The sequence below is a fragment of the Amphiura filiformis genome, chromosome 16, assembly GCF_039555335.1.
Source record: "Amphiura filiformis chromosome 16, Afil_fr2py, whole genome shotgun sequence".
In the NCBI taxonomy this organism is placed as follows: domain Eukaryota; kingdom Metazoa; phylum Echinodermata; class Ophiuroidea; order Amphilepidida; family Amphiuridae; genus Amphiura; species Amphiura filiformis.
In genome coordinates, this window is record NC_092643.1 from 58,519,362 (window position 1) to 58,663,540 (window position 144,179).

Below are 144,179 nucleotides of genomic sequence, written 5' to 3' on the forward strand. Positions count from 1 at the left end.
CCTTAATGACCTTTGACCCCAATATAAAAAAAACCTCATATACACCGAGAAAATGCATTGTTACAGTTTAAATTAAAAAATCTACTATGCTTAGTTATGGAGATAAAAATTCTTGAAGTTATTTAGCTTAAAACCGGAAATGACGTCTAAATGACCTTTGACCAAAAAATAAAAATACCGTGCATACATCAGGTATCACTAATACATATATGAAATTTATGTTACTCTGGTCTGGTTACGTTTTGAGATATAAAAAATGAACATATTTGATGATTTTTGGTTTTTGACCGGAAGCGACCCCTTAATGACCTTTGACCCCAAAACTGTAGACACCCCAAAGACCCTGGTTGGTAGCAATGCATGTGTGCTAATGACAACACTCTGCTATGTAATTTGTAAAGACAGTGATTTTTTGAATATTTTTAGCTTTCAGACCGGAAATGACCCCTTAATGACCTTTGACCCAAATTCTGTGAATAATTTATAGGCACTGGATATAGCCGATGCATATGTGAAAGTGACGTCATTATATGATGTAACATGTAGGAGAAGAAGCATTTTGAAGATATTTGGTTTTAGCCCGGAAATGACCCCTTAATGACCTTTGACCCCAAATTTGTGAATATCCTATAGACACTGGATATAGCCGATGCATATGTGCAAGTGACGTCATTGTAGGATGTAACATGTAAGAGAAGAAGCATTTTGAAATTTGTTGCCAGAAGAAAGAAGCAGAAGAAGAAAGAAGAAAGATCCGATAGCATCACAAGACCTAGCCGGTGTCCGGCTAGGTAAGAAAGAAGAAAGATCCGATAGCACCACAAGACCTAGCCGGTGTCCCGGCTAGGTAACTAGATCTGGCTACAGATCTGGACCTAGCCGGGGCCGGAAATGCCAGTCTTAAAGTTTGACCTTTGACCGGCTATTATTTGATGTCAGTGATTGATATTATGGACATCTCACACCATTAATGGTGCATCACTGTAGCATGTAGGGGCTTTATCCGTCTTCCATAGGCTGAGATACAGCTACTTTTCCGTAATTTTAAACATTTTTTTGCAAATTTGATGTTTTGACCTTCTTAATGACCTTTGACCCCAAAATAAAAAAAAAACCTCATATACACCGAGAAAATGCATTGTTAGAGTGGAAATAAAAAAAATCTACTATGCTTAGTTATGGAGATAAAAATTCTTGAAGTTATTTAGCTTCAAACCGGAAATGACGTCTAAATGACCTTTGACCAAAATAATAAAAATACCGTGCATACATCGAGTAATACTAATGCATATATGAAGTTTATGTCACTCTGGTCTGGTTACGTTTTGAGATAAAAAAAAAAAAGAACATATTTGACGATTTTTGGTTTTTGACCGGAAGTGACCCTTAATGACCTTTGACCCCAAAACTGTAGACACCCCAAAGACCCTGGTTAGTAGCAATGCATGTGTGCTAATGACAACACTCTGCTATGTATTTTGTAAAACAGTGATTTTTTGAATATTTTTAGCTTTCAGACCGGAAATGACCCCTTTAATGACCTTTGACACCATATCTGTGAACACCCTATAGACACCGACAAAGCCAAGTCACATGTCCTAAGCATGTTACCATCACATGTAATTTGTGGAAGAAGAAGCATTTTGAACATATTTGGTTTTATACCGGAAATGACCCCTTAATGACCTTTGACCCCAAATCTGTGAACACCCTATAGACACTGGATATAGCCGATGCATATGTGCAAGTGACGTCATTGTAGGATGTAACATGTAAGAGAAGAAGCATTTTGAAATTTGTTGCCAGAAGAAGAAGAAAGAAGAAGAACTAGACTAAGCTGTGGTCTAACCCACGAACACAGCCGTGTTGTTACCCCTAATGACCTTTGACCACAAAATATATGAAAACGGCCAAAGACATTGGCTAATGTCAATGCATGGGTGCATGTGGCACCACTTTGCTATGTTACTTGTGGCAGAAGGGGCATTTTGAAGGTTTTTCGTCTCAGACCGGAAGTGACCCCTTAATGACATTTGACCCCAAATAAAAAATACCACATATGAATTGGGTACCCATAATTCATGTGTGAACATACCGTTACTGTCCTATGTTTTTCTTAGCAAATAAAAAAAAATTGAAGGTTTTTCGTTTTAAATCGGAAGTGACCCCTTAATGACCTTTGACCCCAAATCTGTGATGACCCCATAGACACTGGGTAATAACAATGCATGTATGCAAGTGGTGTTACTGTCCTACGTAATTTGTCGGAGAAGAAGCATTTAAAAGGTATTTCGTTTTGTACCGGAAGTGGCCCCTTAATGACCTTTGACACTTAATAAAAAATACCACATATACACAGGGTAACTACAATGTATGTGTGAACATACCGTTACTGTCCTATGTTTTTCTTAGCAAATAAAAATTTTGAAGGTTTTTCGTTTTATACCGGAAGTGACCCCTTAATGACCTTTTGACCCCAAATCTGTGAGGACCCCATAGACACTGGGTAATAACAATGCATGTGTGCAAGTGCTGTCACTGTCCTACGTAATTTGTCGGAGAAGAAGCATTTTAAAGGTATTTCGTTTTATACCGGAAGTGGCCCTTAATGACCTTTGACCCTAAATAAAAAATACCACATATACACAGGGTAACTACAATTTATGTGTGAACATACCGTTACTGTCCTATGTTTTTCTTAGCAAATAAAAATTTTTGAAGATTTTTCGTTTTATACCGGAAGTGACCCTTTAATGACCTTTGACCCCAAATCTGTGAGGACCCCATAGACACGGGATAATAACAATTCATGTGTGCAAGTGGTGTCACCGTCCTATGTAATCTGTGAGAGAAGAAGCATTTTGAGTTGAAATCACGTTTTTGACCCCTATGACCCCTGCGTGACCTTTGACCCCACGAGTTTCATATGACATGTAGGGGCATGGTCAATGATGGTTATGACCAAGTTAGGTCAAAATCGGTGTAAGCATGTAAGTGCTAGAGCAAATGAAGTGGTCGGCAGAAAGAAGAAAGAAAGAAGAAAGAAAGAAGAAAGAAAGAAGAAAGAACCTGTAAGAAAAAAGACACAGCCGTGACTAACGTCACGGCTGTGTAAAGAACTAGATCTGGTTACAGATCTGGACCTAGCGGGCCGGAAATGCCAGTCTTAACTTAAAGTTTGACCTTTGATTGGTTATTATGGACATCTCACACTGTTAATGGTGCATCACTGTTTATCCGTCTTCCATAGGCTGAGATACAGCTACTTTTCCGTAATTTTAAACATTTTTTTTGCAAATTTGACGTTTTGACCTCCTTAATGACCTTTGACCCCAATATAAAAAAACCCTCATATACACCGAGAAAATGCATTGTTACAGTTTAAATTAAAAAAAATCTACTATGCTTAGTTATGGAGATAAAAATTCTTGAAGTTATTTAGCTTAAAACCGGAAATGACGTCTAAATGACCTTTGACCAAAAAATAAAAATACCGTGCATACATCGGGTAACACTAATGCATATGTGAAGTTTATGTCACTCTGGTCTGGTTATGTTTTGAGATTAAAAAAAAAATGAACATATTTGATGATTTTTGGTTTTTGACCGGAAGCGACCCCTTAATGACCTTAGATCCCAAAACTGTAGACACCCAAAGACCCTGGTTAGTAGCAATGCATGTGTGCTAATGACAACACTCTGCTATGTAATTTGTAAAAACAGTGATTTTTGAAGATTTTAGCTTTCAGACCGGAAATGACCCCTTAATGACCTTTGACCCCTTATCTGTCAACACCCTATAGACACCGACCAAAGTCAAGTCACATGACCTAAGCATGTCACCATCACATGTTATTTGTGGAAGAAGAAGCATTTTAGAGTAAAAATCACATTTTGCCATTGTGAGCAGGTCAAAGGTCAAATGGAGTTCAATGTCATATCACATGTGGGGACATGGTCAGTGGTGTTTGTGACTAAGTATGGTCAAAATCGGTCAAAGCATAACAGAACTAGGGCGAAACGTGGCAAGTCACGCACGTGTTGCCAGAAGAAGAACTAGATCTGGTTACAGATCTGGACCTAGCCGGGGCCGGAAATGCCAGTCTTAACTTAAAGTTTGACCTTTGACCGGCTATTATGGACATCTCACATAATGGTGCATCACTGTAGCATGTAGGGGCTTTATCCGTCTTCCACAGGCTGAGATACAGCTACTTTTCCGTAATTTTAAACATTTTTTTTGCAAATTTGACGTTTTGACCTCCTTAATGACCTTTGACCCCAATATAAAAAAAACCTTATATACACCGAGAAAATGCATTGTTACAGTTTAAATTAAAAAATCTACTATGCTTAGTTATGGAGAAAAAACTCTTGAAGTTATTTAGCTTAAAACCGGAAATGACGTCTAAATGACCTTTGACCAAAAAGATAAAAAATACCGTGCATACATCGGGTAACACTAATGCACATATGAAGTTTATATCACTCTGGTCTGGTCACGTTTTGAGATATAAAAAAATTAACATATTTGATGATTTTTGGTTTTTGACCGGAAGCGACCCTTAATGACCTTTGACCCCAAAACTGTAGACACCCTTAAGACCCTGGTTAGTAGCAATGCATGTGTGCTAATGACAACACTCTGCTATGTAATTTGTAAAGACAGTGATTTTTTGAATATTTTTAGCATTCTGACCGGAAATGACCCCTTAATGACCTTTGACCCCTTATATGTGAACACCCTATAGACACCAACCAAAGTCAAGTCACATGACCTAAGCATGTCACCATCACATGTAATTTGTGGAAGAAGAAGCATTTTGAAGATATTTGGTTTTATACCGGAAATGACCCCTTAATGACCTTTGACCCCAAATCTGTGAACACCCTATAGACACTGGATATAGACAATGCATATGTGCAAGTGACGTCATTGTACGATGTAACATGTAAGAGAAGAAGCATTTTGAAATGTGTTGCCAGAAAGAAGAAAGAACTAGATCTGGTTACAGATCTGGACCTAGCCGGAGCCGGAAATGCCAGTCTTAAAGTTTATGGACATCTCACACCATTAATGGTGTATCACTGTAGCATGTAGGGGCTTTATCCGTCTTCCATAGGCTGAGATACAGCTACTTTTCCGTAATTTTAAACATTTTTTTGCAAATTTGACGTTTTGACCTCTTTAATGACCTTTGACCCCAATATAAAAAAAACCTCATATACACCACAAAAATGCATTGTTACAGTTTAAATAAAAAAATCTACTATGCTTAGTTATGGAGATAAAAATTCTTGAAGTTATTTAGCTTAAAACCGGAAATGACGTCTAAATGACCTTTGACCAAAAAAATAAAAATACCGTGCATGCATCGGGTAACACTAATGCATATATGAAGTTTATGTCACTCTGGTCTGGTTACGTTTTGAGATTTAAAAAAATGAACATATTTGATGATTTTTGGTTTTTGACCGGAAGCGAACCCTTAATGACCTTTGACCCCGAAACTGTAGACACCCCAAAGACCCTTATTAGTAGCAATGCATGTGTGCTAATGACAACACTCTGCTATGTAATTTGTAAAAACAGTGATTTTTGAATATTTTAGCATTCTGACCGGAAATGACCCCTTAATGACCTTTTGACCCCTTATCTGTGAACACCCTATAGACACCGACCAAAGTCAAGTCACATGACCTAAGCATGTCACCATCACATGTAATTTGTGGACGAAGAAGCATTTTGAAGATATTTGGTATTATACCGGAAATGACCCCTAAATGACCTTTGACCCCAAATCTGTGAACACCCTATAGACACTATATATAGACAATGCATATGTGCAAGTGACGTCATTGTAGCATGTAACATGTAAGAGAAGAAGCATTTTGAAATTTGTTGCCAGAAGAAGAAGAAAGAAAGAAAGATCCGGTAGCATTTCAAGACCTAGCCGGTGTCCCGGCTAGGTAACTAGATCTGGTTACAGATCTGGACCTAGCTGGGGCCGGAAATGCCAGTCTTAACTTAAAGTTTGACCTTTGACTGGCTATTATGGACATCTCACACCATTAATGGTGCATCACTGTAGCATGTAGGGGCTTTATCCGTCTTCCATAGGCTGAGATACAGCTACTTTTCCGTAATTTTAAACATTTTTTTGCAAATTTGACGTTTTGACCCCCTTAATGACCTTTGACCCCAATATAAAAAAAACCTCATATACACCAAGAAAATGCATTGTTACAGTTTAAATTTAAAAAATCTACTGTGCTTAGTTATGGAGATAAAAATTCTTGAACTTATTTAGCTTAAAACCGGAAATGACGTCTAAATGACCATTGAACAAAAAAATAAAAATACCGTGCATACATCAGGTAACACTAATGCATATATGAAGTTTATGTCACTCTGGTCTGGTTACGTTTTGAGATATAAAAAATGAACATATTTGATGATTTTTGGTTTTTGACCGGAAGCGACCCCTTAATGACCTTTGACCCCAAAACTGTAGACACCCCAAAGACCATGGCTAATAGCAATGCATGTGTGCTAATGACAACACTCTGCTATGTAATTTGTAAAAACAGTGATTTTTGAATATTTTAGCTTTCAGACCGGAAATGACCACCTTAATGACCTTTGACCCCTTATCTGTGAACACCCTATAGACACCGACCAAAGTCAAGTCACATGACCTAAGCATGTCACCATCACATGTTATTTGTGGAAGAAGAAGCATTTTAGAGTAAAATCGCATTTTTGCCATTGTGAGCAGGTCAAAGGTCAAATGGAGTTCAATGTCATGTCACATGTGGGGACATGGTTAGTGGTGTTTGTGACCAAGTATGGTCAAAATCGGTCAAAGCATAACAGAGCTAGGGCGAAACGTGGCAAGTCACGCAAAATGTCACGTGTTGCCAGAAAGAAAGAAAGATCCGATAGCATCCCAAGACCTAGCCGGTGTCCCGGCTAGGTAACTAGATCTGGTTACAGATCTGGACCTAGCCGGGCCGGAAATGCCAGTCTTAACTTAAAGTTTGACCTTTGACCGGCTATTATGGACATCTCACACCATTAATGGTGCATCACTGTAGCATGTAGGGCTTTATCCGTCTTCCATAGGCTGAGATACAGCTACTTTTCCGTAATTTTAAACATTTTTTGCAAATTTGACATTTTGACCTCCTTAATGACCTTTGACCCCAATATAAAAAAAAAAACCATATATACACCGCGAAAATGCATTGTTACAGTTTTAATTAAAAAAATCTACTATGCTTAGTTATGGAGATAAAAATTCTTGATGTTATTTAGCTTAAAACCGGAAATGACGTCTAAATGACCTTTGACCAAAAAAATAAAAATACTGTGCATACATCGGGTAACACTAATGCATATATGAAGTTTATGTCACTCTGGTCTGGTTACGTTTTGAGATTTTAAAAAATTAACATATTTGATGATTTTTGGTTTTTGACCGGAAGCGACCCCTTAATGACCTTTGACCCCAAAACTGTAGACACCCCAAAGACCCTGGTTAGTAGCAATGCATGTGTGCTAATGACAACACTCTGCTATGTAATTTGTAAAGACAGTGATTTTTTGAATATTTTTAGTATTCTGACCGGAAATGACCCCTTAATGACCTTTGACCCCTTATCTGTGAACACCCTATAGACACCAACCAAAGTCAAGTCACATGACCTAAGCATGTCACCATCACATGTAATTTGTGGAAGAAGAAGCATTTTGAAGATATTTGGTTTTATACCGGAAATGACCCCTTAATGACCTTTGACCCCAAATCTGTGAACACCCTATAGACACTGGATATAGACGATGCATATGTGCAAGTGACGTCATTGTAGGATGTAACATATAAGGAAAGAAGCATTTTGAAATTTGTTGCCAGAAGAAGAAGAAAGAAGGAACTAGATCTGGTTACAGATCTGGACCTAGCCGGAGCCGGAAATGCCAGTCTTAAAGTTTATGGACATCTCACACCATTAATGGTGTATCACTGTAGCATGTAGGGGCTCTATCCGTCTTCCATAGGCTGAGATACAGCTACTTTTCCGTAATTTTAAACATTTTTTTGCAAATTTGACGTTTTGACCTCTTTAATGACCTTTGACCCCAATATAAAAAAAACCTCATATACACCACAAAAATGCATTGTTACAGTTTAAATAAAAAAAATCTACTATGCTTAGTTATGGAGATAAAAATTCTTGAAGTTATTTAGCTTAAAACCGGAAATGACGTCTAAATGACCTTTGACCAAAAAAATAAAAATACCGTAAAAATACCGTGCATGCATCGGGTAACACTAATGCATATATGAAGTTTATGTTACTCTGGTCTGGTTACGTTTTGAGATTTAAAAAAATGAACATATTTGATGATTTTTGGTTTTTGACCGGAAGCGAACCCTTAATGACCTTTGACCCCAAAACTGTAGACACCCCAAAGACCCTTATTAGTAGCAATGCATGTGTGCTAATGACAACACTCTGCTATGTAATTTGTAAAAACAGTGATTTTTTGAATATTTTTAGCATTCTGACCGGAAATGACCCCTTTATGACCTTTGACCCCTTATCTGTGAACACCCTATAGACACCGACCAAAGTCAAGTCACATGACCTAAGCATGTCACCATCACATGTAATTTGTGGACGAAGAAGCATTTTGAAGATATTTGGTATTATACCGGAAATGACCCCTAAATGACCTTTGACCCCAAATCTGTGAACACCTTATAGACACTATATATAGACAATGCATATGTGCAAGTGACGTCATTGTAGCATGTAACATGTAAGAGAAGAAGCATTTTGAAATTTGTTGCCAGAAGAAGAAGAAAGAAAGAAAGATCCGGTAGCATTTCAAGACCTAGCCGGTGTCCCGGCTAGGTAAAGAAAGAAAGATCCGGTAGCATTTCAAGACCTAGCCGGTGTCCCGGCTAGGTAAAGATCCGATAGCATCACAAGACCTAGCCGGTGTCCCGGCTAGGTAACTAGATCTGGTTACAGATCTGGACCTAGCCGGGCCGGAAATGCCAGTCTTAAAGTTTATGGACATCTCACACCATTAATGGTGCATCACTGTAGCATGTAGGGGCTTTATCCGTCTTCCATAGGCTGAGATACAGCTACTTTTCCGTAATTTTAAACATTTTTGCCAATTTGACGTTTTGACCTCCTTAATGACCTTTGACCCCAATATAAAAAAAAAACCTCATATACACCACGAAAATGCATTGTTACAGTTTAAAAAAAAAAAATCTACTATGCTTAGTTATGGAGATAAAAATTCTTGAAGTTATTTAGCTTAAAACCGGAAATGACGTCTACATGACCTTTGACCAAAAAAATAAAAATACTGTGCATACATCGGGTAACACTAATGCATATATGAAGTTTATGTCACTCTGGTCTGGTTACGTTTTTAGATTAAAAAAAATGAACATATTTGATGATTTTTGGTTTTTGACCGGAAGTGACCCCTTAATGACCTTTGACCCCGAAACTGTAGACACCTTAAAGACCCTGGTTGGTAACAATGCATGTGTGCTAATGACAACACTCTGCTATGTAATTTGTAAAAACAGTGATTTTTGAATATTTTTAGATTTCAGACCGGAAATGACCCCCTTAATGATCTTTGACCCCTTATCTGTGAACACCCTATAGACACTGGATATAGCCGATTCATATGTGCAAGTGACATCATCGTACTATGTAATTTGTGGAAGAAGAAGCATTTTGAAGATATTTGGTTTTATACCGGAAATGACCCCTTAATGACCTTTGACCCCAAATTTGTTAACACCCTATAGACACTGGATATAGCCGATGCATATGTGCAAGTGACGTCAATGTAGGATGTAACATGTAAGAGAAGAAGCATTTTGAAATTTGTTGCCAGAAGAAGAAGAAAGAAGAAGAACTAGTTCTGGTTACAGATCTGGACCTAGCTGGGGCCGGAAATGCCAGTCTTAACTTAAAGTTTGACCTTTGACCGGCTATTATGGACATCTCACACCATTAATGGTGCATCACTGTAGCATGTAGGGGCTTTATCCGTCTTCCATAGGCTGAGATACAGCTACTTTTCCGTAATTTTAAACATTTTTTGCAAATTTGACGTTTTGACCTCCTTAATGACCTTTGACCCCAATATAAAAAAACCTTATATACACCGAGAAAATGCATTGTTACAGTTTAAATTTAAAAAATCTACTATGCTTAGTTATGGAGATAAAAATTCTTGAAGTTACTTAGCTTAAAACCGGAAATGACGTCTAGATGACCTATAACCAAAAAAATAAAAATACCGTGCATGCATCGGGTAACACTAATGCATATATGAAGTTTATGTCACTCTGGTCCGGTTACGTTTTGAGATAAAAAAAAAATGAACATATTTGATGATTTTTGGTTTTGACCGGAAGCGACCCCTTAATGACCTTTGACCCCGAAACTGTAGACACCCCAAAGACCCTGGCTAGTAGCAATGCATGTGTGCTAATGACAACACTCTGCTATGTAATTTGTAAAAACAGTGATTTTTGAATATTTTTAGCTTTCAGACCGGAAATGACCCCTTAATGACCTTTGACCCAAATTCTGTGAATAATTTATAGGCACTGGATATAGCCAATGCATATATGCAAGTGACGTCATTGTAGGATGTAACATGTAGGAGAAGAAGCATTTTGAAGATATTTGGTTTTATACCGGAAATAACCCCTTAATGACCTTTTGACCCCAAATTTGTGAATATCCTATAGACACTGGATATAGCCGATGCATATGTGCAAGTGATGTCATTGTAGGATGTAACATGTAGGAGAAGAAGCATTTTGAAATTTGTTGCCAGAAGAAAGAAGCAGAAAGAACTAGAGTCAACAGACGCTGATACAAGCCGCAATTTGACCCCTATAACTTGACCCCTGGGTTACGGATGGGGTCAACTGCTCTTGCATTGTGCTTAAATAAAAAATACCATGCATGCATCAGGGAACACTGATTCATGTATGATGATTATATTACTCTGGTCTGTTTACATTTTGAGATAAAAATTTTTTGAACATTTTTGATAATTTTGGTTTATGACCGGAAGTAACCCCTTAATGACCTTTGACCCCCAAACTGTATGCATCCTAAAGACCCTGGCTAGTAGCGATGCATGTGTGCTAATGGCGACTCTCTGCTAAGTAATTTGTAAAGACAGTGATTTTTTGAATATTTTTTAGACTTTGACCGGAAATGACCCCTTAATGACCTTTGACCCCTTATCTGAGCACACCCTATAGACACCGACTAAAGTCGAGTCACATGATATAACCATGTCCTCATCGCATGAAATCTGTGGAAGGAGTAGCATTTTTTGTGAAATCACATTTTTGACCATTATAGCTAGGTCAAAGGTCACAGCAAGGTCACAGTCAAATGGCAGGTTTGGCCTATCCCAGTGGTCTTTTGGGTCAAGTTTCGTTGAAATCTGTCAATCCCTTGCGGAGCTAGATGCAGTTGATTGCGGTTGCCAGAAGAAAGAGAGAAACAAGCCGCAATTTGACCTTTGACCCCTATAACTTGACCCCTGGGTCACGGATGGGGTCAACTGCTCTTGCATTGTGCTTAGGATGTCATAAGAAATATTTCAGGTCAATTTCAGCTTAATCGGAACTTATACATGGATTTTGATTTTTTAAATTTTTGATTGACCTTTTGACCCCTTAATGACCTTTGACCTCAATGAAAAAAAAAAACCTTATGTACACCGACAAAATGCATTGTTCCAATTTTAATTAAAAATTCTAACATGTTCAGTTGTTGAGATAAAAATTCTTGAAGTTATTTAGTTAAAAACAGGAAGTGACCCCTTAATGACCTTTGACCCCCAAAATAAAAATACCATGCATACATCAGGGAACACTAATTCATGTATGTTGGTTATATTATTCTGGTCTGTTTACATTTTGAGATAAAAATGTTTTGAACATTTTGATAAATTTGGTTTTTGACCGGAAGTAACCCCTTAATGACCTTTGACCCCGAAACTGTAGGCATCCTAAAGACCCTGGCTAGTAGCAATGCATGTGTGCTAATGGCGACTCTCTGCTATGTAATTTGTAAAGACAGTGAATTTTTGAATATTTTTTAGACTTTGACCAGAAATGACCCTTATAATGACCTTTGACCCCTTATCTGAGCACACCCTATAGACACCGACTAAAGTCGAGTCACATGATATAACCATGTCCTCATCGCATAAAATTTGTGGAAGGAGTAGCATTTTTGTGAAATCACATTTTTGACCATTATAGCTAGGTCAAAGGTCACGGCGAGGTCAAAGTCAAATGGAAGGTTTGGCCTAGCCCAATGGTCATTTGGGTCAACTTTGGTTGAAATCTGTCAATCCGTTGCGGAGCTACATGCAGTTGATTGCGGTTGCCAGAAGAAGAAAGAAGAAAGAAAGAAAGAACTAGATCTGGTTACAGATCTGGACCTAGCCGGGGCCGGAAATGCCAGTCTGAACTTAAAGTTTGACCTTTGACCGGCTATTATGGACATCTCACACCATTAATGGTGCATCACTGTAGCATGTAGGGGCTTTATCCATCTTCCATATGCTGAGATACAGCTACTTTTCCGTACTTTTAAACATTTTTTGCAAATTTGACGTTTTGACCTCCTTAATGACCTTTGACCCCAATATAAAAAAAAACCTCATATACACCGAGCAAATGCATTGTTACAGTTTAAATTAAAAAAATCTACTATGCTTAGTTATGGAGATAAAAATTCTTGAAGTTATTTAGCTTCAAACCGGAAATGACGTCTAAATGACCTTTGACCAAAATAATAAAAATACCGTGCATACATCGAGTAACACTAATGCATATATGAAGTTTATGTCACTCTGGTCTGGTTACGTTTTGAGATAAAAAAGAATGAACATATTTGATGATTTTTGGTTTTTGACCGGAATCGACCCCTTAATGACCTTTGACCCCAAAACTGTAGACACCCCAAAGACCCTGGGTAGTAGCAATGTATGTGTGCTAATGACGACACTCTGCTATGTCATTTGTAAAAACAGTGATTTTTTGAATATTTTTAGCTTTCAGACCGGAAATGACCCTTTCAATGACCTTTGACCCCTTATCTGTGAACACCCTATAGACACCGATCAAAGTCAAGTCACATGACTAAAGCATGTCACCATCACTTGTAATTTGTGGAAGAAGAAGCATTTTGAAGATATTTGGTTTTATACCGGAAATGACCCCTTAATGACCTTTGACCCCAAATCTGTGAACACCCTATAGACACTGGATATAGACGATGCATATGTGCAAGTGACGTCATTGTACGATGTAACATGTAGGTGAAGAAGCATTTTGAAAAATGTTGCCAGAAGAAGAAGAAGAAGAAAGATCCGATAGCATCACAAGACCTAGCCGGTGTCCCGGCTAGGTAACTAGATCTGGTTACAGATCTGGACCTAGCCGGAGCCGGAAATGCCAGTCTTAAAGTTTATGGACATCTCACACCATTAATGGTGTATCACTGTAGCATGTAGGGGCTTTATCCGTCTTCCATAGGCTGAGATACAGCTACTTTTCCGTAATTTTAAACATTTTTTTGCAAATTTGACGTTTTGACCTCTTTAATGACCTTTGACCCCAATATAAAAAAACCCTCATATACACCACAAAAATGCATTGTTACAGTTTAAATAAAAAAATCTACTATGCTTAGTTATGGAGATAAAAATTCTTGAAGTTATTTAGCTTAAAACCGGAAATGACGTCTAAATGACCTTTGACCAAAAAAATAAAAATACCGTGCATGCATCTGGTAACACTAATGCATATATGAAGTTTATGTCACTCTGGTCTGGTTACGTTTTGAGATTTAAAAAATGAACATATTTGATGATTTTTGGTTTTTGACCGGAAGCGACCCTTAATGACCTTTGACCCCGAAACTGTAGACACCCCAAAGACCCTTATTAGTAGCAATGCATGTGTGCTAATGACAACACTCTGCTATGTAATTTGTAAAAACAGTGATTTTTTGAATATTTTTAGCATTCTGACCGGAAATGACCCCCTTAATGACCTTTGACCCCTTATCTGTGAACACCCTATAGACACCGACCAAAGTCAAGTCACATGACCTAAGCATGTCACCATCACATGTAATTTGTGGACGAAGAAGCATTTTGAAGATATTTGGTATTATACCGGAAATGACCCCTAAATGACCTTTGACCCCAAATCTGTGAACACCCTATAGACACTATATATAGACAATGCATATGTGCAAGTGACGTCATTGTAGCATGTAACATGTAAGAGAAGAAGCATTTTGAAATTTGTTGCCAGAAGAAGAAGAAAGAAAGAAAGATCCGGTAGCATTTCAAGACCTAGCCGGTGTCCCGGCTAGGTAACTAGATCTGGCTACAGATCTGGACCTAGCCGGGGCCGGAAATGCCAGTCTTAAAGTTTGACCTTTGACCGGCTATTATGGACATCTCAGACCATTAATGGTGCATCACTGTAGCATGTAGGGGCTTTATCCGTCTTCCATAGGCTGAGATACAGCTACTTTTCCGTAATTTTAAACATTTGTTTGCAAATTTGATGTTTTGACCTTCTTAATGACCTTTGACCCCAATATAAAAAAACCTCATATACACCGAGAAAATGCATTGTTACAGTTTAAATAAAAAAATCTACTCTGCTTAGTTATGGAGATAAAAATTCTTGAAGTTATTTAGCTTCAAACCGGAAATGACGTCTAAATGACCTTTGACCAAAATAACAAAAATACCGTGCATACATCGAGTAACACTAATGCATATATGAAGTTTATGTCACTCTGGTCTGGTTACGTTTTGAGATTAAAAAAATGAACATATTTGACGATTTTTGGTTTTTGACCGGAAGTGACCCCTTAATGACCTTTGACCCCAAAACTGTAGACACCCCAAAGACCCTGGTTAGTAGCAATGCACGTGTGCTAATGACAACACTCTGCTATGTATTTTGTAAAAACAGTGATTTTTTGAATATTTTTAGCTTTCAGACCGGAAATGACCCCTTTAATGACCTTTGACCCCTTATCTGTGAACACCCTATAGACATCGTTCAAAGTCAAATCACATGTCCTAAGCATGTTACCATCACATGTAATTTGTGGAAGAAGAAGCATTTTGAACATATTTGGTTTTATACCGGAAATGACCCCTTAATGACCTTTGACCCCAAATCTGTGAACACCATATAGACACTGGATATAGCCGATGCATATGTGCAAGTGACGTCATTGTAGGATGTAACATGTAAGAGAAGAAGCATTTTGAAATTTGTTGCCAGAAGAAGAAGAAAGAAGAAGAACTAGATCTGGTTACAGATCTGGACCTAGCTCGGGCCGGAAATGCCAGTCTTAAAATTATGGACATCTCACACCATTAATGGTGCATCACTGTAGCATGTAGGGGCTTTATCCGTCTTCCATACGCTGAGATACAGCTACTTTTCCGTAATTTTAAACATTTTTTGGCAAATTTGACGTTTTGACCTCCTTAATGTCCTTTGACCCCAATATAAAAAAAACCTCATATACACCACGAAAATGCATTGTTACAGTTTAAATTTAAAAAATCTAGTGTGCTTAGTTATGGAGATAAAAATTCTTGAAGTTATTTAGCTTAAAACCGGAAATGACGTCTACCTGACCTTTGACCAAAAAAATAAAAATACCGTGCATACATCGGGTAACACTAATGCATATATGAAGTTTATGTCAATCTGGTCTGGTTACGTTTTGAGATAAAAAAAAATGAACATATTTAATGATTTTTTTGTTTTTGACCGGAAGCGCCCCCTTAATGACCTTTGACCCCGAAACTGTAGACACCCCAAAGACCCTGGTTGGTAGCAATGCATGTATGCTAATGACAACACTCTGCTATGTAATTTGTAAAAACAGTGATTTTTTGAATATTTTTAGCTTTCAGACCGGAAATAACCCCTTTAATGACCTTTGACCCCTTATCTGTGAACACCCTATAGGCACCGACCAAAGTCAAGTTACATGACTTGAGCATGTCACCATCACATGTTATTTGTGGAAGAAGAAGCATTTTAGAGTAAAAATCGCATTTTGCCATTGTGAGCAGGTCAAAGGTCAAATGGAGTTCAATGTCATGTCACATGTGGGGACATGGTCAGTGGTGTTTGTGAGCAAGTATTGTCAAAATCGGTCAAAGCATAAGAGAGCTAGGGCGAAACGTGGCAAGTCACGCACATGTTGCCAGAAGAAGAAAGATCCGATAGCATCACAAGACCTAGCCGGTGTCCCGGCTAGGTAAAGAAGAAAGATCCGATAGCATCACAAGACCTAGCCGGTGTCCCGGCTAGGTAAAGAAGAAAGATCCGATAGCATCACAAGACCTAGCCGGTGTCCCGGCTAGGTAAAGAAAGAAAGAAAGAACTTGACAGAAACAGACCTTAGCAATTTTGCAAATTGCTAAGGAATCACGCCATTTCGGTTCGTTTCCTGTAGATATTCCTTCTCTTGTAGGAGCACCTCTGTATTCATGGAGTACAGTCAAGTGAGTTCACAAAACTCTCACAAGTATTAAATTCGGTCACAACATAACATACATCATGGGACTATCATGTACATGAAGTCACATAAGGGGGATGTCATTTTCTTCGGAAGGGGGTGGGTCATGAATATGTCGTTGACTGGAGTAAATTTTTTATGACCCCCCTCCCTCTCAGGTCGAAAATTTTTATGACCCCCCACCTTCCGCCTACAAGCTCCTACACAGACTGTCGACAAATTATTCATCGCTGGAACTAAGGCGTGAAGTACGCAAAAACTTAAATGTGAAGGATGTGTGCGGAGCGCTTTAAAATTTTGATTGTAAGTTAAAACCCCTTCCGAAAAAAATGACAGCCCAATAAAAGCAGTGCAATATTCTATGTGAATTATGGGGGAGGGTAGGAGTCGAGGGCCAAGCGTATTTTGCCGTCATTTGGCACTCGGTTGAAAGCTAGTGATTTTTGGCATCTTTTTGATTAACAGTAGGAAAATGTTCAAATATGCTAAGGGAGTGTTCATAACTACTTTGGTGGGGGTTGGAAAATATGGGGGATCAAAAAAAAATTGAGTCCTTTAAAAATGGGGGGACTCAAAAAAAATTCAGTCCTAGGAGCGTAGTGTGGGTCATCACATGGGGGCACCGACCATGATTGGGGGCACTGGATCTGATTGGGGGGCACAAGCCGTTTTTCGGCAATTTTCCTATGGGATTTTTTTAAATTTCAGATCGATTGGGGGCATGCGCCCCCTCATGCCCCTATGATGCTACGCCACTGGGTAAAAGTCTGGGGTAAAATGGAGCGTGCATGAACATGTGAATGTTAAGTACAATACCGGTATTCTATTGTGTACTCTCAAGCTTCAAATCAACAAAATTTGCACACTTTAGGGACCGTTCATAAATACTTTGGTGGGGGGGCTGGGCACTTGGAAATTTTTGGAGTCAAAACTTTTGACCCCCCCAGAGAACCTAAAACTTTTTGACCCCCCCCTTAGACATACAAAACTTTTTTGTGCAAACTCAGTCACAATTATAGGCCTACATGTTTGTTCATGCATTTATTTATAATTGGCCTGTTTCCTAAAAACATGAAAGTTGAAGGTGTTTTTCACATGCTGAGACAAAAAAAATGCTGGTTGCATCATTTTGACATTTTGACCCGGTATTATCAGTGGGACTACATACATGTACCCTTTTCTTATAGCGACTGTAGAATACATGTAAAGTCTTTGAGATTCCAAAAAGGCTTTAACGGGATACCGGTAATGAGCGCGCATAGCGCACCAAAAAATGTATTTTACACTATTTTGGGCCATAATCGGGGTTAAAAGGGCTTTATTGGTACAAATTTTGTATGCTCTTGTTCTTTTGGTATTTTCTTGTTTAAAACTTTTTTGACCCCCCCTCCTTTAGTACCGGTATAACCAAAACTTTTTGGTCCCCCCCCCCCTTTGTGCAACTCAAAACTTGTGTCTCCCCACACTTTGCCCAGTCCCCCCACCCCACCAAAGTATTTATGAACGGTCCCTTACAATGGACTCCAATGAATAACTTGAAGCAGTCATTTTTGGCTAAGGGAATGTTCATAATAATATTACCTTATGGTGTGAAAGTTGTTCTTGGGCTGTTCTGTCATACATGTATGGTGACTTTTCTTGTCAGTCTCACAGATTTCCAGATTTGCCCAACTCAACTGCATTTGAGGCTTTCGTTCACGTTATAGCGCCTCCCTTGCTAATAATTATTTCACTCCTTTAATGTACAGTCATGCGAGGGCGTTGCAGTCTGTTCTCTGTGACCACCCTGTCTGTGACAGGCGCCTGCTCTGTGACTGTGATGTGAGTCCAGGCCTGAGTGGGACTGAAAAGCTGAAAAAGAAAGAGAGAAGGGGAGGGGGAGGCCTGGAGGCTTAATTTTTTTCTGCGGCATAACGGAACGCAAAAATATTATAACCCATAGGAACACAATAGGAAAGGGTTAGGGTTAGGGTAAGTGTTAGGGTAAGTGTTAGGGTAAGTGTTAGGGTAAGTGTTAAGGTCAAGGTTAGGGTTTAATAAAATTTTGCGTCCCGTTCCGGGGGCCGGGGGGTACTCAGTGCAAATGACCATACGGGGACGTGCCGCACATATGGGTAGCATTTTCAGGCTTTTGGTATATCAATGACCCCTTTTTCAAAGCCTATTTTGGTATATGAATGGGTCCTTTTTTCAAAATTTTCTCAATTTTTTGGAAACTAAGACAATTTGGGTTAAATTCGGTCGAAAATTTTGACTTTTGGTATATCAATGGGTCCTAATTTCTTGAAAAATTGCTATATTTATGGGTCCACTTTCAAATTCTCAGCGGCACGTCCCTACCAAAACCAAACTTGAGTACCCCCTTCCATTTCGGGGGTCCGTTATGGTTGCAGAAAAAATACGCGGCTCGGAGGGCAGAAAGGGGAGAGATGGAGAGAGAAAAGAACAGACGGAAGAGGGATGAGAGTATGAGATGCGGGTGTGAGAGAGAAGAAAGACTCAGTTGGTCATCTGCATATGGGGATTTGGGGGTCGGGGTGCCTGGACGTGCCCTGGACGACTTTTTTTTTCATTTGGAGTGGGGGGTCGAAATTGCGACGGATAAAAAAGAATAGGTCGACGAAAAGAAGAACTCAACATTAGAAAAGTAGGCGTTATTATGTTTGTTGTTGCTCTAGCCTCTATTTGGGTAAAAGGTGACATGTGATATGATGTAGGCATATGCCATGGTTACACCGTTGCTGTATATATTAAAAGGTGAAAAACTTTTTGCCAAATGCAATATTTTTAAATAGGACGACAATTTTAATGACCTAGGCCTATCCGGCACTTTTATCAATTAAAAAATGTATTTTTGCTGAACCATGAAATAGTAGGGCCTACGGTATCAGTCTATAGTGTATGTTACTATATCGCTGACGCTTAGGAAGTTACTGACTAACGTTTTGGTCTGAAATGGACATAAGCCTGTCTCTATAATGACACGAAGGTATGACCCACCGAGTGATGTCAAGAGGAAAAAGTAAACAATAATAAAAATATTTCCCCAACCAGGGATGACACACATCATATCTCACAATCAAGAAGGTATGACCCCCCGAATGGTGTCAAAGAGATAGAAGTAAAGAACAAAACAAAACTATAATTTCCCCACCTGGGTGACACTCATAAGACTGACCTGGGTCAATATTCATATTTTGGGTCCTTTTCATATCGCAAAATGCCAATAAGGTAGGTCCTATGACCTGAGACGAATATAACTATTCGTCTCAGGTAAGTCCCCCCCAGTGGTGTCAAATGAAAGAGAAAGTAAAGAACATGAAAAAAATAATTTTCCTCATAAGACCTGGTTTATATTCATATTTTTGGGTCCTATTCATATCTTGAAATGCCAAGAAGGCATGACCCCATGAGTGGTGTATATGTCAAATGAAAAACTAAAAGTAAAGAATATATTAAATAAAAATAATTTCCCCACCGGGGTGACACTCCTCATTAAACCTGGGTCAATTTTCATATTTTGGGTATATATCTCGAAATCCCAAGAAAGATGACCCCGGGTACAAGTGGTATAGGCCTACAACACTTACTGTCGAAGCCCATGGTTCAGCTATGGTGCGGTAACCGCTAGTATACTCCTTAGCGTTTGCGTCACGGACAGTGCCTAAAAAGTTCGTTGGGGGGGGTCGTTAGGAACTGTTAGGGTCAAAGTTATGGTTTAGGGCATAGAATTAGGGCATGGTTAAGGTACAGGTGTGGGTTCGAGTTAGGGTCACATTAGTAGGTTAGGGAGAGATTTTGGGTAAGGATTGGGTTTTCCAGAGAAGATGAGAAGACCGGGGTTTTCGGACAATAAATGACCCTTCGGACTATGTATTGGCTTAGTTAGTAGGCCTAGGCACTATGCTTGAACTTTCCAGGGGGTTGGCAAGTGTTTTACTTTATTTATTTATTTATTATTTATTTAGGCCAAATAAAAAATACACATGTTTCACGTCCCCTCCCGCTTCCTTTTTTGAGGTTTCTTCAATTATTTTTTTATTTTTTGAAATTCTGTTATAAGTTATAACTTTTCAAAAAATATGTCTAGGAAGTAGAGATGTTTTCTATAACCATGCTAATATATAAGAAACACTTTTGGAAGGTTTTGTGATAATTAGAGGGCTACCTCTCAGAACAAAAAATAAAAATAGGTCTCTTCCTTTTTCCAGGCACTATTGTATACGCCAAAATAGCTCTATTTGCAATAAAAAATAGAAAATAAAAAGCCCCCTCTTCCTCCTTTTTTCAAAAACCCGGACGTGAAACATGTTTTTTTACATTTTACTTGGCCTTACTTATTATTTTTATTTTCATATTTTTTTAGTAAAAGGGTATTTTAGTCAAACGCGGGATTTTTTATTGTGTTTTAGCCCTTTTTTTTTGTTTTGTTGGGTGTTTTTTTTTGCCTTTCCTGCCATCAACTAAATTCTAAAACAAAACTTTTTTTCTTGGCCAAATTAATTTTTTTAATTCCCGTGAATCGCTATAGAAAAGAAAAAGCTAATTTATCAGTGCTAAATAAATTTTATTATAGGCCTGTTTTGTGTTTTAATATTCAGCGATATCGTTTTGATGCAATATCATAACATCATCCCTCCATCTACTTATGGGATGGCGCTGGTCAACGTCCCTGGATGTTGTTTTTAGTTGGCTTCTCTACAATTTCCAATTCAATTCACCCGCCCTGACAAAATATCGGGAATCGGAGAAGATGAAAGCAATCAATTTCCCATAATGCTTAGCACTTATCGCATCGCCATGTTGTTGTTATCCAGCACAGCTGTACACACATGTACATTGTGGTGTGTTCCTATGCACCGGCCCGAATCAACCCCTCTCCATCCCACAACACGGATGCCGCGATGCTGAAGGATGCCTAGACGAAAGCAGCAAGCTCCAAAAAGACTAAAAGGTAAGTTTCTTGTGCAAATTTACCTAATATATCCGTAGTTTTCTTTGGTGCAACCATCAACATTTTGCAGTGAGCAGGGAAACATCTCGCATGTAACCAGTGTGTGTGTGATTGTCGGGACTATATTGGCTCCACAGTACGGTTTGCCTTTGATGTGTGACATTACAGAACTGACATATTTCGTTGCGATTGAAGCCTTCATGATTGACGTTTCTCGGTCAACACCCTTGTTTGGGTCAAGTGTGAGAGTTGCTTAATAAATCACCAAAGCTAGAACAAAATCAGGCGCCTACGAGGAAATTAAAGTCGAATCAAAATTCATCTGTGAACCTCTCGATACCATCACCTTGTTTACGCTATTTACCGTATTATGAAATCATTACTATTTCGTGCGATGTGCTGAGGCGCAACATCGCGAGAATGGGGGAAATAAAATGCATCTCGGCAAAGTTCACGCGGATTCAAGGGGAAGTACATCACCTTATTTTTATATCCATTAGACTATCTCTCCCGTATACATCTGATAAATATCATGCTTTAAAACACAGTTTAAATGTGTACTAAGATTCCTACCGGAACATAGCGGCTATAATTTAATTAGTACCAAGTCTTACGAGACCCCTTGAAGTGCTTACTGCAAGTAAACATTGAAAGGGGAGCCGCCTACTGAAGTGTGTTAGAGCCGCCGCTATCAGGCGGCACGATCAAAGAGGGTCAATGCGATTGTGAACAGACCTCGGTGGTTGGGACTGGGGAAAGCCTTTCACGGTAAACGCCTGGCGTCTGGAGTGATGGGAGTATGCATGGATTTGTTATGACATCAGAACCACTTTCTATCGCAAGGACTGCTATAACAAGGTTATGGGCCAAGGTTGATCAGTCTGCTATAAATGTTCCTGTTTTAATACTTTTATAGGGTGTATGTGATTTTACTTTTGATTATTTTACTGATGGTAGGGTTTGATAGGGATTTGTTGTGAATTTGGATTTAATATTTTTTAGGTATTTTCAGATTTTGCAGATTTCAATCTCATTTCTGAGATTTGGGTATAGGTTAGGAATTAGGATGTACCACTAAAATAAGAATTAGACAATATGTCATGAATTTGGATGATTTTTAGGTATTTTCTGACCGGGGGCAGTGTTTACTCTCTCTGGAAATTGGGTGCGCCAAATTAAACCTTTTCTTCCCAAATTGGTCCAATTTTGGCTCAGTAATTCCCCAAATTGACTAATTGTATAAATACATCATTGCAAATTTGTGTGGGCCAAAAATAATTTTCACTGGGCCAAAATTGAGACATACTGCCTCTGAGTATTCACTGCCGGGGGGATACTCTTGGTAGGGATGTGCCACTATTAAAGGATTTGAAAGTGAACCCTTCAATCCCACCTTCAATATTTAATATGTTTTTCCCAAAAATTTGGACCCGCCAATAATATTTTTGGTAAATTTGACTATTTTTCAACATTGGACTATTTTCCGAAAAAATAGAAATCATTTTGAAATAATTAGTATTAATGACCTATCCAGATACAAAAATGGCATAGAAAATGGGTGATGTATAGGGGCCTAGAGCTATTAGCTAGGGGTTGTCCAGGGCAAGGATACAGAATGTCCTAAAACTTGTACAATTATATTTTGCCGACTAAAATTGTTAGTTGTTGACCCAAACAATCTTAAAAGTAGGGGGAGGGGGTTAGAGATCAAACAAATTTCAAATGCACAAAATATATACCAGTAGCAATATTGACTCCTGTCTTCAGAGTCTATGATATGACCAAATTTGGTTCATTTTTATGAAAACAGACAAAAGGGAAGAAGCTAAATTTCAAATTGGGTTGCCTAATAAATTTTTTACCAGCGGCGATTCAGTGCCACCATCCCCCTAAGATGGCGCCCAGGGCACGTGCCCCCTTGACCCTTAACTACGCCACTGATAAAGGGGTCATTTAAATATGACACATGTTTGCAGCTCACATCCTATGGTTATTTGTACTGAGTAACAAACCATAGACCCTGGAAATGGGTCTATGATGAACACAGTAAAAGGCTGGTTTCACCACTGCTATAATTCTATTAACTTTCGTGTTAACACAAAAGCGCCGCAAATACCACAGACAGTTGTTTACGGTGTAGTTAATGGCAATGGCGCGGGCCCAGACGATTTAAACCATAGCGAGGTATGGGCGACCAATCACAAGGCAGATCCATTTAAAGATGCATTACATCATTGCCAATTTTAGTTAGGCCAGAAATTGGCCTAACTCTCCATAGAGTCCCGTGTTAAAAATCTTAACCGCAAGGCAATGTCAGTAGTCCACTTGGGAAGCTAACAAACAGAGGGAGTAGGGTGACTGATCAGATGTGAAAATCTATCAATTGTGCACACATTAATTAAATCAGAGTTTTAAGCTTAAATACAATATCCAGAGTATGCACAATGGGCAAGTGGACTACGGGGTAGTCTAGGGGGAGGCACATCATACATTTTTGGTTTGTGTGCTCCCACAGAATTTTGAGGTTGTGTGTCTTTGGGAGCTAATGGCGGACTGGTGAAAGGGGGGATCTTTTGGAGCTGCGAACAGGAAAAAATGGTGGTCTTTTAGAGCTGCGAACGGTCAAAATCAAAAAGCTTTGTTGAAAATCACCTAAAAAAACTGTAATGTGAGGAATGAGCAATTTAGGGGTCTTTTAAGAGCTGAAATCAAGGGTCTTTCAGTGCTCTATTTTGGTCAAATTCAGGGGGTCTTTTAGAGCTGTTTGGTAAAAAAAACAGGGGTCTTTCCGGAACCGGGAGCATGATCATTTGTGTTGAGTGCCGGATTAGGTGAAGGCTTGAATAACAACTTCCTCAAATTCATCTCCCCACTTTCTACAACAAACATAGGCCTACACCATGCATGCTTTTTACCTTACAAGTTACATTAATAATTGTTCCCATGGAATATCAGGTGAAACAATATTGACCCCTTTGTGTTATTTTGTACAGATTTGTATATAAAATTGGTTGTACTATTTTATGTATCACACTCAGGTGCAATATGCAATCTATTGGAGATGGATCAACATTATAGTTTCATTTGTCATATTTTAACTGATAGTTAATAGTTAGGCAACCTGAAAGGATTTGACAGATTTTACATAAAACAGAAAGCATTCTTTACTCAAATAAATTGTGTACTTTTTGTATTGAGGCTCAGACAGTTTACAGGAGAATGGGCTATTCTAGTTGAAATCCTTACACCTATGGAAAACATGACCTTTAATCTTCCACACAGAGAGTGTGAATTTCTAATGGGGTTACCTGAATGGGTGATTCCATTTGAAATCTACACTCCCTGTGTGGAAGATAAAGGTTGCGTCTTTCATAGGGGGTGTATGGGTTTCAACAGAAACAGCCGTGGGACCGGTTGTTAGATGAATAGATCATGATCATTATTTATTGTTGAGCTCTCCTGTGGTCCATTGTGGAAAGCATTATGCGAAAAATAAAATTACCAGCTTTTTTTTCTTCCTGGGCAGTTAGCTACACCTGAAAGCTTGGCGCCAGTCGTTTGACATCAATCAATCATAGAGAGAAGCTGTCACTTTGGATATTACTGCCATGGTTAATAATGACAATCTCAAAATCCAAGGTGAAGTTCACTGATCTGTATATGTCCCTCATACATCTATGTGGTTCGAACATGAGGCTAAGTACTCCGGATGCAAAGTGTATAATAGAAATTATAATAATTATCGTGGTTTGAAAATGAATTGTGTAATCGGGGAATTAGAGGATGAAAGGGCATGTCCCATTTTGCTGATTTTTTATGTGGATAGGAATATTGACAAGTAGATTCAATGTAAGTTGTCTGGGAAAATGCAACACACTCAAAACTATTAAATACAATCACAGAGAGACTTTGATTCGTTTTTGGTAAAAAACAATAAATTTAGGGTTGAAAACCTGAAAAGCCTTAATTCTCAGTCTCACATTTAGGTGATTTTGAGATTTTGGTACCAAAATAATAATCTTATCTTATTCTCAGAACCATAAAGCCCTAAACACATACTTGCATATGGCAGGTTTGGCTGCATTTCATATAGAGGCAGTTTTCAGTGTATTAGAACCAGAAAGGCTTATGGGGGGGGTCTTCAAAATATTTGTACAGAGATGTGCCACACACTGACAGACTTTCTGATACTGACTTTCTAAAAGTACCCTTAAAGACACCCAATTTCAACAAATTTGGGCACTTTTTGGGTAAAATTGATTCCGATTGGTTGTAAAAACAGCGAAAAGTAGGTATGCCCAAATGCACCCAATTGGTGCATTGGTCTTCACTGAAAACCTGTCACCCATCGATATACCAAAATCGTTGGAAAGGTGCCCCAAAACTGTGGCACACCCACATACACTTTCAACATGGAAGAACCCCTCCATGTCCTTATCTCATGTCCAATTAACCCTAACCCTACCCGTGGTTTTTGTGCTATCGGAAGGGAAAGAAGGAACGAAAAAGGAGGGAAGATGAGGAGAAAAGACACTTGGCACCCCCGGGATTCGAACCTCGGACCCCTTCCATGCCACGCAGATTCGCAGAAGATCCCCAGCATGTAGCTACACAGGTGGCGTTGGCCCGCCAGCGATTCCCTGGGTATATATGACTTGGTCTGATTGCGTCATCAAGTCTCGTGGAATGCATGCACGCAGAGTGGTTTTAATAGTGAGCTTTAGTGAGTCCTAGTTGGGTTAGGGTTAAGGAGGCATATAGGAAAAACGTGCATATAGCTTAACCCTAACCCTACCCGTGGTTTTTGTGCTATCGGAAGGGAAAGAAGGAGCGAAAAAGGAGAGAAGATGAAGAAGAAAGTCACTTGGCACCCCGGGATTCGAACCTCGGACTCCTCGCATGCCACGCAGAAGATCCCCAGCATGTAGCTACACAGGTGATGTTGGCCCGGCCAATGATTCCCTGGGTATATATGACTTGGTCTGATTGCGTCATCCAGTCCCGTGGAATGCATGCACGCAGAGTGGTTTTAATAGTGAGCTTTAGCGAGTCCTAGTTGGGTTAGGGTTAAGGCTTTCTGGTGCTAAAAATTACAGAATCTAGCATGGTTGTAACTTGTTACCCACTGTAGGGTTGAAACTCATGAGTAGGATAGGTACCCCAAAACCGTGGCACATCCACATACACCTTCAACACGGAAGAATCCTCATGGAGCCTTGCTTTCTAGTTCTAAACCCTCATTGTCCCTCAAAGATTTAAAAAAAATCCTGTTACTCAAAATGCCATTTTATAAGTTACGTCATTTTGTACAGCGCTGTACCTGTTTAGGGTGTCAAAAACGCCAAAAATCAGGAAAAAGGGTATACTTTTCCAAGCAAAATACTTGCTTAGGCCTTTTTAGGGTACCAAAGTTTAATGGCAAAATAAACTAGAGATAATTTGCGCTCAAAGAGCGCAGACAATCGCAAGGCATGTAACCCTTTAATGACCGTTTGACCTGACCTTTGACTTTGTTTCCCCTGGTCACGAGGTTTGTTGTCACGAAATTGCGCCCCCCATACCCCTTACAGAAAATGAAATTACAGTATAAGATTTGACCCCAGATAACATTTGACCTGACCCTGCAAAGTGTTCCAACATATTCCCCTGGTCATTAAGTTTGTTGTCACCAAGTTTGAGCCTCGTACCCCTAACAAAAAAAAAAAAAATGCATTTCTAAAATTTGACCTCTGCATGACCTTTGACCTGACCCTGCAAAATGTTCCCCTGGTCATGAGATTTGTTGTCACTGAGTTTGAGCCCTATACCGTTATGGATGTCCAGAAAAGGAAATTATAAGATTTGACTCCAGATAACCTTTGACCTGACCCCTGCAAAGTGTTCTAAAATATTCCCTGGTCATTAAGTTTGTTGTCACCGAGTTTGAGCCCCGTACCCCTTACAGATGTACAGAAAATGCATTTCTTAAATTTGACCTCTGCATGACCTTTGACCTGACCCCTGTAAAATGTTCCCCTGATCATGAGATTTGTTGTCACCGAGTTTGAGCCCCATACCCCTTACGGATGTTGATATAATGCAATTGTAAGATTTTACCCCCTTAATGACCTTTGACCCCAATTCTTTGTACAACTTTTAGACACTGGCTAAAAGCGATGCAGGTATGCAAGTGGCGACATTGTATTATGTAATCTATGGAAGAAGAAGCATTTTTAGTGAAAATCCCATTTTGGCCATAATGACCTTTGGATGACCTTTGACCTCAAGTTGGTCATGTAACATTTGTGCCCCCACCCAATGGTCCTTGTGACCAAATATGGTCACATTGGCCTAAAGCATATGGCTACGATGGCTCGTTAAAAGTTTGACAGAAGAAAGAAAGAAAGAAAGAAAGAAAGAACTAGAGCAACTGTGCCCTTTGCAAGGGCACGAGGTAAGATAGGCGTATGACTGTGATGACATCACACAGCAATACTGTGCAACGTTAAATTTGACCCGACCTTTGTCTTGGTTGACCTTTTCGGTTTCATATTCTGAGCAACGTTAAATTTGACCTCGGATGACCTTTTCGGTTTTACACTCCCCAAGTGTTAGGGATCATTTGCCGTAAGTTGCAGCCTGATCGGAGCAACTTTAAATTTGACCTGACCTTTGAACTTGGATGACCTTTCCAGTTTCATACTTCTCAAGTGTCAGGGATTATTTTCCCAATTGCAGCCCAATCAGAGCAACTTTAAATTTTACCTGACCTTTGACCTCGGATGACCTTTGCGGTTTAATACTTCCCAAGTGTCAGGGATCATTTGCCCCGACTTACAGCCCAATCGGACCAACTTCAAATTTGACCTGACCTTTGACCTCACATGACCTTTGCGGTTTCATACTCCTCAAGTGTCAGGGATCATTTTCCCAATTGCAGCCCAATCAGCAACTTTAAATTTGACCTGACCTTTGACCTCGAATGACCTTTGCGGTTTAATACTTCCCAGGGACCATTTCCCCCCACTTACAGCCCAATTGGAGCAACTTCAAATTTGCCCTGACCTTTGACCTCACATGACCGTTGTGGTTTTATACTCCCCAAGTGTCAGGGATCATTTCCCCGACTTACAGCCCAATTGGAGCAACTTCAAATTTGACCTGACCTTTGACCTCACATGACCTTTGTGGTTTTATACTCCCCAAGTGTCAGGGATCATTTTCCCCGACTTACAGCCTAATTGGAGCAACTTCAAATTTGACCTGACCTTTGACCTCACATGACCTTTGTGGTTTTATACTCCCCAAGTGTCAGGGATCGTTTTCCCCGACTTACAGCTCAATTGGAGCAACTTTAAATTTGACCTGACCTTTGACCTCACATGACCTTTGTGGTTTTATACTCCTAAAGTGTCGGGGATCATTTTCCCTGACTTACAGCCTAATTGGAGCAACTTCAAATTTGACCTGACCTTTGACCTCACTTGACCTTTGTGGTTTTATACTCCCCAAGTGTCAGGGATCATTTTCCCAGTTACAGCCCAATCAGACAACTTGTAATTTGACCTGACCTTTGACCTCACATGACCTTTGCAGTTTAATGCGGTCATATTTCAACATTTTACTTACCCCCCATTATTTACCATTATTGCATAAAGTGGGATTATTGATTTTCATAAATGCATCATGGGAAGGCATGATGCAGTTTTAGCCAAGATATCACCCCCCACACACACACACACCCACCCCAACCAGTTCGATACATTTCTTCAAGAAAGAAGAAAAATGCGTGTGTGCAGTACCAGTGCAGCACAAAAGCTTTTATAGTACTAATACCACTGCATCACTAACCTCACAATATTCAGATCAAATCTGATTGAATGAAGTCATTTCCCACAATAGCCTATTTCACAACCACATGTAATAGCTTCTAATACCATTGCCATCTCTACATGTACATGTACAAACAACTGCAATCACACCTATTTAAAGACATGACTATCTCAAGCAATGCATAATACTGTTGTAGCTGTTTATATCTAGCATACAGGCATCACATCACAAGTTACACTCAAGATATGTAACAAAATTGGCATCTGAACATACCTCAGTTTGTTTCGTGTGAATCGCCCACTTGCGGTTTCACACACCCCAACTGGGCTGTTCCAGTTGAAATTCATACAACCTCTCCGGAAGACATTATCTTAATCTCCCACACAGGGCGTGTGAATTTCGAATGGGCCTACCTCAATGGGTGACTCCGTTTGTAATATTCACTCCCTGTGTGGGACGATTCCGTCATGTCTTGCATGAAGGGTGTATGGATTGCAGTTGGAATAGCCAAAATTTACATGTTTTGATGTATGGATTGCAGCTGCAATAGCCAGGCGGCGACTGGTATGATAGAGCCGGCAACTTGTGAAACCGCCCGGCCGTATGACATTTTCCACACGGTTGACGATGGAAATTTACTGAATTTAGAGAATGCACGGCATTCACCACCTAGCACTAGACCAATTGAGGCGAAAATTTACACGTTTTGAAGCACAGACAGCAGAACCATTGCCTGTGGTTATCTCTTGTTTATCAAAACACTAGACTAGATGTCTCCATGTTTTGCCCCTAATTATAATGGGAAGTGCGGCACATATGAGGCAAAACTGACCATTTAGGACCCTGTGACCCCTGGATCACCTCCGATATTAAAACATTTTAAGACTTTTGTAGCCACCTACCCAATACGGCTTGGGTATGCATTTGGTCGAAATCCGATCACGGATGTAGCACAAGTAGTAAATTGTGAGAAAGAAAGAAAGAAAGAAACAGCAAGAAAAAAATAAGTTAGGCTGCACGCCTAACTTAAAGAAGAACTGACCAAAAACAGAACACTCGCAAATTGGAAATTTGCGATTGTAAAAAGAGTGAAATAGGCTATGTTTGGCTTCTATCAGAACAAATCGTAGGGTAAAACATTAAGGAACATCAAACTACTTATATTAAACAAGAACCTGAACATGAATTTTTACTTTCTTAGTGTTAAAAAAATGGCAAAATACTTGTTTAGGGTATGTTTTGCATGCGCTGAGTAATACTCGTTTAGGGTGCATTTCGAGAGTCCATACATGAGCATGGTGTCCATCACGTAATGTAAGTGGCCCCCCGGGGGTTATGTTGAAGTTAAACTTAGGATAAGGGTTAGGCTTTATCAGTTATTGGGTTTATGGTCTAATGATCCTTGGGACTATCGACCTGTAACCGAAATTTGAAAATATTATGTCCTATCATGTTCTATAGAATAGATGGACACCTCCATTTAAGCGTGAAAAGAACAGAGTTATGAAGGTCACATCAAGTTCATGTGATGTTGCAAGGCTTGTTGTGCGAATGAGTGCCAAAATCTCATTTGATTTTGCCCCCACTTTGGATTTTTTGTTTAAATTTGTTTACTAAAAATAGTTTTAATGAGTTTGTTGTTGAACTTCTTTTGTTTTTCATGGTTGTCTACTCATGAAAATATAGAATTACACTTTTTTTCACCATGACGAGTCAATGACGTTAGTGCGCCTTTCATTGGCTGCAGCTTCAAATAGCAAGCGTTCGCTCAAAGCACTAATTCCAAACATACAGATACATAATTGTGACACTTTCAAAACTTGAATTGGCAAAAAAAGTTCTATTTTGTGTGGCCAAAATCTTCAGAACCATCATTATCACATGCATGCATCAAGTCTTCTTCTTCGTATTTTGGGCAATTCCATTTAAAATCCATACTCCCCTTATGGAAGACATGACCTTAATCTCCCACAAAGGGGGTGCAGATTTCAAATGAAGCACCCATTCAGGTAACCCCATTTGAAATTCACACTCCCTGTGTGGCAGACTAAGGTCATGTCTTCCACAGGGGGTGTATGGATATCAAATTGAACAGCCCGATTTGCGTACCACACTAGCTATATCTCCGTGGCAGATCTCTTCTCTTGCATCATGTACTGACACCTCCTGAGTGCAGCGGTGTGATTAGATTGGCGTGCAGACCGTTATAAAAGCGTCTCCACGGACATGGGTGAAGAATCATGGTCTCGGCACTGTGGTGACACCGTGCATTTTTTAGCATGGCTTAACATTGATGAGGCCAGTTTAGAAAGGTGGGATGTTCTTAATGAATGCGGGGAATGAATGCTGCCTGCTGGACATTGACCTAACTTTCTTTGAACGCCATTACATTATCGGTGGTGTATATTACAGACATGTACACAGAAAAAGCAACATATTCTAGTCTACTTTGGGAAATTAGCGTGTGGAGCATCAATTATTTTCTAAACCAAAATGCCCAAATCAAAAATTCATCAAATTATAGTATTGGAAGCAACCCTGATACAGACAAAAATGTGATTTAGCAATGGCATGAAAGTTGGTTAAAAGTGTGAACAGTATTCTATTCTCATGCTATATTGAAAATGTCGAATTCGGAAACCACATATAAATGCGAGCTGTCAATGCTATGGATAGTCATTTTCCCACTTTTAATATAGTTTCACAGAATAAGGTTTTATGAAGCAAGCATGATGGTCTATGGGATAACATTAACAGTGATCTATTGTTATGCATCTTGATCAGACAGGGGATACTCAGTATGGTACAAATGACCATACGGGGATGTGCCACAAACATGGCTCTCATTTTTTTTCTAGGCCAATTTTGGTATAAGGATGGTTTATTTTTTCAATATTTTTTAGAAAATAGCTTTATTTTGCCTCACTGTAGCTAAAAAGTTTGAAATTTTCTCTAAAATTTGGGAAAAAGGTTGTAAAACTGACTCAGACAATTTGTGTAAAATTTGACTGAAAATTTGGACTTTAGGTATATCGATGATCCATTTTGGCAAAATATTGGGCATCATTTAGAGTTGTCTGACAGTCTCATCAGGGTAGTTTTACTAGTTAGGATACACTTGGTATGCCCGGTTGGTATGATGAGCAATGCGAATCAATCCAAGACCCAAGACCTATCTCTTTTCAGTCCATGGTACCAGTTATTTCGAGCAGGGTACTCCTTTTCCTCTATGGTGCAACCCATTTGCATGGTGACTGTATATAGCAGATCACATACAACCTTTATTATACCGTAATGACGCATCTGTCCTCAAACTCATTAGGTCGCTCATCTCATGATGGGACTTACTCTCTGGGCTTACTCTACATTACAGACCTTGCTACATCAAGACATGTCTTATACAGGGTGGACAAAGCTATGAATGATACCATGTATTTTTAAAATGTATTTATAGGCTGACATCGTCCACCTCTGGTCCATGTGCAGTGGATGAAGTGCACCATGCTCCTCTGGTCCATATATGCAGTGGACAAGTGCATCTGGTCCATGTGCAGTGGACGAAGTAGCCTTTCAATCTCACACAGTGTGTGAAAGGTTGATGGGAGGAGGGAGGGATTCAACAAGACCCTGGACTGAAGTTGCTCAAGCCCCCATGGTTTCCACATCTGTTTATACACAGAGATTTCTAATGTGTATGTTCTCGATTGATGGCGTTTACAAACACACACACCCTTACCATCCTGCGCCTGCAATCACAAACCTTCGGAATAGCTATCAAAACGAGGATGTCTGATGTTTAACTGATATACTCACCCAGTGGCGTAGCATCATAGGGGCAATGGGGGTTGTGCCCCCCAATCGATTTGAAAATTTTGACAATCACATAAGAATATTGTCGAAAAAATGCTTTTGCCTCCTTCCAATCAGGTCCTGTGTCCCCCAATCTTGGTCATTGCCACCCAAACCCCTACACCAGCTCTCGAATTAAGGATCTGAAGGGGCACGGCAACGTTTTTAGGACAAGTTGATAATTGCCTTGGATTTTCACTGAAAAGGCAAGGCAGCACGGCAGTTTGTAATATTTCAAGAGGGCATCATGGCAACTGTTGAAAAGTTGAGAAAGGCAATTTCTCAAAAGTGAAGAAATCAAGAAAACACACACAAACATAGATAGATGATTTTATAATGAAGGGGCAGGGCTGGGGCACTGACGTCAACTTCATTAGAGGGCACGGCAAGTGACTGCCTTGGGTAGGACATATTTTGAGGGCATCACGCGGCAGTGGGGATGGGCACCCACAGCAAAATGCCATGGGTGCCGTGGGTTAATTCGAGGGCTGCCCTACACACAACCAATAATTGCTTCTAAGCCAAACCAGGAAATCATGTTACAATAGATACGAATCAAGCACCCTGTATCTCATATAGTACACCTTGCAATCAGGACATTGTCACCAGGCCACAGAGCTCACCAAGCTACTGCATGCATGGTTCAATTACATGTTGTTGGCATAAACCAAATCTGAAATAAAACCCTTTGATGACACTAAGATTTGGTTTCCTCTTGAAGGTGAGCATGGTATCCCATGATATCAGTTTCAGTGTGAAGGCTCTCTATAGGGATAATTTGAGGGGTGGTTACAGGGTTTTTTTCTCTACAGTTTTGATAGGGAGGGGGAAACCTCAGTTTGGAGACATGGCAGGGTAAATTCTGGGGTTCATAGGGATGTGGGTGTGTCCCCCCTTTGTCAAAATGACCAATTTTTTGTTCTTTTCAGCCACTTTTTGACAATTCAGGCGAATGCCCCCCCCCGACATTTCAAGATGGATTGCGCTAATGACTGATCAGTGAATTACGCTCCTTTTCGCACCTCAAACTCAAGGTGAAGGAAAGCGTTATATAGCTACTTTTACACATCCCTGCACAGCATGCAAAATGTTTAGGCCATCGAGGGATAATAAGTACAGTACTAGTCAAAATTTTGATATTTAATTTTTGTTAAAATTCTATTTAACAATAACTTAATTTGTTATTGTAATTCATTTTCTACCTATTTTCAGTCGGAGAATGTCCATGACTAATTTGAACAATACAACTTTGTTTTGGTTCATGCATAGTAATTCCAAGCTAGCACTATGGACCACAATGGCCTCATCTCAATGGCATAGTTCAATAACCTCAATTAAACACTTGTAGTATAAAATTGGACCTCAAGTTGCAAAGTATGAGTTCTTGTACCCAAATTTTCAAAGGTCATCAATGAATGTACAAATGTATTGGGGTTAAAGAACTGTGCCCTGATGATAGACGAGCATGTTGTGGATCCTAGCATAGTCTTGAGTTGTAAGTGAGAGTATCATATATGCACAATTAGTTCCGCTTGTACCATAGATCTATTTGGCATAAAATCTGAAGGTCAAGTGTATACAAAATAAGTAAAGCGAGTGTTAGGTATGAATGGCGGCAGCGATAGCATAACAATTCAACTGTGATCGTGACGGTTAAAAAATAATACTGGCGGAACTAATCCCAAAGAACTATTATTAAACTCATTGATTTGAAGAAATGATAAACAACCAATTGTTTAGCTAATTAGCTATTGATCACAGGTGAACTCTTTCACAGACTTACAGTGGTAGTTGATAACAATGGGAATCTTGCGTATAATTGATGCTTGAATGAGTCTCTGTTGAAGAGATAGTTGCTTGATGGAATTTTGATCAATTTAAAGTCATTTCAAATTTCTTTGAATCATAAATCTTTGATGTCATTGTCACTTTTTGAAAATACCCTTTTGCCAAATTTGATGACCCTACATCATGTACTTTTTTGTATACCTTGGAGAAACATAATGGGGTAAACTTAAGGTTTATTGCCCATTATTTGAAGCTGAAGTTTTTTTTGTATTAAAATTTCATGAAAGAATCACTGTTTTATGTAATGTAATTACTATCATAGGATTTTGACCTTTGTGATAACTATACTTATTTTGAAAGTGCACTTTTCCCATGAATGACAGAGAATGACAGTTTCTTTCTTTACCAATTATACAATTGATATTCTTACGTTTAAAGCCATATAATGTATGATTTACTCAACAGCGATCTGATCTCTACAATTTTTATTGAATTTCTACTTTTTGCGTGATTGTAATGCCCAATGCCTGGTATGCTAAAATACCATGCGAAAGATGTGCTTTAATTACAGTAAAGTTTTATTCACTAATATCTCCATATAAAAGCTCCACTGAGTTAATGGCTAAGTGGTTTCTTTCATTTGAATTAATTATTTGGCCTTAAAAATGATCAGAAAATACCGGGCAGAAAACCTCCTTGACAATTGTTACTAATATTAATTATTATGTAATAAGGAAATTCCAATATTTATGTTTTTCTATAAATTGCTTTAGCTTGTGTCAGGACATCAACTAATTTATCGATTATGTTGAAGCTAAATTTTCAAAATCAAACCTGGTATTTGGAAACTTGCTTCTTGTTGTAGACCGATACTTTAGGCATTCTTTTGGTAAAAATGACTAGATATGTGCTTTTGCACTATAATGTGGCTCGTTCGAGTCTTATCAAGTTGAGAGTGCCATCAGTGCATTTACGAGGAGTTGTGGATGTATCTCCCCTTCGCCAGTTTGTGGACAATCCGCCTTTCTATGTGTGTATACACCCCACGGCTATAGAATTAGGTTAGCGCTCACAATTCTAAACTGCTGCACCAAAATACACACTTGAACTTGAAGTTGAGATGAGATGCACTGTAGTAAAAAACATTCATGATTTTTTTAGATAAACCTGACAATAATGAACAGACATTTCATTTATTCAAAGCTAGGATTGTTTCCAAGTTTGACTCTTGGTTTTCATCCCTGTGATTTTGTTCTCAGATTTTTGATCCTTTATAGTAATATTGCATTGATTTCGCTGGAAATTCATTTTTGACTGGAGGAAATTTATATACTTGATGAAGTTTTTTTTGTCTTTGATTCATCCAAGATTCATTGCATGGGCTTACCTGACAATGAACATTTTTGTCGTCAGTAAATTGTCAGTTAACATACAGGTGTGTGCATGCAGCTATGTTATGCATGACAAACTTACCATTAGGCTGAATGACATGTCCTGTCTTGGCTGTCATTTGGTTCATCAGATCAACAAAACAGACAAACAACACGGTAAAATCAACATCAATTAGGCTATTTTTAACACTGTCCACTGTACTATTTGAACAGAGATCTACAATGTATAGTGAATGGAGAGAATGGATATATGTATTTAATGTGTTGCTCCTGGGTGTTGCTCCTAATATTCTATAGCAGGTGTTTGTATGTTGAATGCATGTCTGAGGGGGGGAGGGGGTGCAGGGTGGCAGAGAGCCCCAGGGAGGGGGTGCAGGGTGGCAGAGAGCCAGCCCTGGCTTTAAGAATTTACTAAAACTGTAAAGTGTGCCGAGGCTTGTGAATCAGCGTCTAGGCGTTGTGCCTCGCACTAAAAATCACTGTGCTTTTTCTTTAGTTTTAAAAATATATTGTAAAATGTATGAAGAAAGGGCCAGTCAGTCACCAAAAAGGAATTTGTTGACTTTGGGCCCCTGTGTAAAATACATACTCTTAGGCCCCAGAATTCCTCCGTGGATCCTGTTTTAAAACTGATGTTGTATGTATGCTGAGAGTGGGGTGTGTGCGTCGGTGTGCTGTACGCAACTTTTCACATTTAATCTGTGGACCTACCTATGAACGAGTACCACTCTTGGTTCCCAGAGGTCTGCAGAATGTCCGTAACATGTCGTTTCGGACGTCCTCGTTTTGATAGCAATTCGCAAGGTCCTCAATTTCCTGTGCAGGATGGTAGGAGTGTGTGTGTTTCTATTCATTTGGGTCTATTTTTTTTGCTTATTATCTTTGGGTTATTGACCCCCCCCCCGCCACCACACACACACACACACCCACACATTAAGGATATGAAAAATTACAATTTATAAATTGTACCTTTTTCAAAGTCAAGTGATTCATTTTGTAATTAAGACACTTTTTTCAAAAATATATCATGTCAAATTTGAGTACAGCTTCTATTCATATAATTGCTACAATGGTCATTCATTATGAATTGGGTATCACCGTATGTATCATTCATTGTGTGGTATTTTGACCATTGAGGCACAGAACTTGCAACAGAAATCAATTGTCCAGCCACGTACTACAGAGGGTGGCGAGAGAAGTAAAATCTGTCACTGTGATAGATGAGGTCACAGTCATGTAAATGACAAGGTAATATTCGCTAGACTCTCAAACATGCTCACTTTAATACAAAGGACCGGTTCCATATTGTAACATTTCCATAAGAAATGTAATTTTTTTCCACAAAATGTTAGTTTTCACTCTCAGATCTGTCATAATTTTGGCCCAAACAGAAGAGGCAATACAAAGAAAATTGCATGTTGCCTATGCGAGCCACTCCATCGAATGTGACTCAGGTTGGTCCTTTGATGTGTTATGACTGTCCTGCACACCATGTACGTACTCTGTTATGAACATCGCTTACGCTTTCGACTAATATTTTGAACGCATATGTGAATAGATATATGCGAAGTAACCAAAAGCCAAACAACTGTATGATCTGCTTGTAATAGGCAAGAATTATTCTGTCCCAACAAGTGTGTGTCAAATCACGCAATACGCAAAGTGCAGTTCGTGTACATGCGCCCAGCTGTGTTTGCCGTTCTGTATTAATATTATATTAGTGCCCTTCCTATAATAAATGCCGTAAGTACCCACAAAATTGTGTTACATAATTTTAATCATACTCTGCTAACATAGAGAGAGTGATGGTCCGGTGGAGTATAAGAGAGAGTGAGGGTCTGGTGGGATATTGGAGAGAGTGTGGGCCAGTCTGGTGGTGCTTTAGAGCGAGTGAGTGTCTGGTGGAGTATAAGATAGCGTCATGGTCTGGTGGGGTATTAGAGAGAGTGTGGTCCAGTCTGGTGGTGTTTTAGAGAGATTGATGGTCTGATGGGGTATAAGAGAGAGTGAAGGCTTGGTAGGGTATAAGAGAGAGTGTGGGCCAGTCTGGTGGTGTTTTAGAGAGAGTGAGTGTATAGTGGAGTATAAGAGAGAGTGAAGGCTTGGTGGGGTATTAGAGAGAGTATGGGTCAACCTGGTGGTGTTTTAGAACGAGTGAGTTTCTGGTGGAGTATAAGAGAGAGTGAGGGTCTGGTGGGGTATCAGAGAGAGTGTAGTCCAGTCTGGTGGTGTTTTAGAGAGAGTGATGGTCTGGTTGGGTATAAATGAGAGTGAAGGCTTGGTAGGGTATTAGAGAGAGTGTGGGCCAGTCTAGTGTTATGAGCATTAGGCCTACATGTATATCAAATGAAAGTTTAAAACAAGGGGTTTCACATGGTGCTCACCAAGTTCTCGTTTGTGAATAGGGGAAGGGGATTATTAGGTGTGGTCACGGGCATAGATATTCGTGTTTGGTCAAACACAACTGTGGTTTCTAGTTAATATTATATTAGTGCCCTTCCTATAATAAATGCTGTGCCCACAAAATTGTGTTACATAATTTTAATCATACTCTGCTAACATTATGTTAAGCACTTATTGGAAGCTATTGGACATTGATGATTTGGAGCATGATGGGCACCGGGGGGAGGGGGGGGGCACTTAACTTTGGAAGTGACAGGGATGTGCAGACCACAGTGTGCAGACAAAACAGTTCGAAACTTGGGGTCTTTTGGTGAGAGCCTAGACACTGAAAAATTTGAAGAAAAATAATGAAAAAGCAGGGTCATTCAGGGAGAGATTATCAGAAATTTTCCCAAAATTTTTTCGAAAAAAGGGGGTCTTTTTGGTGACAGGGGAAAAAAGGGGTCATTGGGTTAGAGGGAGTTCAGTGAAACAAAAAAGGGGGTCATTTGGGTGAGAGGGAGTTGATAAATGAGGGCCCTCATGTGGCCGCACATCCCCGTCACCCATTTTTAGTGAGATTTAGAAGAGTATACTTGCTCCTAATTTGTGCAGATAATAGGAACTGGTGGGGAAAAATATAGCTGGGGTTATAAGTTGGCAAACCACTCATAGTGCATTTCCGGACGATAAATCTGCAGCAGCTGGCTCCAGAGATTGATATCTCATCATCGCGAATAATTTGCACCATTTTTGTGATTGATTAGCCAATTATGCAAGACCCAGTAGTAAATCGTCGTTGTCATAAAAACAGCTCGGAAAATGAGTCGCCAGTCAGTTATAAGCTCTGCAGTGATAAATGGAACTGTATAGTTTAGTAATCGTAAACAATAGATCGTGGCCCACTGAATGGTTTTTGCTATAATGTATGTCATAAATGCAACAGTTTTCCTGTGTCACAACAGTTTTTCCTGTAATTATTTGTATTCACAGGTTGTTACTGATACCATGCATTATGGACCACAATGGCCTCATCCCAATGCCATAGTTCAATAACCTCAAAAAAAACAGTCATAGAGCAAAATTTAACCTCAAGTTGCGGAGTATGAGTTTGTGTACCCAAATTTTCAAAGGTCGTGCAATGTATGTGCAACTGTATTAAAAGCACATTTTCATGAATGAATATTTTCTGAATCCTATACAACTGGTAACGGTTCGATGATGTAATGCTAGGCAATTTACATTACAAAAATAATATTGCATTCTGTAATAATATTTTTTCTCTCTCAGTTGCAATAAAAAAAAACCCCAAATACATGTCATGAAAATGATGTACATGCATGTGCTTTGCGCCTCATATTCTTTAAAGATTGCTCAAAAACAACTTGACATAATAATATAAAGGTCGGAATTGTGCGTGATTTGTGACAGTAAAAAATGCGATACAAGCTTAAAAATAGGCCAAAAAACGATTTATCTCACTTCTGGTTCGTCCTCGATCGGGTTGGTGCCCCTGTAGAAAGTGGAATTTACAATTATACTACTTGTAATGGTCAATGGGGCAAAAATATATTTAGTTATTTGTTGATTTTCAGATAATTTTAAGCTTACACAATGTACATAGTCTTTTGAAATACATTAACATAAAATGCAATAGATGTCAAAAAAAGATTTCGGTGCAAAAAACGGGATCGCGCAAAAGTCTGACCCTTATAGTAACTTTTCAGTCAAGGACAATGTGAAAGCACAGTTACATAATTTGTGTTATGCCAATTTTACACATAATTCACCTTGTAACAACAAGCTATCAATACCACAAATCAACAAGTGAATTCAACCACAAAGTGTATTGTGTTGTGTTTTTGTACAGAATCACGTTGCAATTCTTCCATCGCAGTAAATACCATACTAATGCGTTATGCCCTCTGGCAGAGGCAGTTTGAACGTTTTTTGTGTGTGAATGGAACATAAAGTCAAAAACACCAAAGTTTACTATTGAAGTGATTCTTTGTCAGTTGTATGCAGCCTTTGCTAACTTATGAAAAAGGATCAAAAGTTGGTATTGATAAGCAATCGGGCATATAAATATGACTTTTTTGGGGCGTATTGTGTTATTTTTGTTAATTTTTGTTCAGTCATAACTAATTGGATTAGGGTTGTAATCTATACCATGATACCTTGGCATTTTAACAAAGTAAGGACAATTTACATAAAGGAAAAGGTGGCTGGGTTTACATGTTTTTGTGTGAAGGAAACTAGATTTGATATTTTTTGTGGTTTTGGAACATTTATTGATGCGGTAAGAAATTACATCATTGGACTATTCCAGTTGAAATCCATACACCCTCAATGGGAGACATGACCTTAATCTTCCACACAGCCAATGTGAATTTCAAATGGGGTTGGGACTCTATTTGAATACTCACTGTGTGTGGAGGGGGATAGTTTATATAGGGGTACAAGGGTATCTAAATGGAATACTAGTAGCCCAATCCACACTGCTTTTTAGAGTGTAGGCCGCAGGGCCTCAGCAACTTTCCTGTGGCATTTGGTAAATCACGCCTAAGCCCCCTCCCCCTCCCCACCCAAAAAAAACCTGTGGGATGGGCCTCCTCCAACTCAACTTTTTTTCAATTTGGCAAGTGTTATAAAGGGTGTACTGTCATGTTCACTAACCCTGCCCTAAGATTTAAAAAAAAGACCCGAAGTACTGCTAAATACCAAACTTATATGCCACCCTCAAATGGGGTGAGGTGGGTACCCCTCCCCCTACCCATTACCCCTAGTTAAGATAAGCCTTCAAATAAACTGCAGATACCATACTTTTGTATATCCTACATTGTATCTAGTCAGGGTCATAATCCATAATGAGGTCTTATACAGCCAGAGGGAGGAAGATGACTGCTCTCAAATACTTAGCCTTATACTTGACCCCTATTACACAGATCACCATAAAATTACATTGAAAATGTTTCAAGATCCATTCATACAAAGTTTAAGGATGGAAAAACTACAGTAGGACTGAAATCACACTAAATATTTCTCTTTCTTCAGTGATATTCTTCATAATGTGGGGGTAATAAAGAATCAAATTATGAAATTCAAATATAATTTTAACTTTGTACTTAAAAGTTCAGAAGGGGTATGGAAAGTGTATCAGTATACCTTAGTTTTGGGTTAGATAATACTTTTGTATTATTAGATTTCAATAGTTTTGGGTTAGATTGGCATGATAGTGGAAAAAATAACTTCTGAGCCATTATTCTGCTGAGACAATCTTTTCAAGGCATAACCAACAAATAAACAAAAGCAAATTTCCCATTTTGGTTCATAAGAGATAGATAGTATGAATGGAAGTAATGTGAGTGTGTAATAATATAGGCCGATATTACAGTTGATTTATAAGGCACTTTAAGGAGACTAATTAGTTCCGCTTTCATTTAACCAAACCGATCTCAAACATGCTCATCTGTCAGGCCAAAGTTCTTCAACCCCAATATGTCAGTACATTCAGAGAATGACCTTTGAATGTGCTGGGTACAAAAACCCATACTCCACAAATCTAGGTCAAATATTGAGCTATGAAGGTTTATGAACTGATGCCTTGAAGATGAGACTATTCAGGGTCATTTAGAGCGTGTTTCTACAGGCGCACCGCTAAGTTACCGCTAAATGGATAACGCTATCTTACCGCTATCTTACCGTTTAACCTGCTGTTTCCACAGACAGGTTTTTGCCGTTAAGCGATGTTCATACCGTTTAATCTGAATGACAAACATGTTTTAAAAGTGTATTTTGTCTTATCTTTTACGGTAGTATGACCAGAATCTTGCATCGTAGGCCTAGAATTAATGCTAGAATGGATTGTTTAATGGTTGATTATTGCTAAATAATCCCTTTTTGTTATATTTTGCAAATCAACAGAAAAGTTTTACATTTTACACAGTTTTGCACTATTTTGTAGCATTTACAAATTTCCGTGAGCAAACCCGAATTCCATGAGTTTTTCTGTTTTCCGTATCACCATGATCACGGAGAAATTGTGGCTTTACATAATAGTTTGGACTTGTTATGTTGCACAGGCTGTTATTACGCGTTTTTGTCATGTTGTCTGTCCAATTAACATGTTGATTAACAGCCATTTTGTTTGATTTTGCTCAATAATCGGCAAGTTACCGCTTCGGTCTGTTTCCACAGAAAATCTACCCGCCGTCAACGGCAAAACCTACTCCAACGAGGTTTCCGTTGGCGATGAAAAGCGTTACAAAAAGGCGTTGGAGGCTGTTTCCACAGGAGTGATTAGCGGTTCCATACCGTTTCCAAAACGGTATTTGGCTCTGTAGAAACATGCTCATAGTCATACCGACTGCAGGAACAAGTGATTTAGAAATAATCATGCCTCAATGAATGCTGAAAGGATATTGAAAACAAAATAGCTTTGTATTGTGGTCATTTAAATGTGGTTCTGTAATTTAAGAATCAGTGAAACAAAATGGTCAACCAAGGTTGTCTCCTGGGGTCAGCTCATGAATATTCATCAAGAATTTTGTCTCCTAGGATCAACTCATGAATATTCATGAACAATTAATTTGGCTAATTAATGCGCAGACTCACTGGAAAACCTATTTCTGTATCTACATGTACATATTTATATGGTATAATTTATTTGAAGTGCAAGTGGTATTTGTTATCTGATGCATTTGTTTGTGTGTTGGTTTGTTTGTGTGCATGTTTTATCTAGAAATAGTTGTCAATTTGCTTCAGAAGTAAACTATGATCCAAGTGAACTTCAATAACCCTCGAATTATGGAAACCTTTGAGCCTCATATAACTGCTAAATTGCTTGCATAATAATTGATGAGATATGGCCCTCTCACCAAAGTTGTTCAAAATATTGCTTGTTTTACTTTATGTCATTTCTTTGCATTATATGCAAGCATGCATTGCTAGCAGATCAGCAACATTTGGGCTGATTTTGAAAAAGTGGACTTTTTCGGGGGGGGGGGGGGCAATTTTGTGAAAAGTGGACTTCACAAAATTTGGACCTTTTTGACCAAAAAAGTGTAAAAGACCCTGAATATTGTGATATTTTGGGACTTTTTGTACACTGTTGCAAATTTGGAGGTTGCAGCCGCACCACCCTGCGCGACACAGGCAGTTCCTTTGAAGTGGGTGCATAAGAATTTTGATTAAAATTTCATATTCTCCTTGAAAGTCCCTATTACTTTTGATCCCCCATTTCGAAGTTAAACTTCTCTTTCCCCCTAATTATAAGAAAGGAAAAATTTACCTCCTTTTCTGAAAGTTTTGTGTTCCCTATTTAATCCCACATACCCCCTAGCATAAATATTGACCAGGCCCTAAGAATGATTGCTACTTATTGTTAAACCTATATCATTAAGTTGTTTGTCATGACAAAGCATGACAGCGCTTGAATGTTAATTAACCAAAGATGTATTTTTAGATAAAGAAGAACACACAAATGTCCATTATAATACTAAATCCTCGGAGAAAAAGAGTTGGGTATGAATTCTTAAAAGCAGTCTGTGAAATGTTGTCAATCAAAACAGATGGATAGAAGTATTTGACAAATAGAAAATAATATATTTGAAGTATTTGATTGAAGTTTAAGCAAATAATTAATGATATTACCATTTTCTGATGGGCAAGGGTGCATTGATTAACATTGAAAGTGTTGTAAAGATGAATTTATTGATCTATCTTATGACATCTTTATAGAGGACCTCGACTTCAGTAGGTTTGTAATTGTACAAAGTCATTAATCAGTTTTAAATGGACCTGATCCTCTTGCTGATGTAGCACACATAAGTTACAGTTTTCACTGTATTCTTTATAAAACTTGACTGTGATGTGCAGTGTTCGAATTAAGGAAAAATAAATGGTTGTCCGACGGACAACCAGGTTACAATTTCCGGATGTCCGTCTAAGTTTTTGGTTGTCCATACGTACAAAGGTCCGTTTTGGCTACAGATTTATGGTTGTCCGACGGACAACCGAATCAGTATTTTTGGTTGTCCGGCGACTTTTTCAGTTGTCCCGGACAACCAAATTTTCGAACACTGGTGATGTGAAAGAACAGGCAGTGGCGTAGCCAAAAAAAAAAAGGGCGTTATGACCAGGGGCCTGTACCCCTGTTGGGATGTTAGTATCAGTAACAAAATCTTTGATTGATGGTCTGTTTAAAACTGAATTTACTTCAATTTGGCTCACTTAAGCATTTTGCCAGTAAAGTAGGGTATATAATTCTGGGATAGAGTCTGCTGGAAAATCTTGGAGGACACCCTTTCAAAAAGTGGCCAAATCTTTTGGTGTAATATACATTTGCAATATTGTGCTCCTTTGGTCTTGATAAGTTGCCTACACCACTGAACAGGTGACTCCTTTCATGGGCCAACAGCTTAATGTCCCCTCCTAAGGACAGAACACTCATATGGCTCATATGCCCAATGCTAAATGTATCATGGGGAGAGTAGAATTCTATTGATGAGACCAAATTTGATTGACAGCATTTTGGTTGAACACATAAATAAAGTAGGGAAAGGTTTGTAATCTGACGAGACTGACTTATAGAACATTTGAATCGGGCAAATATTCTTTGCCTCTTTCTGTTGATCTACTGCTCTACCAGATATGTGGCTCCAAGAAAGTATTCTGATATATATTTCTGTTTAGCCTTCCATTTTCAGTGATCTTAGTCTATTATTGTAAAATAAAATCTCAAAAGGAATATGATCTACCAAAGCCTGATGACCCTGCTCATGCCGCATGTTAGCTGCAAGACGATACCAAGTTAAACTTTTCCTTTTAGCCTCACATCTTTGTGAGATTTACTTGTTTCTTCCCTATTTTTGTTGAAATATACATTTCTGAAACACTCCAAAATATACAAATCACTAGTAAAAGATGATCCTGACAAAGCTTGGCACATGCTCCCACTGCTGAGCCAGATACGTTGGCTCCGAGACAAGATCACGTTAATCGATACTTCTCTATTTTGACTCGCTTGTTTGGTAGTTTCTGTTGACAGGATGTGAAAATTTTGAGGCGGTGTAACAGTTGAGAAGACGCGGAGATGCTGTGCACCCAAGCATGATCCCAGCCTATACCTCGTACCAGTCATAGCTTCTACACCCCCTCCAGGGGACGCTGGCTGGCTGACTTTCTTACTCTGGTTGCAAGGCAAGACTCTCCTAGCTCCGTTCAAGGAAAGATTTCACCGTATCAAAATACCCGTGTCTGATCCCGCCACTTATCTCCGCTTATTTATTGTTACTCGATAGCAAATATGTTGTTAGACTCGGGCTATCACCCTGATCCACCTATACCAATGACTTCCTTACTGCCTACAGTGTATCTCAGACAAAATGATCCAAGTAAAATTTGAACTACTACTTGGAAATGTGTTACTTAAAATAGGTTGACAGTTCATGTGATTCATTTGCTTACATTTTGGGTATAGTCTGCTTCTCCTACTACTTGATGTTTTGGAAGAAAATTCAAATCCCAAGAAAATACAACTGTTCTTGGTGCTAAAATTCAGCAGAATTTTTTGCAGGCTACTGAAAGTTTGGTTATATCAAAGATTGGTTATAGTGATGGAGTGTAATGAAAAACAATTTGTGAAAATAGAATTTTACAAATTTTACATTTTGTGCAAATGAATTACAATAATTTTAATTAATTAAGAGTTGTTTCATTGGTGATCAGACAGATGACTGATATAGGCCTTTATATCATCAGTCACAAGATGAGCTATTTACTCTGTTGCACTCACCCCTCATCTGATGTGGGCTTCAAGTTGTTCATTTTGTTGCACACACACCCCTAATAGGGGGGGGGGGGTGTAGTGTACTTGGTCTGGAGAAAAGGTGCTATATAAATCCAAAATTTAATTTAATTTTTTAATACCCTGGTTTTATAATCCATAGACTGAACAAGCTAATTCTATGGTATTACATTTCTATCAATATCATTTCTGTAGCAACAAACTTTGAAAGTTGAATTGTTTCCTTCACATTGAACTAAATGTTTTAAATATACTTCATACAATGCATAGTATATACTAGTAATTACTGTATATTGCACAATTTCCACATAAATGTTAACACCACAAGAGAAGTAATTAATTTAAACTTACTTTGTTAAGCTTACAGACTTACTGCGGTGCAGTTTGATATTGTAACTAATTATTTAATCACCATTTCCACCCTAGTTTTTATCTTCTCGGGACAAAGTATACACATATAGCTACTGCTACTCATTTACTTCTAGGCACTCCGTTATTTATGGACAAGGAGAGACACGGGCTGGCTCTGATGGAGATATTTGCGTAGGTTTTTTCCCCGCTTACTCAGTAGCGTTTGATATGATGAGACAAGAGATGTGGAAAGATACATAGGAAAAGTTTCGGGATGTCAATCTTCGGAGAGCAAATGTGGGAGGAAGATAGTAATAGGATCTAGGTAGTTCTCTATGGCTAATAGGAGTGCTGAGAGATCAACGAAGCTGCTTGTTACAAGATGGGTTAGGGAAGATGTATGGAGCTCAACTAGTCCAACTCATAGGGAAGAGAGTATGTTATCGACTTTATGAAATGATTGCTTTATTAGCTGATGTAGTCTAACTGTTGTGGAACACTATTGGCTCGAAATGAGAGTAATTTTGTTTCAAATGGTGGGAACGGAGACACTATCTTCTGGTGGAATGCAAATTATATTTGTCGGCTCGGATTGATTGATTTATTTGCAGATATAGTCCAACTTATGTGGACACGTAATTGACTCGAAATGATTGCTTTATTCAGAAGTAGTCCAACTGTTAGGTGCGAGCAAACTGTCTTTGACTCAAGGAACTGATTGCTATATTTGTAGATGTAGTCCAACTTATGGAATATGCTAAATGTCATAAATTGTTACATCTGTGTTGTTGACTTCATAAAGTTCTGATTATTTGTATTGGATGAGATAGTCCAACTGAAGTGGACTACATATTGATGCTGGAATGATCATACAATGTATTCTGAAAACACAGTTCTTGAGGGGACTCAAGGAAAGAGACCACAACATCTCTATATTGATATACATCTGTCAAAACTGGTCAACTCAAAGCGGTCAACACTTTGGCCTGAAATTATATCATCTCCAGTGACATAGTTCAAAACCTCCATTCAACAATGATGACTCACAACTTGACCTCAGTTTGCAGAGTACTAGTACCAGTTTTTGCACCCTATGCATTGCAAAGTCCTTCATGACAGTGTACAAACATTGGGATTTTAAAGAACTTTGTCCTGCAGATGATAAAGCATTATGTGTCTAAATACTTATTGATGGAGCAAGTTCAATTGCAGATGTACAATATTTTGACTTTTTTATGAAAATAAGTCATTTTGGGACTTGACAATGTCATTGATGTCATTGAACAATACCAGAGGAAGGTGTTGCAAAGGTAATTGGTCTATTGTCATGTCATTTTGTGTGAACGACTGGTATTCAATATTACCTTATTTGGTGAATAAATATATTTATAAAGTGTCATGTGTGGACATTGACACCTGTAGGCAACAAGAAAATGTCAAGAGGGTGAGAATGAGATTAAAGGAGCATTCTTCAGAGATAATTTTAACAAAATTAGGAGATGATTTTCAACTAATCAGTATATGTGTAGCCCTTTTTGTGTCTTTTTTTTCTTTATCTTTTTTTTTCTTGTTACTTTTTGCAAACAAATTTCAGACCTGAAAATGTTCAGCTTTTTAGCTGATTTCAGCTTCTTTTTTTTAGCTTTTTTTGTTGCTCAAATTTAGCAGGGACTGTCTTTTGGAATCTGCAGGAGAGCATTAAATAGCTCTTCTGGAGCCTTCAAGGAGAGCTGTTTAGAGCAATTACAATAGAATGTATGGAGAGAAAATCAGAGAATGGTCAATTAAAGAGAGCTAAAAATCACTCTCCTATATCAGATTGACGATTTCACACTGTTTTTAAGCTTATTTTTTGTAGCATTTTCAGTGTTTTTCTACAACAGCAATTTTCTTGAAATTTGTAATTATGATTCCAATATTTTTTTAATAATAAATTGAGCAGACTGGTAGAAAACAAACACTTTTCTTGGATAAATCTCATCCAGTTCATCATCAAATAAAATGTCTGATTATACATTTATAATTACTTGCATGTTTGTGCGAACAGGTTTGTGTTTTGCTATTATTTATAGCATTTAATTTTTAAGCAATGTTCCAATTTGTAGATTATAATAATGATATGTCTTGAGTAATAACCATGATTTAAAAAGCGACACTCTCAAACGGTGGTGGTGTTTTTTAATGGATGTCTGGTTATGATGAAAGAATAGAAATGCAGCTCTACGTGATTGCGATTGAAATAATGAGTATTGGCAGATTATTTGTCATTTAATGATAACTTAATTAAAACACTAGAGGCTAAATCTAGACGTGATTTAACAAAAGCAAACAAGTGATTCAGTCGAGGATTTGGGAAATTATAAGACAGTTGAAGAAAACACACAGAACAAGAAGAGTGCATATAAAAAGCAGACATTGATTAATCAATGCTGGATAAGAGACGGGTTTAGCTCAACATCGCTTTTTTTCGTCTTGTTTTTTTTTGTTTTGGCTTATATGCGAGCGAGTGTGAAAAGTGGTTGGTTGAAGTAAGGTGTACATTTATATCTTGACATTATGTTGATTGACAGTTTGATTGTCAGTCTGTCTTTCTAGCCAGTGCGCCAGGTGAGCGATGTCACGTGTCAAATCGCTGAATTAACCCTCTTCTTGCTCGTACCGATAACAAGATCACGTAAGAATCGGGCAGGTAAAATTGCCTATCGATAACATAATGCAGTAGTGCAACAATCGGTAATTAATTTGCGAGCTTGTGAAGAAGCGACAGGGGCAACCAAGTTTGTAGTGTTATCCGAGTACGTTTTGTAGATATCGGGTTACGAAAGCTTAATTGTTAAGAACCGCTAGCTCAAGGGTGTATTGTTGCGAACCTTATACTTTCAGCTTTGAAGAAATGAACAATGGAATCTTTTGAGGATCATAGTTGGCAGTTTGGAAATTCTGCCTGGCTGAATGATATCTAAGCAACGCATAACACTTTGGGTAATGTTGTCGCGGTGATCATAAAAATTTGAGATATTAAATCATAGCAGGGAATTGAGATGATATGGATTGATAGGCAACATAAGTAAAGAAATAGAGAGAAACTGTAGCAAGTAACAGACTAGAAGTCAAGAGGGCGAGATGTGGTGGCATATCAGGTAGTGGTTAGATGATAGCAGACACACAAACAGGCAAAATATCAAGAGTTGGTTTGCAAAACGGTCTTGCATGATATGGCTGCCTCGATTCAAAATTTGTTAAAGATGAACACTTAATTACGGATTACTTAGCCATAAATAAAAAATTGTTTGGTAATTTATCATCACTCAATGATTTCATCCCAAATATAAAATCTTTTATACTTTTATGGCCAACATTTTTGTGGGTATTCAATGTATTTCTATAAAAGTTAATGTGTTGTGAAAAAGTTGAGGGCCCGCTGAAATTACAGGGCCCTCCCCTCACATATTTTAAGGTCATTTTGCCCAAGGGACCAGCCTAATTATTTGAGGCCTGGGTTGAATATAAATGTCTATCCAGAAACAATCCACCAAAATTTCATTTGAAAAAAAAGGAAAGGTATTTCAAGCAGCCTTTGATGCGAGATAGTTTTCAAAATCGGCTCTTCAAATGGACAGTATACCTGCTGGGTCTTTTACCCTTTCAAGTGCTGTGAAACAGTTTCAACTGTTTTACAGTCTGGACATGTGTGGAAATTGTGCTTTAGATTAGCCATCAACAAAATTTGCTATGGGTCATTGCAAACCTCAATTTTATCATTTATTCTTTGATCAAATCTGATCAATAATGTCCACTTGGAGCAACAGTAAGTAATACTGGTGTAGATTTCCATGTTGTTTAATATGAGCTACATAGCGCTGGCCTGGAAGAAGTCAATGTCAAAGCTGGAAATCTGAAACCATCTCTAGTTATTTTGATATGTAAAATTGTTGCATGTAAGTGGACCTTACGAATCTGTGCAATATTTATGAGTGTGTGTTGATGTTTGTGTGAATGATAGGGGTGATAAGTGATCATTTATTAACGAAGGAATAACTTACTATTGAGTGGGCAAGTCCATTTGAAAAGGACACATCTCCTTATAGAATACATGACCTTAATTAATTGTCCACACAGGGAGTGTGAATTTCAAATGGGATTGCCTGAATGGGTGACTCCATTTGAAATCAACACCCCCTGTGTGGGAGATTCTATAGGGGATGTATGGATTTCAACTGGAATAGCCCAGTAACTTCTTCCAGAATTATGATTGTAGATGATGCCTGGCATCATATTTTCAATGTTATGTATTTATATTAAAAAAAAAAAAAATAATTGTTTGTCTCAAAGCTCACGAGTGGTTTGAAAACAAATGCGAAATGCGATTTTTTTTTTTATTCCTGCCTTTTTTCATGGTGTTTGGAGAAAAAATCTTTTTTTTGCCGAATTTTCTGGAAAAACTAAAAAAAAAAAAAAAATTGAAATAAAAAAAAATTCTGCATTTCTTTTTTTCCAAATCTCTCGATTTTACAAATGCGTGCGCGAGCTTTGAGACAAATCTTTTTTTTTATTGGCCTTGGATATATGTTACATTTCTGTCAACAGGGACTCCTTCTTTCTGGAAAGGCCAGGGCAATTCTGACTTTTTCAACTGATATGCTCTGTTTAGCTTGAAAATTAAGTGTTGAAATTGCAATATTGCAAAGTTAAATGTGACACAATCAATACATTTAGGGAACAAACCACAGTGGGAACCAACCTAAAGATGGATTGATGTCCTATGGAAGTCATGTCCTCTAGAAACAAAACTAGTCTCATTAGAATGCTGACCCTCTCCCTCCTTGCGTAATAGAGAAATGTTGACAATTCATAATTTCCGGTATCAATGTTTTACCCTTCTTTTTAAAAACATTTTCAGACCTCCTATCCAGGCCCGTACGCAGGATTTTTTTTGGGGAGGTGCTGATTTTGAAAAAGTGGACTTTTTTTCCAAAGGGGGGGCGATTTTGTGAAAATGGACTTTTCCCCCAGATTTGGAACTTTTTTACCAAAAAAGCGTTAAAAACCTGATTTTTTTTCTTGCTACGCTCGCAAATTCTTAAATTTTGGGACTTTTTGTATACTTTTGCAAAAATGGGGAGGTGCGGTCGCACCCCCCGCACCCCCCCTGCGTACGGGCCTGCTCCTATCTACCCCTAGCAATCTATTGGTCCATTCCCAAAGTTGTTGACCATGTTGACTTCTATATATTTCTTCATTCTTAGTATTTTACACAAGTGTTTTTGCATTTGACAACTATAATCAGTGATTATTCTCACACACAGAGGGTGCAGATTTCAAATGGAGTCACCCATTCAGGCAATCCCATTTGAAATTCACACTCCCTGTGTGGAAGATAAGATCATGTCTTCCATAGGGGTTGTATGAATTTCAAATGGAGTAACCCATTTTAAATTGACTGACTTTAGAGAATATTTTATACAGTATAGGAATAAATATGTGACGCAATGGAGTATCGAAAACTCGGGCCTCTGACACGAAGTTCTCATATTCTCTCACTCAATCAAACATTTGCTTGATACATTATGGACCACAATGGCCTCATCCCAGTGGCATAGTTCAATAATCTCAATAAACCAATCACAGTGCAAAATGCGACCTCAAGTTGCAGAGTATGAGTTTTTGTACCCAAATTGTCAAAGGTCACTCAATGAATGTACACATGTAATGGGGTTAAAGGACTGTGCCCTGATAGATGAAATTGTTGTGGATACTAGTGATACTTGAGGTATTTGAAGAAAAACATTCATCATTTATCGATGCACAATTCTTTAAAAACTTGTATTAAAAAGTTCTGATCAAGAGAGAAAATGGCCACTTGAGTCAAAAGCAAATTACATTGCAAAATAAAAGCTCTTTACTTTATGTCCGTTGAGACTAGCTTCTAGTAGGGCAAACTATCAACAGCATACTTGCGCTTAGCCATGATGTCAATAACTCAGTGAAGACCTACATCGGATGCATCAAGACCCATTTTCAGATAGCATCGGCCAATTTTAAATAATTGATTGTTTCTCACCCATGGGCATCACCTTAACTTATCACAAACGTCGCCCCGACGGTACATGCCCACTTTGAAAGACATATTTTCGCAGACGCGAAGACACATACATGGCCAAACGATGGCACGGATGTAATACCACCTAAATCTCGACAACGGAGAAGTGACACTAGGCAGATTCTAAAACCAAAAGAATTTTGATACAAGCGCCTGGGTACGCTCCCTAGGGTTGACCGCCCGCCTCTTAGAAAAGAGAAGAACAATATCCATGAGGGGACAGGTAAGGAAATTCAAAAGCCAAAAAGGCCAAATCAATAGCCGATGTGACACAGCAACAAACATGTTAATGTATAAAGCATAAGAATAGGGCTGTATTTGAATTGGCGGTGATGGATAGGTGTCGTATTGCATAGTGTCATTTGAGACGAAGGATGACGTGAGAGGGGCTCGATGGAGAATAATAAGATGCGAATATGTAAGATAGAAGAAAGAGGAGAGATAAGAAAGGGCAACGTCAGTCATTATCATGGTCTCATCTGTGTGTTCAAGTCATGTAACAAACGCCTTTTCATTTTGACATCAGCCATGTTTTATTCACAAGAACTGCTCTATTCTGCTCCTGTTCTTTTCCCCAGACTCAAGTATTGTGCGGTACTCCCTCATCCATCCGTCCATACCGGGGATTGTCTTGCGTTTTGTTATTCTGCTCAAAAAGCCAATTTTGTATTCAGATATCTTGCGTGCTTTGATACCCAGGATACAATTACATGATGGTGAGGCTGTCACTGTCAATCACTCACACTTTCGACTGTATTGTCTGATGTTATAAAACGAGCTATTTTTTTTTCTTAGTCGCTATTATATGTACTCGGAACACAGGAGAGCTGCTGTCAGAAACTTGTAAGCTTAACATCTTGTGAAATACATGGATGCATGGCTTAAGAGAAGGCTTTTTATTCCAAGCGAAAGCGATTTCTATAACAAAAGGAAAATCACATGAATATAGTGTCCATTAGGAGTATAATTTTGACATTGATATTGTTGAAAATCATGTGGTTTGTATGCAATTGTGTGTGCTTCATTGAAAACCAAGGTTATCTGCAGTGAGTGATAATCATCATCACTAGGATTTCAACATGCTCATCTATCAGGACTAAGTTCTCTATCCTTAATGCTTTGCATGCTGGCCATAGGCTTCAACATTAAAAGTTCCAAGTTTTGAGATATTTTCTTAAAATATCAAGAGCTATCTCAAGAACCACTGAACCAATACTAGGCTTGTTTGTACTCATTTTAATTTATTTTTCATGCTGATTCTAAATATGGTCATGAAAATGTACAATTCTGAAATTTTTGAAAATGTTTTTAAAATGTTTGAAACTTGTCGTCTGCATTCATATATCGAATGACCTTTGAATGCGATAGGTTCATTCACTCAATATTAGGTCAAATTTGAGATATGATTTTGTTTAAAACTTGTTGAACTATGTCCCTGTGCATGAGTTTATGAATGGGAGAAGACTTCCAAGTTTTTCCTTTTAGAAACTGAATTTATCATCAGATTGTAGTACAAAAATACTGCACAGAATACATTCTGTATTTTCAAGGCCATTGCATTGATTTCTTGATTTCTTATTATAATTTCTTCAATTGATTACAAATTTAAACCTGAAAATCAACTCTGGAGAGGGATTAAACCAGAACTGGTTGGTTTTCAAACTAATGCACTTGCATTTTCTGATCAGGTGTTATGATTTCGTAAAGAAATATACTGAAGAAATTACTGAAGTATTTGGGAGGCCATGGCCAACCCTGCTACTGGCTTGCTACTGTGACTGTCATGTTTCTAGAGATCTCCAATCAGGGGATGGGGGAAGGGGTAGGGGTGAATGGATATCTGAATATTGGAAACTTTGCCCAATATTATTATTAGCCTGTAAATTAAAGTCTTTGTAAGAAATCAAGGATAACATTTTAAAACCCAGCTAACAGTACTTCTTTGCATTTTCTCATCAATAGCAACTGGACAAGGGAAGGCTATTAGTTTTCTTTTTTGTTAGACTCATCTAACTGCAATAAATGCTGAATTATCCGTAATTGCATAATCATTTATAATAAGACTGAGTGTAGCATGATATTAAGTTATCTACAATAAGAAATTGTTTTAACATTATGTTTTTCTTTCTTATCTTTTTGCAGGTATGTATCAATTTGTGTGATTCGATGGAGGAGTCATCTCCCTATATTGTGTGATGATACTCAGGCATTGAGGGTGACTGTGCACATCAGTTTACAAATTTGTGAAAAATAGGGCATTATGTGACAGGTATGTTTCAATAAGACTCATAATGCAAGGAAAGACGCTATGAACCATAATGATCTCTGGGTCTCCCCGTCAGTCTAAAACACCGTCAGTCCGAACCACCGCTAGTCCGAATTTTTAGGGTTAGCGATAGGGTTAGGGTCAGGGTTAGGGTTAGGTTTAAGGTTAGTCTTTAGGATTAGGGTTAGCGTTAGGTAAGCTTAAAATTTGGACTAGCAGTGGTTCGGACTGACCCGTGATCTCAAATTTGACCTAATGTGTTATGAGGCATGATTTTTGGTTGGTTCCCAACACATCCAAAGGTCATTTTTGAGAAGTATATTGGGGTTAAGGAACTGTCCTACAGATTGTCATGTTTGAGGTCCTAGTGATGTCTCTGTTACATTTGATGGGCCACTCATTGAGGGAATGAATATTTTGTCAATGGTTAGATATCCTGGAAAGGGAGAGGTGTTAGATTTTGGTTCAGTTCTCATGCTTGTATAAAAAAAAAAAATTTAACACTAACACCAAAAAAAACCAGATAGTACTAGCAGTGAATGACTTTTTGGTTCGCTAATTATACATTTTGTTGCTTCGAGTAGTGACATCAAATTGCGTTGCCAGTATGTGAGAGCATATTCCGACTTACAGGCAAGAGTATTATGATGTGATTCTGAGAATGGCACACGCTTTTCAACCTAAAAGACACTTTGATATGATGTCACTATCAAACTCGAAGCGACAAGAGGTATTGAAGTCCCATTTTTGGCACACTTATAATAGAGGCAGATTGTTGGAGCACCAACGTCACTGCTACATCAGGGGGAAAATGGTACAGTTGTACAAGCATCAAAGCAAGATCCAATCCTACGGTGAGCTCACCATGTACACATGGGTATGTAGTAGGCCTAGATAACCTGCTATATCAACTGCAACTAACTATAGAACAGATGAACAGACTGTGAATGGGTGACAGAAAGAAGTTGAGCCTACGGGCTTTGTTGATAATGTTGTTCCAGTTTTTCTGATGTATTTTGTTTCACTGATATTTGGATCCATCCATGCACACACCATGAACTTGATACATTCTGGTTGCTGTAACATGTGTGTGGTCAATGTATGGTATGTTGGATCCTAGTATACAGGGTGTCGCAATGAAAGGGGTAAAAGTATTTTGCGAGTTGCAAGTGCGTGATGCTAGTTGTGAGTTGCGAGTTGGAGTTGTGAGATGTGAGTTGACATCTGTGAGTTGCGAGTTGAAATTAGCGAGTTGCCAAAGGCAGTTGCAAGTTGATTTGCAATTTGCGGGTTGGTATTTGTGAGTTTAAATTTGTGAGTTGCAAGTTGAAAGCAGATGAAAACAACAAAATCTTTTTATGTCTATAGAGGTTTTAAAGATGGTGGGCAAGATAAATTAAGTCAATATGACATGAAAAAGTGAGATTTTATCATAAATTATGAGAATTCACTACATTCCTATGAATTTACATTCCATGGTAAATTTCATGAAGAAAAGGAATGTTTTAGGTTAGAAAATATCATGAGCATTATAAATGTGATTGTCAATATTAATAGGGTGCATTTTATAGCTGGTATGCAAACTTGTAGGCAGAATGTTTTAGTTTCATGCAGCAATTAAACAAATTATTCTTATAAATGTATACATGCTTCTAGTTTTAAATGACAAAATTTAGTCTTAGATAAATTTCCATAATGTACTGATGCATAATCCTGAAAACCTCGTTAAGTTGACATGGTGCATCTTTTTTTTCTGTTTACTGTTTTTACAAGACAAGACCTCAGCATACTGTGTAAAATTAAGACTGTGATAACCCGGGAGGGGGGGCACATCATACATTTTTGGTGGGTATGTTCTCCCAAATTTTAAGGTGGTGGGTCTTTCGGAGCTGACAGCATACCGGTAAAAGAGGGTCTTTTAGAGCTACGAACAAGTAAAAGGGGGGGGGGGGGGCTTTGGGAGCTGGGAACAGTCAAAAATCAAGGGTCTTTCTTGCCTTTATGGTTGAAAATCGCCTGAAATACTAGAAATGTAGGGAATGAACAATTTAGGGGTCTTTTAGAGCTGAATTATCAAAATCGAAAGTCTTTTGGAGCTTTAATTTGGTCAAATTTAGGGGGTCTTTCGGAGCTGTGAAATCCAAAAAGGGGGTCTTTCCGGGGAACACCCCCGGGTGTGATAGATTTTCTTGGACCAGATCTATGCAAAAGTATTAGCAACTGAGTCGATCCAGGTAAAATATGAACATAAGGACTTAAGATATAGCAAAATCCATGTAGTGCTACATCTGTGATAAAGAGATCCATGTCATTTTAATGTGATACATTCAAGGCTGACATGTGACGGGATTTTAAAAGATATATGTGGCGCCATCAGTTACATTTGGCTATTCCAGTTGAATACATCATCCCCTGTGGAAGACACACCCTTAATCTTCCACACACAGAGTGTATATTTCAAATGGGGTTTTGACTCCATTTGAAATCTGTACACCCTGTGTGGGAGATTCTGGTCGTGTCTTCTATAGGGGGTGTATGGATTTCAACCAGAATAGCCTATTTTATGTTTCTGATGTGACTGCTGTTTTAAACTCCCAACATTAGCATATGATTAGCGATGTTTTTGAAGAAACATCTATACACTGTACCAATTTCCCGAAAATTGGCTTTGATACATTTATCTCGAAACATTGACATTAATTGTCCATAGTGAGTAAGGCGAAAAATGATATACAGACTTTAAGAAAAAATAGTTCAATTTTGAATCTGTGAATTAAACATGAAAAAGTCATAATTGTCACATTATATTTAACTTCATCAGGAACTGTATGCAATTGTGTCAATTTATTCGGCTCGATTTAAATCCGTCATGATTTTTATTATCTAACGTTCAATCAGCTTGGCCTTGCTTGCAGTTTTTTTTTCAATAAAAATTATCAAAATAATAAAAGAAATCCACTTGAACACGTAAGTTGTCAATTATTCTTGATTTGCATGTCATCTTGATGTTTTTGTGTAATTTATCAGGATCGAAAAACATGCCTGATATTTTGACCTAATTTCAGTTCTGGGGAGCTAGGGCTTAGGGGATTTTGCTTTTGTCGCTGATGATGGAGGGCTTTCAGGATCTAGGTTGGGAATGAATGGATTATGAATACAGGTATTTCTTGCTTTGACTAATGACCATCTAAAGTTTTATGATATGTTAGAGCTTCATAACTTGACATGTCCTTTGATATTATAAAGTAAGGTTGCCAAGTTACAAGCTGTAGCATGTTGATCAACATGATCAAGATAGGTAGAAACCTTATACTACTGGTAAAAAGTGACAATTTTTGTGCTGCGTTAATTTTGTGTTTTTCGCCCTCTTCTTTGCTTTTAGCCTAATGTTTTGTTAGTGCTGCTGAGAGCGATTACGGGCAATGATCGCACGGGCCCTCCCTTTTTACAGGCCCCCTGGGGGTACTTTTCTTTGCTTTTGTGGACCCCTTAAGGTATGCTTTCTTTATCTTTGGGGCCCCTAGGACCCCGGCCCGGGTAACACACCCTTAACCCCCCCCTTGATGGCAGTACTCGTTTTGTTCCTAATGAATGCCTTTGGGGCATGGAATTTTTCAAAAGGGGGTATTTATTAGTAGCTAATTTTCAATGAACAATGCTTTAAAATTGGGGCGAAAATTATCTAGTACAACTCACTTATGGTTCACTTCCAGGTTTTAATCCAAGATGGCGCCGCCCACGCAAATAGCATATTATTGGGGAAAAAATAGGCCTACATATATAAAATTTTGCATTTTTATGACAGAATGTGATTTACTGAGTGAAATTCTGCTGTATGCATAGAACATATTTCAGACCAAAAATTATAAATGAGAAAAATATGAGCTTGCTTCTGATGCCCAAACCGCCATTTTGATAGGATGAAGTGGGGAGATGAGGCTGTCGATTTCACACCCTTTTAGCGTAAAATTTAAAAATTGCATATCAAATTATCAATATCATGCTTCATATGTCCATCCTTTGCATTTTATTCATTGAAAATTGACGATGACCTGAATTTGACAATAGTATTGGTTGAGGATCTTATTGAAGAGATATCAATTATAATCAACATTCATCATTTTTAAACCTATCTGGCATTATTAAAAAGTACTATTGACAATTTTTCATTCATGGGAAACATAATTAGATTTCTTATAAACCAGGATATTCATGGCCATTTCCATATCATATAGATACTGTACACAGCTCTGTATAATAAAATTTGCAAGCCCAGCCAGGCAGTTCCCGATGCGCACTGTCCGTCAATGTCACTCACCATACCTTACCTTAATCACTAGTGTTGCTATGGAAACCAGACCAGATGTACATAATGAATGACTTGAGTGATGATCATGTTGAAACACAAAACACAAGACATCATATTTGATACCCAGATCTATATATTTTAAGCTTATTTTATTTTTGAAATATAAGTTTTCATCATTTTATTTTTTAATCTAATTTTACAAAAAGCATCTGCTTTCACATTTCATCATATCAAAAATCAAGTAAATTTGGTGATTTCATAATAGAAAAGTCCAGATGTGCGGAATAAAATTAATAAAAGCTGTCGTATAGGTAATGTACGCATCAATCACTCATATAAAGGCTTGGTGATTGATTGCATGATATAAAACAAAGGAATATTGTCATCACTAATTATGTCTCATTTGGGGAAAAAAAGTTATTGTGTGTAGAAAATTTTATGCACGGAAATTTGCACAGGATTTGCATGACAAACATACTCAGCCCACATACAATGTATGCACATTTACACACCTTCATGTTTTGAAACAAAATTAATGTGACTGTAACAAGTGTCCAGTCTGCGACAAATAAATTTGATTCAAAATGCTGCTTCTTGCTTTGAAATTTCTACCCTTTTTTTCAGGAGGAACTAGGGGCATAGCCAGAATTTATTTGGGGGGTGGTTGATTTCGAAAAAGTGGACTTTTTCCCATTCGCAAATGTGAATATTTGTACTTTCTTTGATCGAAAGAGCATAAAAAATGGGTGTTTTTCACCGTACCCACAATGCTCCTAAAAGTGGAGCTTTTGGGCCTTAGGGGCAGCCCCCTGTCTACACCCCTAAAAAAGAATGTAATGTTGCTGTTTTTTCTTTATTTTGGGGAAAAGACACCAAACTAGAAGCTGCAGCCATTGGCTTATTCCTCTATTTTCTAGTATTACTCATTTGGTGGACGTGCTATTGTGGGCTCAATTTAATTTGTAGGAGGAAGGGGACAAGTGAATGGCATGATAATAAAAATGGGTGCATTTGAACTTGAAGAGAAGCTTTTTTTACACATTGTGTTCACAAGCTTATTTCCTATTTGCTGTCTAAGTGATGTAATAATTGGAATAACTACCATAGCAATAGGTTCAAACAATTTTTGAATGTATCGCGCTGCACTACAAGCAGGTTGCACTCGACCTGTGTATGTCTGCAATCATAGATTGAATATAATACCACTATTTTTAAAGATACCAATCTTACAGGTGCAAGTGATAAGCATGATATGAATATTCTATAGAATTACGATCCACATCCATCTTTCTATGCTCTTTGACATCTATGGTTCAATGCAGAGTTACCGAGTGAACGTACTAGTGCAGCGCGATATGTTCAAAAAATGGTTTTAACCTATTGCTATGGTAGTTAATCCGATTATTACGTCACTTCGACAGCGAATTGAAAAAAAATTGTTCAGAAGAATGGTGTATTATATAATAACTTGCAAATATGCTGACTTGTATTGTATGAAAAATACTATCTTCAGCACATTCTGGCTTGCTCCTTATAAAATGCATTTCACTTATATAACTCACATCAAATATGTTGTATCGTTGAGTGACTGACGGAACATGGTCTGTAAAAGCATGGAAATGGGAGCATCCATCAATTATCATATCTTATCAGGACAATTTTATATCTAATTCTGATGGATCTTGTTGATGGAATATTTGCGATGTGATCAAGCAAAATCAGTCGCAAATTGGATATATTGATTTTCAGATACAGCCAAACAAAGACAATAATTTCTTATGTTGCATGTTGTTTTTGAAACACTTCAACTGTTTGTATCTTTGGAACTAAATGATCAATTTCAATGGGGTTTTCTGCCAAATGTAGCTTTGCAAATTCTTTATATAATCATTTAAAAAACTGAAAATGGAATGTGTCTGACTTTAGACTGATTTTGCTTGATCACACCATATTTTGTGAATGTTGTACCTAGGATAAAATAAAATGAGTTGTATTTGGAGAGAATTTATTTTACAACTTATATTTGTAACTAGATGCTGATGTTAGCTAAGAATGAAACCCCTTGTTCTGAGGGTTTGACATGCTGGGGGAGGGTACTCAGTACAAACGACCATACATTGTAGGCCTTTTGGTATCAATGACCCCTTTTTCTAAGCCAATTTTGGTATATGGGTGGGTCCATTTTTCAAAAAATTTTCAATTTTTTTGGTAAATAGCCTAAATTTACCTCAATTGAAATTTCCCGAAAATTTGGGGAAAATCAGTAAAAACTAAGATAATTTGGGTTAAATTCTGCCAAAATTGTTGACTTTTGGTATATCGATGGGTTCAAATTACTTGAAAAATTGGTATATTGATTGATTCAAATTTTCAGCGGCACACCCCTAACAAAACCAAACTTGAATACACCTCCCCCTGGTTGACATGAAACATTCATAAAAGGGGAGGGGTATAATGTACACTTATTATGATTTTGCACCAAAAAGACTATAATAACACATGCTTTTGTTCATTAAACACTTTTCTGCATTCAGTATACTTCAATCTTGCGTGTTGAAACGCAGTACAAATTCATTCTTTATTTATTTATTATTTGCTTAGATGATGTGTAGTCAAATTCTCCAGTAGGTTAACAACCATAAAAATGCTTCCTCTTGCATAACAACGAGCAGGATACACACAACACCTTTAATGAAATATATTTGCAATTACAATTGAGTGGTTTTACGAGTAGTTTTTCCCGTCGTCGTCGTCGTCGCGCTAGTCAGCCAGCCGTATGTATTGTGCTATTACTGCCAATCAGTCATTGTGAACCTCCCTTCATGAGACATGCATGCTAATTAATATCATCCAAGTACAATCAAGTCCCATAGAATGATTTCCTGCCGCTTCAGCTGCCGTGTTCCCCCCGCCTGTTTCCCTCTTGACCCTTCCCCAGTTAAGGGCACACTAAGATAGACAAGCTTGTTTTATATTGGAGGCTTTATTGAAGAGGTTATAGACTTGTAAAATGAGAGAATGGTTGAGATGCCGAGATAGGGATGTAATTTGTGTGTGATCTATGCAGACTGTTTATGTTCCAATGATGGCTTACTTCTGGTGTATGGTTGCTTATTTTGTTTGTTTGTTACGTTATCTGGGTGGGGGGTTGGGTGACGGAAGCATTGTTTGCCTGCAAACGAGGACACACAAGACATTTCACATAATGGATCTATACCTGCAAATGTGGGTGTAGGGGGGGGGGGATGGGTGCGTTGTTGTTTGCCTGCAAACGAGGACACACAAGACATTTCACATAATGGATCTATACCTGCAAATGTGGGTGTAGGGGGTTGGGGGATGGGTGGGTTGTTGTTTGCCTGCAAACGAGGACACACAAGACATTCACATAATGGATCTATACCTGCAAATGTGGGTGTAGGGGGTTGGGGATGGGTGCGTTGTTGTTTGCCTGCAAACGAGGACACACAAGACATTTCACATAATGGATCTATACCTGCAAATGTGGGTGTAGGGGGTTGGGGGATGGGTGCGTTGTTGTTTGCCTGCAAACGAGGACACACAAGACATTTCACATAATGGATCTATACCTGCAAATGTGGGTGTAGGGGGTTGGGGGATGGGTGGGTTGTTGTTTGCCTGCAAACGAGGACACGCAAGACATTTCACATAATGGATCTATACCTGCAAATGTGGGTGTAGGGGGTTGGGGGATGGGTGCGTTGTTGTTTGCCTGCAAACGAGGACACGCACAAGACATTTCACATAATGGATCTATACCTGCAAATGTGGGTGTAGGGGGTTGGGGGATGGGTGCGTTGTTGTTTGCCTGCAAACGAGGACACACAAGACATTTCACATAATGGATCTATACCTGCAAATGTGGGTGTAGGGGGTTGGGGGATGGGTGGGTTGTTGTTTGCCTGCAAACGAGGACACATAAGACATTTCACATAATGGATCTATACCTGCAAATGTGGGTGTAGGGGGTTGGGGGATGGGTGCGTTGTTGTTTGCCTGCAACGAGGACACGCAAGACATTTCACATAATGGATCTATACCTGCAAATGTGGGTGTAGGGGGTTGGGGATGGTGTGTTGTTGTTTGCCTGCAAACGAGGACACACAAGACATTTCACATAATGGATCTATACCTGCAAATGTGGGTGTAGGGGGTGGGGGATGGGTGCGTTGTTGTTTGCCTGCAAACGAGGACACACAAGACATTTCACATAATGGATCTATACCTGCAAATGTGGGTGTAGGGGGTTGGGGGATGGGTGCGTTGTTGTTTGCCTGCAAACGAGGACACACAAGACATTTCACATAATGGATCTATACCTGCAAATGTGGGTGTAGGGGTTGGGGATGGGTGCGTTGTTGTTTGCCTGCAAACGAGGACACACAAGACATTTCACATAATGGATCTATACCTGCAAATGTGGGTGTAGGGGGTTGGGGGATGGGTGCGTTGTTGTTTGCCTGCAAACGAGGACACGCAAGACATTTCACATAATGGATCTATACCTGCAAATGTGGGTGTAGGGGGTTGGGGGATGGGTGCGTTGTTGTTTGCCTGCAAACGAGGACACACAAGACATTTCACATAATGGATCTATACCTGCAAATGTGGGTGTAGGGAGTTGGGGGATGGGTGCGTTGTTGTTTGCCTGCAAACGAGGACACACAAGACATTTCACATAATGGATCTATACCTGCAAATGTGGGTGTAGGGGGTTGGGGGATGGGTGCGTTGTTGTTTGCCTGCAAACGAGGACACACAAGACATTTCACATAATGGATGTATACCTGCAAATGTGGGTGTAGGGGGTTGGGGGATGGGTGCGTTGTTGTTTGCCTGCAAGCGAGGACACGCATAAGACATTTCACATAATGGATCTATACCTGCAAATGTGGGTGTAGGGGTGGGGGATGGTGCGTTGTTGTTTGCCAGCAACGAGGACACACAAGACATTTCACATAATGGATCTATACCTGCAAATGTGGGTGTAGGGGGTTGGGGGATGGGTGCGTTGTTGTTTGCCTGCAAACGAGGACACGCAAGACATTTCACATAATGGATCTATACCTGCAAATGTGGGTGTAGGGGGATGGGGGATGGGTGCATTGTTGTTTGCCTGCAAACGAGGACACACAAGACATTTCACATAATGGATCTATACCGGCAAAAGAGCACCGTCCTCAGTTCCGTGGAAGTCTACAGTAGGTCGCAAATTCATGAAAATGAAATGCATCTATTGTGGATTAAAAATATTGTTGCATACCGTGTATCATTCACAGCCATAAATCTGGCATTTTGGTCCTTGATATTTAATTTTAAACATTGATTCAGATGTCCTCATTTTGATATAAACAATACACAATGTCCACGATTATCAATGCAGACAGGTAGGGGTGTGTGTGAGCATGAAGCTAGTAGAGTAGGGCGTACATTCAATTGGGCGCAGTACTTACGCTAGTTGTGCGTTGTGTAATGCTTGACTGGCACATGTGAATTTATGAGAGTGTGACATTGGGACTTTATTGATGTGTGCAGTAACAAAAGCCACGTAATATTTGCCTATTGTAAGCCGAACTAACTTCAGATAGGTCCAAGTTAATTTAAAGGGTCTTGTTTGGAAAACCTACAGATCCTAGATCCTCATTTGCTGGTCCTTTACAAGTATGATACATATATATGTGTGTGTATAACTATAGGCCTGCCTCATGTGAAAAGGTAATTTCTCACAGGGTGTAACAAAATTTCTTTTTGTGATGCATGCTTTCAATCAAATAGTGTGCAATTTGGTTTAATTGCTCTTGATTACTATAATGGGATACTGTGTGAGCAGCTGGAATGTTCCTGTTTTGTAGAGGTCAAGCACTAGGATCCACAACATGTTCATCTATCAGGGCACAGTTCTTTAACCCTAAATACATTTGTACATTCATTGAATGACCTTTGAAACTTTGGGTACAAAAACTCATACTCTGCCACTTGAGGTCAAATTTGGCACCATGATTGTTTAATTGAGATTATTGAACTGTGGCATTGAGATGAGGCCATTGTGGTCCATAGTGAAGCATAGGGTGTAGCAAGTTCAAACTAACATATTGTTTGAATGTTACAAATTTTGAACGATGTATGCCAACATTGTAATTAATTGATCTTGATAGCTCAGTCATATTGCTGCATAATTCAATGTATATCATGTACCAAGCATTACTAGTCTTGAGGGTGTTCAACCAGGTGGCATTTGAGGGGTTTAATTAGGCTCTCTGCACTTTTAATGCCAAATAAAATTAATATTTTGGTGGTTTCATCCCCTTCAATTTAAAATAAGCATTGTTACTACATAAGTTAGTAGTTTTCAACTTTTGGTATTTTCCAACAGTGCTCAAAGAAAAAAGGAGACCCTTTTTCACTTTTTCAAATGTGAGATTCTGAGGGTAGATCACAAAAAGACTTGGAAGTGATTCTTGTTCTCTATTAAACATATTTTATATATATACATGTATAAAGTTTTCCTAAAGCATTCCAAAATCTTTGACAAATTCAAAATTTAAAAAATAAAGGGGACGAGAGCCAAAACATATCGGCGAAGATCATTGAACAATTTTGTTTGAAAAGTAATCCTGTTTTTTTTTGGTAAATTAGCGTTATTCCAGGTTCGTCATCATGTACAGTCCAACCTATGTCTCATTATGCACAAATCAATTGTAGTCCCGGCCCCCCGGGGCCGGGGATAGCGGGGACTTGGCCAGGGATGTAACAGCTCAATATGTCCCTGCAGTGCGGGGATGTAGCGGGGGCGTGTATGGGGATGTAATGCCTCTCAAACAGGCCGGGATCTACCCCGGGAGTGTACCTGGGACGTAATAGAAGAGTACTCACAACTGTGCCGGGTCGTATGCGGGGGAAACACTAGCCTGCTCTAGCGATTTACCCGGAAAACCGATCTTATAGGCCTAATCTTTTGCACAAATAGAGCTATAGGCCCTAATGCATGTTATAATGAAAAATATTAATGTGCATGCACGATCCGAAAGTCAGGAAAAAATATGTCGGAAACTGACCATCTTGTAGGCCTATTAATTAATTATATTTGTATTTTATGTGTATTTTTTTTATTAATATCTTAGTCTTAGTGCTACATATTAATGCTATCGGAAGGTATTTAGTCCGAACTATTTAGCTCTATTGGTGCGGAAACCCACATTTATCCTTCATTTGAGCGCTGGTTACTCAGCCTGGTTCTATCATTTCTATACAGACAATTTAAGTAGTGTTAAAAATATTTTCATCATCAACGATAGACGCAATATGCAGTGCAAAGAACTATGGCCATCGGCAAGTTGATGTTCTTGCTTGAAGCAATCACGAGATTCAGAGCCTGTTCCGGCCCCTTAGGGCTGGGGAGTATATGCGGGGACTTCGAACATGGTGCCCGGGCTAGGGGGCCGGGACTTGGCCGGGGATGTACCCCGGGATGTACACGGAAATAGTGCCCCACCCTGCGGGGACTAAGCCGGGACTGTAACATGTTTGTAACAGTTTCCAAAATTACATCCCCGGGTAGGTCCCCGCTATCCCCGGCCCCTGGGGGGCAGGGACTACAATTGATTTGTGCATTATCTTTGCCTGGTAATGTACATTGTGCTATGTGTAATACATCCTTGCTATGTGCAAATTTTTCTAATAGATCTTTACACAAACATGACAAATGGTGTAACATTAAAAGTTTGTTTGGTTGGGTTTGGGCCAAAAAAAAAAAATTTGCTCCACTTCAGACTAAAAAAAAATTGATCCACCTCGGACCAGAAAAAAAAAATGTTGATGTCAAGGGTGAAAAAAAATTTGTCACAGAATAGTGAAGAAAAATTAACCTCATATAGCTTTTATATTGCAAAATTTTTCGCGCTTCACGCGCATTTGCCCCTTTTTTCATCAACAATATTTATTTGAGCTTCAAACTGGTACGTATTTTGTGCGCATTTGTTTGTGAAAAGTTATTATGTGAGCCAGGTCTGTGAGTGAAAACACTTGATTCACTCTACTTCACAGTTTTTCACCAAATTCCACCTCAAAATTATTCTAGAAATCTGTGCCACATGACTGATTGAGAGCATAGGCATAGATCCCGGGGGATAAATCCCCCAATATTTGCTAGGAGGTGGTCCATACAATCATCCCCAATGTTGACGCCTGTATGTGGGTTTCTGACAAAATTAACCTAAAACCACCAATTATTGCGAAGCCAGATGCATTTATTCCACATTTGTACCGTATTTCACCAGTTTAGCTTCTATATGCCAAAATATTTTGCGCCAAAAGAGGTTCATTATACTTCAAGAAAATTTTTACACACAAAAATGATGATGTTTTTTGTGGCACTCGAAATTTAGTTGCTACAAAACGTAAAAATGATTAAAAATATGGACAAATTTTTACAACTCGACAAACAAATTGTTGAAAATTATAGGACTTTACGATTGAAAAAAATTAAAAAAAATTGTCACGACCCCAACTACCCAGCCCCCCCCCTGATATCTAATGGTGCATCCCTTATCATCAATTGACAATGACTGTAACTTTATTAAATGTGTCAATTGATGATCACATTTATACATGTAGGTTGATGAATTGTCATAGTGACGCTAGACTGTCCACTATTGATAGGCATTAAATAAGACAGAAAGGAAATGGGGCCTTTTTGATCTATAAGGCTATTCATTATTGTTGAGCTCATAACAAAAAGGTGACCCAAATTATAGGCCTATGTGTTTACTGATCAATGTAAATTTTCCAAATACAATAATTCAGTTGTGAATTTTGATAGATTTTTATGAATAATTTGACAAAAACAAATATATGTCAAACAGTGAATTGATTGTATGCTTGTTAATTGTGCCATTAATTGAATCAGTACTTTAATATTCTTACTTAGTGGTACGGTAAAGTCAACACAAAGTCTTTCACCTCCCAGGAACCATTTTATGAATTGAATGAATAGAATTATGATTAATAGTTATTTTCTTAAGTTTCACTTCTAATTATGGGCCTATATCAACATCCATCATGGTATTGAAGCTGTATGAAGGCATTATGCACTCAGTTGACCAATATCAGGAAGTGTGAATCTTTTTTGTAAAAAGGAAACTATCTTTGACAAAATATGAGGCCAAAGCTAGAGTAAGAATCAGACACACAGTGAATGAAGGAAACATGTACAATGTATACTGGAAATGGATTTTTATGTGCAAATCATATTTGTAGTTGCTGCAAAATCTTGCGGCTATATTTTGGCTTCTGATCAATATGGCATAGACACTAATTCATTTGTTTGTTTGTTTGTTTGTTTGTTCATTGTACTTCATTCTGTGATCATTCTGTGTTTGTTGGTTCGTTTGTTGTTTGTTCATTCATTTGATCATTAATTCAGTTATTCATTAATTCATTTATTCATTCATTCATTCATTTATTGTTTCATTATTCATTTATTCATCAACACTCTAACCAATTGAGCCACAGTAGGCACACTGGAGAAGAGCTTAAGATTGAAATCTTTAGGTATTAGGTTTGAATGATGTTCGTCACAAGGTATCAGAACGGCAAATTTAAAATAATACCCTTTCTAGAAGTATGAACAGGTTGCACCCTTCCTGAACCACTCCTCTACCTCATAGTCCCTATCTCAAAACCCATCTGCCAATTTGTAGGGAAAGTTTCCTAAAATTAATGATAATGATGAAAAAATAGCTAAAATTAGCTTGATAAGTGGGACTGGGCTGTGACTGTGACCTACATTGCACTACAGGAATATGTTTGGTACTTCCAAATTTTGTTTTTGTATGTTGTATATTATTATTAAGAATACTTTCTATTCAGTATCTCATTCAGAGATTTAAGCTTGTGTATCAGGAAAAAAGGTTCATCTGACTAGGATGAATTCTAGTGAATTGGACGCTGCATATTTTTTGGTAATCAATATTGGCCTCCTAATTTAGAATGAGGTATGTCTCTGGAGGTATGTGGTCAAAACCAATAACATGTTGAATCCAAGTCCCTGTGTCCTTTGTAATACCTCTGTGTTGAATTTGGTAACCAAACTGAATTTAACAGCTTCATGTTGGCTCTAATAATGTGTGAAAATCTGGCTTATGCACTGTGCTGCTCTGACAGTCTGTGCCTATCACTAACCAAACTCCTTCAAAAGTATGTGTGCCCCCCCCCCACCTGATCAAAAGAACTGAGGGGTGTCTGCAAGACCTAGACCCAAAAACAAAGACCTGAGCCCTTTAACAGTATCGAAACTCAATAAAGGCTTCCTTAATATCTTTATAGTTGATTTTTTAGGTCTCTTAGGGTCTTTGGTTTTGGTTTGGAGCTTGGCCTTGGACGTTAGCTCCTTTTTTTTTCCAAAGGGGGGGGGTTATAACTGAGCCAGTCCTACATATAGTTTGATCCACCTTCAGATTATGTAAGCGAACACTGTAGTATGATGAGGCAATTGAGCTAGAATTGATCCCATTCCAAGTGCTATAAAGTAGCCAAACAAACAAACAAATGAGCATCCTACATGGCTTTGCTAACACTCCTGATATGTCTATTTCCAGAGTATGTGGCTAGTATTTCAAAAGCCTTCAGACTTGTTACTTGTTAACAACCTTGATCTTGGCATTGGGATCACCCTGGAAGTGATAGTCTGTTGTTATGTGCCCCCTGCATAGTGTTGATATGACTAGAGTGCTGCTGTTGACCTCGGTGACCTTAAGCTCTTAGGGAGGTGTGAGCCTTGTGTGTTGTAACATTGAACTACTAGTATCTGGTATAGCCTGAGAAACCTTCCACCACTAATACTGTGATACGGTACATTGTATAATGTGCATGGATGGTGGTGGATTTGCCATCTAATTGGTGAGATGGTTCAAGCTGCAAGCCTCCTGTGTATTGCAGGGTGAGATCTGTTTATTGACAAAATAAGCAAGAAAGAATGATGATATCTAGGTTAGTCTTGGGCTAAGTCATTTTCTCTGTCAAAATAGTAAACAGATTTGTGTTGTATAGAAATATGCTTGTTCGTTTTCAGGCAAAATCAGTAAATTTTTGTCATATAGGCCTAACAGCCGAAATGGTCGATTGGGCCCGTAAAGAACAAGAGGGGTTTTTTTGTAGTTTTTTACTGCAAAAAACACAACTTTTTAATTTGTGAAAAATCAAGTTTTTAATGAATTTTAAACATGGGCAGGGATGGGAAACTCCCAATCAAGTACCAAGGGTGTAAAGCTGAGATCTTGAATGAAATCTAGCTACCAGAGGTGGTGGGAGATTTAAAAAGTGTGCCATAGAAGCAAAAGACAACACTGATTACAGAAAAGTTACATTGAAATCAGCCAGTCCTTATTATCCCTGGATAATGTGTCTTAATTAGCAAACTTATTACCACATGACCTTACCAGAGTGCATTGGAATAGTTTGCAGTTTGCAAGCCAGATTTTAGACAGGTTCTATGGACCACAATGGCCTCATCCCAATGACATAGTTCAATAACGTAAATTCTAACAATCATAGTGCAAAATGCGACCGTAACTTGTAGAGTATGAGGTTTTGTACCCAAATTTTCAAAGGTCATTCAATGAATGTATTGGGGTTTAAAGAACTGTGCCCTGATAGATGAACATGTTGTGGATCCTAGTGTTTGTAAGGCGATGAAAAAAAAGAAGCCCTGTTCTACGGGCGGATGGACCTTTTCAAGTAGGGTCGGTCGGTGGGCCTGTTTTTTGTTTGTTTTTTGAAATGACCCAAAAAATAACCAAATTCTGTTGTAAGGCAGATTTTAGACAGGCTTTGTGTAAATTAGGCTATTAATATTAATATGCCGGAAAAGGTCTATTCAAACAATTGTTTCTTTCCGAAGAAAAATATCCAAATATAACCTAATGGGTTCTGGTTGGCTGCTAATATTTTGGACTTCATTTATCATTTTAGGAGGAAATGAAAAGATTTGAATAGCAGCAGACACTAGGATCCACAACATGTTCATCTATCAGGGCACAGTTCTTTAACCCTAATACATTTGTACATTCATTGAATGACCTTTGAAACTTTGGGTACAAAAACTCATACTCTGCCACTTGAGGTCAAATTTGGCACCATGATTGTTTAATTGAGGTTATTGAACTGTGGCATTGAGATGAGGCCATTATGGTCCATAGTGAGAAGAAAAATAGTTTTGATTGAAATCAACACTGTAAACAACCATTTGCACATCAACGTCATTCATCATTTTTGTACAGCGACACCTTTTTGTGTGGATTAGGCGGCAAAGTTCAGAAGAATCTTGGCCGTGATTAAACAAACAATGCCCATTTTGAGACAGGAACTGATATCAATGGAAGTTTCATATGAATATGACTTTGAAAAAGTGTTTTAAAGGATAAAAGGGTAATATTATTCATTCAAGTTTGAAATCAGGTTGTTTTATGTATTACCTGTTGATTGTAGCAGACCCAGTAGTGTGGACTGGTAAAATCCTCCTCGTGCCAGAGTATCACAGAATCTAGGAAAAATTGGACATTTTTCATTTATAGTGAGCATTTTATAAGCATGATGAGGGAGAAAAAAAACTAGTCTACCAGTTGTGAAAAGACTACCTATATCTATGAGAAAGGTTTTTAACACTAGCCTCGATCCACATATATAAATGACAGCCTGTGAAAAAATTTCATTGACCATCCAGGATTTGAACCCGGGACCCCTGCATCATTGGACCAATGTTCTACCAGCTGAGCTAATAAAGGCTTGCAGAATCTGGACTTTGCAAAACTGTTCATGGAAGTGTAACCTGAGTGACTTTGTTTCAAAGTTGTTATTATGGCTAGTCAAGTGCATTGGTCATTTGATACAGTTTACCTGAAGCTTATTTCTCAAGGTAGGTCCTAGAAAGTTAGGGTCTGTGGTCTCAAGATCGACATTTTGCTTGGAACCTATTACCTGGGGTGCACTGTCAATCAGTAGGTCACCAGGATTTTTTATTTGGGGGGTCATTTTGCACATAATTGCCAAAAAAATGGAAATGTTTATAATTTTGGTATTTTTGCCTTAATAAATGAGTGGGGTGGAACTGCAGGGGCAAAAATTAATTTTTTGGGGGGGGGGGGGGGGCAAATAATGATTCTGATTATGTGATGGTCATGGGATTACAAGAAAAGAATGACCAGGTCTATCTGTAGATATTTTAGAAGAGGATAAATAAAAAATTCCTTTAAAAAAGGAATGGGGTGCCAAGAGGATGAAAATCTGAGTACTCGAACGATGTAAGGCAAGTTCTGGCTGTATATAGGTGATAAGCTGGCTCATGTTCATTGCAGGCATTCAGATAAATGTCATACATGTATCAACCACTGATCTTGCTATATAGAGTTTGATCTCTGATTGACGTGACCAGGGGTGAACTTTAAGATGATTTCAATATCCATTGGTTTAAAAAAGGAAAGTTTAATAAAAAGACTCATGTGATAAATGGTATAGGCCTATTCATGGGTGTATGTGTGATTATGTTAGCTTTCAATTCAAGCATTTGATAATGTCAAATTAATTTTCATACTCTTGTCATACTGAAACTTCATTGCATTTGAGTTTGACTGTATGTGAACTTGGAAATTGAATAAAATGCATTGGTCATGGTCGTCACGAGATCTTGGAAGTACAGTACAAGCCTACACACTATCTCGTGCTGTAGACTGTACATTGACTGTTCAATTTGACTTTGACTCAAAAGTCAGTACTGTATTAGAAAAAGTTAAATTATTCTGGGGGAAATTGTAACAATTTCAAGTCCATTGAATCTTGCTGCATTTGTCAGGGGTAAACAGTGTTGTACTTGTTGTAAGCCTTGATGCAACATTATAAAATAAATCAAAATCATCAGAGATTAGTTGGTATGTGGCATAATTGTCACTAATACATATACTCAACTCTTGGCAAAAATTGTCAATTTTAAATATACAAAAACCACCTTGAAGGGCAAAGAGTATTTATGAGACCTGTACATCAATTATTTTATCACAAAAATCACCAGATACATCAAAGTAAATGACATTGACATCTTGCATCTGGGCATATGTCTCCTCTAGAAACAATCTTCACACTTCCATAACTTAAAATCCAAACATTTCTTGTACATTTGTCGGCCACATCAGAGCATGCACAGACTGTTACCATCGGGCTATTCCAGTTGAAATTCATCCACCCCATGTGGAAGACATGACCTTATATCTTCCACACAGGAGGGGAACTTCAAATGAGGTTACCTGAATTGATGATTCCATTTGAAATCTACACCCCTGTGTGGGAAATTAAGGTCATGTCTTCTATAGGGGATGTATGTATTTCAACTGGAATAGCCACATGAGAGCATGCACAGGTGGTTACCAGTGGGCTATTCCAGTTGAAATTATACACCCCGTGGAAGACATGACCTTAAATCTTCCACAGGGAGGGGAACTTTAAATGGGGTTACCTGAATCGGTGATTCCATTTGAAATCTACACCCCCCTGTGTGGAAGATTAAAGGCATGCCTACCATAGGGGGTGTATGTTTTTAACTGGAATAGCCAATGTGACTAAAAAATAAAACCTCAAATTAAATCCAACTTTTTGTTGCCTGAAATGTCTGTTGTAATTGAGGGCATAATGATTGACTTCTAGATACCAAAATGTCAAGAATAAGCTTATATCGGATCCCATCGATGGGAGATGACTGCGTCAGGAAATGACGCTACATTTTTCTCAAGATAAGAAAATGTGTCGTATAAATGCTCTAAATTGGAACTTATGCTTTGTAATGTCTACTGTTTCCCATTATTGTAGTGGTTAATTTAAATATATTAGTGTAAATTGACTTCAACTGATCCATAGATTGATTAAGTTACTTACAAGTGACTTAAAAGAGCAAAATATTTTGCCACATTTGGGAAAAGCCAACATGACAACCTATATCAATGCAGCATTCGACCTAATTAGCGCTCCCCGAGGGCTTTTTTGACTTACATAATGTTTATGTACCTTCCTTATGATGTACTTTTTGCATGAAATTAGGTCACAAATTAAAATTATATTTTAGGAAACTGATCTTGATGTCAAGTTCAATGGCTTCAACATTTATTCCACACACTATGGACCACAATGGCCTCATCCTAAAGGCATTGTTCAATAACCTCAATTATACAATCAAAGTGCAAAATTTGACCTCAAGTTGCAGAGTATGAGTTTTGTACCCAACTTTTCAAAGGTCATTCAATGAATGTGCAAATGTATTGGAGTTAAAGAACAGTGCACTGATGGAAGAGCTTGTTGTGGGTCCTAGTGACAGTTCTTATTTTGTTATCATGAATTGCAGCATTACATTGCATGGAAAATATCCAGTTTGACCTTGACAGTGCAGATGTTAAGTGCTCCCTTATTGGCCTAATTACTTGATTAGGGGCAGGGAGGCACTAATATAGGTCAAATGCATTATAGAGTACTCTTCTAATGCAAATGGTGGATATGTTTTTTTTTTTTTTTTTAAATAAAGACTGGTGATGTCAGAATTGCACAAATTATTTTAACACTTGTAAGTAAATGTCAGGTTTTTTTAATCTAAAAGACTAGTAGTGGTCTGTGGGTATGGAAATCTTAGAAATGGCGGGTCCATGTTAATGGCGTGATATGCTAGAATACTCATCTCTGGACCCGGGCTGCTGTGGTTTCGAGCCTGGAACCTGACGCACACTTATTTTCACCTATTTTTTCTTCCAGGACTTTGTTTTAAATGTGGCAGCTTTAGGGTTAAATTATTTCGAAAGTACCGTAAAATGGGGTAACTTCGGTCAGCGGGGTAACTTTGGTCGGTCAAATTTTTTTTTTAAATGGTCATATTTTCGTACAGCAATATTGTTTTTAGTCATATTTGGTGTCAATTTGTTAAGAAATATGTTTGGAAGAAATAATAGTCGCTCATGTGTAATTTCCTTGAAATTTAGGAAAAAAGCGGGATTTTTGACCAAAAATCAGCATTTTTTTACATTTTTTTCAGAAAAAATAAATATCGATATTTGTGAGCAAGGATGTGTGTTTGATTAATTTTGCAAGGTGTCAAATGTCACAAAAAACAGCAACTTGCCCATATTCAGCGAAGATCAATTTTTTTGATTTTTTTCCTTCATGGAATGTAATACTGTGACCAAAGTTGCCCCAAAGGCGGGGTAACTTTGGTCAGGTCATTTTGAACCCCTAGGGCACCCTTACAAAATTATTAAAAAATCTTTTTCAACTTCAAGGTGTAGAAGGGAACCCTAATGTCACAAAAAAGAGTTAATTAGAAATATGATTGGTTTTGTTTGGAAGCAGTGGTTTAAAAACTCTGAAAAGTGCCCAAAGTTACCCCATTTTACGGTAGTGTTTTCCAAGTTTCATTCTCAGTTTCATTTTACAAATTTACACCTCTTGTCAATATATACGAATTTGTGAAAAAGGTAAATTTGTTTTATTTACAAGTTGTACACATTTAAGACACGTTGATGAAAATTTAGTTGTGTTGCAATAATTTACAACATGCTACAATAAATTAATAGATTAGAGATGTAAATAATTTGTCAAAATATTCAAAATGAATTCTTGTTTTTGCCCAGACTCGATTAATTAGCCAGGAGACCATTTTGAAGATGAAATTAGCATCTTGGCGCAGTAATGCAAAAGACATGAGCTAACAGAGAGCGGAATAAATTAAATGAATAATTGAAGGGGTTAGGTTAACTTTTACATTAGATTGCAGAATGTATTAGTACTTATTAAACATTTTCAATGTGTCGACTGCTCAGTGCCAGAAGTGGGTTTAACAAGTGCAATGGCTGCCATGTGGAGCTGCCACGTGTAGGTGAGTACAATATACTGTGTGTAAATTACCAAATGTTCACAGGGGAGCTATAGCCCTTATCCACTTCTGGCACTGGACAGTTGTGTGGATTCTTCTTTATGCAAGGAGAATGAGATGGAAGATGATGAGGTTGAATAGATTAACGATGAGTGTATTAATTAGGATGTTTCGTTTACTTATAAATGGACAATATTATTTAATTTTAAAACTTGATTACTGATTTGCAACAAGTGATGGTGTAATGTATGTACACCCCCCATGGAAGACACAACCTTAATCTTCCACAAAGGGAGTGTGAATTACAAATGGAGTTACCTGAATGGGTGATTCTGATTTGAAATTAACACTCTCTTTGTGGAAGATTAAGGTCATGTCTTCCATAGGGGTGTATGGCTTTCAATTGGAATACCCCTACCATACAATAGTTTCAGCCTGCTCTTCTCTTTATGTGGATACTTTTGATAGTGACTTTGGAAGTCATAATCAGATAAAGAATACAGATCGTAGAAAAAAGGTGCAACTTGCACACATTTTGTCCTGCAGGGAGCACCCTTAGCCAAGAAAAAATGATTCTTCAAGAATTCTTGAATAAAAGATTCCTTTAGACCCTTTTGTAGAACCGTTAATGGTTCTTTGAAGAACCTTAAGAGGTGCCCCAAGGCAGCCAAGAACCCTAGCACGCTTTTTGTAAGGGTGATACTGTACCTATATGGGGGTGCGACCCACAAATAAGCAAAACAAATTGCCTCTGACCCCCTCAAATGAAGCTCCAACCACCTCCTCCTCGAAATACAAGGAAATCTGTGTTTGTATTAATTTCTTAGTTCTCAAATTTTCAACCCTCCCAATTGACCACACTGCACTGCTTAAATTATATCTTTTTATTCTGTGTTGTTTAGGCCAAAAAAAAAAAAAGGTTTGTCTCAGGACCCCGCGCGCATAGCTTTTAAAATGAGATTTTGCTCGTTTTGCTTCGCGCTAGTGCTTTTTTTTTTTTTTTTTTTTTGAATGATAAAACATCGTAGTTTTCAAGAAAAATTACATTTTCGGCACAATCAATTGGCGATCATTTCTGACAAAATGTCAAAACTAAATACTCCAAGTACTGTCTTACATTTTCGCACTGAATTCCGATCTCTTGAAACAGTATGCAAGTAACGGCTCTCGAACTAAATAGCGGGACAATCGACTCTACTTGTAGATCTAGAACACGTCACTGGGAATTCCCCATGTGCAGATATTTTGCTGCTCGATAAGCGATTTCATATCGGTATACCAGAGAAAAGATCATCATTTAACTAATTTTCATACCATGCCGAGTAACTATTGGAGTTTCCTCAACACATAAATGTCAACTTTTTGTACTCCTTACTAACGGTAATGTTTAAATGTAGGACAAAATAGCGGCGCACATCAACATTTGTGGTGCTGAATTTTGCACCAATTCATTGGCACTTACTCACAACATTTACATTGTCACGTCGTGTGATCGAAATTTTTCAGAACTTGAACGGAACTTGAATTATTTAGCATATTTTTAGTATAGGTCAGGGTTAGGGTTTAGGTTAGGGTTTTAGGAGGTGATGGTTAGAATAGTTAAACCGGGAGTAAGAACTACGTTTGTATGCCATGGGTATTTGGGGCACCGTTCTTGTTACAAAAAAAGCCTGTTTTTCAAAAAAAAAAAAAAAAAAAAAAAAAGCATAGCACATAGCTTTTTAGCCACAAGGTCCAGAGACAAACCTTCTTTTTTTTTTGGCCTTATTAGCATTGTTCATTGATTTCTTGAGATAATTATGGAAATTGCAAGATTGATCATCAAATGTAGAGATTTGTGCATTGGAACCTGCATTGAATTAACACAATCTGTTAAACAAAAACACCCAATATATTCTGACAGCTTTATACCATCCATCCATCTATCCATCTGGCCTGTTGTCTCTGTTCTTGGCAGTGAGTTCTATTGCACTGACAATCCATCATGGCCGCTGACGCCATCTGTTCCGTGCAATCCCTCATTATGACAGACACTTGATTGATGGCAATCTGCATAGCAACATTAATGTCAGGTTCAAACAAAACAGCACAACTTGAATTGAAGACAACTCTTTGATCACTTCATCAATTTTTGTTAGGTTTTTGTCTCCAATGGGGCGAATGGGGCGGGGCGCATGGAACAGGTGGTTTCACAAATATGATATGACAGGAAAGTTTCATTTTTTTGTTTTCAATCTTCAAAAGATGAGTGTTATGCGCAATTGGATCTTATTCTCGTTTGTTTGTGGGTGGGGGGGGTTGGGTGGGGGGTGGGGGGGGGGGGTGCTAGTGTATGTGTGTGGGGTGTGTATAAATAATGATATGACAGGATTTATACATCTAAAGTTTACCCTAACGGACAGAACCCATGTGTTGTTTTTTTCTATCGGAAGAGAGAGAAGAAACAAAAAAGGAGAGAAGATGAACAAAGATGAAATGTCTATAATAACAAGATCGCAGGGTTAGGAGGTTTTGGCACATTTCAAGGTACCACTCAATGAGTTTACAAACCACATTTCTTATGCCTAGGGTTTTTAGGTAGGGGAAAAAAGCTGCAAATATGCTTGAAATCACGTAATAATACATGTACTCAAAAAAGCACTTGTGCAAAAAATAGCACTTTGAGACAGTAGCTATCAATACTGTATCAAATTACACAGTGATTTTTACAAGCATGTAAATGAGTGATTTGACCCTCGGACAGCTTGTTTTTAATCTCCATCAATGAAATACAAGCCTAGTGAAAAAACAACAGTTTAATCTGCTTTCAATCTATCTGGTTTATATTTCTCTTTCTTTGTTTTCAATTTTTCTTCATCTTATAAAGAATTTAGGTACAGAATATTAGTCGGAGGCTCCGAAAGATTTTGAATATATGTGGGGGGGGGGGAGGAATGGCATCTGGCCAAGTTATTGGGGGGGCTATGATATTTTTTCATAGCCACCAAAATTATTAGGGGGCGGGCTTTAGAGGAATGGTAGCATGGTAGCATCTTTATAAATATCAAGCTACTCCTCTTTTTGGAGAGGCAATTTGTACCTGAGGCATACACAGTTCCTGGAAGTGGGTTTTTATGAGCGCATACACATCCACATACACCCCTACTCGCTCAGAGAGAAAATGAGGACCTCAATGAGGCCATAACTTGATCCTAAACTGAGGACACACATCACCATACCATGGACCTAACTCGAAACACACATGATTCCTACTGTCCAACTGTGTCCCTACCTACACTGTTTTTCTCCATATTGTTTATAGAAAACATGATATTTTACTTTGCAGTCAGGGATGGTCAGATTGAAAAGGTATACATATGCGCATTAGAAATTGGTAAAAATGTTGAACAACCGCTTTACATTGATCAAATCAAAATGGTAATGTCCCATCTAATTTTAGTTTTCAAACGGAAGTGCCAGATGACAAACACCATTATTATTGTTTTCAGTTACTAAACTAGTTCTTTGTATTTCTTGGCAATTTTATAAGAACAGTGCAGCACAGATATTGGAACACAGTAACTCCATTTTGACACAGTTTCAGAAGTGGTTCCAGCTATAATGTAGTGTTTTCAATGTGTAAATTGAATGTGTAGAAAAGTCACCGTCTTGCTTTCTTTGCTTTGCATCACCTAAATTGTCCTTTAGTTATTGGCATATATGAGAAGGCACTGAATGATGCTCTAGTGGTAGAGGATTCTATTAACGATAATAATCTGCAATCATAATATTAACGCCTTGGGGTACATGATGCAAGTCTGTACTTAGTGACCCCATTCAAAATGAGATTCACAATGAGCCGTAATCATCTCATCCCCAATGGCATAGATCAGTAACCTATATTGAACAAGCAGCGCTTAGAATGTAACCTCAAGTTGTACGGGATGAGTTTTTGTCTCCTACAGTTGTAAATGTCACATGTGTGTATACAAGCATATTGGGGTCAAGGAACTGTGGCAGTATAGATGAGCATGTTGTATATGCTAGTGATTGCTGTGTGCGGCAAGATGGCTGAACTACTAATGAAGGCATAATTACAAATGTGAAGTTCTTAATGGTTATTACTAATATGCGTGTTCGGTGTGGAGTGGAATGAGCAGTGGGAATTGAAATTGCATTGCATTTGTATAAATTGTATATGTATGTACATGTTTGTGCAAAGTTGAGAAGTCCTTTCGTTTATGATAATAACATGGTTGTAGGGGTGACAATGGATGTGTCAGTGTTTGCCTGAAAATGAGGATACACAAGCGACTTTTCACATTTAAACCGTGGACCTATCTGTAAGCAAGCACCATCCTTGGTTTGCAGAGGTCTGCAGTAGGTCTCTATTGCATGCCAAATGCGTTTTAGAGATGTCCTCTATTGTGCGTGATAAACTACTGACCGTGGTTGTATGCATATTTCGTATCATATACAGCAATAGACACACAAGAAATCCACCATTTTGGTCCTCGGTATGTTGATTAAACGTTGATTCAGACTTGTGTCCTCGTTTTGATAGCAATACACAATGTCCGTGATTGCCAGGGCACATAGGTAGGGTTGCATAGACATTTGCCAGCAAACGAGGACAGACACTTACACTTCACATTTAAACCATGGACCACTCTGCAACGGGGGACCATCCTCGGTTCAAGGAGGTCTGCAAATGACCGCAATTGCATGTCTAATGTATTTGCAAAATATGACCTCTATCGTACGTGAGATATAACATCCACAGAACAAAATGGCAGAAGTACCTAGAGTACGGATTCAGATGACCACGTTTGCATACTCCTAAATGGCATCCACATGTGGGGTGTGTATGTATGTATACGTTTATTTTATTTATTTATTCATTCATGTGGCCGTGTGGCAAATACATCAAAATACAATTTAACAAAAAAAATTGAAAAATTTACCAAAGCACATGGCCCCGATGGCTCATTCGCTGATTGCTAGAAGCAGCAGAGTGCAGTTAAAACAGACCTTTGGTGCATTGGCTAAGGAAATGAGAACTACTGAGCTACCAAAGAGGTCTGAAAGCACAAAATAGCACTGTCCCCAGAAGGTGCAGAGCTTCCACATATGTGTGTGTGTGTGGGGGGGTGTATGTACGCATATGTGGGTGTGTGTCAGTCAGTCTGTCAGTCTACACATTACATCATTTTGTAATAATATAGCTGCTATTTTAAATCAATCCAAGATCATTCTTTGTTTTCAATAAATAATTAACAACTTCACATACACATCCAGTAAACCCGCCATCGAGCCCCCAATAATACCACCGTCTGCAACTAAAGCAGATAATATCATCTACCACAATGTGTGCTCAATTCAGGAAATAATTAATTTTGCTCTAAGCAAGTGAGTAAGTCGGGATATATCTCTCTCTGGAAACTAGCTTTGGCCATGGGATTTTCTTTATTACTGAACTTGTGAAATATGTTTTCAGGAGAATGCAAGAACAGTGGCATGAATGCAAAGCGCTTACAACGTTATTACATATTTATGGGGTGTATCTATCACACATTTGGGTGTATACTTTGGACACTTGGGTGTATTCCTCAGACATTTGGGTGTATTCCTCAGACATTTGGGTGTATTCCTCAGACATTTGGGTGTATTCCTCAGACATTTGGGTGTATTCCTCAAACATTTGGGTGTATTCCTCCTCAGACATTTGGATGAATTCCTCAGACATTTGGGTGAATTCCTCAGACATTTGGGTGTATTCCTCAGACATTTGGGTGCATTCTTCAGACATGTGGGTGTATTCTTCAGACATTTGGGTGAATTCCTCAGACATTTGGGCAACTTCCATCAGACATATGGGTGTATTGACATGTGGGTGTATTTTTCAGATATTTTCAGATGACCCAACGCAAGTAAATGAGGCTGAATGAGGGAATTAGGGCAAAGCAGATTTATATCACAGTGCTTTATGCATAATGAACATTTTGATACCTTCATCAATGTCATACAGTATTTCATTTCCATTAAAAGTTATGAATAGTGTAGCTGTCTGCATCACTAGGATCCACAACATGCTCATCTATCAGGGCACAGTTCTTAAACCCCAATACATTTGTACATTCATTGAATGACCTTTGAAAATTTGGGTACAAAAACTCATACTCTGCAACTTGAGGTCAAATTTTGCACTATGGTTATTTAATTGCGGTTATTGGACTATGCCATTGGGATGAGGCTATTGTGGCCCATAGTGCATGACACGACTGTAATTGAAAGAAGGGAGTTTTACCAATGTCAGGAAACACTATGGACCACAATGACCTCATCCTAATGACATAGTTCTCTAACCTCAATTAAACAATCAGAGTGCAAAATTTGACCTCAAGTTGCAGAGTATGAGTTTTTGTACCCAAATTTTCAAAGGTCATTCACTGAATGTACAAATGTATTGGGTTTAAAAGAACTGCACCCCTGATAGATGAGCATGTTGTGGGTCCTAGTGAAAGGGCCTCCTTGTAAGAATCACACACACCCTGTCACATTGTCATTTATATTGAAGATACACTTGTACATTTATTTTTATTTGTTATCAAGTGCTATGAATATAACATGTTGAAGGTATTCATGTCAGATTTGACTTTCATTATTTAGAACAGAGTTTACTTCCGTCTTACGGAGTACATCTCCTGTTACACCCATTCACTGAATGTTATATGAAGTGTAGCCATCAAATCTTCTTTGTCATATAATGTTCTATGATATATCTATCCATGTTGGTAATCATGTTTCCATAAACTTGATGCTTTTTATTCTTTCTTAAATTTAATGTTTTCCCTAAAGCAGACACATAATACTGTTTTCACTGCATACTTGATGTAATCATGCAAAGAGAAAAAATAACTCAATTTTAGTTTTCTGGTTTTCCACTACCATTACTTGCCCATATTGACTCACAAATAGCCGTCATAGTCACAACTATATGATACTGACTAGTCGACTAATAAAAACCTTAAGTTATATGCAACCCTAACTAAAATCCATGATTTCAACAAACAAGACATTTTACTGGATATCACATTTGTTGATCCACTGTATTATTCTCTAGTACTCAATCATCTTAAGAAACAAGCCAGCAAGATCACTAAATTGTCAATACAGATGTTTCTAATATATCTCTAAACACAGGCAGTATAGGCAAATCACTTTGAAACAGTTCACAGTTTTTAATCAGTCCCCCTTTCCACCTACCTCCGATTAACCTATATGAAACACTCAAACATCATCATCTATCAGGACACAGTTCCGTAACCTCAATACACTTGTACATGTATTGCATGACCTTTGGATATGTTGGATATGAAAACTCATACTCAACAACTTGAGGTTAAATTTTGATCTGTGTTTGGTGAAGGGAGGTTGTTGAACTGTGGTAGGGAAATGAGCTCATTATCAGCCCCTGATTATGGCTGGGTGAAATTGTCTGCCATTATCATGATTAGATGTGAAATTGCAACTATTTATTTTACTGTTCATAATTGATCGATTTGAATTTTGGAATAGATACATTTTGTCTAATGTGTGGATATGTTGTGTTTTCAAAATGTGTCAGATTTGGTATAGAAGTTCTTGGTCAGTCAGTGGGTATAAGATATTAGAAGTGTCTTTACATATTAATCTTGTCTGTTTAAGGCAATATTGTGAAATTGTATTTGGACTCAGCCTCTAAATCCCAACCCTTTGTGTGACACAATTGTTCCAAAAATGTCTTGATTGACAAGTTTAATGGGATGATGACGATGAGTTATATCGTTAGTATTCCTATATGTGATGGTGTTACAGTGTAGCGGTAATGTGCCCGCCATTTTGGCCATCAGTGCGTATGTCTGTCTGAGCCGAGGTAGAGTTGGCGTTGTGGAGTCGGCAGGCAGTACTGTGATGAGGCTGTCATTTCTTATTTGAGCAATGATTGACTGACTTGAGACATGTGACGAGATGGTGTAGATGAGCAGCCAGAATTGGAAAAATATTTGTTTGGTGGGCAATAGTTTGTGAAAATGTGGCTTTGGGGAGAATGGTTTAAAATCAGCAGCCACAATTGGGGAAATATTTGTTTGGTGGGCAATAGTTTATGAATTTCTTGCTTTGGGGAGAATGATTTAAAATCAGTGGCTGGAATTGACAAAATATTTGTTTGGTGGGTAATAGTTTGGGGATATCTGGCTTTGAAGAGATTTGTTTAAATCAGCGACCAGAAACAATAAACATATTTTGTTTTTGGGGCAATATCTTGTGAATCTTATGAATATCATGTTCTGAATGGATGAATTTGTTTGTTAGGCAATATCTGTAACTGAGCAGACATGAGTAATGAATATAATGTGTGTCGGGAAGTATCTGTTAATTAATAATTATATGGATGTAGAGAAATATTTTAAGTAGTTCAGCCATTATGTCGCGAATTTCAAAAACTGAAACTTATTAAATATCAGAAGAACATACTTCATATTCAGAATGCAATTTGGCATGTCTGTGCTTTTTCAGGGCCCACAGAAATACTAGGCAAAGGTGGGTGACCAAGCCCTTAAAGAGGAAGCCCCGCCAGAGCAGTTCTTCTGGGGTGAACCAAACCTGCCTGGTTATCAAATTAATCAGTGGCCAGGTTATCTCTGAATTTGACAGGGGCTAATTGATGATTTAATGTTATTGCATCAATTAGCACCTCTCTAATTCAGAGAAAACCTTATCACTGATTAATTTGATAACCAGGCAGGTTTGGTTCACCCCAGAAGGGAAAATGTAGTAATCAGTGGTGATGAAACCCTCATCCTGCCTGGGTTTGAGTTTATCTCTTGTTTGTTTGAGACTCATTCATACCAAAAAAAAAGTACAAGTTCAAAGTTTGGCAGGAACCCAGGTGTTGCTTTCCACTGTTGGTTGTTTCACATTTGTTAGTGTGATTTATGTAGTCCGATGTAGACATTGAAAGAAGAAACACATTTACCATGATCCACGATGATCTCATCCCCAGTAGCAAAGTCCAATAACCTTCACTGAACAATCATGGTTTCTAAGTTGACCTCATGTTGTGGAGTATGAGTTTTTGTACCCAACACATGCAAAGGTCAATCTATGTGTGTAGTAATATATGGGGGTTACGGAACTTTGTAATGGTAGATGAGCCTAATTGAGATCTTATTGATATACACATTACACTTGTAAAATTGCTGACATTTTTTGACAAAAGATGAATAGATTTAAATGAGCCATTGATGCGCACAGATGTCATGAAGTGATAAATATGTGTCTGGATGCATGGATGGGATGGGCTTGTCACAGCTTTCAGAGTATACAGTGCATTCACTTTATATTGTGAATTTTGAAGAAAAATATCCATTCATTAAAATGTTAATACAACTTTTTATATGCAGCGACTTTCCTCATCAATTTTATATAAGGGGAGGGGTCATCCCCTCCACTGCAGTGTAAAGTATTAGTTAGTCAGACCTTAAATTAAGCCATTCTGCATGTTCCGGGTTGTCTTCCACTGTGCCCGTACCAATGTTTGAAAGTATTTTTAACTTTACTCACTGTACAAAAGAATATATATATATCCTAATTTTTGAAATTTCTGGTATTTGGAGGGAAAATGTGTCTTTTTTGTATATAAAAACATGCTATGAATTGTGGGAAATTTAGCTTGCTTCCCAGGAAATTAAAAATTTTTCAAGCCCTGCTCCTGCCATCTGACTTGCCTTAAATTGTGACATCATAGATCCTACACAAATCCTGTTTAATGATCTGGTAAAACATAATGTGGTATATTCTGACACCCACATCACAATATATTTCCTTCACACAACCCCATGATTTGCTTTGCTGAATTTATAGCTACCAAATGCAGATATTTGCTAACAATGGTATGTGACTGGGTTGATGGATATGAGGACAATGTCGGAAAGATTATTTTGATTTATAAGCGGATTAAACATTAAAATCTGAAATGTTTTTTAAGCATCAATTTACTAATATAGCTTGGTCATCGTAAGTCGCATTTTGGCGAAAGTTTGAAACTTGCCAATAAAAGTTTTTGCTCTCTGTGCTAAAATTTCAAAACATACATTTCCTGACTGAATGCTCATTTTGTACCATATAACTGTCTGCAATTCCAAACATATCTGACAGTAAAAAAAAAGCATTCATAATGATAGCGCTATCTATCTATCTATTATATAGCTGAAAAAATACAGGATAATAAATCTTTCAAAATGGAGCTCAGTCAAAAGAGCTCGGCCTGTGTGACAGATATGGGTTGAGAAATGCGCCCCGAAAATGGAACCATGGCTTAGATCAGTATCAGAACTGTGAATCACCCCATGGGTCTCCTTTGCTTAAAAATCACACTGATCCATTACTTGTATCTTCCCTCTGTAGATGACAGACAATTATCATTGAATGTTTCCCTCGTGTGATATGTGACATCCGGGGTACACACTGGTTTTTACCGAGATGTGTCTTTTCGTATTTTATCATGTCGTTTGCTTAATTCACTAGGATCCCAAACATTCTCATCTGTCAGGGCACACTTCTTTGACCCCAATATATTTGTACATTCACTGAATGACCTTTGACAATTTTGGTACAAAAACTCACCCTCTGCAACTTGAGGTCAAATTTTGCACTATGATTGTTTAATATAGGTTATTGAACTATGCCATTGGGATGAGGCCATCGTGGATCACAGTGTTATTTCACTAGGATCACAAACATTCTCATCTGTAAGTACACAGTTCTGTAATACCAATAGGCTTATACATGCAATAGAATGACCTTTCAGTATGTTAGGTTTACAAAAACTCATACTCCACAACTTGAGGTCAATTTTTGAGCTATGCTTGTGTTGGAGGTTATTGGGCTTTGCCATCGGGGTTGAGACCATTTAGCTTGTAGTGTGTTGTTTGCTTTAAATTCTGTCTCTGTAGCGTTAACATCTCCATTTCCATTCATCAGATCAGAAAATATTGTTTATTTTATGGAAATAGAAGATAAACTGATTTTTTTCCACTGGATCGCTAGCTCTAGTAAGAAACATGGCCTATCCTTTAAATAAGCAAGCCACGGCACTTCGGGCCTTGGCCTTGGTCTCATTCTCATACTGATGTGCTGTTCACCCTGATGAGCCCATAAGACCTGCGATATGCGCTCAGCCGTTCACAGGTTGAGGGCATTGCGATCTCAGTGAGGGAACTGAGCAAGATCTACTCATGTTTGCTTTTTGCCCGTTGCTTTTTGTGCAGACTTTATTTTATTGTTATGCATGCAATTTACAAAAGTGCAATTTATACAGTTTTTCTTGGTATTTTAAGTGCTTTGTAATTTAAGATTAAGGACATTTTATTTTTCAATATTTGTATATTTTTTTTATAACTTTGTATTTTAATATGTAAAGAGGGCCCCAGTGGAAAGCAGTGCTTTGTTCACTGATCTGGGCTACCCTCTATAAAGATGCCGTTAATAAAAAAATAAAAAAAAATAAAAAAAACTACACTGAATTTAGGCACTTGCCGATGCACACACTCTCAATATCGCATAATAAGAAGAAAGTCTCAGATGTTACGTGGCTTGGTTAGCGAATAAGGTGCCCATGTTTGAATGATGTACTTCAACCAGCCAATCAGAATCCCCTAGACATAGTACATGTACTTCCGTGGGTTTTTTTTTCAATGCATGTGCTATAATAGTGACAAAAGGTTCTCCAATATCTAAGTGAAGTTACCGTGTATTTCTTCATCTGACAAAGCAAAATATGAGTCAACTTTCCCTCCAAAAGTGTCTAATTTTGTGGGAAACAGCTTCCTAATATCCCCACTTTTCATGTAGCCTGCCAGTTCTTGCAATGTTGTTTCCCTGCCTCTCCCTTTTCACCCACGTTATTTCTGCCTCTGCCTGAGACTCCGCTGTCATTCTCCATCCCCTTCTAATCAGTTTCACTTCTGCCCCTTCACACATAACATTTCCTTATCTTACCCTTTTATCTCTCGCAAATAACATCCCCTCTCACCCTCAAATGGGCTCTTCTAATTGAAATTCATACACCCCCTATGGAAGACACGGTCTTCATCTTCCACACAGGGAGTGTGAATATCAAATGGGGTTACCTGAATGGGTGATTACATTTGAAATTGACACCCCCTGTGTGGAAGATTAAAGTTATGTCTTCCATAGGGGGTGTATGGATCTCAACTGGAATAGCCCAATGCTCCTCACCAACCATTCTTCTTCCTCTCATTTCATTTGTATAGTCATCTGTCATGTCAGTCATTCATCCCTTCCATGTATTCGCTCTCTTAATGGTGCCATTTCCAGTAATGCCGGTAGAGCAGTCTTAGGGAAAATTTACAAGAGTCAAAGTGAATTTCCAAGAGTGAAAACAATGTGTGAAAATTATAAGGAATAAAATGGAAGTAGTAGTCCAGAAACAATTTGTCCAAATACTTTTGTTCAATATCAATTGGTCCAAAAACACTTTATCCATTGTCATTTTGTGGAAAGTTGTTTTGTCCATGACTTATTTAGTCCTGTAAAGGTCCGTTCATACTACCACCGCATTTGCGATGCGTGCTTTGCGACAACGTACCGCATCGTACTGCAAATTACTGGGAATTACATTGGAAATGCGATGAGTTGCGTTGAGTTGCGGCAAAAAGTTATCGATAAATCAGCATCGCAAAGCAACACACCGCAAATGTGGTGGTAGTATGAATGGACCTTAAAGGCCAATATTGGAATGTCATCTTTCCCTGGGTAAGGTCTGACACCAGGCCAGCCCATGGCCAGAGGGTAACATGAGTAGGTTTGTTTCACCTTGAAGGCAAGGATAGTCTTGCAAATATGGGACAACTTTCCCCTAGGCCATCTAATATGCCATGAATTAGTTGGACTACAACTGGTATCTACTGGTCAGTTTATACTCCTATTTCCACATCTGTTATTTTTATATGGGCCTTTAAGTTAGTTGCCCAAAGACAAATGGTCCAAATATATTTTAGTCACATTTAGGGGGCCCAGATATTTTTTGCACAATAACATTTCGGCCAAATATGTTTTCACCCAGTCAAATCACCCTGGGGCATGACAAACAAGGAGTCAAATGGGTGGCCCATGCATCAGATACTCACAGTTTTAAGTTAGAGACATTATTGCATTAACTCTCTTTCTTTTCCTCTAATTCTCACACTTTCAGTTCATCTTTCACTTTCATTCATCGTCAACCGCATCATCATGTGGAACTCCCTCATGTACACATCTCTCCCCTTCCTCACTTTTCTTTCTCCATCTCTTGTTCTTCAAACCATTAACCTTATTCATCTCTTGCGCAATTAAATCTCCAGACGGTAAATGCTCAATTACGATTGGTCAGTTACTAATGCGATATCTGCTTCCAGTTAAAATATGCCCCAGGGTTAATATTGACAAAGCATTTGTTTTTTCACTTCTGCATTGCACAAAAAAAATCATTTCTCAGCTTACAAAAATCCTTGCACACACTATCACTTACTCAACATAATGTTGATGAAATTATTCTTTCATGAGCCTGATTTGTACTTTAAGTATTTATTGAGTAGCTTAAATTCTAAACGGGGCATAAATTGAAGACTGAGATAAAAGAGAGCGATGAGCAGGCGAGTAGGGAGCATCACACAGTATATCTAGAAGGTTACAAAAATGGCTGACTGTGTGTCGTATAGAGCTAAGCCTGTCCATCATCCCACTTCTGTATGCCTCACTCATGTCAATCCACTCGCATACCGTGTGACTTGAATGATAAAATGCTCGATGTGGAATTAAAAAACGAAGCATGGCCAATCACCTCTCTTATTTTATTCTGTCTTCCTTATGGTAAAGTCAGAGCCGGCCTGTTTGACGTAGACGGGTTAGCGAGAGCTCTTTAGGGGCATGGGGACTTAAGCGGCACAGTGAGGCAGGGCGACCGTGCCATGTGTGGGTAAACATAGAGCGCCCCAATGGGAAGTGTGTGCCTTTAAACCCCCGGGGTTAACAAATTTGCAATACCATATTTATGATTAGCTGTCTAGGATGCATCAACAGAATAATAAAGGCTTGCGCTATTTCATTATGGAACGACTTGACAGAAGATGATATGATCCCATAGGGGTTGAGGTGTGTGGTAATTTGTGGGCAACATAGAGCTAGCGAGATAGATAGATAGATGGCAGTGGTATGCATGCATGCATTGGCAACATTGTCAAATGACTCCATGGCCTAGCTTTGTTGTTGGGTTTTCGTTGCAAGTGTTAGCATGGTTATAGGGGGCTATTATTTGTTTGGGTAATACAGGGGTTAAATTTCCTACCCAATTGATACTGTGATGCTGTGTTTGATAAGCTGCAGTCGTTATGAAATGTTAGCTGAAAATTGTTGGATCGTTTGGCTCATGTGAAGTATGTCCTGATTCTGTGTTATTTGTATCAGTTTCATTAAACTGTTAAAATACAAATCTTTTAGAAATTTTGTTCTGTGTTTCACAGTAGGGCTGTCATTGTGGAATGAATTATAGAAACTATTATGATGAATTGATCCAATAGTTAATCCAATAGGCCTACTATTTTCGACATAGAGAGGGGGAAACTCAAGCCAGTGGCATAAACTTCAGCCAGTCGCATACATAGCCAGGGGTGGGTGATGTTTGACATTATTGATTTTTCAAATGAAAAAATTGGGCAACCTTTTCGGGCTGTTGAGGAAGGGCGGCAAAATTGGCTTTTCTTCAGCCCCCCGGGGAAGGGGCGGCCACGGTACGCCACTGATATGACAAGTTTCATGCTGACAAGCTAATATCTAGAGAGGGTAAAAGGTGGATTTTCAAAGGAGGAGGCAAAAATCCCCAAATTTGCCAAAAATGTTGCATTTTTCGTACAAAAGTGTAAGTTGCCTCAATTTCTTATTGATACGAGTTGGAAAATTCAATTTTTTTTGGGGGCTTGGCATCTCCACTGCTTATTTTGGAGAGACTGTCCTGTGAGTCTGCAGCAAGTGTTGAGTGAGCTAAGTCCGTAATGCAGCATTTCTGAAAAATAATTTGAAGCTGAAAATTGGCATTTTCTATTGAAATTGATTTCGAAAAAAAGGACACTTGAGAAATACAAAAAATTGAATCAGGTGTTTGACCTGGTCAATCAGAATGAGGACAATCATTGGACAATAGGCTTTTCCAGTTGATATCCACACACCCCTATGGAATATATGACCTTAATCTCCCACATACATTGTAGGGGTGTAGATTTTGTGTGGAATCACCTAGATTCAGGTACATTGTAACCCCATTTGAAATTCACACTCCCTGTGTTTTCCACAGGTGTACATAATAAGGATTTCAACTGGATAAGCCCAATGCAGAGGATGATTTAAGGAAGCCCCATCATGCACTGCGAAAGTGTTATCACTAGTATTAATCACTAGAGTTTCAACTGCCACTTAACTTTTCAAATCCCATTGTGCAAAAGATGTTGTTTTAGAATTGTGCATGTGTCATTATTACTTGGTCGATTTCAGAACAAAAGTGATGCGTGTTTAAAGGATAATTCACACCTTCTGTAGATAGCATAAAATGTGAAATCGACCAGCGTGTTCACATCGTTTTTTATGTTAATATAAGTGTACAAATTCAAATTTAACCATGCACTTCTATGCAGCATAGCATAGCAAAGCAGTGGTGTCATGTTACTCACACTGCTCACCTGCTGCACAGTAAACCCAGTGGGGTGGTGGGTAGTACTTAAATCATCCTCTGAGCCCAATGCAATGAGGACTATTATCAGGTAGTGTCATACCCTACCATTTTCAACTGTTCTTTCCTGTGTCGTAATTTGGTGGCAATTACCGTATTCATTTCAATAAACGCCCAGGGCACTTAACAAAGTCATTCTGGGGATGGGCGCTTATTTTTTACTTGGTTTGTCTAATGTTGTCCTCCTAACAGGCGTTTATTAGAACAAATTTACTTACGTTGCAAAAGGGTCCTGAAACGTTCTAGTAACTTTTCTGATGCAGAAAATGTATTGCAAGTTTACACAGGACTTGTAACCCCAGCTATATCACTGTATCGACGTCTATCTGTCACTTCAACATAAATGGTACCCTTTAGCAAATTGAAAATACCCCCCACTGCAGGTGGGCGCTTATTGAGGCATGACGCTTATTGGAATGAATATGGTACATCAAATTACAGCTGAATAAAAATTGTTTTCTCACGATGCAAAAATCTGACAGTCAATTTTTCTTGACATCGTCCTCATTTTGTTTAACCACTTTATGCTTGTTGAAATTCCCTGCATAGAGCTACAAAAATTGAAATTGATGAATTGATAAAAATAAAGCTCTTAAGTTATTTGAAAGTCACCTAAGACAATGAATTTGAAGGGGTATAAATGAAATTAAAGAAGCTGTTAGAAATTGTTTGAAAATCCCATTTGAAGGGTGTATAAATGAAATTAATCAAACATTTGACATTTGGTATTATTTCATTGTCTCAATTCTGAAAATACCAATATTTAGAAACAAGTCGTTGGTCCCCTACCATGGTATAATGAATTTGAAGGGATAAATGAAATGAGAGTTTCTATAAATGAAATTAATCAAACATTTGACAGTTGATATTATTTAATTGTCTCAGTTCTGAAAATCCCAAGTATTAAGAAACAAGTTGTTGGTCCCCTATGATGATGGTATAATGAATTTGAAGGGGTATAAATGAAATGAGAGTTTCTATAAATGAAATTAATCAAACATTTGACATTTGGTATTATTTCATTGTCTCAATTCTGAAAATACCAATATTTAGAAACAAGTTGTTGGTCCCCTACCATGGTATAATGAATTTGAAGGGGTATAAATGAAATAAGAGTTTCTATAAATGAAATCAATCAAACATTTCACATTTGGTATTATTTAATTGTCTCAGTTCTGAAAATACCAGTATTCATAGAAACAAGTTGTTGCTCCCTATCACGATATAATGAATTAAAAGGAGTATGAAATGATTTACAAGCATTTGACATTTTGAAGATTTGGCATTATTTAATTGTCTCTGAAAATGCCAGTAAATTTGAAATTATAATAGAAATTTAAATGTACGTAAAAGAAGATGAAGAAAAAAGGCTGTTTTCTCTGTTCCGGTTTTGAACCACAGACCTATCGGTTGCAGACCACAAGCCATGAGTGTGCATTCTGCTTGGCCAGCAGTTTCTTGTCAGTCTTGTGTATAGCTGTGCTTGGATGAATGTGGAATCGGATCGTGTGGGATACTCACACTTGAAGGCTAGATGTGTTGTAGCGTTAGTATTAGTGTAGGCCTCGGTGAAGGAAAAGAACCCTAATATGCTGGAGTCTTTTAGGGGAAGGGAAAAGGGAAGGGAGGAGATGAAGAGAAACATTGTTTTCTCTGGTTCGGCTTTGACCAACGGACCTGTCAGATGCGGAGCACAAGACAGAGGATGGCAAGCCATAAGTGTGTACGCTTCTTGGCCAGCGGGGATGTGTGTATTTGTGTCATATCAATAACAATAAAGAAATAAAATTATAAGGAACTTGAAAACATAGTCATTTATCAAAAATTCACACTGGCTGATTTGAGTTCATCAGAGTGGCTTTACGTGTTGATCTGGCTGTAATTCAGGCTGATCCAGTCACACTGTGAAATGGAAGTCATCTCAATTCCAATGTGTGTATTTCTGCAGGGAAAGAGAAATCATAACCGACGTGTAATTCAATGTACTAAGATTAGACTGTATGTTCTTAAGCTTTCAGCACAATATGTAATACCATATTCCTGTTGCAAAATCCAAAAGGAAAACCAATATTTTTTTTTTTTTCTTTCTTCATCATAAAATCTAACCTTTTCATATATTTATGTTTTTTTTATGTAACTACAAATTGTATGGCAGTTGAAATATAGCCAATCAGGTTATACAAAGATAAGAGCCGTGATGGAGTCATTTTTCATCTGCGAGAAAAAGATTGCCGTGTTCTGCAGGGTTGTAGGTAATCCGCCTATTTCAAGTGCGATGACATTTCGGACTGGAGAAGTGCTCAAGACAGATGACCGCTATATAACGAGAATATGACAGCATGATGACACCTGCGTCTGTCTGTGTGTGTGTGGGGGTGAGCGTGTAAATTGTGTGTAGGGGTGTTTGTTTACAGAGATATATTAATGAAATATTGATTAGTACACATTACATTTGTTTATAGACATATATTAATGAAATATTGATTAGTACAATCTAGGAGATTTGTAGGGGGTCCCAAATATACGGTGGGGGGTCATAAATTTTTAGAAAGAAAAATAGGGGGAGGGGTCATAAAAATTTTTGATGACCAAAATGTAGGGAGTCACAAGATGACCACAGATAGTGTGTTTATTTTTTTCAAAAAGACTGATTTCAATACAATTTTAGTCTGTTTAGGGGTAAGGTGTATTGGTGGTGGTAGGGGTGTCGTAAAATTTTTGTTGCCAAAATAAGGGGGGTCGCAATTTTATTGATGCCCACTTTTTGTAAATTTGGTACCCCCCTTCCGAAGAAAATGATAAATGATAGCCCCCTTGGGTTTCAGGTCCCTAGCTATGCATTGTTACCAAATGTTAGAGCTTTTAAGACAGTGGTAAAATACAGAGAAAAATTCTATATAAAGGTTAGAAACTCCCATGTGAGTCATGTTTAGAGGGCATGCAAACACTAGACATAAGTACTAATATTTTCAAATTATCACTGGGTGGGAATACAGGCTCCCATTCCAGGAAACGTTAGTGTTTGGAAGTCAGGAAATAATATGATCCTAAAAAGGAAATTTGTCTTCCTCATGGGAAAGTTTAGCAGGAACTGAACAGATTCCCTTAACAAAGCTCTAAAGGCTAAGCTTAAAATGGAAGCAGGTATGGTGGGGTATTCATGTGGGATGTTTAGATCCCGCTTTAGATCCAGCTCTATAAAGATCAAAGACATTTTCCCATGATGGAGCTATAAGCCTATGGAGACATTTCTGTTGCAGATATTTTATTTAGTGCCAGCTCTGAGCTCTTATTATTTTAATCTGAATCAGGAACCTCCCTCTAAACTGTACATAGTAGAAGGATGAGCTGGCATTATTAAAGTTTGTTCGGTTTATATAAGGCAAAAAAAAATAAGATTCATAACACCGTGTATTGATATAGAATGGCATGCGTGCAGTTGGGTGCAATACTTGCGCTAGTTGTGTGTTGCGTAATGCGTGACTGGCACACACTTATGTGAATTTACGCGAGCGTGAGTTGGGACTTTATTGACACGCGCAGTAACAAAAGCCGAATAATTTCCTCCTTATATAAGCTGAACAAACTTTAACACCTTATGTGATCCAGCTCTATTGGGAAATGGAAGATCTGGATCAGGAACATTTTCCATAGTGTACTTGTTTAAATGGAAACAGCAAACAGGTATTTTGGGGTAATTCACATGGTGTGTTTAGATCTGGTTCTATTTGGAATTGAAGATCTTGATTAAGAATCAACAGAGCTGGAAAGCAATTGGATATTTCAGGGTTATTCACATGTGGTATTTTGATCCAGATCTGCACTGTATTTGGACTGTCTAAGGATAAGAACATCACCCTCCTGTGATAATTCATGTTCATTTGAATCCACAAATTGTGTTGGCTTGTTGTTGAGCTTTGTTGAGCTAGGAGTGACGGAATAGGAGTGGTGGTATATGTGAAGGGAGTGTAAATCAAAATACAAAGTTAAGACAATAGCTGGAAAACAAGGAAATTGAGACTAGGATGTGTAAATGGTAATTTACCAGAAGCAAGTTTTATACCATCCTTGGAGCAAAAGATTTAAAATTGCTAATTGGAGCAAACAAATAAATCCAGACTGTTCTGTTGTGGTAAGGTGTACTCCCTTCCTATACAATAATTGTAAGCAGAATTCAAGGAGATTTTACTCAAAGAGTATCGACTCAAAAATTACCCCAGTGCTATGGTAAATCGGCCATATTGGTTTGCCGCTCATAGAGGGCAATAGTGTAGGGCCTACCCCTGGTATTTGACGGCAAAAGCAAGGAATAGAATGACAATTAGCGTCTTTAAGCTTCAGCGTTTCAAAGGTTTTTTTGATCAATTCAAATGGTAAACAAATAGTCTGACTTGATCTTGCTGCTGCTGTTTGAGCATCCTCCCCTCTATGCAGAGAGAAATTCGCATCTACAGGAATCTCTAATATACAAGGATCTCCAATGTGTTGTTTTGCAGTTAAGTTTCTATCCTAGTCCAGGGAAGCCATCCAAAAGACAAATTATTTGAAATTCAACTTTTCTCCTCTGTGTTTTCTCAGCCTAAAGCCTAGGTGTGAGGGCATTTCCCAGTTACCCCTATTTTGGGTATTCCAGATCATTGCCATTTACCAGAACGATGAGGGATTTGAAGCAGTGACTAAGTTCTTGCAAGATCATTTCTGAAAGTGGATGACCCTCTCCCTCTGAACATAGATTTGAGAGTAGACACATCCCAGGTCTGAACAACCAACAAGGCAAATGCTTACTGATCAATATTACCTGTGTGTACAGAGGATATCAGAGCAGGTGGTAGCATGTATGGTAATGGCTCCTATATCATGGAATACATACATCATAATGATGATGAACATCATTATGAGAATAGCGATGAAATGTGAAATCATCAGGTGAATTAATGACCAAGTCCGGTGGTCACTTAATGATACATACCATGATGATCTAAGCATCTCAAAATGTGATACTAGTACTATTTTTTAGAGAGAATTCACCTGATGGATTGACAATTTCCTGCCTTCCTGTCATTGCCCGGTATGAATGACTGTCATTTTCAGAAAATGATGGTTAGGTGGGGGATTGATATAGCTAGAGTCTGGGATAAAGTACTACCTTTAGTCCAGTCCTGTTCAGAATTGATCGCCAGTCAGCGGCATCAGCAGAGGTGTGATTTGTGCGGGGGTGGGGTGGGGGGTAATCACAGCCCAAATACTTTTGTCAGCTAGTCAGGGGGAATGCACTAAGTTGGTGGAATTATGGTACTACAAAATTTGGAGCAGTCGCCCCACCTTTATAAACCTGTGCACTGCACTGTAGCCAGTTGTGACCAACACTTGCTTTCACGCTATATGCATTCGTTCTTGTTATCACTGTTCACACTATGTACTTGCAATTTTGGGAGAAATAGGATCTTGGGGGACTGAACCAGTTGTAGACTTTGGGGTATCTTTCTTGCTTGATATCAGATTGCATTATGCAAAACCTAGAACTGCCTGAGTTCTGTGATTGCGATATCCAGGAATTATAGGTAGGGTCAGTGGCAGACTGGCGGTGCCAAGAAAATTTTTCGGAGGGGGGGGGTGGAATTGGGCAAGTGAATTTCAGGGGGCAAAATCAACACATTTTGCGCGATATTGCCACTAAAAGTGGACATTTTTATAATTTTGGGTTTTTTAGTGGGGGGAGTTCTGACAATAAATGTTAGTTTTAGAATTCTTTGGGTTTTGAAACCTGTTGATAAAATTGAATGATTTGTCATAACAAATCTGTACGTACATGCACATAACCTGTCAAGTTTCTATTTACATTTCATCTGGTCATGTTTGGGGGCTGATGGAAGAAAACTCATGATGTATACTTTTTTTGATAACCCCATCTCATGAAACTGAATTACGTTCAATACATCTGTAACCATTTTTGTTATAAAAGCCATACAAAATAATGCAACTTTTAGATATGTTCAGATGCGGATGGATCTCAAATGTTTGAACCTCTGAATGTACAAAGGAAATCATCAGACACCAGCTAAAATGTCTGAGTCAACAATTGCTCAATGGGGTAATATAGATGGCAAAAATTGACCAGTCACTTTAACATCAAAAGTAGTCTTTGATGAATTTCATTTGGTGTTTGAGGTTGAAATTCAAAAGTGTGAAAACCAGCATATTAGCCAGGGCAAATTTGGGGGCTTCTTTTTTGGGGGGTGGAGGGGAAGGAGTCAGAAGCTTATGCCCCCCCTATAAAAACAATTGGCTGCAAAGACCACACTGTTTCACAACATATATAGTTTATAATGAAAGTTTGAAGCTCATCTGCTTGATAGAAACTTCTATGTCCAAGTTTCTGGCTGAGTGCACTTGGTGGTTTAGATATATCTTGGGGGTTTGCGCTGTGTTGTACCTAAGTTTCTCTGGAGGTGTCTAACTTTCGTCCATCTGCAAAATTTGATTTTCTGCATGTATGTCCTACACTGCTGACTGAACCTCAAAAGGATTCTGACCCTTTGAGTTTTGAGCCTCCAGTATAGACACCTACATGTAATCATCAAAATAATCTACTGTCAACTCTACCACTCAAATCATTGCTCAAAGATGAGTGAAACTGGACAAATCCCTGTCTATGACATCAGCACATGTCAAGTCCAGGAGATCAAGGTCAATAGTCAATGTCATATCCCTGCCAGTGACTCATCCTCTCAAGTAGACTTTAGAATACATCATAATTATTCAAATTTTGTTATCAAATTATTGGTACTTCTTGGTACTTGGGTGATATCCTCCTGAAGACGGACTTTTGACTGGAGATGAGAAGAGTGGTAGTTAAGGTTGGTTCTTGGGGGTTGGTTGTCTCTGAGGGGCAACATTACGTCACAAGCATATTTGTGATGCAGCATGTCAAAAGGGCCAGGGATGACTTTGCAGGTGAAGTCAATGTTGAATTCAGTGTTTCTGCTTTGAAAGGGCCAAATTTAGCATATGGATAGGTCTTTTTTTTTTAGATGTTATCAATTCTTTTGGAAAATAGTCCAATTTTGTTTCACTCTAGCCAAAATTTTTGAAATTTCCCTAAAATTTTTCGGGAAAGTTGTAAAAATTCAGACAATTTGTGTTAAATTTGGCCGAAAATTTTGAATTTTGGTATATCGATGAGTCCAAATTCCTTGCAAAATTGGTACATTGATGGGTCGACTTTCAAATTCTCAGTGGCACACCCAAACCAAACCTGAGTACCCCCATGGATTTAAACTGAAATACATGTAGCCCAATCATTTTGACTTGAAAGAATTTCGGATGAAATCCAACCATTCTTTAATCCACTTGTTGTTTTTAAATCAAATAAGAAACTTTTGAAATTGTTGGAACTTGAGCCATGGTTACATTTAGTGTACAATTGTTTACTTTAATTATGTACATTTCCGTCTTATTAAAGCACGCTGAATTAAATAATTAAATTCAGTCAATCAGTTGGTGAGTCAGTCAGTCAGTCAAATCAGTCCAGCAGTTTAGTCAATCTGTCAATCAATCGGTCAGTCAATCATTCTAAAGATGAGTATATTTTCAATTTAATTCCCCACTGCTCATTGGCTCATATAAATATGAATTCCATTGTGTGGAGAGTGTTTACATTTTGCCTGTCAATCAAATATCTCATTATTGTATTCTCCATTAATAGGCTTTTGATGGCATTAGATAAATGTGTGTTTAGGGGTGGGTTTGTTTTGAATGTTTTTACTGACAAACGTGGACCCCGCTATGACATTTGGCTCATAAAGTGCGGACCCACAGCAAGTGTGGACGTCCATGGTCATAAGAGGGAGGGATGCAGTACCAATACTATGGGGGTATACCCATGGTAGGTGTAATACCAGGTCCACAATTTGGCAGTTATGACATAAGTCCACGCTTTCAATAGTGAAATACATGTATCAGTGCGTAGAGGTCCATGGTTATGCTGTTAACTTCATTTGGAGCTCATAGGGTCCATGTTTGTTGGTGAAAATGTGTAGGGGTGTGTGCATGCATCAGGGGGTGCATATATTATAGATGTGTGTGTGTTTATTTATCATCTTTTGATATTGAATGGTTTGCAAGTAATGCAAAATTGGTACAGATGTCACACATGCATACTCAGCTTACTAGGTTAATGGATAAGGGCTAGGGTTATGACATGAATAGAGAAAAGTTCAGGACTATAAAATACCTTTTGCACATTTCATGTAAAAATACAAAAATTATGAAAAAATATGAAGAAAAACAGCAAACAAAATTAATTTACCAATGAAAAAAATCTTCTCTTTTTTCATTCTTTAGGACAGTTACCATATTTTTTTTGTTATTGAAAACTTGATACAGTAGAGACAAACATTGGTAACAAAGAAATATATAGGGCATGATGGCCTACAAATAGGGCATGATGCCATGGCATATTAATTGATTGGTAAAAATAAACCATTATAGAAAATCATTGTAGCCAAACAAAAAGAGAATTGGAGATTGAATGACATAGCTATGTATGATAAAGAGATACATGTAGAAGGGCAAGGTTATAGTTATCCTTGGCTAGTTAGGTAAAAGGCCAAGTAATAAAAAAATAAAGTGTTTCTTGTGCTGATTTTTTTTAATGGGTGAGGGAGGCCATTAATATTTTTTTTTTCAAGATGGCCGTTGTGTATAAAATGGCTGCTAAGACCATTGATCATATCTTTGTAGTATTATTGTTTCATAGTGTAGTGCATTTAATGCATTTTTATTGAGAAATAGTTGAAAATAATGCATACACAAACAAAAATAGGTATGACATATCTATTTTGAACATTTTTCCTGGAATTTCTATAGTATTTTTTGAAAATAACAAAAAAAATTGGTGCGGCATTAAAATTAATGAGGCGGGGACACACGAAACAAGTTTTTTTTTTTTTAACTTGGCCTTAAATGATTTTGTCTTCATCATTGTCTTGTCCATTATCTTCTATAAATAACTTTGTTGATTCTTGATCTTTGCCAACCCTCTTGGGAGTGTCATCTTCAACTCAAGGTAGTGATCCATTGTTTCATATTTAGCTATACTGAGTGCGGTGATTGGCAGCTCAATTGGTGGACGCCTTTTGTTCATTTCTTCCGATGACCTTATGAAATCAGCTGTCAATCACATTTGAAGAGCTGACAGATCCAGTGGGTGTGTAAATAATAAAGTGCAATCATTTTGTGCATAAGTCAGTTGCGTTTTACACTGCAGAGTGAGATACAATGTGGATTTTATTTGGATATTGTAAAACATGTTGAAGGATATGGAATACTGGAGAAAAGATGTGGAAATGAAGGATATATTTGCATATTGTAAGTACGCATGTATGTGGGAACAATAGGGAAAATTTGTCCAGGTGCTGTTAGGATGAAATTGGTACGAATGCTAGAGGAATATACTGGAGAATATGTATGTACATTTATATACGTCTGATGATCGAGTACCCAATGATCAAAAGTCAGGGTATGCCGTGAAACTCAGAGTAACGGTTGCCTTTCCAGAGGTATATACTTTGACATTTGTATGTACATTTATAAGTATAATTATTCAGTTTCTTTGTATTGTTCCATGAAGTGAAGAAGTTACATATTATATATGCCTACTTAAGTACTCAAGGGCATCAATCCAGGGTGGAGGGGGTGGGCCGGGCATTTATGTCTGCACAGGTTTAGATGGGGACACAATAATCAAGTGCCCCCCCCCCCCGCCATTTTGGCAACTTTAATCGTAATGTTCAGTGTTCGAATTAAGGAAAAATAAATGGTTGTCCCACGGACAACCAGATTACAATTTCTGGTTGTCCGTCTCAAGTTTTTGGTTGTCTGTAGGCCTACAACGGTGACAAAGGCTACAGATTTATGGTTGTCCGGTGGACAACCGAATCAGTATTCTTGGTTATCCGGCGACTTTTTTAGTTGTCCCGGGCGAACAGACAACCAAAATTTCGAACGCTGGTAATGTTACAAACATGTGTTTTGATTGAGCAAGCACACAATTACAGTGTAGGGCCTATATTAGAAACCTTAGGTCACATTTTGAGGTCTGCTACTGGAATCAAAAAAATAATGTAAAAATGTGCACCAAATGACTTCATTTGGGGCATCATTGAGAATAACCCCGACACTTCCCGGCATTATACCCACATTTTGAGGTCTGTGGTTATCCAATAATGGGTACAAATGTGTACCAAATGGTTCAATTTTGACTTCGTTTTGAAAACATTTTCAGCTTATGAAATTGAGATACCCCAGACTAAAAGACTATTATATGCTTCCCCAGTACCCATGACTTGTTGGTACATTTCGTCACACACCAGTACTAGAATTCTCTGATCAATGGTGTGTTTAAAACCAAATTTACTTCAATTTGGCATTACTTCACGCACATTTCTTCCAGTAAACCAATTTTAGGTCCGGGCTAGTAGGATAGCTTGGAAATTTTGGATGATACCCTTTCAAAAAGTGTAGAAACATTTAGGAGGTGGGTAGAAATTTGCAATTTTGTACCTTATGGTCGCAATAAGCTCAGCTCTATCACTCACTATTAGTAGGAAGCAAAATACAATTAAGAAAATTGGCATTGTAGGTACAAGCTTATAACTTAGCAACCAAGTATACAAGGGAGTATATAAGGGTAAAGGGTTTCATCAACAGCATACTTGCTTACAGGGCAAGTCGTCGATGATAACAACTCAATTTTCAAAATTGCTTCCTTTTGCCTGATTGGGATCAGATGTGTCGCGTATCTTAATTTGTGTGATGAAAAGTTGCGGGATTTGTCCGTGGCATATGATAGCATACATGTTGGATAATATCGCAAAAAAGGAAAGATTGAGGATTTAACGCCCACTTTGAAGTGTGGATGGGCTCAGGCTGGGGGCCTTTGGTCATGAATGAGGGGGCTCAAGTCTCCCTGCCACCCTCTAATTACACTCCTGAAGAAGGGTTTACAGGAGGGGAGGTTATACAATGTGGGTAACCATCAAGATCTGAGCTGGCCAAAGTATGGTTCTTTGTTAAATGTAGTTCGAAGTTATCAAAAAACCAAATTACTCAAAAAGTAGAGTGGCTATGGCATTTGACAGCTATTGCTGCCCTGCTTGCTACAGCCCTATGTTTCAGCATACTAGTATGTGCACGGAGCTGACTTTCCTTTACATGATAGGCTCACAAGTATTGCCAATCTATTCCTGGAATCAGATGAGCTTGTACTAGCTACAAAAGATCAACTTTTCACTTGCTATTTACCCCCTTGTTATGACATACACTTTCCCCCACCCTTCAGTTGTCAAGAGAGTCTAGGTTATACCACCTTTCCTCTCCTTGATCAAAAACAAGGGATAGTAACTTTGCCAAACATGTACACATCCAAGTTCCTTCCCCTATTGGTGATTGATTCACCTACCATGTGTGTCTAACGAAAACACACACAACCCTAGCCTGTAGGCCAGGCTGCACGCGCATGTTCACGCACGCAGGCTAACACACACACACCAAGTAGCACAACATCCTGCTTGCAGTAGCACATGATTGTTAATAGTTTTAGCTGGGGTCGAGATAATCCTCAGACCCTCAGCTTGTGGATCCTCAGGTTACCAAGTAAGCAGGATACTTGTAGTATCGTTGTCATATCAAGATGCCAGACAACCATTACTACCACGCATGCTGCTTCAGTAGCCCTCCTCGCTCGATCGGCAAACTTTTCAACTTCTCCGAGGATGTGGGCTGTATCCAAGTAGTCAAACTTAGTCATCTTATATGAGTCAAGACCAGAGGCTATTTTTACTGTTACACACCGATTACAATCGTATTACAAACTATTTTGGCTGTCATAACTTACCCATTTTGTTATGTATTACCGCTAAAATTAAAACTGTAGAAAAATGAAAAGTAGGAGCTTCCTTTTTACATGATTAATAACAATACTCGAGAAATTTGAAATCGTAATCAAGGTCGGACAGAATCGCACTCCGTAAAGCCCAATTACCCCTGCCGAAATGCAGCCCCCAAGAGGTTTCGCGCTACATTTCACTGAATCAACAGATGTTAGTGAAACCAGGGTAAGATAAGACGAAAGGCAGGAAGACCTCTGACAGGCCGCGGACGGATTGGTGCGAGGGTATATCAGGCTGTTCTAGATACTATACAAATCTGGAACATAGCTCACATCACGATCAACTGAGTGCCATGTGTCACTAACATCACTTAACCAAAAGGAGTTTAGGGATAAATTCACCGTTGAGTGACTTGAAAAATGCCTGGTCATAACGGCCACTTTGACCCACTTAAAAAATTCCCGGACATGTTTTGGGTTTTTTTCGTCGCTGGTGATCGAAATATTGTAATTATACATTGTACTACAAGTGGATTAAGCTGTTAAGGAAGGAGGAAGGAGTGGAATGAAAGAAACGAGGGAAAATAAAAGTAGCTTGCCCTAGAAAGTTGCTGCTGCTTGGAGGGCGTGTTCCATCAAGCAACATTGTCTGCGACATGTGTAAAGGCCAACATTACCACCCTTGAATGTCTACGTTGTCACTCCTATTCAGCATCAATTAAGATGCAGAAGAAAGAGATTTTCTGCTGTGTAACCCATTTCTAACAAATCGGGGCTTCAATAGGATTTATTACTCATTTCTCGACCTGTCCGAATTCATAGCCAAACAAATCATGGGTTCTAAATCCGCTCTGTCAAATGTACTCTACCACACATGAAACATTCTTTTTATATATTTACATAGCTTTTTTTATACTTAAGCTTAAGCTTCATTAAATTAATGGTAATAGTTCGACTTAATGTATAACATTATCTTTAATTCCCCTAGAGGGGTCAGAAAATGTTACAGGGGCGAACTGTTGTATGCCAATATTTATCATCAGGGGGAAGAAACAGAAACAAATGTATGTGGAGAAAGTAATCAAAATTGACTTGACTCAAGTGCTATCAACTTAAAATATATTATAACGTAAGTTCATAAGATAGATCCCAAGGCGAGTGCGAAATAGGTTAAGATAATGAACAATTCTAAAAAAAAAAAAAAGTAGCTTAAATTTTTAAACTAAACAATTGTTGTTGATAATGAAAACAAATTTTGACTGAAAGAGAAGATTAATTGAGGTGGTGCAGTGTTTAGTTTGGTCATTGTAAAAAGTGCAATGATTAATTGGATGGTTACCATAGGTAACAGTGGCCATTTTGTTTTTGTTCTTTTGTGTAAGCTTACCTGAAGGGAACAGTACATCATGTTATCGTCATCAAGATCAAAACAGATTGATATAAAGTCGGCGCCACTGAGTGCCATTCTGAATTTGAAATCATCTTTGTCTGTCGGCTTTGCGCTTTGTCGTCTAACATTTTGTGAATGACAGTTATTACAGCCCTTATTATGATTATTGTTATGGTTTGATTTGTCTATATACTACTGTCAGGGTCTCTATTGTCAGTTGTATTGTTGTGCGGTATGCAATAATATGAAATATCATAGTGGATTTAAAGGGTGACAGGTAATTCAGCCTACCTCACCTCCATCAAGGTTGGCAAATGCATTGGGCTGTTCCAATTGAAATCCACACTACCCCTGTGGAAGATTTTGGAAATATCTTCCATAGAGGGAGTATGATTTTCAAATGTAATTGGTTAGGTTTAATCATTTTGAAACCCATACTCCCCCTATGTTAGGCTTTACCTATATCATACACAACTGGAGTGAGTATTTCAAATAGAAGTTACCCAATTGTCTATTGTATTCAAAACCATACTTTCTCTGTGGAAGACTTTAGCTAAATCTTCCACAGGGGTAGGGGATTTTAAATGGAATAGCCCATTATAGAATTCTCAGTATAGGCCTTATCAGAGATATAATAGAAAAGTTCAAAAAACAAGGTCTGTAAATGCCTTTTTATGGGTAAAATACACCATTAGCAATACCATAATTACTTCAGCTTTTGACACTGGATCAAAAGAAGGTAAAAGTAAGATTAATGACTTGTCTCTTTTTCTCATATTTACCATTTTTCAGTATTTGATTTTCAATGTTATTAAAAGATTTCTTTTAAGATTATTGATGTAAACAGTGGCACCGCCATGGGGGGAGCAAATGCCCTCCAAAAAATTCCACTTTTTGCATCAATTTTGTTGATTTTGCCCCCCTGAAATTCACTTTTCCCACCCCATGCCCCCCACCTAAAAAAAAATTCCTGGTGCCGCCACTGGTTGTAAAAACTAGAAAATTCTATTCCAACTGACCAGCAAGGAACTAAAAGGATGGATTCAAAAGGACACAAGTGTGTCATACTAACAAAGAGTAAATTTAAAAATAGCGCCTTTAAAAGTGATGTTATACAATTATTCTTATTGTTATTTTAATAGTATTAGGCCTGTATTTGGTGCTGATTCTTGCTGCAAAGGTTATTTTAAGGTTAGCCGAGAGTTTTTCATGCGCTTGATTTCAGAGGGGCGTAAGTTCATAACAGAAACAGCCATGCAGAAAATGAACAAGCGCATTGGGACGTGAGGCCTACTTTACAATAGAATATTGATCCACGGTCAAGACATGAAACTTGGCTTAGCTCGTGCCGGAGCTCGTGAGTCGGGGCGGGGGGGTGTCATGAGGGGCGGCATGCCGGGTCGGATGCCGAGGGAGGGCACAAGCCGTTTTCGGCAATTTTCATAAGGATTTTATAAATTTTAAATATAACATCAACAACAGTATCAAAAAGCAATTATTTGCAAATCGAATTTGGGAATTTTTTGAGAATATTCAAAAAGACAGACTTAGCAGGCCTACAAATTTCTGAATTATATAAAGTGAAAAACAATCAATTACGATTCACTGCAGTCAGCGAATCAATTAAATAAAACTAAAAAGAAAGGAGCAAGAAAGAATAAAGAAATAGTGAAAAAGAGAAAGAAAGAGAGAGAGAGAAAGAAAAAGAACGACAAAGAAAGGAAGAAAGAGAGAAAGAAATAAAAAAAATGAAAAAAGAAAAGAGAAAGAAAAGAGGAAAGAAAGAAAGTAAAATGAGAAAAGAGAAAAAAAGGAAAGAAAATTCAGCCACACGGGACTCGAACCCACAAAAATTGTTCATAACAGATTCCCAGTCCAACGCCCTATCCACTCGACCATACATCAGCTTACTTAAATTTCTTTTTTTCTCAAGCGGATATGTAACTATTGATGCAATTACTTAATGATTACAATCGCGTCCGCACAATGGCTCTTAGAATAAACACGCATGTCGGCGCTGAAATTTTGAACGAAGTGATGGAGGAAAAACCTCGTTTTTTCAATACTAGCTTCAATTTGGAGTGAAAATCAAATGGGATAGCAATTGGCAGAATGTTGAGAAATAATGTAGGTATTCAGATGTCTAAATTAACGCCCGTTATCAAGATATCGATAATTTCACAAAACAGTTTTTTCTCAGACAAGATTCTCGAAAATGTTCCCCAAAAACGGGCTTTTTAAATCTAATCGGTACTGTATTTGGTTCTTCCCCATGGCAACATTATTTCTTTAATCGATTTGTAGTACAATACAAAAAGGAGAAAACAATCACTCGGGCGTGGTTTTATACGGAGCGAACATTTGAAAAAAACTGCATGGAACGTGTTTTTGATCTTGTGAACATGGTGCGTAAAAATGATTTAAACGAAGGATTTTCAAACGGATTCTAATTTTTTTTATAAACACACAAAAATAATGTAAAGATACATCCATGCACCAACATTTGACTCACTGCGATATTTGATTGCTGAGAAAACGCGGTTTTAGAGAACAACTTTATAACGCCTTTTATCGCTTTTTTATATCGCTTTCTTCGTGTAACCTTAATAGCTATAGGCTGACTAGGGTAATCAGCTTGATCACCTGTACAAAGGGACAGGGCTGTGTAATGCTAAAAATGCTGGTCAGTGTTTTGGACCACTATGGTCAGTAACTTACAATTATATGTAAAGTGCAATGATAAAGTGTTATTGTGTCATAAAATCTGTAGCTAAATTTGTAAAATCATCCTTTTTCATGAACCATAAATTTAAATTGAAACCAATTTTGCTTAAATGTATCACAAAAAGGTAACACTTCTATTTGACAATAAGAGCATTGTATCTAATATATAAAAATTGCCCCAAACAATGTCCATACCTCTTACAGTCCACGCAGACCAAATATTGCACCGAAATAATGAAAGCAAAATATTTTAGTCCAGATCATTTCAAACTGTTCTATCAAATACAAATAAATAATGAAAACACTTCCATTTCTTGACATTTTCTATCAAAGTCATATATGTTTGATAAGTTTGAATAGAATTTGTAATAAAGCCGTATTGTATTAACTACACCCTTTGACTGATGTATGCATACAATGGTATTAAAGTTAGTGGTATAGAGGGAGGACAAAAAAAGAAATAGTACTTATTCCAATCATAACCAATTAAGTGTAATAATTATTGTCAATGTTGTAGGGTTCATTTCCTGTGAGGTCCTTCTGTCACAGAAACTCATGGGTGAGGACAAAGTTCTTTTATCACAGTACTTAGTATGACCTTTGAATATATTGGGTACAAAAACTCATACTCTTCAACTGGAGGTCAAAATTGAGTAAGGATTCTTAAATGGAGTTCAATGAAATGTGTCTTTGGAATGAGGCTATTTTTTGGTTCATAGTGACAGGGTCTCTAATATCATAAAGTACACTTAACCACTATTCATCACTACATTTCTGATTTGAAAACGGTAACAAAAAGTGGTAATTCCGCCGCTATTATCTGGCAGAATCTATGCATAGAACGCTCTATCAAACCTGGTAGTGAATAGTTTCAATTGTGTGCGATTTGTGAACCGTAGTGGGTTAAGGTTTGATATTATCTGTGTTGGATTGGAGATGTGATGTGAGTTAACGTGACAGCAAATCACAAGTAAGTTATAAACGGACTCGTTGTTGTCGGGCTGCCGCGATGGTCATCAGCTGTCACGGATATGTTGGAACAAAACACAAGTATTGCACGGCGGCTCCCGCTTGCTAATTATACACTATATATTTGATGGATAGTTTGGCTGATGTGAAATGCTCATATGCAGCATTTGTCTTGACTACTTTCTTTACTGGGTGATGTGATCGAATCGGAAAGGGCCAAGCGCCATTGAAACACCCATCATTCATGTGGAATTATGGTCTAAATTTGTCGCGTCATAAAACATTGTTGATAGCTGGAGTTGGTGGCAGGCTAGGTAAGCTTATGTATGTGTAGTTGGAAGTTGCATTACTCCCTATACAAAAATCCACCTCTTTCTTAACCCATGAGACCTTAAAAGGGGAGCAAACACTCCCCACGGCATTAACTAGCAGATAAAGTGCTGACAAGAAAGAAATCAAGGAACAAAAACTATGAAATGTTTATGTTTAATTGAAACTAGTCAAAAGTAATGATGGTGCAATGTGTAGAGCACACGATTGACATATAGAGGGGATACAGTGTGTAAGCTTTTCAGATCCCATTCACGGCATCGGACTAAATAAGCGCGCTTTTGTTATTTCAAGGTCTGATCATCTTGTTTGCGTTTTCAATTGTGACAGCAGTATCTCTAGTTGATGCCTCCGTAGCGAGATCTCAATCGGGCTCATTGAGTGGAATTAAAGCGTACATTGAACATTATCTAAACTTGGCTAAAAGGCCAACGCACGGGTTTTACCTGCTTTTGCCTATAGGCTGCTGGTTTTTGGCAGCGTTGTGTAATCAGAGATGATATATTAGCACTGTGAACCTGGAAAAGCTGTGGTACGCTGTTATTGTAGCCTTAGATTCTGCTATTTGATTTGTCATTTTTGCAGCGTTCTTGATTAGAATGCCTGAATCTAGTACTTAGACAAACTTAGCTGTATTATTGTGACATCTACTTCATATTAGTTGGCAGATGATGAAGTAATAACTCTTATGAGATTGTTTTTTGTGTCTTGGAGGAAGATGTTAACTTGCCGAGTAGGATAATATGTATTGAATAAATTTAGCATGTTGTAACTCCTTAGAAGTGTTTTTATAGAAATACATAGAAATCTTGATTATTATTGCAATTCTGAATTATGCTGCTACTAAAACTTTATTTTTTCTGTTTTTGATATCTTCTTGCCAAGTAGTGTAATATTTATGTTCTGTACATTATATGCGGTTGACAAAACTTTATTCTGTCTGTTTTGTGTGTGTGGGGGGGGGAGGGTGTGGGTTGGCTTAATTTACCTGTGGTGCATGTGACAATCTTTTTACTGATAAACATTTGCATAGGAACCACATAGCCAGAGGCGAGGTTTATTATTGTTTGGAGATAATATACAAATTTATTAGTAATATTATATCATGTGTATGCAGTAGTGTAGCCAGGAAGAACCAGGGGTAAACTGCCTCCTAGAAATTTTTTTAGAGATAAATTGGGGATGGCAAAAAGTGCAATGGCCTTAAAATAACTAAAAATGGGACAAAAGGTTGACTAATGGGGGGGGGGTGAAAATTTGGCATATTAAATATTAAATAGTATAGCCTCTGAACTTTGGATCATGTGGGTTCGAACCGGGTAGAATTTTAATTCTAAGAAATTTCTTTTTCTTTTGTTAAGTAAGAGAGGAAATAATAAGCAATAAATCAGTTGGATAAAATTGAATACAACAGAATCTAGCCTCATATACTTATGTGCATCATGTACATGTATTTATGCGATGCAAATGTTGACCAAAAAAAAAAAAAATATAGCAAATAAATTAAAATTATACTAATTGAAATTGCACTTAGTAAATTGCATTCTGACATATGAAAAAATGCTCATTTAGATATAATTTCTTGGTATTTACCGATAATACACTATTTGCGTGCATACCACCATCTGTGAACACTTTTTTAAAATATTTTTTCATCATAAAAAGAGCAAAAAACAATTTTTTAAGGGGGTGATACCCCTGGAGCTTATTCCCCAATCACTCACGTTCACTTAAAGGAGGATTTTGTGATCCTAGCATCCTCTTTTTATGACATTTTTCAGTAAATATTCACGAAAAAAGCTTATTCCCAAAATTTCAGTTGATTCTGATTTTGCGCTTATGAGTTATGCATGATTATGTGTATTACACTGCTCCATAGGCCATGTGTGTAATTTCGTTCTGGTGCACCAGAACGAAATTCAAATTTGACGATATTTTTGCTAAACGAAATAATCTGCAAGAAATTTTTGGTACATAAACATTATGTAGCCAGAGGTTTCCAGTGGTATAAAAATCTCAACTTTTTTTGAAAAAAGTGGGGGATGAGGCTGTGGATCACGAAATGCCCCTTTAAAAGAGCCATTCATGGACCTTCGCAATTTAGAGCCTAGCATTAAAATCGGGCTAGCTTCAACCCTGATTGAAAATTTGCTTTTAATATTCGAACAATTGTCATCCTCACATTGATTTATACTTGTTTACAAATAGGTGATTTATGTGTGTTTACAAACAAGCGGTATAACTAAGAAAAATACTCTAAAACTTGACATAATGTAAACAATCCTATTTTTCCAAAACAGAGAGAATAGAATAGGTCTGTGCGCCAAACAATCATGGCATTCTTGTATAAAATTCCAGGGATAAAGCTACAAGACAATGAGCAATAAGGCCGCCAAATGTGACTTCTGTCAAGTTCTTTGTAAGAAATCTGATGGTCTACAAGTTCTGTATTATGGCGCATATTTGCTGGTACTTAATCAACAGAATACCTTCAACACAGTTGTTTTCATGCCAATCATTGCTCTGGGTTAAATATATCACTAATAGGTAACGATGTGCACTAGAAAAATTTGTTACTAATACTATGCTAGAATTTGGTTTCATTGAGTGAAAATACGGAGAACATTACAATTATTTCATCTGAAGTTACTCCAGGTGGTGCCTAAATTTTGGGAAATTTGTGCATCCCATTTACTTGGACAAAATAATGTAACGTATTGGCATTTGTGTTTCAATATGTTATGTGAGCATGCGAAATGTTGACATCATTGTAGTATCTAACTTTTGTATCTTTGTTTATAATATAACCAACCGCTTTTTAGCATTTAACTCAATGCAAAGACCGGGAGACTGAAATTGGTCTATTTCTATGCTGAAGATGTAATGATTGATTCATTTATCAGTAGTGGTGCCATGGGTGAGGGGGGATAGAGGCATGTCCCCCCCCCCCCCCTTGCCAATACAAATCACCAAACATGTGCTGGAAAAATATGTTTTAGACAACAGTCAAGGGTTCAATTTCTAAGTTTAGTAAAATTCCATGATGTTCCTGATAACTAATTTCCATCTTTCCTTTGTATCTTACAGGGTCTGGGGAAGGAGGAGAAGAAGAAGGTGATGGAGACGGCAAGCAGGCTTCCTCCCCATCCTCCCAGCAGGAACCAACATCACCCAAAGCTTCAGATGATTCTAGTGATGATACACAGCAATTATCTGAGGAGGAGACCAAGTAGTACCTCCCAAATCACCACAGAAGGTACCACAGGAACCAAAACCAGAGCAACCATCTACTGTAACTGCTACTGTCACTTCAGAGGAAGAATCATCACCTCGAAGTTTCACCGCTGGTTTCACCACGACTACCATCATCAGTGGAAGTCAAACCTGAAAATGGTACATGTACCAAAAGTGATTGTCCTAGTGTAGTGGTACCAATACCAAAACGTGAACAATCAGTGGAACCAACAATGATATCCACTAAAAATGAACACATTGAGAAACTGAAAGAGACATTGAATTTCAATCTGTTGAACAGCAAATGGAGGGAGAATGTGATCAAGAGTAAGAGTTATCATCCATCTGATTCACTGTCTAACAGACAGTTGTCATTGGATAGTTTTAACAAAAGGAGACCACCTGATACGGTGCAGAGACTCCCGAAAGCGTCCGTGGAGAAGCGTTTCGAGAAAGCTTACAGAGCAGGAGAGTCGCAGACAGTAATTCTGTGTCGGAAAGATCATCCCGTGATACGCAACAGAGTAAGCGATCTCTGGGTCCCCACCCAACTGAAATACCATTGAAAAAGCATCACAAGATGCCTGTAACCCGTCCAATGTACGATTCAGACTCTGATAGCGAAGAAGAGTATCAACACAGAATGTTTCGGGGACTCGATAGGAAACTGTTTTCCCATCCAATGTTTGCTTCTCCACCCCCTCCACCGCCACCTGCATCAGAGCAAAATGAAGCTCTAGATTTGCGGGTGAAAAGGCAATCGAAAAACTCTGAAGGCGCAGAGCATATTGATGCTTTGTCGTTAAACACCAAGATAGAACGACACGATGATAACTGCAGCAAGTGCGAGTCGGGATCCTCACAGTATGTTCACAATAAACTCGTCAAAACTGTGTTTTGTGAATCTGTACCACGCGATGTCCTTGCTAGTGTATCAAGGCTTCAAACGGACTATAGTGTGCTCCCGTCGCGAGTGAATCTTTGTCGAGCCGTTAATGGTCGATGTAACTTTGTTGTGTGCACAGATTGTTATCAAGCTTTTCCCAATGTTGGTATGCTCTCATTACATCTCATTGCTACAGGACATTCAAGCACTAAACAAGTCAATACAGAAGCGCTCCTCCAAAGAGGATATCTTGCACTGGTACCTCCCAGGACTGAATTCTTTAGCACCTGTGCATTACGCAGAAAGCAGCGGACACCTACAACAGGTGGTCGTAAGGAAGTTTGCGTTTACACGTGTAATGTGTGCTCCTCGTCATTTCCAGACTTTTTAGACTACACCGTCCATCTTACGACAACCGGACACGACAAGACGGAGAAAGTGTCCAAACCGTCAAGGAAGCTCAGTGCTAGCGATTATCCGGAGGAAATACCAGTGAACCAAGTTATGAAATGTTTGATATGTAACGCGTCCTTCAGAACACTTAAAGACTTAACAATGCACATGGTACGTACTAAGCACTACAGTCACGTACCAGTACACGACAGTGTACTTTATTCCAAACTCGGTAATAAGGAGGATTATCATATTGACGAGGATGAGGAGATGTGTATAGATAACGCAGCTGTGAGAGCCGAACAAGTCCCTCCTCGGCCACAAGTCACACATCCTAGCTTGTCTCCGACAGTGCGGAACTTTAGAAATCATCGGAGAGAAGAGAGACATCATCACAGAAGTGAGAAAGAGCATAAACAACATGATCGTCATCACAGAAGGGATGTAGATCATAAAGAGGAACGACACCCAAAGGAACAAAGACTTTCACGAGATGATAGATCTTTGAGGGAGGAAACGTGTAACAAAGACGAAAAGCACCATCATCGGTCAACCCAATGGCAGGAAGAAAGCGAATGCATCACAAAGATCCAAAACAACATTCTCATCCTCGCAAAGATGATAAAAAGCCATCGTCTGAAGATGGCTCTGCATCGTCAAACACAAAGCAAGCATTGAATCAGATGCTTGCTTCCAAGCGACGTTCTCCGAAATCTTACGAGGATGAGAGTCAACTGAAAGGACTCGGTAAAAAGAGCAGGTCACTCAAGTGTATCGGTTGCGAGCATCTATTTGCAGATGTTCCAAAGTTGTCAAAACATATGAAAGAAACTGGACATTATATGATACCACCTGGGCCTGAGGATGTCGATCAGAGAATTATGCATACCAGTTCTTTGTCGACACCTAACGGAAAGTACTCGCCAATAAAAATGGCATCATCATTAGCGAAACATCAGCAGAGAGATTCCAAAACAAAAAGTAGAGATTACGCAGATGAAGATGTTGTTGTCAAAATGGAGGACTACTTTGCTGATGATTCTGATGACGAGGAAGATTTATTTAACAGAAATGACAAACCAGAAGTTGAAAAACTGCAAGAAAAAGTTGATAGCATGTTTAGCGATTCGGGCGGAGAAAGACAACGCATCAACCACAAGTAGCGCCCTGTTGTTGAATGCGTAGGAAAGCACGTCGACCCAGATAACTTTGATGTTGTATTTCCGACCGGATCACGGATCGTGGGCTCGCCGTTAGGGTCCAATCCTCTAGGTAGCTTAGCCTCTATGGTAGAAACTGCTAAAGAAATGAACTTTGCTCGCACCGCCTTCACGGCAAATTCAGAGCGGTGGTTCAGACGTGCGATGGATGAGCCTGGGTGTAGCTTACAAGCTGCTAGTGATGACACTTATAAACTGCTGCAGCTGCGGCAGCGCCGCAGCAGTTGTTGCTGCCGCTGCAGAAGCAGCAAGATCAGCAGCAGCAAGAGCAGCTGCTTGGCGGCAAGAAGTTCCGTGCTCGTATCCGCATCAGCTAATTATCCATCTGTAATTAGTCCTACTTCAATGGTTAACACGATGGCGATCAAGAAGGAGTGGGATGATGCTCAAATTCTTGCTAAATGTGCTAAGAAGCACAAGGAAGATGGACTAAGCAACGTGACAGTTGCAGAAGCCATTGAGAAAATTCTCTCCTCATCTTTCAGTTTTATCAAAGATGAAGAGAATAACACCTCACTCCGAAAAAGTTTAGAGAGGAATGTTCCAAAACGGAGGAAGCAATCGTCTTCATCGAGTGATGTTATGTCGCCCAAACGAAATGAGGATGATGTACCAACACACGATAAAGAGGATAAAATTGCTTCGCAAGAAAAGCAAACAGACGAGGAGACAGAAAAGGAAATCAAAGATACAGACTCAAGGACTGAATCACAATCAAGCACTCCTTGCCCTATGGAGCAAGAAGATGTTACTATTGAAAAGAGAGACATTGATATGAAAGTGGAAAAGCCCACTTCCCCTGCTGCTGCTGTTGGACATGCTACACCACCAACTCTTGCGAATAGTCCTTCTGAGAGTGATTCGCAAGAAGACATGTCCACTGATGAACATGTCTCGAATAGTAACAATGACATTGATAAATCAAAAGAGAGCGCGATGCCAGAGCCTGCACAGCAGGTGTCTGTGCTGTGCGAAAACCGTCGTGTCACACGCAGAACTGCTAAGTATCTGACGCAAACTGAAAATGGTGATTGCAGAAAATCACCTTTGGCTAAGCCAGTTGCCATGGCAACCTCTATTCCTCTTCCTGAACCAAAAGAGACTAGTCCTAAGTCGACCCATTCAGAGGAGATGATGTCCGAGACTGAAGCAGAACAGGATGTGCGCATAAAACACGAGTTGCGAACACCCTCGCCTGTTCAAAATGGTGCTAAATCGCCTGAAATGCAATCTCACTCTGACAGAACAGTATCACCGTGTAATGAAAGCAACCATTCATCCAATCACGAGCAAAAAAGCCCGCTTAATCACCGGGAACCAAGTCCTCGTAACCACCAACAAGCAAGTCCGCATAATCACCGACAATCAAGTCCGCACAACCATCGCCAACCGAGTCCAATAAATCATCAGTCCAGTCCTGCTAGTTCAGTAGTACAACCAAAAGACTCCATATGTATGCCTGCAAAAATTAAGATCAAGCAAGAACCACGGGATGGTACGCCGAGCCCGAATCACCATAGATCAAGCGCAAGTCCAGTATCCAAACCGCATAATAACAACAATACAGAGGCGCAGCACCCGCACATCAAAGGGCCAACTTCTTCCTCGTTATCAAGAACTAATAAATTCAGCGGATTTTTAAACAGCATCCCTAGTAAATACAACTGTCAATCTCCATTTTCGTCATCCAATTCCAACCCACTCCAAGATCTGGACAAGCTTGTCAACAGTACCACGAGTACGATTCAGTCTCCAGCGCCACCAAAGATTGCGAAGTTTTCTGCCGAGGTGTTCGGGAGGCGGTACATCAAGAGACAGCAAGATTTGTATATTAATCCAGCAAGTGAGAATCACCTGAACACAAACCCACTAGAAGAAATGGATAAAATGGTTAATGCTACAAAAGAAAGGTTTTAATCAGGGTAGGAAAGCCTTCCCATAATGTATTGTTGAAATCAAAAGAAATTGTCGTCGTTGGGCAGGAAAAACCTCATGTGTCATTGGCCCCTGAACATGCTTAAACCAAAACCTCCTATGTAATTGGTTGGCAGTTTTGTTTTATACATGTTCAGGGGCCACAAACACATAGGAGGTTTTTCCTGCCCAACGACATTGTGCTATAATCAGAGACTGAATTACAAAAACTAGTTTGTGTCTGACGTCATCTGTCATTCAAACTCAAAAACAATTTTTGATTGAAATTTTCTGAAATGTGCAGCAGCGGTAAAATGGTGTGCTCTATGCTTATTTTTGCATCTTCAAACATACAAACCATCTCAAAAGTTAGGCCTTGGTAATTAGAAACTACTTTACTGAAGGCACCACGTCAACAATGCCTAGAAAAGTTGCTTTTTACTTAGTAAAAGTCCGTCATTTTACGCCATTTTTTGTGATTCCTTTCTTTGATGAAGGCACCAGATGAATCAACCTTCTTTTTACGCACTAGTAACCAATCACAGGCTGTGGGGAGTTCATGGTCAGATGCAAACTAGTCTTTTAAAATTCAGTCTCCGATTATATACTTTGCTAAATACAATGCCCGATACAATGCTCTTGGTAACTTTTAATTAGACTTAAAATGGATGTAGATGAACAATGACTCCATTTTCTCTGATAGTGTATTGGTTGAGGGATTTCCAATGCGTATGAAAACCATTTCAACAAATGTTCATGAACAGGGCCATGTGTAGGAATAAGATGCACAATACTGTGAAATAGTGTTTCAAAATTCTCTATCCAACTTTTGTGAAAAGTCATCAAATTCAACTTCTAGCAGAACTAGATTTACTGGAATGTAATATTTACATTAAAAGTCTCATCATTTTATATATTTATTTTATTTATTTATTTAAATGGTTAATAAGGTGCTCCCTATCAAGCTTTGTATGGTGCAGTATTAATTGTATTTTTAGGCCAAAAAATAATGTTTTGGTTCTCATCCCCTTCTGCCTTAATTTCTGGAATTGTCTTTTTTTTAAATAGATTTTGGACTGCTTAAGGAAAACTTTATACATATAAATAAGTTTATAAGAGAACAAAGATCACTTTCAAGTCTTTTTGTGGTACACAAGGGGGTTGTTTATCCCTTAAAATTTCACATTTGAAAAGAAAAAATGGCCTCCTCTTCCTTTCCTCGAGCACTGGTGGAAAAGACTACGCTCATTTTACATTGAAGGGGAAAAATCTCAATCCCCCATCAATTCATGAAAATCTTCTGGATGATAACCAAAACAGCCATTTTATATGGCCTAATACAAAACTATTTAGTATTTAAGACAAGCCACGTGCTATATTCTTGCCAGGTAATATAATTATTAACACTATCAGCCAAAATAGTCTAATTTACTATGGCAAAGTTGATAAACCTCCATTCTACAATAGTGTGTCAAAAATTGACCTCCAATGTGGAGGATGAGGTACCCAGCACATTGAAAGGTCATTCTGTGAATGTACAAATGTACAGGGGTTAATGAACTGTGTTATGACAGATGAGAATATTTTGTCGAGACATCAGTCTATTAAATGGAATCCGTAGATGTCATAGTGTGTTTATAGTGCAACCAAATCAAATCAGGAATTCAAAATTTGTTTAATAATTTAGTTTCTTTACATGAATTTTTATCTGTAATTTGTCAGTAAAGAGCAATTTTAAATTCAGATTTTAGCTTCAGATTTTATTTCTGTATGGAATCTTGCAAAAAATATGATGTGTTAGCTTCCAAAATAATATCTAATATCTGTCTGCAAGGTTTTTTTTAAAAAAGGCAATTTTTAGCTCTCCAAATAAATTTCTGTCTAAAATGTACTATATAGAAAGAGGTTCGGATCTACAGACAGTAGTTAAATACTTATGCTAAATCATCAAAACATTATATTAATTATTAAAATGTTTTTGTTAATTTCTCTGTAAGAAATGAAAACTATATAACATAGCACAACACTTGACATTAACTATAATGCAATTCGTACCACGTTTAAAATAAGCGTCTTGTAAAATAAGAGGTCTACGACACCCATAACCTTGTTTATTCAATTTGTCGTCGCCGTAATAGCATTTTTTGCTTCAAACACCTTTGGAGTCATTCTCCCCATTGCCCGTCGAAATGTCTTTTCAGAAATAGTTTCCGCCGCAACCCACGAAGGATTTACAAATGAATTGGGATGCCTGTCTCATTGCAAATCAATGTGGTTTAACATTCCATTATAAAGAAAGACAGCCACTTAACCGCGTCGAAAACTCAAATATTAAATTTATATTTGGTGAATCCTTCATTTGGATAGCTCTCCAATCACTGGGCTGTTCCAGTTGAATCCCATACACCCCCTGTAGGACACATATCCTTAATCTCCCACATAGGGAGTGTAGATATCAAATGGAGTCACCCATTCAGGTAACCCCATTTGAAAATCACACTCCCTGTGTGGAAGATGAGGCCATGTCTTCCATGGGGGTGTATGGATTTCTAAGGGAATAACACATTTAGACGGGATGATATTTGGGTTTCCGTCAGACACGTGGGCCTGACTTCTTTGTATCGTAACAATTGATTTTTTTGTGCAGTTAAATTTTCACAAGCTCATTGCGGTTAAGTAGTTCACAGCCACTTAATTTGTTTTTAAATATTTTAAATTTCCGTTTTCTTCAAGAACTTGAGATCAAATTATGTAGCTTTGTACGATTATATTTTGCCTAATTCCAAAGATCAGGAAAAAGTGAAAAATTAAATTGCATAAAAAATCAATATGTACAACCTTGTAATTGTAAGAAATCGTGAGTGATGTATCGTAATTCCATATTACCATTGATGAGAAAATTTGAGTAGAAAAATGAAATGTACACTGCACTTGTCAGACGATAAAAAAGGAAAAGTTCTGTCGTATTTTAATAATGTTTTAATGTGATGATCATGGTTGCAAATGTATAGCATATAGGCCTAATTATGATATGAGTCTCAATTACATCAGCCATTCCTTGGTATGTGTAAAACTATTTATTTGCTGTCATAATCATGTTGAAAATATTCAGGGTATTTACATCTTTGGGGGTCATTTTTTGCTCGTCCTGATTCATCCCATCAACCGATGAGGAACAGAATGAGTAATATATTAATAAAACAATTTTAAAATCAATGTTAAAAATTGTTTCCAACTCCAAAAAAACCCCAAAATACAGTTACAGTTTGAGAAAAGTTCTCATTAAGGGAAGGGGTATGAACGTTTGGACAGTATTTATTGTGGGACATTAGAGCACATCAGACATATCGAATTGCATTCTGAATACGAAGAATGGCCTTCTGATATCAAATAATTTTGATATTTTGAAATTGCAATGTAATACACATTTTATGGCAAATCATTAAAATTGATATTTTGATATTTAACAGTACTCAAGTAAACTTTATAAATCTGATGATTTCTACCTAAAGTGTATGTAGGTGGGATGAAAACCGACGATCAATTGAAAATTTTGACCTTTCGTATTGAAATATGGATTATTTTCCCCAAAACACCAACAAAAATTAGGTCTTTTTGGGAAAAAATCCATATCTTCAATATGAAAGGTCAAAATTTTCAATTGATCGTCAGGTTTTTCCTCCCAGCTACATACACTTTAAGACTATATCATTAAATTTATAAAATTTAATTAGAGGACTGTAGTGTTATATCTCCAAAATGTGAAAAATATCAAATTTTAATAATTTTGTCATAAAATTTGTATTATATCGTGAATTTCATAAAATGAAAATTATTTGATATCAGAAAGACATTCTTCATATTCAGAATGCAATTCGATATGTCTGATGTGCTCTCATGTCCCACAAAAAATGCTGTCAAAACGCTCAAAACGCTCATTCCAGTTCCCTTAAGGTGACAAAAAACCCTGTATTACGGGCACTGCAGATGGCCTTTTCAAGTAGGATCGGTCAGTCAGGATACTTTTTTGCTTTTTCTGGAGACTAAAATGCCCCCAAAATATCATTGAAAGCATTATGTAAATTAGTCAAATTAACTTTGAGTCACAAATGTTGTCATTTATAAAAAAAAGAGAGATTATACTTCAGAAAAGACTTCAATGTGTTTATTTCTATTTGCCGTAGAAGTAGTGATGTAATGATTAATTACCATAATGATAGGTGGAAACAATATTTGAATGTATTGCCCTGCACTATAAGTAGACCTGTCATGTCTATGTATTTGTGTAATTATATATTGACTACAATACCGCTCTTTTCAAAGACACTAATCGTACAGGTATGAGTGAAACGTATTTTATATGAAATTTCCACAGAATTATGATCCAGGTCTTTATGCCTATTCTCTCAATGGTGCGATGCAAATTTACAGCAGGGCAGCTAGTGCAGGGCAATACATTCAAAAATTGTTTTCATTTATCGCTTTGGTAATTATCATCACAAATACTTCATACTGTGTTTATAGCATTAATTGTATGGAACACCTCCTATGCTTGCATTGTATGGAACATCTGTACTCTAAAGTATAGAAATAATTCAAATAAACGTGTTGAAGTTTAAAGTATTTTACGTCATTCAGTGTAATAATTTAAACATGTGGACGGATATAAATCTGTAGTAATTGTCAGGCCTTCTCATTGTTCAAATCAACTTCAAACTTTAATAGAAATTAAAATGATTACATTGGCAATGTTTTTCTTAGCTTTTTTGATGATTAATTAACGAAATAACCAGACTTAAAATGCTAAATGCACATCGGATATATCCTGTTGATTGACGTAGTGCTGTACATTTGCATGTGATTTCAAAATGAAAAAACACGGGAATTTAAAACTGTGTCATAAAACTAAATATCCCACGTATTTGTATTCCATTTCAAAGTCATAAAATGTCCACTTAAAGTCTTCAAATATGTAGATTAATTTTTTTTTGAGAAAACCGTCAAACTTCTTGTTCAGCTGCATGACTTTGCTTACATATGCAGCTTTGTAAAGTTAACGTTTTATGTATTTAATAAAAAATGTGAATATAGCTTTATAATGGGGAAATTTGAGTGAACAGAGTTCATGAAGACTATATAATAAAAAGTATTATATGTAGCATAAAATACTGTAAAATATTACAAAAATATTGCTAGTTATTATAAGTACCTTGTACATAATCTATGAAATGATATAATATTCTAAATATTTGAAAAATATTGTACAAATTTTACTTCAGATACAACTTACAAGTTTTATTCTCATTGTTCATTGCTAATATCTGTGACCTTGTGTGTAGAGATCCTGACCTTTGCATGTTGGGTATCATTCATAACACAATAGTCGGTGTGCAAAGTGCAAATGTTTATAGTGCGATGGATGTGTAGAGGTGTGACGGGGGTTGGTGGTAGAAAAGTTTTAAAAAGTGTCACTTAAAAATAGACCAAAATGACATCATACTGTAAAAGTGCAATTTTTCGTGGAACATTAATTTTTGTGGTTTCCGCGCTGAACACAACAACTGCAAAAAATAAAAATGCGCGAATATGTTCTTTTATGTAATTAAACTTTGAAGCGCAAATTTTAAAATGTGCGAAGTAATTCAAAACTGGCAAAGCGCGATAAATTTCATACGCAAAAATTGCAACTTTTATGGTATTTAAATTATTATTAGCAGTACGTACTTGATCCTTTGTAGATAGATCAAAATTAAAAAGTCTGATATAAAATCAAAATTATATATTGAAGTATTGGTAGCATCCTGTGGCACACGAAAGAAGTACCAAGTTTTGTTTAAACAATGAATATTGTAGAGGAATGAACTGTTCCAGTCCAAATCCATACAGCCCCTATAACAGAAAAGAACTTAATCTTCCACATAGGGGGTGCAGATTTCAAATGGAGTGACCCATTTAGGTAACCCCATCTGAAATTCACACTGCCTGTGTGAATGTTTGAGATGTATGGAATTTAACTGGAATAGCCCAGTATTTGGAAGAAATAAAGTGTGGATTTGTCATAAAGGTCTCCAATCAAGTGGACAGTATTAGTCTTATTTGGATAAACCTAGCACTTGCATAGTGTTGCTTAATACTCTTTGAGATTGCTATACAACAACTGAACTGGTACACTGCAAAAAATACTTACAAAGCACTTTTTAAACACTGTAACATGTTTATCTATACTTTACGTATAAAAGTATAGGAATACAGAGTAACATTTGGTAAACACTTGTAAACATGTTTATTTCTATACTTAACACATAAAAGTATTGAAGGTATTTTCCCCTCCTTTGTACTTTAATGTGTGAAGAGGAATAAACATGCTGAAAAAGGTGTTACTCTGTATTTTTTACAGTGTTTTCGCTAGCCACTTTGCGTCATCTCAGGATTACTATCCCTATCCAAGAGGTTTTGTAATCCACTGTAACAGCCCGTTCTAGATAAGTAAAGAAAAATTAAAAAAACTAAGCTACTTTGGGAAACTTTAAAACAGGCAGATATTTTGAAGTAAAATGTCAAAAAGATATATTCCACACCTCGAAGAGTATCAGTTATCCCATGTTTGCGTGTCACTCATGGAGGCCACTTAGTGTACCTCTGGACTATTTCGTTATGCGCCTGACAAACTTGTGTGTGGTGGTTTGCGTTCTGCGTACATGTTCCCAAAAACATGGCGTTAAGTACTCCATGGGCAAACCTTTTGTAACGCTTTGAGCTTAAAAAGCGTAAATTACTGTTCAATTTTGCTAACAAATGCGGAGGTAAATTATTTGCCCTCCATGAGCAACTAACCAAATGGGCTATTCCATTTAAAATCCACACTATCCATGTGGAAGATTTAAATAAAGTCTTCCACAGGGGGAGTATGAGTTTCAAATAGAATAGACAATTGGGTAACTTCCATTTGAAATACTCACTCCAGTTGTGGAAGATATAGGTAAAGCCATAATACAGGGGAGTATGAGTTTCAAAATGATTAATTCTGACCAATCACATTTGAAAAACATACTCCCTCTGTGGAAGATATTTCTAAATATCTTTCACAGGTGTAGTCGGTATTTTAAATGGACTAGCCCAATGGCGGATTTACCATAGCTTTACATATGGTGCGATTTTGAGTCTGTAATCTTTGGGTATATTTGATTTTTGCTTACTTAACCCTCAAAAATTGTGCATGATGTAAAAGCAATACAAATAATTGTTACTTAGATGTTGGACGTCTGGTGTTTACTTTTTTGTTACTATGGCTACCAAGCTTGATGTAAAAACTTTTAAGAAGCAAATATTGTTGACAGCATATTTCTCTCTAAATGTTATTAAAATATGTTCCATGATATTTAAACAGTACTTAATGATTGCTTGTATGTTTTTTATAATGTGTGTTTTGTGGTCGACTGGTCTTGAATATTTTAAGAGTTTTGGTGCTGATTTTATCAATTGTTTCTACTGACAGTCTAGTTGCCATCAGTCTTGACTCTTGTCTCTGGTCCCATCTACTGACAAACCAGTTGCCATCAGATTAACCCACAGTCTCGGCTCTTGTCCCTGGTCCCATGTTTCTACTGACAGTCCAGTTGCTATCAGATGCCAAAGTCTTGGCTCTTGTTCCTGGTCCCAAGTTTCTACTGACAATCCAGTTGCTATCAGATGCCAAAGTCTTGGCTCTTTCCCTGGTCCCATGTTTCTACTGACAGTTCAGTTGCTATCAGATGCCAAAGTCTTGGCTCTTGTCCCTGGTCCCATGTTTCTACTGACAATCCAGTTGCTATCAGATGCCAAATTCTTGGCTCTTGTCCCTGGTCCCAAGTTTCTAACTGACTGTCAAGTTGGCATCAAATAAATGAAACCGCAATCTCACCTCTTGTCCCTGGTGCCATACATGTGTGGACAATCCAGTTGCCATCAGATTAACACACAATCTCGGCACTTTTCCCTGGTCCTATACATGTTTCTGCTGACAATCAGTTTCCTTCAAATTAATCCACATGCTCTGGTCCCTGGTCCCATACATGTTTTGCTGTACTGACAATCCAGTTGCCATCAGATTATCACACAATCTCCGCACTTGTCCCTGGTCCTATACATGTTTCTACTGACAATCAGTTTCCTTCAAATTAATCCACATGCTCTGGTCCCTGGTCCCATACATGTTTTGCTGTACTGACAATCCAGTTGCCATCAGATTACACACAGTCTCGGCTCTTGTTCCTGGTCCCATACACCACATAATTTGGTTCAATTCCCCAACCCCCAAAAAAATATATAAAATGGTACGAAGTTACTCATTTAATTGTGATACAGCACATCAAAATGAGGGGGACTTTACAACAAAGTGCTTTTCAAGAAATGGATTATAATAGACAAAAACATAATGAAAATAATAAGAATTTGGGATGCTTTTTTACTTATAAAATATGAATGCCTTCATCAATTTGGGCAAATGTGTCATTTAAAATCATGCAATATACATTCAAAGCAGAACACTGATTTCAATATTGACTTCGCCTGCAAAGTCTGCCTTTTTGATGTGCTGCATCACATTTGAACTATTGCGAATTTCATATGTGCCAAAAACCCATCAAAAGTCAACCCCAAATAAAGTCAATGTGCAAGTTTTTTTGATATTGTGCCCCCTCTACCCAATGTTGAATTCCGAGCATGCAACAGACAGTGGCATAGCCAGCACTTTTTCAGAGGGTGTGCAAAGGGGGGACAAGACAACTTTTAAAGGTGGCAACTTTGACGAAAATGGGCTAAAAATCTTGCATATCAGGCTGCTACATTTGTGCGGCTTGACTCTACATTAACAGCATCATTGTACCAGAGGGACCTGGGGGATGGGATGGTTGCTAACTGCTGAGCAAGGCGGGATGATGCGCTATGATACCTAGTGATGACGAGTCCAGTAGAAACATGCCAGGAGTCTAGTAGGAACACAGATGATGACTATACATGAGGATGCAGGAAAATGGTACTATCAATGGAAGACTAAATTTTAGGACGCTTTAGGTGAGTATGTATTATCCAAAATGTTTCTATATTGTGATGTGCCCTGAGTAATTTGATTTAATTTAATTATTTAACTTTGTTTACAAGCTGAAAGTATTTCATGAGATGGGAAACCCCTTGTATTTTGGAATTCCCCAAATTATTGTAAACAAAGTCAGATCTATGTTTGGAACTTGGAAAGCCCCAGTTCATTGTTGCACCATCAGGAAAACCCCCAGGAAGTGATGTAATGTGAATGTGTATAATTAATCTTGGGAAATCCCAAGATTGCAGCAATGTTGTGAAAATGTGATTGAAGTAATGGTTTATTAATAGATGATGGGTTTTTTGCATGAGTACTGCTATAAAAAGCTGGAGGCTTTTGTTGGGACTTTACAGAATGTCATGTGAGATTGAAAACTCCACATGTGTGTGATGGTCTTCGTGCTTCAAAAAAGAAGTACATTTAACCAGTTTATATAGCCAATAATTGAGCTAATTTTAATACAGCAACGAAGAAGACAGCGAGCACACAAAAGTGCTCTTCCTCATCAAAGGATTAAAAGTTCTTCTGTCAAATTGCTGGAGTTTGCTGGGTTTGTGAAGGCCACGCATCTGTCAAGAAACAGTGGAGCTGTGTTAAAGAAACCGGTTCCCTGGAAAAAGAGTGATTGGTGAAAGAAACACCATTTTTGGAGAAAGCAGCGCAAGGAGATGTATTTGAGGAGAAAGCAGCGCAAGGAGATATATTTGTGGAGATAACAGCGCAAAGGAGATTGGAGAAAGCATCATCATTTTCGTATGAGGATTTTATACGCAAGGATTTATAAATGCAAGTGTACTATGGACTTCACTGATTTTTCGCAGGACAAGTGAATAAGGATATATTACATCAGTCGTCCAGAACATTGCAAGAACTCTAGAATCACCAACAAGAAGACCGCTGGTTAAGTACAAAATAGATAAAAAATGATTGTGTGATTTTAGTGTATATTGTTGTTATATGTACCAAGCATACTCTATTTTCAATTAAAGACTTAGATTTTGTTAGCTTAAACAAACAGTGTATTTGTGTTGTGCATTCGTGTGAGTTCGGGAAAAAGGTGATTTTGGCCTTAAGTAAAAAACGAAAAAAAAATTGGGGGCTCGTCCGGGAAAATACACTGTAAAAAAGTTAACATTCATTTACTGAGTCTTGAAAGTGAAAGTACAGTATGACAGAGTTCAAAGCAGAAGAGTTTCTTGAAACTATAAATTGGGAGAAGTTTGATGAGTTGAAGAAGCCTGATTTATTGGCATTTGCCCAACATTATGACTTGAAAGTAAAGCAAGCTACAAGAAAGCAAATAATCAAAAATGCCTTGATAGATGTCCTGGACGGGGAGGACAAATACGATGAATCCTATTTGGAAGAGAAACTTGAAGTAGAAATTGGTGGGGACTCAGCATTTAAGTTGAAAGAGTTGGAAATTCAATTAGAATTGAGGAAAATGGAAATGGACCAAAAGAAAATGGAAATGGATCAAAAGAAAAACTGGAAATTATCAAGTTAGAGAATGAAAAACAAGAAAGACAAGAAAGATTAGATATGGAGAAACAGAAAATGGCAATGGAAGACAAAGCGCGCCATGAAAAGATGTCGCTGGAAGCACATTTGAAAGAAAAAGAAATTGAGTTTGAACAAGAGAAGTTGGCTAAGCTAGGTGACAAATACTCATCAAGTTTCTCCTCAAAGTCAAAGTCAGGGTTTGATGTTACAAAGTATGTAAAGCTTGTGCCTAAATTCAAAGAGAAAGACGTTTTCGAGTACTTTCAACATTTTGAAAAGGTAGCTACAAATTTGAAATGGCCTCCAGAGCATTGGACCCTACTGTTACAAAGTAGTTTTGTGGGGAAGGCCAGGAGACTTACTCAGCTCTACCAATAGAGAAGTGTAATAATTATGAAGAAGTTAAACAGGCAGTCCTTAAGGCCTATGAATTGGTGCCTGAAGCATACAGACAAAAGTTCAGAGATTCAAGAAAGCAAGCAGATCAAACCCATGTAGAATTTGCCAGAGTAAAAGAACAACTGTTTGACAGGTGGCTTGGTTCAAAAGAAGTCAAAGATGATTTCGGCCAACTTAAGCAATTGGTTCTTATAGAAGAGTTCAAGAAATGTGTCCACGTTGACATTAAAACCCATTTGGATGAAAGCGCTAGCAAAATTAAGACGCTAAATGAGGTGGCGACAATGGCGGACGACTATGGCTTAACTCACAAATTGAATGGGAGTAGATTTAGTCATAACAGAAGTTATTCAAACAGGTTCAGCCATAATCAACCTAGAGCAAATCAGGGTGGTACACAAGAAGTGAAACCTCAGTCTAATTCACAGCATAGTGCTGGTGGTAGAGGACCCCAGGAGTTCAGGTAACAGAGCAAAATTTGGGACTGAATTTAAAGCCAAAGTAACTTGTACTCATTGTAAGAGACCAGGGCATACGATGACCCAGTGTTATTTCTTAAAAGGCAGACAAGACGCACAAAAACAGCAGCAAACTGCTAGTAATACTGTAGGATGTGCAGTGTCACTTGAGTCAAAGAAACAAGTCAGTCAAATCAAGAAACAAGAATTCCCACAAAAGGGAGGTGAGACAGACAAGGTGTGTGAAGAATTTGAACCATTTGTGTTGGAGGGAGTAGTATCACTTGGTGAGAATGGTAGTCCAAAGCCCATTAAGATTGTGCGAGATACGTGTTGTGCACGGTCTATGATTCTGGAAGGAACTTTGCCCTTTAATGAGGATAGTTCAGCAGGTAATGCTTTGATCCAGGGTATTGGGATGGAAATAATTAGTGTACCTCTCCACAAAATTAACTTGAAATCTGACTTAGTTTCTGGTCCTGTAACCATAGGAGTTAGACATGAATTGCCAGTCAAGGGAGTGTCCATGTTGCTAGGAAATGATCTGGCAGGGGGGAAGGTTTTTCCTGACCCAATAGTCACAGATAAGCCCTGTATACAGGATGATAATAGTGAGGAAGAGGAGATATTTCCTGCATGTGCAGTGACACGGGCAATGAGTAAGAAGGCCTCATTAGAAACAATTGAGGACAACCAAATTGATGACTTAGGCTACAATTTGGAAGACACATTTGTGTCAAAGTTGAATGAGAAAGAAGATAAACTTCCGTCTCCTGGGGATAAAAATACCCCTCAAAATGACACAGCCTCTGAGCATGAACAAATTGGGGAAACCATGAAAGACCCATTAAGTCATGACAAGCTGATTCTGGAGCAACAAAATGACCCAGAACTCAAAGAGATCAATCAAAGGGCATTGACCCTAGAAGAAGCAGAACAAAATTCTGCCTGTTTTTACAAACAAGATGGTGTGCTAATGAGAAAGTGGCGCCCACCTGATGTGCCTGCCGATGAAGAGTGGAAGGTAGTGCACCAAATTGTGGTACCAAAAGTCTACCACACTGAAGTTATTAACATAGCACATGATAGTCCCATGGCAGGGCATTTGGGTGTTAAGAAAACTCATGAAAGAATTCTGAGACATTTCTGGTGGCCCACTCTCAGAAAAGATGTTTCTGAATATTGCAAAACATGTCACATATGCCAAGTTGTAGGGAAGCCAAATCAGAAAATACCTCCTGCTCCATTAAAGCCAATTCCAGCCTTTGATGAACCATTTAGTAGGGTTATTATTGATTGTGTAGGCCCCTACCAAAGACTAAGTCAGGTAATCAATACCTTCTGACAATTATGTGCTTGGCGTCAACACGCTTTCCTGAAGCCATACCTTTGAGAAATATTAAAGCAGTGACAATAGTGAAAGCTTTAACCAAGTTCTTCACATTTGTGGGGCTCCCCAAGTCCATACAGTCAGACCAAGGATCAAACTTTACTTCTGGAGTATTTCAGCAGGTCATGTATCAATTAGGTATAGAACAGTATACCTCAAGTGCTTACCATCCAGAATCACAAGGTGCACTAGAAAGGTTCCACCAAACATTGAAAAACATGATCAGAACATACTGTTTGGAATTTCAGAGGGACTGGGATGAGGGAGTACACTTGTTGTTGTTTGCTGCTAGGGAAGCTGTTCAGGAAACTTTGGGATTTAGTCCTTTTGAGTTAGTGTTTGGACACACAGTACGCGGACCCTTAAAGTTGTTGAAAGAAAAGTGGCTCAATGAGAAATCAGATATCAATTTGTTGGATTATGTCTCCAATTTTAAGCATAGGCTTAACAGAGTAACTGATATTGCCAAAGAAAACTTGAAACAGGGTCAGGCCAAAATGAAACAATGGTATGATAAACATGCCAAAGAGAGAGTGTTCAAACCAGGTGACAAAGTTCTAGTACTGTTTCCAATTCCAGGACACCCATTACAAGCCAGATATCATGGCCCATGTGAAGTGGAGTCAAAAGTGGGTGAAGTAGATTATATTATCAAGACTCCTGGTAGACGCAAGAGCAGGCAGTTATGCCACATAAATATGCTCAAAGAGTATGTTGAAAGAAGTGACAGTGGCATTTCAAAACCTGTGTGTACAGTAAAACATGCTGATGATGTAGACAAAATCGCCAATGTAGACAAGAGTAAAGATGACAATTCTGATGTCACATATGACCAGGATAAAGAGCTAGAGCACAAAGAGTATAATGTAAAATTGAACAATTCTGATGTGCTCACTAATTTGGACTCAAAGTTAGGTCATCTTTCTCAAGATCAACAAAGTCAAATTGCAAATTTGATTCACAAATTTGACAATATATTTCCTGATACGCCAAGTAGAACAAATGCTGCATTTCATGATGTAGATGTTGGTGATACAAAACCAATCAAGCAGCATCCTTACAGAGTCAATCCATTGAAAATGGAACATCTCAAAAATGAGATCAATTATATGCTAGACAATGATATCATAGAACCAAGTAGTAGTGAATGGAGTTCACCGTGTATACTTGTTCCCAAGCCTGATGGTTCATACCGATTGGTCACAGACATGAGAGCTGCAAATGTTCATTCAAAGACAGACTCGTACCCAATTCCAAGAATTGATGATTGCATAGACAAAATTGGGAATGCAAAATTTGTTAGCAAATTTGATCTTTTGAAAGGGTACTGGCAGGTTCCACTCACAGACCGTGCCAAAGAGATTTCTGCTTTTTGTACACCATTTGGTCTTTACCAATACAAAGTTATGCCATTCGGGTTAAAAAACGCCCCAGCAACATTTCAGAGAATGGTGAACCAAATTGTGGCAGACATAGAGGGATGTGAAGCGTATGTAGATGATTTGATTGTTTACAGTCAAACTTGGGAACAACACATGGAACAACTCCATCAATTGTTTGAGAAGCTGTCTGAAGTACAGTTGACAGTCAATCTGGTAAAAAGTGAGTTTTGCCATGCCACAGTCACATACTTAGGATATGTTGTAGGTCAAGGTCAGGTGAAACCTATCAAAGCCAAAGTTGAAGCAATTGAGCAATACCCCACACCTGTAAACAAGAAGGCACTCATGAGATTTCTAGGAATGGTTGGCTATTATAGAAAGTTCTGTCCAAACTTTTCAGAGATAGCAAGTCCTTTGACTGATTTGTTGAAGAAAGATGCAAAATTCATTTGGTCAGAACAGTGTGAAAATGCTTTTCACAAAGTCAAGTCAATACTCATGAGTTCACCAGTGCTAACTGCACCTGATTTTCAGAAGCAGTTCAAGTTGACTGTTGATGCCAGTGACATAGGCTGTGGAGGTGTTGTGATGCAAGAGGGTGAAGATCAAATTGACCACCCCATATGTTACTTTTCAAGGAAGTTCAACAAGCACCAGAAATTACTCCACAATTGAGAAGGAGTGTCTAGCAATGCTATTAGCATTGCTACATTTTGATGTGTATTTGGGTACCACAGTATACCCTGTGCTTGTTTTCACAGATCACAATCCCCTCACCTTCATCAACAGGATGAAGAACAAAAACCAAAGACTGGTGAGGTGGAGTTTGACCTTGCAAGAGTACAATCTGGACATCAAACATATTAAGGGAAAAGACAATGTAATGGCTGATGCCCTGTCCAGAATTGCATAGAAAAACCTGAAAAACAAAAACTCCTTTTAAAAGGGAAGTTGTGTGTGACAAGTAGTCACTGTGTATGATGAGTTAAATACTCAAAGTTGATAATATGTTTAAGTTGATGTAAAGGAAGAAAACATTTAAGAAAGTTTTCATTACATTCGAACTTTCTTCTTTTAAGGGGGAGGGTGTGATGTGCCCTGAGTAATTTGATTTAATTTAATTATTTAACTTTGTTTACAAGCTGAAAGTATTTCATGAGATGGGAAACCCCTTGTATTTTGGAATTCCCCAAATTATTGTAAACAAAGTCAGATCTATGTTTGGAACTTGGAAAGCACCAGTTCATTATTGCACCATCTGGAAAACCCCCCAGTAAGTGATGTAATGTGAATGTGTATAATTAATCTTGGGAAATCCCAAGATTGCAGCAATGTTGTGAAAATGTGATTGAAGTAATGGTTTATTAATAGATGATGGGTTTTTGCATGAGTACTGCTATAAAAAGCTGGAGGCTTTTGTTGGGACTTTACAGAATGTCATGTGAGATTGAAAACTCCACATGTGTGTGATGGTCTTCGTGCTTCAAAAAAGAAGTACATTTAACCAGTTTATATAGCCAATAATTGAGCTAATTTTAATACAGCAACGAAGAAGACAGCGAGCACACAAAAGTGCTCTTCCTCATCAAAGGATTAAAAGTTCTTCTGTCAAATTGCTGGAGTTTGCTGGGTTTGTGAAGGCCACGCATCTGTCAAGAAACAGTGGAGCTGTGTTAAAGAAACCGGTTCCCTGGAAAAGAGTGATTGGTGAAAGAAACACCATTTTTGGAGAAAGCAGCGCAAGGAGATGTATTTGAGGAGAAAGCAGCGCAAGGAGATATATTTGTGGAGATAACAGCAAAGGAGATTGGAGAAAGCATCATCATTTTCAGTATGAGGATTTTATACATAAGGATTTATAAATGCAAGTGTACTATGGACTTCACTGATTTTCATGAGGACAAGTGAATAAGGATATATTACATCAGTCGTCCAGAACATTGCAAGAACTCTAGAATCACCAACAAGAAGACCGCTGGTTAAGTACAAAATAGATAAAAAATGATTGTGTGATTTTAGTGTATATTGTTGTTATATGTACCAAGCATACTCTATTTTCAATTAAAGACTTAGATTTTGTTAGCTTAAACAAACAGTGTATTTGTGTTGTGCATTCGTGTGAGTTCGGGAAAAAGGTGATTTTGGCCTTGAGTCAAGTACGGCTCGTAACAATATTTCCAGTTCACCCAATTAAACATGGTCAGTGGTTTGTTCCACTGCTTTTCCACTATAACAGTCTCATTCTTCTGGTAAAATTTTGCTGGTAATGACTGGGCAATAAATGTCACCTTTGCCTTAACCCCAACTCCCTCTCTGCTTATTGCCTCTGTGGAAGGAAAGACAGAAGGACGAAAGAAGACTAAGAGAAGACAACCCCTCGGGTGCCAACCAGCAGACCGGGTTAACCAAGCCACGCGTGCGACCGTCGCCCGGCCAATGGTTTCTGCCTATGTAGTTTGGTATGATTATGCAATTGGATCATGTGGGATGCATGGTCTTGCAGTTGCTTCGTGCTGTATGGTCTAGTAGCATTGAGGTTAACATACAGAGATAATGGACCAAACCTTACGGTGTACTTCCTTGAAGGTAATTCACTCTCAAAGCCATGTGATTCGCTCCACAGCGATACCCTTAATTTTTCAAGAATTTCTACGTTTTGCATGCCTAATGCACAAAGGTGTACTATAATACCATGTGAAAGACTAAGCCTGAAGTGCTTTCATTACAGTAAAAAAATTTTATGTTTTTAAAATAAATCCGGAGATCTGGTTTTATTCTGAGTTCACAGATCAAGTGATAGCTGACACGTCTTGTGCATGTGTATCATTGAATCACTTCGTGTATATATGAATATACATTGCTTCATAGGCCATGGTGCTGTAATTTTGTTAAAGGGCAGGTCTATAGCAAAAACAAGTTTATCTCTATTCAAGAGAATAATTATTACATTACAAGTTGACACTTGTTGCAATATTTTTGCGCGTATTTCTCCTGAAAAAGGAGAAATTGTGTGGGTAAAGTTCAGCCTCATACGTGTTCTTCCCCTGTTTGAAGCGTACGTGTTCTCCCCCGTTTGACTGATGACGTAGGTAAATGAAGCGGACACTTAATCGTGCTCTCATCATACAATCACAATCACTTTGACAAGTTTGACATTAGCAACAATGAGTTGTACTGTCACTTACCATAACAATGCTGCATAACAATATGCACGCTATTGTTCTCTTTCGGGAACAAAGCCCACACAGTAATTGTTACTGTGCGTTTGCTTTGTAATATTTCATCCAACTGAAACTATAGCATTGCAATATACAGGGAAATCAGATACATGAGTTTGTGGACCAACACGGTTTATATGCTAGTCTCAGATGAAATTCTAAGCTCAAATTATGTATTTATTTTTAGGCCTAATATTTCTCATGATATTGATATACATATGAATTGTAATATCACAATTGTCTAATATATAAAAAAGAAGCGGCTGATTTTATCCATATGTTTAAAAACCATGAAATTTGTAATACTTAATTTGGAATTTTTTTCTGTGAACAGCAACAGTATACGTTCTGTCCATTGAGAGCGTTTATAGTCCCTTTTCTCACAGTGGGCACATCTCATTTCATGGCGTCACCGGTTTTCTAGGGTTAAATCTGTCTCGTTCAGGAAGGAACTCGCCGCTTAAGTTGGTTTTTGCGGAATATCAATTTTAAACGTCTTATTTTCTCAAAAAAGGAGTCATTTTCATTGTCCTCATAATATTAGCTTGCCAATGATATGATGTTGTTTTTGCTATAGACCTGCCCTTTAAACAACATAAATACACATTTTGGTTGCACACAAACATGTAGCCAACAAATATCAACTTTTTTTGAGAAAAGTGGGGGATGAGGCTTTGGATCACAAAATGCCTATTTTCGTTTCCCCTAGAGTGATATAGCAAGACATTTAGTGTCATTTTCATTATGACGATGACATTCGCTACATAATCAAAAGCATTTCAAATTTTCATCTTTTTCTGTTCCTTGACAGTTTGTTTCACATTTTTTGACAATATAGGCCAAATGTCCGCCTCCACCGCACTTTTCAAGACTGATTGACTTCACTGCTTTTGTGAATCCTATTGATGGCATGAAAGTTGTTTTTTCGAAATGTACTGTATAAACTTGCAACCCATGTTGGTATAAGTAAACCAACCATGCCCAGAACATAATGGGGATGTTCTTCTGCATGATTACAACTAAACTTCTTGCCCGATAACATCCTAAACTTTCAAAGAACATAAAGATGGTAGCCATCATGAACTGCTTCTGATTAACCAGATCCCAAATTGAATAAAAGCATTGAATTTCCTGTTGTATTACCAGATGCTTGTCATAGTTATCTCTTAATCCCAAGGGGGACAGTCAAATGTTGAATACCCATGTAATAGGGGGATTTTTGTTCCGGGTTTTTGTTATCTATTTGGGTTGCCAGTTGTTTAGCTAATTGGGATATCGTATCAATACACCATGTAATCAGAGCTAATCAGGATTTTGATATATGTGACATCCAGATTAGACTTAATAGGGATATTATTATCTTGATTATCACTCTTGGAATTGGAAGGGGGAAACACAGTATGAGTGTTTGTGTGTTCATGTTTGAAAGATAATTTCAGCAAAATTGATAAGATCGATATGAAACCTGTTTTGCTTGAGTGAAAGAATCAGTCTAAAGTTTGAAGCATAGCCAAATGGCAAGGCATGGAATTATAGGCTTAGTGTAGGCAGTTAATATTGGTATCTAATATATCAACAACTGTCAACCAAGTTGGGATTAAGTTGTTCTTAAAGCTTCCAGGTTTAATTTTCCTCATTGAGAAAAACAAATTGTAGACTGGGTAAAGATTGATATGATAAAAAGAAACGTCAACTGTAGCAGTATTTTATAATGAATTTTACTTCTATTTCCCCTCCTGTAGGCACCAAATTTGTAGACAATTAGATATGTTCCTGTATTGAGTACACCGAGTAAGTTCAGAAGCGCACAACACTACCAGGAAGCACGTTTTGTGAATTTAGGCCCCGGTTTCTGAAGACAGTTTCTTGCGACACGTTCTTGCAAGCTCTTGAAACTACTGACCTTGGGTAAGCATATTTGTACTCCCTCAACACAGTCAACATCTAAGAATACTAATGAGTAATAGCGCTGTATAAATGAGTAATTTCGAATTGATTAATTTGCATTAAACAATTCGTCAAGTGGTCATGGCCGCCGCCATTTAACATGTTAGAAGAACCATCAAATGAGAGGTAATGGACCTTACACACACAAAAGAATTTGTTATACAATTTTCATGACATTTACTTAAAACTTACCCGCCTAGTTTATTATACGACAAAGGTTATAGATACTCGTGTCCGTACCAGTCTAGTAACTGAAAAAGCACCAAAATTGGCATATGGAACCATCCCTGGTGGTACAGCCAATCTTGCATCTCTTATCATGCCAAGTGATGCTAACTTGGTAATCCGTAAGTGGAATGTCTTCTGAAACTTAAAAAGATGTAGGCAATGTAATGCCATCTGAAAATGGCACCCTTTTGATGTTCTTTTGATGTGGTGTGTCGCTCATTTCAAGATATGACTGAAATGAGTGGTAATGAAATTCAAAATTTGTTTAAGGGATGGGGTATGAGCATTTGGACAGTATTTGGGGGGGGGGGCATGAGAGCACATCAGACATATCGAATTGTGCTCTCACGTCCCTGAAAAAATACTGTAGAAATGCTCATTCCAGAGCCCTTAAATTCTGTTTTTCAGGTACAATTTATTTATTTATCTATTTCTTTTTTATTTATTACACTTTGCTACTGGCACATATTAATGTAAATGATACATAAATATATATTGCACATTGGTAATCGTGCAAATAAAAAAAGTTCCAAATTTGAGTTTTGAAGTAATTATACGAGGGCACGGTGGCTCAGTGGTTACGGCCTTGGACTCATAATCTTAGAGCTTGTTCGACGTGTCGTGGGTTCGATTCCTGTCCCACCACCGTGTTGCGCCCTTGGGCAAGGCGCTTTGCCTCGCTGGCCTCACGCCACCCAGGTGCAATGGGAAGCTGTTAGGGGTAGTCACAGTCGTTGTACTGATGGACCCTCGCCACTTGTAGGCTGCAAACATGGTTCCGACATATTCTAATGACGGCGGAATAAATGTAAAGCGCTTTGAGGCTGTTTACGGCATAAAGCGCCATATAAATATCTACATTTATTTATTTATTTATTTAGTAATAGCTTGGAGTATAGTTAATTTACTTGCCAAAATAGTTTCCATTTTTTAAATATGACAGCAGAGCAGATGTTTTCAAATTGATACAACAAAACTAGTTGATCTATGATCCTGCGAGTCAAATAGTCAGATAGCGTCATTGACATTAATCATATAAATCACTAGTCCAGTTGCCAAAATTAACCAGATATCATCATCTTAACAAGCAACATGTATGAGGTAATCGACCAATGAAAAATGAGTCATTTACTGCAAAAGATCAATTTGCATATTTTTATTGAATATTTAGAGAATAAAGGTATGTTTTAGCCGGTGGAGTGCTATAGTTTCATATAACATGGGAGACATCATTATTTTAAGTAAAACAACAAGACAAGGCCGAGTCGTTTTACGCCAAAAATAATGATGTCGCGTGTTATATGAGACGATAGATGCACGGCAGCGGCTAAAAACAATACCTTTATTCTCATTCTTAAACACTTCAATTCAAATAAATATATTAATCGGAAGTATACCAAATTTTAATCAAATGAAATCCTACATTTTACAAGGAATTACTTAGGGCTTAGAATCGTTTTTGCTATGCACCTCCGTTTGGTTAGCGCACTAAAGTGTGTTATATCGTGTCGTATCACACTGGTAAGAACCAATAAGATTGCAAGAACATTCTCAAGTGTTTAAGAATTGTCCTTGATTAATAGACAACAAAATGCTGAAACTTCCATCAAAATTGCAATTTTGTTCCTGAGATAATTACAGACAGTGGCAGCAGGGGGGCATGGGGTATCAGAACTCTTGTCCCCTGTAAAACCCATACAAAAAATTCCACAAAATTTGTTGATTTAGCCCCCCCTCTTGCACTTTGCACCCCCTGAAAAAAATTCCTGGTGACGCTACTGATTACAGATGAACTTTAGCTACAAGCAACTCATTTTCCGCAATCAAGTCATATTACCCTTCACAAAATGATAAACTACTTTGTCAAAATGGACCAAAGTCTGCAATTGGTCATAGAGAAGAATAAAGGGCAACAAATCATCCTCTCTAAATGATGAATATATTTACGTGTTTCGAAAATGAATAATTTGATCATAGTTTATTACATATCTCGATCTCGTATTTCCTGTTTCCGGAGATGGAGATGAAAAGGGTAAACTTTTCTGTCAGTGTCCGATATTAATGGGGTTGGACATACATTCTGTCCAGGTGAAGTCATTCTATGTGGTCATTAAGAAACAAGCGATTTGTCAAAAAAATCAGTTTCATTTGATCGTCTGATTTGTCATTGGTGGACGAAGGTGGATAATTTATGACATTTAATGTGAGCTAGAAAATTGTCATAAATCTTTTAATTTTTCTCTTTTTTTGTCTTTTCACTGAAAGATGCATGGTGTGGACAGGTTTCCTCCAAGCTCTTTTTCCAAATGATTTGCTATGCTCATGTACAAAAAAAGCACCAAAAAGGGTGTGGTTTTCACCATGGCAACATGATTGACCCCTGGTTCTTCGGATGTTACAAATGCGTTTGAAGCACTCAAACATTTTGGCATATTGAAGCTAAAATGGTCACATATAGTTGAAATTGGAACAAATTTGTGTGAAGCATGCAAAAATTGGCACTTTGCAAGCTGAAATGGTCAAATATGAGATTATGATTATGTATGACTTGCATGTCCCATTGTGACATACACATTTCATTTCATCCACATACTCACAATGACAAAAAAATGTACACTTTCTATACGTCGTCCACTAGTTCACCATCTGTAACATGTGAGGAGCAAAGTATATGGTTATAAAATGGCAAGTAAAACTAGTGGCAAATGGTGGTCATAGACCACAAACCTAGCTGGGGCGTGTTGGTGTTATTGAGCTATCTGACCCCTGCAAAGTGTTCCAAAATGTTCCCCAGATCATTAAGTTTGTCACCAAGTTTGAGCCCCGTACCCCTTACAGATTTCCAGGAAATGCATTTCTAAAATTTGACCTCTGCATGACCTTTGACCTGACCCCTGCAAAATGTTCCCCAGTTCATTAAGTTTGTTGTCACCAAGTTTGAGCCCCACAACCCTTAGAGATGTCCAGATAATGCAATTGTAAGATTTTACCCCCTTAATGACCTTTGACCCCAATTATGTATGCAAGTTATAGGCGTGTGGTATAGCCGATGCATATATGCAAATGACATCATTATACTATATAATATGTGGCAGAAGAAGCATTTTGAAGGTATTTGGTTATATACCAGAAATGCCCCTTTAATGACCTTTGACCCAAATTCTGTTTAGACACTATGGGCACTGGACATAGCCGATACATATGTGCAAGTTACGTAATTGTAGGATGTAACATGTTGGAGGAGAAGCATTTTGAAATTTATTGCCAGAAAGAAGAAGAAGAAGCAAGAAAGACTAGTGGCAAATGGTGGTCATAGACCACAAACCTAGCTGGGCATGTTGGTGTTGTGGAGGTATCTGACCTCTGCAAAATGTCCCAAAAATGTTCCCCTGGTCATGAGGTTTGTTGTCACCGTGTTTGAGCCCCGTACCTCTTACAGATGTCCAGAAAATGCAATTTTAAGATTTGACCCCAGATGACCTTTGACCTGACCCCTGCAATATGTTCCAAAAATGTTACACTGGTCATCAAATCTGTTGTCACCGAGTTAGAGCCTCGTACCCCTTACAGATGTCCAGAAAATACATTTCAAAGATTTGACCTCTGCATGACATTTGACCTGACCCCTGCAAATATTCCCCTGGTTATGAGATTTATTGTCACTGAGTTTGAGCACCATACACCTTACAGATATCCAGAAAATAAAATTATAAGATTTGACCTCTGCATGACCTTTGACCTGACCCCTGCAAAGTGTTCCAACATATTCCCCTGATCATTAAGTTTGTTGTCACCAAGTTTGAGCCCCATACCACTTACAGATGTCCAGATAATGCAATGATATCAGCTATATCTTTTTTTCTTTCTTCATTTAAAGGGTTAATATTATGCAATCACCAGCACAAAAGTTTATAAAGCCCCAGCTGATAGGATACTGTTTCATCCCGCTGACCCCATATGACCTTCGACCCCTGTTGACCTGTTGGATGACCTTTGACATTAATTAATTACCGGTAATTAATTTAATTTATTTATTTATATATTTATTTATTTTACTGACTACTCTTTCTTTCTTCCTTCATTTAATGGGTTAATATAACCCTCCCCCAAGCCATTGGATTCATAGAGCAAGTGTAATTTACCCTAATCATACATACAACATTAGCAAAGTTATAGTTAGACTGCTTTGCATTCCCTTTTAAATAAAAGTTCACACTCCTATGCCATTCCATGCAAAACACATCCCCCACTGAGTGATTGCTCTGCCCAGAGAAAAAAAGGCGTGTATGGATTTCAACTGGAATAGCCCATTAGCAGCTTGTGTACTCTCATTATATTCCAAATACGAAAACAATGGTTTGTGGTGAATTTTGCCTGTGAAACAATGGTGTCAAACAAGATGATATAATATCATACAAAGGTCAAAATCATTGAAACTGAAATCGCAGACTGTTTTCCTGTGATTTAGCTTAGCATTTTATCTAATTCAATTAGAGTATTTAGTTTAGCATTTTATCTACAATCCCGGACATAAGTCGTTCGAACACTTGTGTCAAAGTAGGACTGTTTGAGACCGTATTTCTGATATACTTGACATATTAAAATTTCGCTTTCTTTGACGTGAAGTCTGAACCATATCCTACTACTACAACCCTCCCCCTGCCCCACCAATCAATGTTGGATGTTTCTAGGTGGTTCATGACCAAAAAAACAACCAACAACATTGATCAGGAGGAATGGGGGGGCATATTTGAGGTACCCATGTTAAAGTGTTCGAACAATTATGACCGGGAGTAATATTTTCCTAACATAGATGCTTAGGATAAACAGTCTTAATACCATAACTCCTTGCAACAATTCAAAAACTTACTAAACCAACATAGACTAATGTAGTTAATACAGTGTGTTCAACTTGGCGCTACATAAAAACTTTTTCATGTGTTTAATGTCATCGAGTTAATTGAAGGTTTTCACTTGATGAAAAGGTATTACCGAAGTTGCAAAGTACAATCACCAGACAATGGCGAGCCTAAAAATAAAATTAAAAAAGGATGGAATTACATTAACCCTTGCCTTTCGAAAAATTGAAATTCGTCGGCGCAAAAGGTGCAAAATTTAATAAAATATCAAAAAAAAATTTAAACTTGTAACTTTTAATGACCATATTTGAAATTAGCTTGAAGAAGTCTTTAAATGAGTACAAAAATGTCTAGTATAAGTCAGCGGTTCTTGAGCTAACCATTGATATGTTTGAATGAATTGATGAAATTTAAAATGGCCGCCGACAAAGTGTAAAAGCCCCACACCACACCTGCAAGGAAGCCATGTGAATTTGTGTGTCGAGTAAATAGTGGCTGAATGTTGCTGAAATTTGACATAGTTTCATGTGTCAAAGTAGCATACGGTGATAATTGCCCTAATTGTGTGTGTCAATATGCGTAAAGAAAATCACTAGGCGAAATGGATCTAAATGGCGCCACACCAGTAGAAATCAGGAAATGCCAATTGCTGATATCAAGTGTCACTCAAACCTTCTCACTTTTTCCCTGTCACTATTCCTTTTAGTCTGAGAATTCCCAGGATTGTTTAAGTTACTACAACTGTGTGTTAAAAGCAGAAAAGTGCAAAAAGGTGCAATAAGCGGATAGTGAGGGGTTAATGAGCTATTGATATTGATACCGGTGTGGGTTGAAACTTCAACTCGCAATTCATCACATGTGGGGTGAATTGGAATCACCAACTTAACATACCTACAAAATGCTTATCATCAGCGCATAATCGCTGCGTTAACTGTGATGCGAGGAAGTCATGCCGTTTCCTGCATTGACAAGAAGTACCGCGTTTGTCAAGGAAATAACTACTCCATGTTACTAAGCCCAATTACATTGTGCAGAATAAAAGAAGGGTAATGCATATATAAACAAGAAATGCTTGTTCCTCGATAAAATAAAAGCCTTAAGATGTTAATTTCCGACCCGCTTTGCAGCGTGTAAGCTTTTCGGTTATCGTGGTAGAGTAGATTTCAAGGGGTTTCCTGAGTGAATTTTTTGACAGGTCTTATCACTCTATTGTATTATTTAAACTTTTTGTGAGCATTAATAGAGTGACATATTTTGCATAGGGTGAGGATGCCTGAATCGAGTACTTTTCTCAAATAGTTTAACCTGAAGGAGTTTGTAAAAAATATCCCTTATGTAAAAATCAATAGTGTATGGTGTCTGAGGCACCAGTGTAGAAAGGTAATGAGTATCATATGGTATCTTAAGAACAGACTGTTATCTATGGAAGTGCGCTTATAGCCGATAACCGTGCTCATAACTACTTCACTTTTTTCTTGTTGAAGATCATGATTGGTATCATGTTTGTTACATTCTACGCACAACTTATATATACCTCGGAGTGTTTCTGTAAATTGACTCATTTCTACGGTGGATTCTTGACATGAAAAATGTTACTCTTAACATGTTTTCGAGACAAAGAAATGTATCAACATATGTCATCACCACCGGTGCAAACGTTATTACATAAAGCGAAAAAACAACAATTCTGATGCAGGCAATGGAAAATTACGAGGGTATATCAGTTGTGTTTAGATTATAAGTTCACAGTGTTGATCTTTCTATGTTTTTTATTTTCTTCTTTTTTAGGGAAAAAGCTCACTTAATGTGGGAAGTGATGTTGACTGAATGTGGAATCCGGAGAAATTGGAGGGTTTATTTTTGATGAGTGAGAGTCTTCATACAGGTGCTTCCCGGGTGTATTATAGATGTGTGGCACCTGCGCTGTAACAAGGTACATTTACCTATGGCAAGAATAGTTAAGCTTAACTAAAAGCTTACGGTATTATATAAAAGAGTCGAGGTGATAAATTGTTCATTTTATGTGCGCACAATGAGTAATGCATAAATATTAAAGTCAGTGATATTCGGGAGGAATTTGAACAAGAATGATGTTGAAATTGTTTGCAACAAATCTTGAGTAATGGTGGAAACAGTTGCTATGGTAACACAAATGGCCAATATGGTAATAGACCATGGGAGTATGTGATAGTAGGGAAGCTGTTAGTTGAACAAGAGAACACTTTATTGCTTTCTCTGGTGGCAGCCGTTCGCTGGTTTGTTAAGTTATTCCATACTTTAAACCTGCAGGGTGGTGTGTGTCGATGGTTGTAAAATTTCCGTCGATTTTTTTTATATATAAATGCCTTGTGGGTCTTTTTGCGATAAATCTTGATACTCTGTAGTACATT

At 38.0% G+C, this 144,179-nt stretch overlaps 1 protein-coding gene across 1 annotated transcript; it reads left to right on the forward strand.

The window, feature by feature from the left end:
- The first annotated feature begins 21,461 nt into the window (after positions 1-21,461).
- Positions 21,462-118,927, forward strand: LOC140136266 (uncharacterized). The gene is given in 3 exon segments (XM_072157989.1): positions 21,462-21,607; positions 112,770-114,801; positions 114,804-118,927. Coding segments are annotated over 2 exon segments (3,834 nt in total). The 5' UTR covers positions 21,462-21,607; positions 112,770-113,496; the 3' UTR covers positions 117,333-118,927.
- Positions 118,928-144,179: the final 25,252 nt, after the last annotated feature.